Source organism: Zea mays, chromosome 7 (genome assembly GCF_902167145.1).
Source record: "Zea mays cultivar B73 chromosome 7, Zm-B73-REFERENCE-NAM-5.0, whole genome shotgun sequence".
Lineage (NCBI taxonomy): Eukaryota > Viridiplantae > Streptophyta > Magnoliopsida > Poales > Poaceae > Zea > Zea mays.
The window spans coordinates 1,971,179-2,113,392 of NC_050102.1; the positions used below are offsets into that span (position 1 = coordinate 1,971,179).

A 142,214-nucleotide genomic window follows, 5' to 3' on the forward strand; every position below is an offset into this window, starting at 1 on the left:
TACTATACTTATTTGTATTTGAGCGATTCAACTTAAGAATTTAAATTCCTAGAATTTATATGCTAGTATAGGGCTGGAAATTAGGATGTAATACTCTTTGTCATATCATTAGGCACTTGGAGTGAAGTCTGGAATTGTGTTTAAGATTTTAATTTGTTTAAGAAATTTTAGAGAATCCCAATTTACCTTCTTTTGGATATCTTGATCTTTTGAAAGCATTTTGATAACATTTATAATTATGGCTTTCCCCGGCACTCATAAATAAACAGTCGTTACAATGTTGTCTTGAGTTAGACTGTTTTCTAACGAATTTCTGATATTAGATAAAACAGAAATCATATCAGATGTTAATTTTCTTGCAAAATACTAGAATAACTACCCATGTTATGGGCAGATAAATGACATACTGTTTGGCACCAAAATGAGCGTGTGGACGGTCCGACCCTGAGGCCGAACAGTCCACGGTCCGGACAGTCCGCGCCTATGGGCCGGACGGTCCGCGCGTGCGCAGAGCAGATTAGGGTTCCGAGTTTTGTGCTACGGTTGTTAGCTAGATTCGCGGAATTAGCTCGGAAATTAGTTGTGTAAAGGGTCCAGCCCCCCTCCTCTATAAATAGAGAGGTATACGGTCGATTTGGATATTATCAATCGAATCAAAAACACTTCTATTTCGCATTTATTTCCTAGGAGTAGTTCTAGTCTAGTTCTAGTTTAGCCTTCCGATCCCCAAATTCTTCGCTTCTCTTCGACTCTACATCGATTAGAGGAGTCTAGGCCGGCCTGTCCGAGCCTAGACAACTCCTAGGATCTCTCCTCCCCGACGGGGTCCCTCCCAGGAGCGAGATCCAGGCGCCGCCAGCGATCTTCCGCCGCCCTTGCGCACGCGCGGACCGTCTGGCTGTCAGGCAGGAACCCTAGCCCCTGCACCAGGTCGCGGACCGTCCAGCACCTGCGCGTGGACCGTCCGCCCCTGTGCAGAGAGCACCGCCGCTGGTTCGTGTTGAGTGTTTGGCACCCTAAAAGTGTCAACATACTTTCTGGCGACTCCGCTAGGGAGAACATATCTAGACTCATCAAATCAGCCCTCAATGGCCGGTTCAAGGGATAGCTCTGATATTTCCCCAAGTAGCATCATAGAGCCGACTTGGGAGACCTTGCCGGCTGACGAACAACTCCAGTTCGAGGAGCACAAGGAGCAGATGATCCAGGAGGCAAAAGAAAAGTTCTTGGCCAACTTCAAAGTGGACAGGAACAACAAGGTCGTCCGACATCGGGCGACGGATCCAGCTTCGCTCCGAACCACACCAGATATCCCCAATGTAAGTAATACTAATGAGCTACAATCTCTTAGGAATTATGTAGATGAACAGCGTGAACAAATGCAAAATATCATAGGGGGTATGCAAAACGATTATAGGAGACTAGTACGTGCATTTGATAAATCTAATATCGCAAATTTTCCTTCGCACGAGGTTGAGTTAGGGGGAAACACGCGTAATACATCGGCTACAGGTTATCACGACCAGTCACAACCCCTTTATGGGATGCCGATGGACACATACCCTGAGCAACCACAAATCGGCAGCAAAACAGTCGATCTACACATGCCCGGACCGTCCGCACGTGAGCGCGGACCGTCTGGGCGAGCAACGTTTGGGCCCATTTTTAATGAATTACCAACACATGTGCCCGAGCCACATTGTTTTGCGCAAAATTCAAACTACCCAGTCGGACCATCCGCATACCATGACGGACGGTCCGCATATAATTACGGACGGTCCGGGCCTATGTCCGGATAGTCCGTGCATGACCTGTTTGAAGAAGACTGTTACCTAAATCCTCATCCGTCCCAGCAACACTTCCCATCACACTATGTAATGCATCAGCCCATTAATTCAAAATCCAGAGCCCAGGAAAGCTTTCCGGCCCTGCCTAGAAGGTCGGAAAGGAACGATCAAACCTACGAGCCATATAGGGCAAGTGGCAATGCACCACGTAGCTCAAACCAATGGGGGGAAAGACAACATGCTAATATTCAGCCAACCCCACCTATGTTTGATCAGAGAGCCGGTGGTCTCGCACCGGCTGCCATTGATATAGTGAGGGAGGAAATAGCTGGGGCGTTCCGAGACAAGCTCGGAGTAAGCATGGTCCCTGGGGGGCAATCATATCGGAAACCTTATGATAGCCAATTTGATCACCATCCATACCCACAGGGAACTAGGATACCCGAATTTGCAAAATTTTTGGGTGACCAAGGAAAAAACACGCGCGAACACATAGGCCAGTTTTTAGCACAATTAGGAGAATTGGCCGATACAGAAGCATTTCGCGTACGTTTATTTTCATTATCTTTGACAGGAACCGCGTTTGCATGGTACGCCACTTTACCTCCTAATTCTATTTTGTCATGGAGGGATTTAGAACAAAAATTCCATAATCATTTTTTTCCGGTGACTATGAATTAGATCTGGTAGACCTAGTGGCCCTTCAACAGGGGAAGGATGAATCAGTTAATGAATACATCCGAAGATTTCGGGATACAAGAAACCGATGCTTCTAAATTCATTTAGCAGAAAAACAGCTAGCAGGATTAGCCTTTAATGGTCTGCGATATTATTTAAAAGAAAGATTAGAAGGCATCCAATTTTTTACACTAGCACAATTACACCAAAGAGCTTTAGCCTATGAAAGCCGAAGCAAAGAGACTGTCAAAACTATCCGTCACAATGTCGATATAGTAGAGTGCGACCAAAGTAGCTCGGACGACGAATCAGCAGAAGTGTATGCTGCTGAAATGGTTTGGCCAAAGCAGGCCAAATCTTCGGCTTATTCCTCCTTACAGTCGGTTCAAAAGAAACAGCAAGAGGAGGTTAAATTTACATTTAATGTTGGTAAATGTGATAAAATATTTGATGAATTACTCAAAAATGGCAACATTAAAATAAATCACACTGTTCCATCCGCCGACCAGCTAAAATGTCGGGCATACTGCAAGTGGCATAACTCATTTTCTCATGCCACTAATGATTGTAATGTATTCCGTCGACAGATTCAATCGGCCATTAACGAAGGACGATTGAAATTTCAGGAAATGCAGGTGGACACGGAGCCCTTTCCGATGAACATGATCGACTTTGAGGGCAAGAAAGTCCTGATTCGGCCAAACACAGCCGATAAAGGCAAAGGCAAAGAGATAGTCATCGGCAATGCAAGAGAGGCCGGTGAGAATCATAAAATTTCTTGCAGGAAAGTGGTGGCCGAGAAGACTCCCGATGGAGGGGAAACTCTTAAGGTGACCATCACGACCTTCGGCACTGGGGGCAAGTACGGGCCAAGGAGCAGAAACCCGTGCTGCGCATCCCGGACGGTCCGACACACAAGCGCGGACAGTCCGGGACCACACCGGACGGTCCAGATAATTCCAGCGAACGGTCCGGCCCTACTCAAGACTCACAACGACCACGTACCTTCAAACCACGACGACCAGAGATAGGTACGTGGAAAACAAATACATTTAAAGCAGCTGGTCGGCTGATCAAGTCTGGCCCAACTTTCGATCAATTATTGTCCAAATATGTGAAAAAGAAGGTCGGCCCCAGTGACCGGCCAGCAAAGCAACCCCGCTCACCTATTCATGAGCAACGTCAGGTAAGGCCGATTGGACCACCTCACCAATCGGAAGAAATGAAAGGTCATATTGTGCAATTGAGACCTAACATACCTGCATGGACACATCCACCCCCATATCCACCTATGCCATATCCATACACATACATGCCTCCACTATATGTTCCAAATCAAATGTGGAGCATACCACCATATTCGTTTGGGATGCCACAGTACCCCGCTTGGGGGGCACCCCAAACATCCGTATTCAATAGGTTGGCACCACCAGTACAAGACAGATTGAGTGCCGCTTAATCCAGTCACTAGGCACATGCCCAACAAGATTGCCAGACTACTCGGCCTCCAAGGCCGACCAATCCGGCAGGGGGACATATGCCTGCAGCAACTGAAAGAACAACAAAAAAGGACATCATCAAAATAGGTACTGCAGATATTGTCATACAGGAAGATAATAAAGGGCCGATGATTTTTGATAAATCGGCCAACACAACCAAAAAAAGAAGATACGGCTACCGTCAAAACAGTCGATCCAAAATACTCCATGCCTCGATGGTGCCCAGCGGGATTGACACGGTCCCAAAAGCGGAAATTACAGCGCCTAAGAGCAAAGGAGAGTCAAGAGAAGGAGGCGGAAAAAATATTCAATGACACACATCCACAGTACCCGCCACCGCAAAAGAAATGGAGACCAAAGGCCGTTGAAGAAAAACAAACGGCCACGAAAATAGAAAATAAAACAACACTTGTGCAGCACCCTGCAGGTATGGCAGATAGCTTGGCCAACAAGGCCGGACAATCTGCACCAGACGCGGACCGTGCGCCCTCGGAGTCCGGACCGTCCGCACCACACCAGGAAGCCTCCAACGACATACCAACATCAATGGAAGAAGACGACCTACTGGGAGAAGACCTGGTCGACTACGAGGCTTCTCCAGAGCGCCCAGGTATGGACGTAAATGTTATTACATTTTCCGCCGATTGTACTATTGTCGGCGACGATGAACCTGTTGTTGCCCAGTTTGATTTTGGTCCTAAAGAAGCCGCCATTACTAAACCAAAGAAATCGGTAAATCATTTAAAGCCGCTCTTCGTGCGCGGTCACATTGATGGGATACCGATTGCTAAAATGTTGGTAGATGGAGGGGCGGCTGTAAACCTAATGCCTTACTCATTATACAGAAAATTAGGTAAACAAGATGAAGAACTTGTTAAGACCAACATGACCCTCAACGGTGTTGGAACTGATAGTTCGATCAAAGCCAGGGGAGTCATGTCCGTTGAATTAACCATCGGGACTAAGACCCTTGCTGTTGCATTCTTCATCGCTGATGTAGAAGGAAATTACAGTTCAATCCTAGGTAGAGATTGGATTCATGCCAATCAATGTATACCTTCTACATTACATCAAATGTTAATACAATGGGTAGGTGTAGATTTTTCTGATTTAGAACAAGTACATGCTGATGTATCGGCCTGTATCGCTGTGGCCGATGCCCCTATACTCTGGACTTATGAGACTGCTACATGTCTCATAGGAGTAGATTTTTCTGATTATCAGTTCATAAGTATAGATAAGAAGGGTTTTATTCCTGTAATGCTAGAGTCGATGGAGAATCGGCTAAATCCTAAATAAAGTTTAAATGATGAGTACACACAAAGTTCATGAGTCTTTGGTCATGGACAGTTCGGCTTCTAAGGCCGGATGGTCTGGTCTTTCACAAAACAGTTCAGACTTTAAGACCGAACATCTACCGCAGCGTAAAGACAGTGTTACGGATGACCCGGTCCCCGAGACCGGAAAGCCCGCCATCACACAAAGATCGTCTGATTCCTCTGTGGGGGACATGATAGAGGAATTCAGAGATCTTGATAAACTAGGACAGGGGTTTACATCGGTTGATCCTTTGGAGGAGATTGACATAGGAGATGGTAAAACTTCAAGGCCGACTTTTGTAAACAAGACCCTGGAGACCGATCCTAGAAATGAGATGATCGGTCTATTGAAGGAATATTCAGATTGCTTTGCTTGGAATTACACTGAGATGCCTGGATTAAGCCGAGATATCATAGAGCATCGGCTGCCTATTAAGTCCGGTTTCAGACCTTTCAAGCAGAAAGCTAGAACATTTCGTCCAGACCTTCTCCCACGGATCAAGGATGAAATCCACCGGCTGCTAGAAGCTGATTTTATTAGACCTTGCAGATACGCAGAATGGGTCTCCAATATTGTGTCGGTGGAGAAGAAGGAGTTAGGTAAGCTTAGAGTATGCATTGATTTTCGCAATTTAAATAGAGCAACTCCTAAAGATGAGTATCCCATGCCCATAGCCGACACATTAATCAATAATGCATCAGGAAATAGAATTATTAGCTTTCTTGATGGTAATGCCGGATATAATCAGATTTTTATGGCCGAAGAGGATGCATCTAAAACGACCTTCATATGTCTAGGCTTCATTGGTTTATTTGAATGGGTTGTCATGACATTTGGTCTTAAAAATGTTGGTGCTACTTATCAGATGGCTATGAATTTGATTTTTCATGAGTTGTTAGGAAACACTGTGGAAGTCTACATTGATGATATTGTAGTCAAATCGGCTGAGTTTAGTTCTCATATCGCTGATTTGCGTAAAGCCTTTGATAAAATACCTCGGTATGGTTTACAAATGAACCCATGTAAATGTGCTTTTGGGGTGTCGGATGGTAAGTTTTTAGGATTTATCATCCATGAACATGGCATAGAGATAGACCCTGACCGAATTAAGTATATTCAGAATGTGGGACCTCCGACCTGTAAGGTCGAAGTGCAGAAGTTTCTCGACAAGGTGAATTATTTACGAAAGTTTATTTCTAACCTAGTCGGGAAGATTGATGCCTTCACCCCTATCCTTCGGCTTAAGAATGATACTGAATTCGCTTGGGGGCAGAGCAGCAGGAAGCATTTGATCTCGTTAAAAAATACTTGACTTCCGCTCCCGTATTAAAAGCACCACGAGCAGGAGTACCATTCCGATTATACATTGCAGCTGAAAATAAGGTCATTGGGGCTGTTCTGACACAAGAAACTGAAGGAAAGGAGCATGTGGTGACATATCTAAGTCGGAGGTTGGTGGATGCTGAAACGAGGTACACTTTTATTGAGAAGTTATGCTTATGCTTGTTTTATGCATGCACCAAATGTAGATGTTATTTATTGTCTAGTCATTGCACTGTTTCTGGTCAAGCCGATGTAATTAAATACATGTTGCATAACCCAATTATGAGTGGTAGAATTAGTAAGTGGGCTGTCGGTACCTTGAATTAGGGGTACCCCCTTCCTATAGTATAAAGGCGCCATTACCGTGCAACGCCCCCCCCCCCCCCCCGGTCGCACGAGAAGCAGCACCTGACCCCACCACAAGGGCAGGGTTGGGAGCACCACGTGGCAAGAGAAGATAAAACTCCCCAGGGTGCATCGATAGGTCCTGACCTCCACAGAAGGACGCCGGACCTCTGTACTAACGGGACCGGGGCTCCCAAAAGGGCATACTGGGTCCCTCGGGTAGGTCCCAGGTCCCTCAGGGTAGGGACCGGGCCCTGGCAGGGCTCCGAGACCTGGGAGACCCCGGCATGAATGGGGGTCCGGTGCCGACACGTGTCCACCTCTCGAGGGCGACTTCCTGCTCAGACGGAGCCCCGCTGCTACCCCTTGGCCTGAGGCCCGTGACGTGAGTCAATGGGCCAAGCTTGATGTAAGGCCCATGCAGCCGCTCGACCTCAGCATTTATTGCGCAGGGGACACACCGCCTGCCACTACACTGACAGGCGACAAGCCCTCTCGGCATTAAATGTGCCTTGTCCAATCCGTTGGCAGGCGGCGTCAGGGTCGTCCAGTAGATGGCATGCCTGACCAGTCTGTTGGAGGATTGTGAGCCGGTTCGAAGCGGAGCACTGCACCCATCTTCTCTTCCGCCAGAAGCTTCCCCTATACACCAAGGATACGCAGATCCCGGGCGTCAGGGCACAAGAAGATTGTCTCGACAACAGATATTAGAGGATCCAAGCGCTATATTCTTTATGTCCCTTGGCCCACATGTCGGGGCCCAGTCCCTTTGTGCATGCCCCCCTTCAGCTATAAAAGGGGAGGCATGTGACGTTACACACACGCAATCTCAGACTCGCTAGCTCATACAGGCTCTCAAGCAATACATCTCACAGTGGAGTAGGGTATTACGCTCCGGCGGCCCGAACCACTCTAAACCCTTGTGTGTTCTTGTGCTCTGCCCCTTCTCTCCAACAATCAAGCGAAACGCCTAAGCCCCTCCTCATCTCAGGACTTAGGGCGGGTGCACTCCACCACTCGGCCGGAGATCTACTCTCTGACATTTGGCGCGCCAGGTAGGGGACTAGGTGTTAGGTTTTCGCTTGTATTTCCAGCTCAGCACCATGGTCCGTATCGCCAAGCATTGCGGCGAAACCTCTGAAAGTTTCTCCATGGAGGAGGAGGATGCATCTTCTACGCCGTAGAGCTCTGGCCATCCGACGCTTGGTGCTGCAGTCATGCGCCCTGCACGACGGCACACGCCGGGGTGGGCGTCCCGGACTCCGATGGGGGATACCCCCGCCGGAGCGCTCTCTGTGGCTAGAGAACTGTTGCGCCACTTGCCCAGCCTCACGGCTTCCCTAGGGGCTATGAGGCAATGGCGCGGCGACGTAGACCGCCTCCTTGGCGTGGCGCACTCTGGCTTGGTCAGGCCCAGGCCTCGATCGTCCTGGCGTCGACATGAAGCATCTACCCCGGAGCGCACGTCCTTAGTAAGGACTGCCCTGACTGGAGATCTACGAACAAAGCTCAACCGCAGACACGCAGAAGAAAATGTGTGGGTCCCTCCAGAGGGACCAGGAGACCTGCGGGATGAACTCAACTGCAGACGCACGGGCAGAGATGCCTGTGCCTCTTTGGAGAAGACGCATGGGCGCTGCGGCAATCTCGGGCAAGATTCCGCAGCGGTTGCGCCGCAGGTCCCAGGGGATGCTCGATTCCAGGCCGGCATCCCGTTGGCTAGAGTAGGTTGTACTGCCCTAGCAGACCATCTCCACGCGGCGACGTGGCCACCCAAGTTTCGGCCACATCTGCCGGAGGAGTACGATGGCACGACGAACCTATCAGAATTCCTCCAGGTTTATGTCACCGCCATTACGGCAGCGGGTGGAGACACCGCCGTATTGGCAACCTACTTCCATGTGGCCCTGTCTGGACCAGCCCGGACTTGGCTCATGAATCAAGCCCCAGGATCCATCTGCTCCTGGGAAGAGCTCTGTGCGCGGTTCGTGGCGAACTTCGACAGCGCTTACCAGCGGCACGGAGTGGAGGCACACCTCCACGCAGTAAGGCAGGAGCCCGGGGAGACCCTCCGAGCGTTCATTTCCCGCTTCACCAAGGTACGTGGGACAATCCCCCGTATCTCGGATGCTTCCATCATCTCTACTTTCCGCCAGGGGGTACGTGATGAGAAGATGTTAGAAAAATTGGCCACACACGATGTGGACGACATCGCCACACTCCTCGCTTTGGCTGACAAGTGTGCCAGAGCGCCGAGGGCCGTGCTTGGCACTCGATACCGCAAGTAGAGGTTACCAAGACGGGCGACTCAGATGTCGTCACCTAGGGCGGAGGCAGGATGAAAAAGAAAAGCAAGAACCACGGCCACGAAAAGCCACGGTTCGCTGTTTCGGTTGCTGCCGCCACTGCCGAGGACCAAAGCGAGCGCGGCAAGCGCCCATGGCCCCAGGGTTACAGCGGCGACACATGCCCGGTGCACCCCAAGAGCCGCCACTGAGCCACCGACTGCCGTGAGATTATCAAACTCGCACGGCGCGTCAGCAAGCGGCGTGAGCTGTCCCTCAAGGACGGCACGACACCCCACCACCAACCAAGCCAGAAGGGAGGTGACGGGAAAACCATGGCTACAGTAGGACCAGACCTCGGCTACCAGTCGCCCAAGGGGTGCCTAAAGGACGTTTCCACTAGAGATTCCGACTCCAGCGACGGTGGCGACCGTCGCAAGAAGCTGTACGTGATGTACGGCGGAAGCTGGGAGCTCACCTCCCGTAGGAGTGTCAAGTCCCTACGCCGGGAAGTACTTTCGGCAGTCCTAGGGGTCCCCAAAACCGCTCCACACCAACGGTGGAGGAGCACTACCATCTCCTTCGGGGCATCCGACTGCCCCGACAACATGGCGGGAGCCGGCGTGCTGCCGCTCATCACCACCCCCGTTGTCACCAACATGCGGCTACATCACGTGCTGATCGACGGAGGGGCCGGCCTCAATGTTATCAGCCACGCAGCATTCAGACAGCTGTAGGTTCTGGGGTCGTGGCTAGGGCCTTCTCGCCCATTTTCTAGGGTGGGCCCGTAGCCCGTATACCCCCTCGGGAGCATAACGCTCCCGGTTACGTTTGGGACGGAAGAAAACTTCCGTATAGAAAATGTCCAGTTCGACGTCGTGGAGGTCAACCTCCCTTTTAACGCCATCATCGGGAGGCCAGCCCTGTACCGGTTCATGGCCATTGCCCATTATGGGTACTTGGTCCTCAAGATGTCGTCCCTCGCTGGGATCCTCACCGTGCAAGGTGACCGCACCGCCGCTCTAGCAGCCGTCGAGAAGCTACACACTCTGGCGGCCGAGATCGCTTGGCCCGACGACGGGGGAAGAGGCCCCAGTGCCAAGGCGCCCTCCAAGGCGCTGAAAGTACAGCCGACCGGGGTAGACGGTGGGCCCGCGAAGACCATCCAGGTCGGCGTGGACTCCTCCCAGACCACCTGCATCGCAGGGGATCTGGGAGAAAAATAGGAACTCGCGCTCATCACCTTCCTCCAAGCAAATGCCGACGTCTTCGCTTGGGAGCCGTCGCAAATGCTGGGGATCCCCAGGGAGGTGATCGAGCACCAGCTAAAGGTTTACCCGGACGCCAAGCCAGTAAGCCAGAAGCCACGAAGACAGTCCGTGGAACGGCAGGACTTCATCTGAGAGGAAGTCCGGAAGCTGTTGCACGCTGGCTTTATTGAAGAGGTTCATCACCCGGTGTGGCTGGCCAACCCAGTCATCGTGCCGAAGGCCAACAGGAAGCTTCGGATGTGCATCGACTACACTAGCCTGAATAAGGCATGCCCTAAGGACCCGTATCCACTGCCGCGTATAGATCAGATTGTGGACTCTACTTCGGGGTGCGACCTCTTATCCTTCTTGGACGCTTACTCTGGTTTCCACCAAATCCGGATGGCTAAGGAGGATAGGAAGCATACCGCTTTTGTAATAGTAGATGGACTATACTGTTATGTTGTAATGCCCTACGGTCTGAGGAATGCCTTGCCAACCTTTTTACGGGCAATGAGCAAGACCTTCGGGGACCTGATCTGGGATAAGGTGGAAATTTATGTCGATGACATTGTGGTCAAGACTAGGGAAGGGTCGGCTATAGTGGAAGACCTGGCCCTGGTTTTCGGCAAGCTGCGGGCAACCCGCACCAAGCTGAACCCGGAGAAATGCATCTTCGGTGTCTCAGCAGGGAAGTTGCTAGGGTTCCTAGTTTCATACCGAGGCATTGAAGCTAACCCAGAGAAAATCAAGGCTATTGAGGTAATGAGGCCTCCCACTCGTGTTAAGGACATCCAAAAGCTTACCGGGTCACTGGCAGCCTTTAGCCGCTTCATTTCAAGGTTGGCTGAGAGGGCGCTGCCTTTTTTCAAGCTCCTGCGGAAATCAGGCCCATTTGCCTGGTCCGAAGAGGCGGAACAAGCCTTCAAGGAACTGAAGCAGCACTTAGCTTCCCTGCCGATCCTGGTTGCTCCAGAGCCAGGAGAGCCGCTATACCTGTACATTGCGGCAGCAGCGGAAGCAGTAAGCATGGTGTTAGTCACCGAGAGGGAAGCACAAGGAGGACAAGAACCTGGAAGTCTAGGGGTGACTACAGATACCCAGACTGTCCAGAAGCCGGTCTACTACATCAGCGAGGTCCTCCACGAGGCAAAAGCCAGGTACCTCGAGACACACAAACTCCTCTACGCCGTGTTGGTCGTGTCCAGGAAGCTGCGTCATTATTTCCAAGCGCACAAGGTTGTGGTGGTGACCTCCTTCCCGTTAAGGGCCATCCTCTACAACCCAAACGCCACTGGCAACATCGCCAAGTGGGCAGCAGAACTCGCTGAGTTCCAACTGGACTTCCAACCCCGCCACGCCGTCAAAAGTCAGATCCTGGCCGACTTCATCGTGGAATGGACTCCACCCCCGTGTACCCCCGGGGGGCCAGACCCTGCACCGGGTCCCGTACCGGCGGAGCGCAGGGGCCCGATCTTCACCGAGCCCCACTGGACGCTTTTCTTTGATGGGTCCACCCGCCAGCAAAGTGCTGGCGCGGGAGTAGTCCTTGCCGACCCAGGCGGAAACCAGCTGCAGTATGTGGTGCGACTTGAATTCAAGGCCACCAACAATATGGCGGAGTATGAGGCGCTGATCTTCGGCCTAACCGCGGCCCTATACCTGGGGGTCCGTCAACTCCTCGTAAGGGGGGACTCCCAGCTCATCATCAAGCAGGTCCGCGGAGAATGTAGCTGCAACGAGCCTAGACTCGCAGCTTACCTCCTCCATGTGAGGAAGCTGGAGAAGGATTTCACGACCCTGGAACTTCAACATGTTCCCCGGGCCGATAACTCAGTAGCAGATGACCTCTCCCAGAGGGCATCAACTCGGGCACCCGTGCCCGAGGGCGCCTTCGAAAGACGGCTGCTGAGACCCACCGCCCAGCCAGCCGGACTAGACGAAGGGGGCGAGACCGGCACCTCGAAGCCGGCGGTCCCGATGGCGCCCCAAGACCCACCAAAGGCTGTGTGTGCTTTGGGGGGGCCCTGACCCCTTAGCGCCGCAGTCGGCAACTCAGAGCGGTCCCGATGCATGGATCTCCGAGATCCGAGACTACCTGAAGGAAAATATCCTTCCTGAAGACCATGTCTCCGCTGAGCGCATAGTGCGGTTGGCTAAGCGATACACGATGGTAGAAGGAGGTCTCTACCGTCGTGGCGCCAACGGCATTCTCATGCGGTGCATTACCCAGGAAGAGGGCCATGAGTTACTCACGGAGATCCATGGAGGGGAGTGTGGAAGTCATTCTTCATCTCGCACGCTGGTCGGTAAGGCCTTCTGGCATGGTTTTTATTGGCCAACTGCCCTCCAGGATGCGGCCGAGCTAGTAAAGTCCTGTGAAGCGTGCCAGTTCCATGCAAAGCAGATACACACACCAGCTCAGGCTCTGCAAATGATCCCGCCCTCCTGGCCTTTTGTTGTATGGGGGATGGATATCCTGGGACCATTCCCCAGGACTGTCGACAGGTACCGGTACCTATTTGTCGCCATCGACAAATTCACCAAGTGGCCAGAAGCCACCCCTGTGGTCAGCATCACCCAGGGCGCTGCTGTCTGCAGGTTCGGGGTCCCAAGTCATATCATTACAGACAATGGGACCCAGTTTACAAGCCGGGTCTTCTAGGAATACTGTGAAGGCATCGGCACCCGGCTCTGCTTCACGTCCGTGGCCCACCCCAGGAACAATGGACAAGTGGAGAGAGCAAATGCGGAGATCCTCAGGGGACTCAAGACACGTACTTATGACTGCTTGAGAAAGCATGGCACAAATTGGGTCATCGAGCTGCCCTCCGTGCTATGGGGGAACCGAACCACACCCAGCCGAGCCACCGGGAAGACCCCATTCTTCCTGGTCTATGAGGCCGAAGCCTGCCTCCCCCCAGAAATCATTATGGGCTCTCCACGGGCCCAGTCGTTCGATGAGTCTGCACAAGAACAGCTACGGCGCGAAGACGTGGACTTCATCGACGGGCACAGGTGGCGAGCAGCAGTCCGAAACGCACGGTACAACCAGGCGCTCAGGCGCTACCACTAGAGGTTCGTGCATAGTAGGAAGTTTGAAGTCGGGGACCTGGTTCTAAGGCGAATTCTGAACCGAGAAGGGCTCCACAAGCTCTCCCCCAGCTAGGAAGGACCCTTCAAGGTGACAGAAATATGCCGCCCCGGATGCGTCCGCCTTGCCACAGATAACAAGGTACCTCTCCCCAACCCCTGGAATATAGAGCATCTCCGTAAGTTTTTCCCTTAAAAACAGATTCGCGGGTCCGCCCTCGATACGCCCGGTCTGCTGGCCTGCTCTCATGTATATCCAGTTACAAGGAAGGGGCCCGACCCACAGGGCTGTTTTTTCGGTTGATTTTACTTCTAAAATTACAACCATTATTACAACCACAGGGATGTCTCCCTCCCTGGCTGGTATGGCGACATCCGAATTAAGTAGCCAGACTCGGCAATTAGGCGATGGGGTGGTTAGGGGTCGTATGGCCGCATGGTCAAGGACCACAAAGACTAACACACGCCCCACCGCCCTGTTGCCGGTCTTGTTGCGTGAATCAAAGGATAAAAAATACCAGCTAGCGGACCTTATGGGTGCGCTGTTAAGGATACCTAGCCTAGGCCGTGCCCGAGGGCCCCAGTAGGGTTTGCCTCTTCGGAGTGATGGCACCAGTGCCACCTCAAGAATCCTGGCATCCGACCCCAACAAGTCAAGGCCATATCCCAGGGGGGCCAAGTACCGGGAAATAAGCCGGCAACAATGCATACAGCAGAGAAAAAAAGAGGCATGCAGACAAGTTGTAATGTCACCGACAAGTAGTACCTAAAGAGTATCTTACAGAATCAAAGACATATTGCAGCCCGCTCCCCACGAGAACCCTCGTTTTTCTCCATGCAGGCCTGGCTACTCATCGTCAACAGGATCCCGCTGGAAGCGCCCAACCACCACGTCCACATCATCCTGTACGCCCTCCCGGGCAGCATCTTCAGTGTCGGCCACCGGACCCGCAATAACCGGCCCCAAGGAGACAGCCGGATCGTGGCTCCGGAAGCACGTTAAGACGTACTCGATGGCCGACCGGTAGAGTCTGCCGCCCTCGGCCTCCAAGCGGGCGCCAAGAACCTGATCCAGATGTCGGAGGCGGTCAGCAGCAGAATCCAGTATTGGGAGCGCGTCGGAGATGGACGCTGGTCGCACCAATGCCGGGATGGGACTCATCCCCAATGGTACTAGCGTTGTGCTTGCCTCGCCAGCCCAAGCAGCGATGCTCTGAGCTCCGGTGCGTTGCTCTGCCCGGAGGTCGTCATGTGTATTCCTCAACACCTCCACTACCTGGGGGCCCGGGGCCGACTGTGTCGCCTGTGCCGCCTGGAACTGGTGGACCTGCCCCTCCAACGCCCGCACCTTCCCTTCCAGACGCTTCACTTTCTCCTCGGCCTCGAGCTCAAGCTCATCCAGCAGCTTGTTCCGCCTTGCCTACATCTCCTCCCTAAAGGCGAGGTCCTCCTCCTGCCAAGCAAGGTCAGTTGTTCGTTTCGCCAGGGAGGCTTCCCTCGCCTTGAGGTTTCCCTCAACACGAGCAATGTCACTGGCCTTGTCGGAGAGCTCCTGCTGCAGCTTCTGCAGTTTCGCCTCAGCCGCAGCTTGCTTGTCCCGCTGTTTCTCCAGCACTGTATTATAAGCTTTTAACCTATCATGGAGTGCTGTGACGGCCTCCTCCTTTTGGTCTAGGTGTTTTTTATTCCTGGCCAAGCTTCTTTCCTTCTGGGTCACCTCCTCCTCTCGGTCAGACACCTTCCGAATGTCCTCCTTGAAGTCCTCACGCTCCTGCTCAAGCTCGGCTCGCTCCGAGGCGAATTGGCAGGATGTCGCCTTAGTGCGCCTCTCTAGTTGGGAGCACCAGTCACCAAGGCGTTAGTGCTCGGTCTCGAGCGCCTTCCACTCTCGTCGGATAGCCACCTTGGTTTCCTGGAGGGCCTGGTGAGCGCGAATCAGCACCTGAGGGAGAGGAGTCAGCGTCGCTCCGGGATCGGCACTAGACCGGAGTGGACGCCCAAGAATAACCTCCGGACCCTCTGGAGTTGGCTGGGGGACAGAGCTGGATGCGCCCCCCATGCCTACCTTCGGTGGTGCATCCGACAGTATCACCGTTGGAGGGTCTGCAACAGCTGCTGGCGGCACCGCCGCTTCTGGACCCCCGGCTGGAACTTGGGAACCCGAAAGTGTTGCCTCGACGGTGGCAGGCGAATCCTGGGGGACCAATGACGCCACCTCGGCACCAGCGTCATCCTGCGCGATGGGGGCAGAAGCAGCTGGAACCCCCTCGGTCGTGCCGATGATGGGCTTGGCGCCGACACTGATGGGGCCGCAGTAGCCGTTGGCAGATCGCCGGTAACACTCCCAGCAGATGTATGCTGATGGGGACCAGACCCGCTGGCGGGCATGGCAGCCGACGAGGAAGGAGCATCCATGGTAGCTGCTGATGGATCGCCGGCGACGTTCCCGGCAGGCGTATGCCGGTGGGAACCGGACCCCCCGGCAGGCATGGCGGCCGGTGGGGAGGGAACGCCTACGGACACCGAGGAAGAAGAGGCCCTAACAAGCAAAGGACGGTTCAAGACCTGTCGACATAAAGGCTATGATCGAGCGAACATTTGGAGGGCCTAAGCTTACTTGGGACCGTGAACCTTCCAGTGGCCTTGGAAGCGGGGCACTCGTCGCTGTTGCTGTTGTTGCTGCCGCTGCCCCTGCGGTGATGGCGGTTGGCCTGACACAGGCGACGGTGGTGGAATCTGATCTGAAGATGGTGGCGGTGGAGGGCTCGTGCCCCTCTGTCCGTTTTGGACTCGAGGTTCGGGCTCCTTAGCCCCACCAGCTGTTTTCTGACACTTCTGGGGAGAGCCTGAATCTTGAGGAAGATCCCCAACAAAGGATCCATCGGCGCGGCGTAGTCGATGCCGCCTTACTTCCTCCGACCTCCCGGTGACATCCGGAGTGAAGGAGCTGCTTGCGGGCCCCTTGCCCTTGTCCGAGGGGCTGGGGGCTGTAGAAGAAACTCTGGGGGCCACATCATCTGGTTGGGGGCCGCAGCCTGGCGCACTGGGAATGTGGATTCCTCGGTGGGGATCCCGACCACCGGTTTAGCGAACCGCCACACCACTCTCATCGAGGGTCGGCAGGCGGGCCAGGACCGCAGACCGCAACCTAGGATTGTCGCAGAGTGGCAAAATCCCCTGGGGAAGCATCAAGGATTCAGGGATAAAAGCCTCGCCGGTGACCCCCCTCACCAAAATTTCCAACTCCTCCCAAGTCAGATCGGTCCCAGGTCCGTGGTGGATCCTACCAATGTTGCTAGGGCCGGTAAACCAGCAACTCAAACGCGGCCTCCCCTGCAGCGGCATGACTCGACGCTTCAAGAAATCCTTGAGTACGTGCATTGAGGTCAAGCCTCCGACCGCCAGTTCCCTAATCCTGTCCAAGATGGGCCCAAACTCCGGCACGAGGCATGGTTTCACCCTCCATTGTTTCCGCTCGAGGCTGGGCCCGTCACTCGGAAGAGCAAGGCGGTCGCTGCCCTCAGCGCTGGCGATCACCCAGTCACGTCGCCAGTTCTCCCACCTCGCACCACCAAGGGAGGCAATGTAGGTGTTGGGACTATGCTTCGTCGCCGAAGGTCTTGTAGGAAGAAGCGGCTTTCGGATGAAGCTGTTTGTATGGGATGGCCGAAGGTTCCTCTTCATGAAGCTTCGGTATTACAAACCGACTTAAAGATAGAATGACCTTTTAGCCCATAAGGGTCTGAGTCAATGTTGTAAACTTTTATGAGGGGCGTAATTGTAATTCTTCACAGGCTGCGACCTGTGCCTATAAATAGTGAACAGTATTCCTTTACTGTTCACGCATTCTGGTAATTGCTGTCGCATCTTTCGGGAACCAATCTTTGCCAAGGCAGAGGTATAACTGTTTTCAATGATTCAATATATTGAGTAAATATAATATAATTCGTTTATGATTCATTTACCTTTTTATACCCTTTATTTTATGTTATCTTATACAATCTATTAAAATTTAATTACGAAGACTTAACCTTCGTAATTATATTCTCATCAACCTTCGTCCAAGGTTCATTATCCTCAAGGGAATAATGTTTCATGGACGAAGGACGTTAACATTTAACATTTTATGTTGCCTTGTTCTTAATTCATAGCATTTGAGAACAAGTCCCCAACATTGGCGCCCACCTCCGGTGAACTCACTTCCACTTTTTTGAGCTGATGGCTTCGTTCAACGATCAAGCTGGAGCTGCTTCGGACCCGAAGCTGGTGCTCCCGATTACAGGTGGTTCGTGCTCAGAACCAGCCAATAAAAAGCAGAAGAAAGAGGCGCAGAGAAGGGTACAACATGTTGGAGTGCAAGGACCCTTTATCAAGTCAAGGTGGTCCCACATCCCAATCACCTTCTCCCAGGAGGACCTTCAGCTCAAGGATTTTCCTCATAACGATGCTATGGTTATTTCTTGCGTTATCAAAGGGTTTCTGGTCCACAATGTCTTGGTTGATACAGGCAGTGCAGCTGATATCATATTTGCTAAGGCCTTCAGACAAATGCAAGAGCCAGAAGATAAGATTCATGATGCTACACATCCTCTCTGTGGCTTCGGAGGAAGACAGATTGTAGCACTGGGCAAGATCACCATGTCAGTCACCTTCGGGTTCATCAACAACACTAGAACTGAGCAAGTTGTGTTTGACATTGTTGACATGGAATACCCTTACAATGCAATTATTGGTCGTGGCACCCTCAATGCTTTCGAAGCAATTCTTCATCCTGCTTATCTTTGCATGAAGATACCTTCGCATCAAGGACCCATCGCTATTCATGGAAGTCAGGAAGCTGCCAGAAGAGCCGAAGGAAATTGGACTGACTCAAAACCAATCCATAACATAGATGGAGCTGAAGCTTGTGAACAGTACAAATTCAGAAGGGAGAAAGCAGCTTCAGCAGATCAGCCGAAGCCCATGCTCTTATGTGAGGACATAGCAGAGCAGAAGGTGCTGTTGGGCTCTCAATTATCCGAAGAACAGGAGAAAACCTTGATAAGGTTTTTGTTCAACAACAAAGATGTTTTTGCATGGTCAGCCAATGATCTCTGCGGAGTTAATAGGGATGTTATTGAACACTCGCTCAATGTTGACCCATCCTTCAGACCCAGAAAGCAGAGGCTTCGGAAAATGTCTGATGATAAGGCCGAAGGTGCTCGTAATGAAGTCAAAAGACTCCTCAGTGCAGGAGTTATCAGAGAAGTAAAGTACCCAGAATGGCTAGCTAACACTGTTATGGTAAAAAAGGCCAATGGCAAGTGGCGAATGTGTATCGATTTTACAGATCTCAACAAGGCTTGTTCGAAGGACGAATTCCCATTACCAAGGATAGACTCTTTAGTTGATGCAGCAGCTTCTTCAGAGCTCATGAGTCTGCTAGACTGTTACTCAGGCTACCACCAAATCTGGATGAAGAAGGAAGATGAGCCGAAGACTAGCTTCATAACCCCAAGTGGCACATATTGCTATCTTCGGATGCCTGAGGGGCTCAAAAACGCTGGAGGAAGTTTCAGCAGAATGACTGCGAAGGTTCTCCAGTCTCAGATAGGCAGAAATGTGCTAACTTATGTTGATGACATCATTGTAAAAAGCACGAAACAGGAAAATCATATTGCTGATTTGCAGGAGACCTTCGCCAGTTTCAGACAAGCTGGCTTAAAGTTGAATCCAGAAAAATGTGTTTTCGGAGTAAAGAAGGGGAAATTTCTTGGATGCTTGGTTTCAACAAAGGGAATTGAAGCTAATCCAAGTAAAATTGAAGCTATACTTCGAATGGAGCCACCAACTACAAAAAAGGGGGCCAAAGATTAACAGGGAGGTTGGCATCTCTTAATAGATTTATATCTAGATCAGCAGAAAGAAATTTACCATTCTTCGAAGTGCTGAAATCAGCCGAAGTCTTTCAATGGGGACCAAGCCAACAAAAAGCCTTCGAGGAACTGAAGCAATATCTGATAGATTTAACAACATTAACTCCACCAACGCCAGGGGCTCCTTTGTTATTATATGTGGCAGCTTCGCACTCAGCGGTAAGTGCAGCACTTGTCCAGGAGAAGCTTGATGGCCAAGTCAAGAAGCAGGTCCCAGTGTATTTTGTATCTGAAGTTCTTAGTATATCAAAGAAAAACTATACAGAATTAGAGAAGGTGTTTTATGCTGTTTTGATGGCATCCAGGAAGCTTCGGCATTACTTTCAAGCATACAATATTGTTGTTCCTTCTTCGCAGCCGTTGAAGGATATTATGAGAAATAGAGAAGCTACTGGGCGGATTGGAAAATGGGCTGCAGAGCTCAATGAATTTTGCATTGATTATGTGCATAGATCTTCGATCCAGTCCCAGACGTTAGCAGACTTCATTGCTGACTGGACGCCAGGGGCTCAGGATGAAGAAACAAATAAAGATGCCGAAGTATGGACAGTGTTTTGCGATGGGTCTTGGGGAACCTTCGGGGCAGGAGCAGCTGCTGTGTTGGTCTCGCCATCCAAAGTTAAAACTTGTTATGCGGCAAGACTTGATTTCAGTTGTACAAACAATATTACTGAGTACGAAGCCCTGCTTTTGGGTCTTCGGAAGCTAAAAGCAATGGGAATCAGAAGGGCCATTCTTAAAACTGATTCCCAGGTTGTTTCGGGTCATATCGACAAGAGTTGCAAGGCTAAAGATCCGAAGCTTGAAAAATATCTGGACATGGTTCGAAGAGTCGAAGCTTCCTTCGAAGGATTTTCTGTCAAAAATATCCCTCGAGGACAAAATAAGCATGCTGATTTGCTAGCTAAGTCAGCAGCGCAGGGGCTGCCCTTACCTTCGGATGTGTTCTTCGAAACAATAAAAGCACCTTCGGTGGAACTTCTTGAAAGAGCACTCCTCAATATATCTCCTGTTTATAGCGAAGATTGGAGAACTGAGATCATCTCTTACCTTTAGGGTAAATTCCTTTCAGATGACGAAACTTATAACAGGAGGATAGAGGCAAGAGCTCGTCCATATGTCATGATAGAAGGGGAGTTGTACAAGCATGGAGTTTGTGCTCCGTTACTCAAGTGTTTATCTAGAACCGAAGGCATAGAGTTGATGAAAGAAATACATGCAGGCCTGTGTGGATCTCACATTGGATCTAGGCCATTACTTGGAAAAGTTTTCCGTCAAGGGTTTTATTGGCCGAAGGCAGCTTCGGATGCAGCGGAATTAGTTCAAAAGTGCGAAGGTTGTCAGAAATGTGCAAGAGATCAAAAACAACCTTCGTCCTTAACACAGCTCATACAACCCATCTGGCCATTGCAAAGGTGGGGCCTTGACTTGTTGGGTCCATTACCACCGGCCCAAGGGAACTTAAGATATGTTGTAGTGGCTGTGGAATATTTTTCCAAATGGATTGAGGCAAAGCCTTTAGCCACAATAACTTCGGACACCATTCAAAAGTTTTTCTGGCAGAATATTGTTTGTCGTTTCGGGGTACCAAAGGCCATCACTGTGGATAATGGAACACAGTTCGACTCCGAAGCTTTCAGAGATTTCTGTGATCAAATTGGTACAAAGATTCATTTTGCATCAGTCAGGCATCCGGAGTCAAATGGGCTCGTTGAAAGAGCCAATGGCATTATAATGACAGGAATAATGAAGTTAATCTTCAATCAACCCAGGGGAAAGTGGCCAGATCAGCTAACCAAAGTGGTGTGGAGCCACAACACAACAACATCAAGGTCTACAGGCTTTACTCCATTCAAGTTATTATTCGGTGACGAAGCAATAACTCCGGAGGAAGCTAAAACTGGATCAATAAGAGTAGTAGCTTCGGCAGAATCAGGTTCTGAAGATGCTTATTCTGTGGAAAAAGATGCTTTAGAAGGGATCAGGCTTCAAGCTGTGGAGAATATCAATAAATATCAATCCGAAACAATCAAATGGCGAGATAGAAAAGTTCGGCTAAAGAATATTGAGCCAGGACATTTGGTGCTTCGGAGAGTGGCCAACCCAGACACAGTGGGCAAGTTGCAGTTGAAATGGGAGGGACCTTTCTTAGTAGCATCTTCGTCAAGACCCGGTTCATACAGATTGAAGGATATGGACGGCAACGACATTCCTAGATCTTGGAATGCGGATGAGCTTCGGCGATATTATGTGTAACTTGATGTAACTTTTTATGTTTTTTCTTTTTCATGGCACCCTTTTCCTTTCTAAAGGGGGAGAAAGGTTTTTAATGGGGCCATCATATGTAATTTCCTTTTTTAGTTCTATAAGAGCAAAATCCCCCAAGGAATGTAAATGTAAAAGCTGAGAACGCACCATCGAGTGCCGAAAAGTAAAAAGCAAAGAAGCTCCAAAGTCGTTCCTAAGGGAATGCAGAGCTTACAGCGAAAAGTCAATGCTGATTCCGCCAAAAGTAAAAGGCGACGAAGCTCCAAAGTCGTTCCTAAGGGAATGCAGAGCTTACAGCGAAAAGTCAACGCTGATTACGCCGAAAGTAAAAGGCGAAGAAGCTCCAAAGTCATTCCTAAGGGAATGCAGAGCTGACGTGTGATTGTTTCTAAGAAAATAATGATTGAGAGTATGGCTTCGGATATGTGTTTGGACATTCATTCGCACATCACATTACATCATAGCATTTGCATTCATAAACATTCATCCAGGCATATGTAGGATAATCATCATCATGGCATAAGTGGTTGCTTCGGCATAAGAGAAGAGCTTCTTCGCGTACAAAAAGGAGAACTTCGGAAGAAAGGGAAATGTTGTTTTCTATGCTTCGCTGTGTACGAAAAGAAGGGAAGGTGTTTTTTCGCCTTCGGCTCAAAAAAGATAATTTCGTCCACAACAAAGTACTTCACATACATTAATGGAAGGGTAAGAGCATAATACAAGGTATGAACAGAACTCATTAAAGACAAGTTTAGTTACATTTACAAAAGTTATCTCAAAAGTTTCCTGAGTCTGTCTACAGTCTACTCCTACTTAATCTTCGAGGGATTTTAGCTTCGGTGTCATTCTTTTTAATCATCGACTTCGGCTTCGTCATCCTACATGAATTACGTTGTTGTAAGTCAAAATCGAGCTTGAAGGAAGAGGTAAGCACAGGGTATGATTTCTTACTGGTTCAAGATGACTCCGAGCTTCGTCTCCAGCCTTTTCTCGCCCGCCTTTTGTCCATATCATTTTTACAAATCTATTGGAAATACTTCGGGCGAGATCAGGAATGTCATCTAGGATTGATGGTGATAAAGTGAAATTGGGCCTATTGACAATCTTTCCATGATCGCAGCCAGCTTTTAGGAAAGCTGCAGCAGTGCCCCGAGAAGCTACCCAGGCACAGAAGTCATCGTGCCCAGCTATAACTTCGTCGAGCTCGTCAATTTCACCCTCAATATGTTCGAAGGTCTTCGGTAAATCTTCAGCTGAGGGGGTGAATTTCTCACTGTTGGCTCCAACTGAGTGGAAAATTTTTCTTAGTCGTTGAATGCATTTGTTGCTAAATTCCAAACATTTTTCTTGAAGGCCCGCCAATAGTTTTTTCAAATCTGAATTTTGTTGAGCTTCGGCTTCAAGTTTTGCATTAAGTTCTTGCTTTTCTTGTTCAAACTGCTCAGATTGGCAGAGAAGCTTCGTGTTCAGTTCTGTTATTTTTGCTTCGGCTTCCGCCAATAAACCTTCAGTTGCCTGGAGCTCAAAGTTCTTTTTCTCAATAGCAGCTGATTGCTCCTTTATTTTGCTTTCTAAATTTTCAATTATAACTTCGTGCTTCTTGTCTTCAAAATCTTGCTGCATTTTCAAGGCTTTGCTCAACAGCATACTCTGCACGAAAACAACCTTCGTTAGACATGTTTTCATTATTAAAAACAATAAAAGTTAAGGGAAAAGTAGTTCACCTTGAAATTGGAATAAAATAAACTACCAACGATATGTTGTCGTCGGTAGCGGCTAATGTCCGTTTCTAGCTTCGGAAAACCGATACTCTTTGACAGAGTACCGATAACTTTGGCTCCAGTTTGGTTTCGGATACAATCTAATTTTTCATCATCAATACCTCCGAAGAGGAGTGCTCCTGGTTTGTACCCGCAAGATTTGGCATACTCTTTAAGCTCTTCTATTTCGGGTTTTGACAATTTTTCTCCAACTAAATTTTGAAACATGAAGGCCTCGTCCTCTGAAGCTTCGTCAACAATTTCCTTTTCTTTCCCCGGCACTGCGGCCATAGTCTCTTCGGCGGCAGTGGCAGCTTCTTCTGTGGCCATGTCTAGCAGTATTTTGTCAATGTGTTCGATTGTGCTTTCCAGGTTCAAATCTTCAATTGAGGCAGCTTCGACAGCCGCGACCTCCGAAGGTGTGTTTTCAATATTTGTTCTTTCCTCAGCCGCTGATGTCTTCTGAGCTGAAGCTCTTGGTGGTGTCTTGTCAATGACCTCGGTCACAGTGATGATTCTTTGTCTCTTTGCTTTAGTCGTTTTCTTCGTTTTTTCAGGCTCCTTTTCCTTCTGAAAAAACTTTGTCAGTTGAGGCCCCAATGGACTTAGCTTCGCAGGCAGGGATTCAGTCATTACCTTCAAAATTTCCTCCACGTCAGGGGCAGAGGGTGATGCGGGGGTTTCTTCTTCATCGGATATTTTTTGCTTCGGAGAAGACGCTTTCCTCTTCTTCGGAATTTTCTTCTTTGATTCTTTCTCATCTTCATTTAAGGCTTCAGTTATCCTTTTCCTTTTCTGGCCCCCGACACCTTTATTCAGATTTTCATAGTCAGGGTATTCAAAACCCAAGGCGTCCAGCACTCGGTTCAGTCTTCGCTTCGGACGGGTGCCGAAGGCCGCAGTCATCAATTGATCTTCTTTTTTGGAGTAGTTGCCAAGTATTTCATTACACATTACTTCAATTGTATCCAGCCACTCTTGGCAAGGTGTTTTAAAGTATTTCTTAAACTTGAAATAGTAAGGTGAACGCACAAGTTCACCTTCTTTCTTCTCCCCCTTTAGCTTCGGCATTTCCCATTCTTTTAAACTAGGAAAAACCTTGAAAGCCAAAAACTCCTGAACCAGGTCTCTTGTACTGATATGCTCTGCAATAATTCTGAATTCATTCAACGCTTGTTGTGTTGGACCTTCTGGTGTCATGTTGCAACGAGGTCGGGTTTCTCCGAAGATTAGTTCGAGTGGACTCTGCACAAGCTTCTCCTTGTCGTCATCAACCTTGACATAGAACCACTCCGACTTCCAGCCTGCTGCCCATTTGCTCCGGTAGCTGATTACAGGAAACTTTGTGGTTTTCCGATAAGCAAAATTATAGCAACCAAAATTGTCATGCAATCCATCTTTTCTAGCCTTCGTCTGATAGTGCAGTTCGTGAACTCGACAAAAGCTGTCCGCAAACGGCTCCATCGCTTGGCTTCGGAGGGCCCAGATATAAACACTAAGCCTAACAATAGCGTTAGGAGTCAACTGATGAAAATAGATACCAAACCTCTTCAGTACCTCTGCAATAATCCCATGTAGGGGGAATCTTAATCCAGCCTTTAGAAAGCTCTTGAAAATGACAATTTCATCCTTCTCCGGCTTTGGGGTAGTCTCTTCTCCCCCGAAGCGTAATAGCTTCTTCTGATTTTCATTGAAAAAGCCCGACTTTACCATCTTGGAGAGATCAGCCTTCGAAACAGTAGATTTTCTGAAGTCCAAGTGGCTGGGCTTGCTTGGCATGGCAATACGATAATCGTCTTCGGGATCAGTTTCCTCAATATCTTCTTCTTCCGCTTCGGCAATTGCTTGTTCTGCTTGTTCTGCATCATCACTGGGGATCTTTTCCGAAGTTACCAGTCCGGATCTTTGCATCGCTTCGGAGATGGGAATAGTCTCCGAACCTTCAGCTTCGCCCCCCTCACGCTCAACCCTAGCGGTAGAACGCACTCTGGCCATTTAATTCTGAATTTGTGGAAATTTAATACTTTTTTCTTCCCAAGTTTTTTCTTCTGACGAAGCAGGCTTCAAGTTGGAGCTTCGTTCGATTCCGAGAGTCAAGCTTCGGCGTCGGTTAAAAATTTTGGCAGCAAAACAGTGCAAATAGCAATGAATGCTGTGGTAACTTCACACCTACTCGTCTGTTTATATAGTACTGTAGGTAAGAAGGCGAAGCGCCAGGATTTTTACACCAGGCGGATACCCGCTTGCACTCGCTGCGTGGTGGACCGCAGAGTCAAACAGTAACTCTGCAAGGTGGGACCGCCACGCGCTGGGAAATTGAATCGTTTCTCGACAACGAGCTCAGGGAAGGTGTTTTTTGGACCTTCGGCTCCCCGAAGCTTAAGAGACTTTTTTCACGGATCAAGCTCGTTACGAAAAACGATCTAGCACCGCGAAAGGGGCTACTGTTGGGACTATGCTTCGTCGCCGAAGGTCTTGTAGGAAGAAGCGGCTTTCGGATGAAGCTGTTTGTATGGGATGGCCGAAGGTTCCTCTTCATGAAGCTTCGGTATTACAAACCGACTTAAAGATAGAATGACCTTTTAGCCCATAAGGGTCTGAGTCAATGTTGTAAACTTTTATGAGGGGCGTAATTGTAATTCTTCACAGGCTGCGACTTGTGCCTATAAATAGTGAACAGTATTCCTTTACTGTTCACGCATTCTGGTAATTGCTGTCGCATCTTTCGGGAACCAATCTTTGCCAAGGCAGAGGTATAACTGTTTTCAATGATTCAATATATTGAGTAAATATAATATAATTCGTTTATGATTCATTTACCTTTTTATACCCTTTATTTTATGTTATCTTATACAATCTATTAAAATTTAATTACGAAGACTTAACCTTCGTAATTATATTCTCATCAACCTTCGTCCAAGGTTCATTATCCTCAAGGGAATAATGTTTCATGGACGAAGGACGTTAACATTTAACAATTTATGTTGCCTTGTTCTTAATTCATAGCATTTGAGAACAAGTCCCCAACAGTAGGCCACTATCGGGTCTGACCTTGACTGGAAATAGTAGGCCCCAAGGTGATCCTTGCCCTTCCCAGATCTCACCAGCACGAAAAACTGGCGGAAAAGGGAGGTGCAAGCCGCCACTCCCATAAACATCTCACAAAAGTGGACAAATATGGCCACCTAGAGAATGGAGTGGGGTGTGAGGTGCTGGAGTTGAAGCCCGAACTCCTCCAGCAACAGCAGGAAGAACGGCGAAATCGGCAGCGCCAACCCGCAGAAGAGATAGGGAACGAAGAGCACAAACTCCCTAGCGACGAGATCGCCGAGGGGAGTGGTGCCAGCCCGGATCCTCCCGGCAAACGCAGGCGTACCCCATCCAAGCAGGCGGCACACTGTGTCGAGCGCTGCCTCAGTCTGGTAGCGATCAGGACGAACCAGCGTGGCCATGGCAACCGCGGCGGCGAAAAGCTGAGGAGCACAAGCGCGGAAGGCTTGGAGGCGAAAGGGCAGGGCAGTTGGGGGAAAATGCGAAAGCAAACCACTGCGTGCGGAAGACCCCCTTTTCAAGAAAGGGCCCCCACGCGCCCTGGGGAGATCCCCTGGCGCACGCCTAGCGCCCGGACAGCCCGGTCACTGACAAAGGGGCTCGGGCCCATGAGTCACGCGGCTGGGGCGCCGGCCTCCATGCGCAGGAGAGGCGAACCGCCACGCTCGCTCCCACGTCGCCTCGGGGCCACCGCCGAGGGACATGACTGAACTGCCATACGTGGGGGCCACGCGCCGGTTGACCACGAAAACCGACACGGCGGTTGGTATGGCCAGTGGCGAACTAACAGCATGTGCGCGCTGAGATAGTACGACGCGCGCTAAGAAGATTCCCTAGTCGCACTATGGCTACACAGGATACAAATTTTGGCCCTACCTACAGGCTCACACCCTCCCATGAGGTAGGCCCGGGGGCCACTGTCAGTACCTTGAATTAGGGGTACCCCCTTCCTACAGTATAAAGGCGTCATTGTCGTGCAACGCCCCCCCCCCCCTCGGTCGCACAAGAAGCAGCACCTGACCCCACCACAAGGATGGGGTTGGGAGCACCACGTGGCAAGAGAAGATAAAACTCCCTAGGGTGCATCGATAGGTCCTGACCTCCACAGAAGGACGCCGGATCTCTGTACTAACAGGACCGGGGCTCCCAAAAGGGCATACCGGGTCCCTCGGGTAGGTCCCAGGTCCCTCAGGGTAGGGACCGGGCCCTGGCAGGGCTCCGAGACCTGGGAGACCCCGACATGAATGGGGGTCCGGTGTCGACACGTGTCCACCTCTCGAGGGCGACTTCCTGCTCAGACGGAGCCCCGCTGCTACCACTTGGCCTGAGGCCCGTGACGTGAGCCAATGGGCCAAGCCTGACATAAGGCCCATGCAGTCGCTCGACCTCAGCATTTATTGCGGAGGGGACACGCCGCCTGCCACTACACTAACAGGCGACAAGCCCTCTCGGCATTAAATGTGCCTTGTCCAATCCGTTGGCAGGCGGCATCAGGGTCGTCCAATAGACGGCACGCCTGACCAGTCTGTTGGAGGATTGTGAGCCGGTTCGGAGCGGAGCACTGCACCCATCTTCTCTTCCGCCAGAAGCTTCCCCTGTACACCAAGGATACGTAGATCCTGGGCGTCAGGGCACAAGAAGATTGTCTCGACAACAGATATTAGAGGATCCAAGCGCTATATTCTTTATGTCCCTGGGCCCACATGTCGAGGCCCAGTCCCTTTGTGCATGCCCCCCTTCAGCTATAAAAGGGGAGGCATGTGACGTTACACACACACGCAATCTCAGACTCACTAGCTCATACAGGCTCTCAAGCAATACATCTCACAGTGGAGTAGGGTATTACGCTTCGGCGGCCCGAACCACTCTAAACCCTTGTGTGTTCTTGTGTTCTGCCCCTTCTCTCCAACAATCAAGCAAAACGCCTAAGTCCCTCCTCATCTCAGGACTTAGGACAGGTGCACTCCGCCACCCGGCCGAAGATCTACTCTCCGACATGGGCTTATGCACTCATAGAATATGGCTTGGCCTATGAACCATTGAAATCTATGAGAGGCCAGGTCGTAGCAGATTTTATTGTAGAACATCGGATTAATGATACTCATAAACTAGACATGTCATACCTCACTATTACTCTTTGGACTTTATATTTTGATGGATCGGTTTGCAATGAAGGGCAAGGGATTGGCATTGTGCTTGTTTCACCAAGTGATGTCTCCTTTGACTTCTCTAGCCGATTGAAAACTTATTGCACTAACAATCAAGCCGAATATGAAGCCCTTTTGTTCGACTTGGAACTTTTAAATTGTATGGGAGTAAAACATGTGAAGGCATTTGGTGATTCTCAGCTGGTCGTCCAACAGGTGTTAGAAGAATATCAATGTTTTGATGGTACTCTAAATAGTTACCTTGAAAAATGTTGGAGCATAATCCATTCTTTTGACGAATTCAGTATTCGGCATATCTCTAGGGTTGAGAATCATAGAGCTAACAATTTGGCACAAGATGCATCAGGTTATCGGGTAAAGCGAGGGAAATTTCACAATACTGAAAATCTGATAACCAGTGCAAGGCCAAATCCCCAGGTCGCGGACCGTCCGCGTGAAGATGCCGGACCGTCCGGGGTTACCAGGAAAGTTTTCCTAATCGATTCGGCTGATAATGAAGCCGATGCAAGAGATTGGACGATGCCCATAACTAATTATTTATGAAATCCCAATATCAGGACAGATAAGAACATTCGGTGTACAGCTTTCAAGTATGTTTTGATGAGTGATGAGCTCTATCGCCGAATAGTCAACGACGTCCTGCTTAAGTGCTTGGGCCCGGATGATGCTATATTAGCCATGGCCGAAGTACATGAAGGAATTTGTGGTACCCATCAATCGGCTCCAAAGATGAAGTGGCTGTTGCGAAGGTCTGGTTTTTATTGGCCTAATATGATAGCTGATTGTTTCAAGTACTACAAGGGTTGCCAAGTGTGTCAAAAATCCGGTGACCTACAGTTGGTCCCTATAGCCGAATTACATCCTATCATCAAGCCTTGGCCTTTCAGAGGATGGGGATTAGACTTTATTGGGAAAATTCATCCTTCATCATCAAAGGGGCATCGGTTCGTGTTAGTTGCCACTGACTACTTTAACAAATAGACTGAAGTCGTTGCTCTGAAGAACATGACACACAAGGAGGTAATTGAGTTCATAACTGAGCATATTATTCATAGATTCGGCATTCCCCAGACCTTGACTACGGATCAAGGGACTTCTTTTATGTCAAAGGAGGTACGTGAATTTGCTGAATTATATAGAATTAAGTTGCTTAATTCATCTCTATATTATGCTCAGGCCAATGGACAGGCCGAGTCTAGTAATAGGACATTGATTAACTTGATAAAAAAGAAGATATCTGATAATCCTAAGCATTGGCATAAGATTTTGTCCGAAGCTTTATGGGCTCACAGAATATCTAAACATAGTGCTACTAAAGTGTCTCCTTTTGAGCTTGTCTATGGGCAGGAAGCAGTGTTGCCTGTGAAAATAAGTTTGAATGCTGTCAGGTTCGCCAGACAAAATGATCTAACTCTCACTGATTGTTACAATGCAATGATGGATAATATTGATGAGGTGACCGACAAGAGGGTGATAGCTTTGGGAGCAATAGAAAAGGACAAGATCATAGTAGCCAGGGCCTACAACAAGAAGGTCAAAGCAAAGTCATTTCAAGTAGGGGACCTGGTGTGGAAGACCATCCTACCTCTAAGGAATAAAGACCGGAAGTTTGGAAAATGGTCGCCAAGCTGGGAGGGTCCTTATAAAGTAAAACAGGTAATATCTGGTAACACCTATTTACTACAAACATTACAAGGCAAGGATTTACCCAAAGCTTTGAATGGGCGTTTCCTCAAGCAGTACCATCCTAGTATGTGGCAAGATGCTTAAGAAAACCGATGTGATCACATCGAGTTAAGATGCTTTTGGTTTGCCCAGCTCCACCAAAAGGCAGGGGGCATATGTTTGGCACCAAAATGAGCATGCGGACGGTCCAGCCCTGAGGCCGGACAGTCCGCGGTCCGGACAGTCCGCGCCTGAGGACCGGACAGTCCGCGCGTGCGCAGAGCAGATTAGGGTTCCGAGTTTTGTGCTATGGTTGTTAGCTAGATTCGCGGAATTAGCTTAGAAATCAGTTGTGTAAAGGGTCCAGCCCCCCTCCTCTATAAATAGAGAGGTATACGACCGATTTGGATATTATCAATCGAACCAAAAACACTTCTATTTCGCATTTATTTCCTAGGAGTAGTTCTAGTCTAGTTCTAGTTTAGCCTTCCGATCCCCAAATTCCTCTCTTCTTTTCGACTCTACGTCGATTAGAGCAGTCTAGGTCGGCCTGTCCAAACCTAGACAACTCCTAGGATCTCTCCTCCCCGACGGGGTTGAGAGCACCTAGAGGGGGGGTGAATAGGTGATCCTGTAAAGCTTAAACTTATAGCCACAAAAACTTGTTAAGTGTTAGCACAATAAATGCCAAGTGGCTAGAAAGGAGTCTCAACAAAACACAATACCACAAGAGATCAATCACAGAGTTGACACAGTGGTTTATCCCGTGGTTCGGCCAAGACCAACGCTTGCCTACTCCACGTTGTGGCGTCCCAACGGACGAGGGTTGCAATCAACCCCTCTCAAGTGGTCCAAGGACCCACTTGAATACCATGGTGTTTTGCTTGCTTTTTCTCAATCCCGTTTGCGAGGAATCTCCACAACTTGGAGCCTCTCGCCCTTACAATTGAAGTTCACAAAGAACACAGAGCAAAGGGGGAATGAGCAACGCACACAAGACTTCAAAAGATCAGAGCAACAACGCGCACACAAGTCGCAACAAGAGCTCGCAACACAACTCAAAGAGTTCGCAACTCAACAAGAGCTCTAGATGCTATCACAATGAAACGAATGCGCGAGAGCGATGTCTTGGTGCTTAAGAATGTTGTAGGAATGCTTGGTGTGTTCCTCCATGCGCCTAGGGGTCCCTTTTATAGCCCCAAGGCAGCTAGGAGCCGTTGAGAACAAATCAGGAAGGCCATCCTTGCCTTCTGTCATCGGGCGCACCGGACAGTCCGGTGCACACCGGACAGTGTCCGGTGCCCGATTCCTTTCCTTAAATGGCGAAGCCGACCGTTGCAGATCTGGGAGCCGTTGGCGCACCGGACATGTCCGGTGCACACCGGACAGTCCGGTGCCCCCTTCCGACCGTTGGCTTGGCCACGTGTCGCGCGCAGAATCCGCGGCCGACCGTTGGCCCTGGCAACCGTTGACTCACCGGACAGTCCGGTGCACACCGGACAGTCCGGTGCACACCGGACAGTCCGGTGAATTTTAGCCGTACGCCGTCAGCAAAATTCCCGAGAGCGGCCTCTTCGGCCGAGGCAGCCTGGCGCACCGGACACTGTCCGGTGCACCACCGGACAGTCCGGTGCCCCAGACCGAAACAGCCCCTTGGCTGTACACATCCAACTCTTTTCTTTTCTTTTTCTTCCTGTTTCCAATACTTAGACAAGTATATTAGTACACAAAACCAATGTACTAAGACATAGAAACATACCTTTGCTCTTGATTTGCACTTTGTCCATCCACAAGCATGATTTCACATTTAAGCACTTGTGTTGGCACTCAATCACCAAAATACTTAGAAATGGCCCAAGGGCACATTTCCCTTTCAATCTCCCCCTTTTTGGTGATTTATGCCAACACAACATAAAGCAACTAGAACAAGTGCAAAATCACTTCAAATAAAAATAAATTTGAGTTTTATTCAATTTTGGCATATATGGATCATCCTTTGCCACCACTTGGTCTGTTTTTGCAAATCAAACTCAAATCTCTATCTCTAGGTCAAACACACATGTTGAAGCATATAGAGAGTTATTCCAAAAGAGATTGATCACAGATTTCAAAAACTCCCCCTTTTTCCCATAATCAACATTTCTCCCCACAAGAAGCCAACTTTTGATAAGAGAGACAATAAAAGAGTTTTGCCAAAACGAAAAGCTCTATTCTACTATTTTTAAAATCTCAAGTGGTAGCTGATCCATTTATCGCTTTGGCCTTTATTTTCTCCCCCTTTGGCATCAAGCACCAAAACGGGATCAATCTTGGCCCTTTAACCCCATTGCCTCACCAAAATCTTCAATTAAGAGTCCAAAGGCAATAAGATCATAGAGATGAACTTGGAATAAGTTACCCTCTCATCGGAGTGCAGTGGAAGTCTTGCATGGTCCAAGTCCACCTTTTCCCTTTCAATTCTCCTTCGAGACTAAATCAAGCAAACTCAAACAAATGGTTAGTCTCAAAGGGTCAAGTTGTAGCACATCTCCCCCTAAATGTGTGCATCACTTGCAAAAGAACTTGTGAGGTCCGGGGAGTGCTTGTACAACTTGAGCACCATCAATAAGCAACAAAATGCATAAGGAACATGATCAATGGCATAAACACATGTATGCTATAAGTCAATCCAAGTTCCGCGAATCTAAGACATTTAGCTCACTACGCAGCCTGCAAAAGGTCTTCTCATCTAGAGGCTTGGTAAAGATATCGGCTAGCTGGTTCTCGGTGCTAACATGAAACACTTCGATATCTCCCTTTTGCTGGTGGTCTCTCAAAAAGTGATGCCGGATGTCTATGTGCTTTGTGCGGCTGTGTTCAACAGGATTTTCCGCCATGCGGATAGCACTCTCATTATCACATAGGAGTGGGACTTTGCTCAGATTGTAGCCAAAGTCCTGGAGGGTTTGCCTCATCCAAAGTAGTTGCGCGCAACACTGTCCTGCGGCAACATACTCGGCCTCAGCGGTGGATAGGGCAACGGAAGTTTGTTTCTTAGAATTCCATGACACCAGGGACCTTCCTAAGAATTGGCACGTCCCCGATGTACTCTTCCTATCGACCTTACATCCAGCATAGTCGGAGTCTGAGTATCCAACTAAGTCAAAGGTAGACCCCTTTGGATACCAGAGCCCGAAGCAAGGCGTAGCAACTAAATATCTAAGAATTCGCTTTACCGCCACTAAGTGACACTCCTTAGGATTGGATTGAAATCTAGCACACATGCATACGCTAAGCATAATATCCGGTCTACTAGCACATAAATAAAGCAAAGAACCTATCATGGACCGGTATGCTTTTTGATCAACGGACTTACCTCCTTTGTTGAGGTCTGTGTGTCCGTCGGTTCCCATCGGCGTCTTTGCGGGCTTGGCGTCCTTCATCCCAAACCTCTTTAGCAAGTCTTGCGTGTACTTTGTTTGGGAGATGAAAGTGCCGTCCTTGAGTTGCTTCACTTGGAACCCAAGGAAGTAGTTCAACTCGCCCATCATCGACATCTCGAATTTCTGCGTCATCACCCTGCTAAACTCTTCACAAGACTTTTGGTTAGTAGAACCAAATATTATGTCATCGACATAAATTTGGCACACAAACAAATCACCATTGCAAGTCTTAGTAAAAAGAGTTGGATCGGCTTTCCCAACCTTGAAAGCATTAACAATTAGAAAGTCTCTAAGGCATTCATACCATGCTCTTGGGGCTTGCTTAAGTCCATAGAGCGCCTTAGAGAGCTTACACACATGGTCGGGGTACCGTTCATCCTCGAAGCCAGGGGGTTGCTCCACGTACACCTCCTCCTTGATTGGCCCGTTGAGGAAAGCACTCTTCACATCCATTTGGTACAACCTGAAAGAATGGTGAGCGGCATATGCTAGCAAGATACGAATTGATTCTAGTCTAGCCACAGGAGCAAAAGTCTCCTCGAAATCCAAACCTGCGACTTGGGCATAACCTTTTGCCACAAGTCGAGCCTTGTTTCTCGTCACCACCCCGTGCTCGTCCTGTTTGTTGCGGAACACCCACTTGGTTCCCACAACATTTTGCTTGGGACGAGGCACCAGTGTCCAAACTGCATTGCGCTTGAAGTTGTTGAGCTCCTCCTGCATGGCCAACACCCAGTCCGGATCTAGCAAGGCCTCCTCTACCCTGAAAGGCTCAATAGAAGAGACAAAGGAGTAATGCTCACAAAAATTAACTAATCTAGATCGAGTAGTTACTCCCTTGCTAATGTCACCCAGAATTTGGTCGACGGGATGATCCCTTTGAATCATCGCTCGAACTTGGGTTGGAGGTGCCGGTTGCGCATCTTCCTCCATCACATGATCATCTTGTGCTCCCCCTTGATCACACGCCTCCTGTTGATGAACCTGTTCATCGTCTTGAGTTGGGGGTAGCACCATAGTTGAGGAAGATGGTTGATCTCGTTCATCTTGTTCCTGTGGCCGCACTTCTCCAATCGCCATAGTTCGTATAGCGGCCGTCGGAACATCTTCTTCATCTACATCATCACAATCAACAACTTGCTCTCTTGGAGAGCCATTAGTCTCATCAAATACAACGTCGCTAGAGACTTCAACCAAACCCGATGATTTGTTGAAGACTCTATACGCCTTTGTATTTGAGTCATAACCTAACAAAAACCCTTCTACTGCTTTGGGAGCAAATTTAGAATTTATACCCTTCTTTACTAGAATGTAGCACTTGCTCCCAAATACACGAAAGTACGATACATTGGGTTTGTTACCGGTTAGTAGCTCATACGACGTCTTCTTGAGGAGGCGGTGAAGGTAGACCCTGTTGATGGCGTGGCAAGCCGTGTTCACGGCTTCCGACCAAAATCGCTCGGGGGTCTTGAACTCTCCAAGCATAGTCCTCGCCATATCAATTAGCGTCCTGTTCTTCCTCTCTACCACACCATTTTGCTGTGGTGTGTAGGGAGCGGAGAACTCATGCTTGATCCCTTCCTCCTCAAGGAACTCCTCCACTTGAAGGTTCTTGAACTCGGACCCGTTGTCGCTTCTTATCTTCTTCACCTTGAGCTCAAACTCATTTTGAGCTCTCCTGAGGAAGCGCTTGAGGGTCCCTTGGGTTTCAGACTTATCCTGCAAAAAGAACACCCAAGTGAAGCGGGAAAAGTCATCAACAATAACTAGACCATACTTACTCCCTCCTATGCTCAGATAGGCGACAGGTCCGAAGAGGTCCATATGCAGCAGCTCCAGGGGTCTTGAAGTGGTCATCACATTCTTGCTGTGATGTGCTCCTCCCACTTGTTTACCTGCTTGACAAGCTGCACAAGGTCTATCTTTTTCGAATTGCACGTTAGTCAAACCTATCACGTGTTCTCCCTTTAGAAGCTTGTGAAGGTTCTTCATCCCCACATGTGCTAAGCGGCGATGCCACAGCCAGCCCATGCTAGTCTTAGCTATTAAGCATGCATCTAGACCGGCCTCCTCTTTTGCAAAATCAACTAAATAAAGTTTGTCGTCTAATACACCCTTAAAAGCTAGTGAACCATCACTTCTTCTAAAGACAGACACATCTACATTTGTAAATAGACAGTTATACCCCATGTTGCATAATTGACTAACAGATAGCAAATTATATCCCAAGGACTCAACTAAAAACACATTAGAAATTGAGTGCTCATTTGAGATTGCAATTTTACCTAATCCTTTTACCTTGCCTTGATTCCCATCATCGAATATAATTGAATCTTGGGAATCATTATTCTTGACGTAGGAGGTGAACATCTTCTTCTCCCCCGTCATATGGTTTGTGCATCCGCTATCAATAATCCAGCTTGAACCCCCGGATGCATAAACCTGCAAGGCAAATTTAGGCTTGGGACTTAGGTACCCAACTCTTGTTGGGTCCTACAAGGTTAGTGCAAATATCCTTAGGGACCCAAATGCAAGTTTTATCACCCTTGCATTTTGCCCCTAACTTTCTAGCAATTACCTTTCTATCCTTTCTATAAATTGCAAAGGAAGCATTCAAAGCATGATATATTGTAGAAGGCTCATTAACTTTCCTAGGAATATTAACAACATTCCTTCTACCAACATTTCTATCATGCACAACATGAGAACTAGAAGCAGTCATAGCATAAGAATCATAAGCATGTGAATCATAAGCATCATAACTTCTAAAAGCATTTCTAGAATTTTTCCTATCATGATACAAAAAGGCATGGTTCTTTTTAACACTAGTAGCCATAGGGGCCTTCCCTTTCTCCTTAGCGGGAATGGGAGTCTTATGGCTTGTTAAGTTCTTGGCTTCCCTCTTGAAGCCAAGTCCATCCTTAATTGAGGGGTGTCTACCGATCGTGTAGGCATCCCTTGCAAATTTTAGTTTATCAAATTCATTCTTGCTAGTCTTAAGTTGGGCATTAAGACTAGCCAATTCCTCAGTTAGTTTGGAAATTGAAACTAAATGATCACTACAGGCATCAACATCGAAATCTTTACACCTAGTGCAAATCTCAACATGTTCTACACAAGATGTTGATTTACTAGATTTTTCTAGTTTAGCATTTAAATCATCATTTTTGCTCTTTAAACTAGCAATTGAATCATGACATGTAGACAACTCACAAGAAAGCATTTCATTTCTCTTAATCTCTAATGCAAGTGATTTTTGTGCTTCTACAAATTTGTCATGTTCCTCATACAACAAATCCTCTTGCTTTTCTAAAAGCACATTCTTATCATTCAAGGCATCAATCAATTCATTAATTTTGTCTATCTTAGATCTATCTAAACCCTTGAATAAGCATGAATAGTCTATGTCATCATCATCACTAGACTCATTATCACTAGAAGAAGCATAAGTGGAGTCTCGAGTACTCACCTTCTTCTCCCTTGCCATAAGGCATGTGTGACGCTCGTTGGGGAAGAGGGATGACTTGTTGAAGGCGGTGGCGGCGAGTCCTTCATTGTCGGAGTCGGAGGAGCAATCCGAATCCCACTCCTTTCCGATGTGTGCCTCGCCCTTGGCCTTCTTGTAATTCTTCTTCTTTTCCCTCTTGTTCCCCTGTTCCTGGTCACTATCGTTATCGGGGCAGTTAGCGATAAAATGACCAATCTTACCGCACTTGAAGCATGAGCGCTTCCCCTTTGTCTTGGTCTTGCTTGGCTGCCCCTTGTGACCTTTTAGCACCGTCTTGAAGCGTTTGATGATGAGAGCCATCTCTTCATCATTAAGTCCGGCCGCCTCAATTTGTGCCACCTTGCTAGGTAGCGCCTCCTTGCTTCTTGTTGCCTTGAGAGCAAGGGGTTGATGCTCGTTGATCGGTCCATTCAAGGCGTCGTCCACGTATCTTGCCTCCTTGATCATCATCCTCCCGCTTACGAATTTTCCGAGTACCTCCTCGGGCGTCATCTTCGTATACCTGGGATTCTCACGAATATTGTTCACGAGATGAGGATCAAGAACGGTAAATGACCTTAGCATTAGGCGGACGGCGTCGTGATCCGTCCATCGCGTGCTTCCATAACTCCTTATTTTGTTGATAAGGGTCTTGAGCCGGTTGTATGTTTGGGTTGGCTCCTCGCCCCTTATCATTGCAAACCTTCCAAGCTCGCCCTCCACCAACTCCATTTTAGTGAGCATGGTGATGTCGTTCCCCTCGTGAGAAATCTTGAGGGTGTCCCATATCTGCTTGGCATTGTCCAAGCCGCTCACCTTCTTGTACTCGTCCCTGCACAAAGAGGCTAGCAACATAGTAGTAGCTTGTGCATTTTTATGAATTTGTTCATTAATAAACATAGGGCTATCCGAGCTATCAAATTTCATTCCATTCTCTACAATCTCCCATATGCTTGGATGGAGAGAGAATAAATGACTACGCATTTTGTGACTCCAAAATCCGTAGTCCTCCCCATCAAAGTGTGGAGGTTTGCCAAGAGGAATGGAAAGCAAATGCGAATTCGAACTATGTGGAATACGAGAATAATCAAATGAAAAGTTCGAATTGACCGTCTTCCTGTAGTCGTTGTCGTCGTCCTTTTGGGAAGAAGAGGATTCGTCGCTGTCGTAGTAGACGATCTCCTTGATGCGCCTTGTCTTCTTCTTCTTCCCATCTTTACGTCTGTGGCCCGAGCCAGAGTCGTTGGATTTGTCATCTTTTGGCTCGTTGACGAAGGACTCCTTTTCCTTGTCGTTGATCACGATTCCCTTCCCCTTAGGATCCATCTCTTCGGGCGGTTAGTCCCTTTCTTGAAGAGAACGGCTCTGATACCAATTGAGAGCACCTAGAGGGGGGTGAATAGGTGATCCTGTAAAGCTTAAACTTATAGCCACAAAAACTTGTTAAGTGTTAGCACAATAAATGCCAAGTGGCTAGAAAGGAGTCTCAACAAAACACAATACCACAAGAGATCAATCACAGAGTTGACACAGTGGTTTATCCCGTGGTTCGGCCAAGACCAACGCTTGCCTACTCCACGTTGTGGCGTCCCAACGGACGAGGGTTGCAATCAACCCCTCTCAAGTGGTCCAAAGACCCACTTGAATACCACGGTGTTTTGCTTGCTTTTTCTCAATCCCGTTTGCGAGGAATCTCCACAACTTGGAGCCTCTCGCCCTTACAATTGAAGTTCACAAAGAACACAGAGCAAAGGGGGAATGAGCAACGCACACAAGACTTCAAAAGATCAGAGCAACAACGCGCACACAAGTCGCAACAAGAGCTCGCAACACAACTCAAAGAGTTCGCAACTCAACAAGAGCTCTAGATGCTATCACAATGAAACGAATGCGCGAGAGCGATGTCTTGGTGCTTAAGAATGTTGTAGGAATGCTTGGTGTGTTCCTCCATGCGCCTAGGGGTCCCTTTTATAGCCCCAAGGCAGCTAGGAGCCGTTGAGAACAAATCAGGAAGGCCATCCTTGCCTTCTGTCATCGGGCGCACCGGACAGTCCGGTGCACACCGGACAGTGTCCGGTGCCCGATTCCTTTCCTTAAATGGCGAAGCCGACCGTTGCAGATCTGGGAGCCGTTGGCGCACCGGACATGTCCGGTGCCCCCTTCCGACCGTTGGCTTGGCCACGTGTCGCGCGCAGAATCCGCGGCCGACCGTTGGCCCTGGCGACCGTTGACTCACCGGACAGTCCGGTGCACACCGGACAGTCCGGTGAATTTTAGCCGTACGCCGTCAGCAAAATTCCCGAGAGCGGCCTCTTCGGCCGAGGCAGCCTGGCGCACCGGACACTGTCCGGTGCACCACCGGACAGTCCGGTGCCCTAGACCGAAACAGCCCCTTGGCTGTACACAGCCAACTCTTTTCTTTTCTTTTTCTTCCTGTTTCCAATACTTAGACAAGTATATTAGTACACAAAACCAATGTACTAAGACATAGAAACATACCTTTGCTCTTGATTTGCACTTTGTCCATCCACAAGCATGATTTCACATTTAAGCACTTGTGTTGGCACTCAATCACCAAAATACTTAGAAATGGCCCAAGGGCACATTTCCCTTTCAGGGGTCCCTCCCGGGAGCGAGATCCAGGCGCCGCCGGCGATCTTCCGCCGCCCCTGCGCACGCGCGGACCGTCCGGCCCCAGGACGCGGACCGTCCGACCGTCAGGCAGGAACCCTAGCCCCTGCACCAGGTCGCGGACCGTCCGGCCCCTGCGCGCGGACCGTCTGCCCCTGTGCAGAGAGCACCGCCGCTGGTTCGTGTTGAGTGTTTGACGCTCTAAAAATGTGTCAACACATACTTAGCTTATTGATTTATGCCATCCAGTTTAAGACAACGGTTGTTGGACAAGCATTGCAAATTTGGTCCCATGAAAAAAATACATTAATGTGAACGGCTTTTGCACACATATAATTATTTGATGTTAAAATTCATATCCACTGAAATGTCTGAAATGTTTAAACTTGATAGTAATTGGGTAGGGACAGGACAAGACAGCACAGAGAGTGCGAGGTTTCGTGATGGGCAAGTTAGGTCGCCAAAAAAGATTCGTGGTGGGCCCAGCTGTGTCTTCTCGCCTCAGGACAACTATCCTGTCAATCACGGGCCCATCTTCTTTTAATTGCTTGTACTAGTTTTATCTTCATCTCACCCATCAAGTCACTCCTCGCTCCACCTATAAATCAAAATTAAGTAATTAAATAACTATCCCAAATGATTAAAATGCATAATAAATCAAAAACTAATCATGACTGTTGGGTCGCCATGTGCCTCACTCTAGCTAGCTAGCTAGCTAGTAGGGGTGCATTAGTATTAATCGCCCACATGTGGAGTAGAGAAGGGACTGATAATAAATAAATGGAGTGATACAAAGTTTATTAATTATTTAATCAAGGGTTTTTTAAAATGTTTAGGCGTAATTGAACTGTGCAATATTCTAGCTATTGGGTGTACGTAGATCATGCATCTCTAGTAATCATCATGTATACAAAGCACCACTTCAAACTTCGCAACAACCACCCAAACAAATACACATATAACAATCTCACCTTTAAAGGAACAAGATAAGTCTAAATCTCTTCTTTTTCTTATTCACTCAAATCCAACGGTGTTGCTTATTTAGATCATTCTTCTCTCATCAATCACGCTTTCACCCATGATCCCTTCATAGGGTCGAGTGTGTCGAGCCCTTAGCTGGCAGCGTCATACGGATTGGAGGTGTGGCACAGGCGCGCCTATCATCAAATAGAGCGCGTTGGAGTCAAGCGTGGCCTCGAGGCTTGTTCTCCTGAGGCACACGTTGTTGCCGAAGATGAGGATGTTGGGGAAGTCCCTGTCGATGGTGGTGGCGGCGATGGTGGTAACCCATGGCACGGTGTTGACGACGGTGTCGTCGTAGACTCGTAGGCACTGGAGTTGACGCAGAGCATACGACGGAGACGCCATGGATGGCGGCGATGGTGGTGACCCATGGCAAGGTGTTAACGACGGTGTCGTCGTAGGCACCGGAGTTGACGACGGTGGCCTTGTGCCCTTGGCGGTATGAAGCTGTCGGCGGCGGTGGAGAGTGTGTGGGTGTCATGGCCCTCCGTGTCACACGTCCAGTTGGCATCCACGACAGTCAGATTGCTGAGCAGCATGTCACTGTTGAATAACCTAGCATCGATGAGCTTACGCGGTTGCAAGCGATGCAATGCTTGAAAGAGTTTTGGTAGGTATACTTCCAGCAGGCTAGCATCTGACCGTCATCTTCTTGGTTTTAGACGGACATTTTTACTAGTATATATAATATATATGTACTTCCACCACACAAGGACAACAATCTCCAATTTATATATATACCATTATCATAATAAAATATAGCCAATTTATATACCATCACCAGTCAAAAATTTATATAAGAATATAATTATAAAAATGTGAGATCATGTCAGTGCTTAACCAATGTACTGTAGTGTTATAGAATTGCAATTAACTTTTTTTAATGCAGTAGCTTAATGAGAGTAGTACTCCGATCCACGCGCATCCAGTAGTCCTATACAAATATTGATTATATATATTCTGGTACAACGAGGCTAGTAGGTAGAAATGTGTCAATAATTTCTCTTCAATAATACTTAAATGTAGCACACTTCGCTTAGATATAGCTCGAATATGTAACTACTGTGTGTATATATATATATATATTTCACAGCAACTACAATAGTAATAAAGCTTCTTTAAGGTACACTAGATTAAATAGTAGTAATAATAAACTAAAAGAAGTAAGCCATATATTCGGATATGCTAGCATCACACACTACGTATCATGGAATAGTACTGTATGCGCTGACCTAAATCGTGCGGAAAGTTAGCTATAGCTAGGTGTGGTATATGCATGCATCATAATCAGCGTGGATCAAAGTGCATTTTATATTTAATTAGGAAGGTATGGTTAATTTATTGTGTAAAAATATTCCAGCCGAGATAATGCACCTTCTTAAATTATATAGCTAGGGTGGCGGGCGGCCGCGGCGCTCAAAGGCATGCAAATCGACATCTAATAAAAATCTGAGATTCCGGCAGGTATCAGTTAATTAATAAATGGTGAGTATATAATCGATCTATTATTGGGGGCTCAGTTTCATTGAAGTATACCATTAGTCTGTAAATATATTATAACAGAACGTACTAGTAGTCTAACTTAACAAATAAAAATATAGTAGTCTAGAATCTAGCTACATGCCGAGTCAGAATTTGCATCAGAGTTAAGACAATTCAAAATCCCCTACATTTGACGACGGATGAAGATGACGCATTATCATTAGGTTCTGGAGATAGAGATGAATTAGTAGTAGAAGAAGAAAAATATATTAGAAGAAGAGAAATATATGCAATAATATAATACTAATTATGTTGGGATAAAATATAAATGTTATAACACTAACTGTTTTAGAATCGATTGAGAGTAGAGTAGATATTATTATTATTATTATTATTATTATTATTATTATTATTTTTATTATTATTATTTTTATTATTGTTGTTGTTGTTGTTGTTGTTGTTGTTGTTGTTGTTATTGTTTGTCACAATGATTTGAGCTGACCATCCGGCCGGGTGTACGTGAATGGGGTTGGCTGCCTCAACTTTTCCCAGACCGATCGAAGCCTCATATATTAAATATATGTAGAGGTGTAGTAGTAACTAGTAGGGATAGCACCCCGGGCACGCCATCCATCATCATCGACCGATCGTCCATCGGGCCGGCCGGCAAATTCGCAGAAGATTCCCTTTCTAATTTGCAGTCACAGTGTAAATAATATAAAGCACATACAGAAAACTAGCAGCAAAAAATTCCTAGAGCTGTTTGATTTTTAGTTTAGTCCCTGCATTTTATTCAATTTAGTATCTAAATTGTTAAATATAGATGTTTTAGTTTCCGTATTCAGCAATTTAAAGGTTAAAATGGAAAAAAATAGAGATTAAAGATTAGTCTTTAAAAATCAAACATCCCCTAAAACATCATCGGAAGAAACCAAAATTAAGCACCCTCCTCCTCCTGATTCGATTTATATTTGTTTTTGCACCTTATACATGTAGTAGTGGTTCTTAGCTAGCACGCATGCAATGGCAACGCGATCTATCTATATATATTTGATGTTTCGTGGTGGTGGCCAAATGCATGCAAGCATATGTCAGCTCGTTCGTGTCATCGATGGATGATGGAGACTGACGAAATAGAAGAGATGTGATTATTATTTTTATTTTTCTTCTTGTTTCCCCCATGCATGCCTAGTAAAAACACTTGATCCATGACCTAGCTAGGATGAGGTAGATAGGAGTTGTTGTTGCGTTAAACGATCGAGAAATCGATCGGTAGAATGAATTAATGGGCCAGCCAGCAGAGTGTGATCTCACTATCTGAGTGATAGCTAGGATGTACGTACTCCCTCTGTCCGGAGATCCAGTATTAAATTAAATCCACCCAGTGAAACAATAAATACTACATCAACGAGCTAGAGAGTCACCACACAAGCGAATCTGCTGCTGAGATCGTCGGCGACGTGTACCTTAGCTAGCAGTGTGTTGGCCTTGCCCTGAACTAATAGCTAGGACCCATGGCCGGTGCCGGCGGCGACTGGCCCTTCACGGCCGACGACGACGCGTACGGCGCCGACTCCTCGGCGATGTTCGCGGAGCTCGCCGCAGGGTGCTGGGCCGCCGCCGGCGGGACGGCGGCGGAGGAGCTGATGATGTCGATGCTGCTGCCGCCGCCTGAGGATCATCATCACCAGGCGGCGGTACTGGCGACGGCGCCGGCCGCCGTGTCGTCCAGGTCCAGCTCCACCGACGACGACGACGGGGCGCCGGCGGCCGCAGCCACCACCGAAGCAGCGTAAGTGCCTGTGCTCAGTAGCCTTCGTCTCCATCTCAGTCGTCCTTCCTTCCCTTGCCAGATTAATTAAGCCCGGCCCATATCCTATATACTAGTAATTAATTAGATACTAATACATGGAGTGGAGTAGCATTGCACGGTGCATCTAGCTAGCCAGGTACTGTAATTAAGAGCAGCTATATATATATGTATATGGTATCATCGGTACACGTACATTGTGGGCTTGTTTGCTTGTTTGCATGCAGGAGCAAGCCACCGGCGGCGGGGAAGACGACGATGACGAAGTCGTCGTCGGCGGGGCAGAAGCGGGCGCGGCAGCCGCGGTTCGCCTTCATGACCAAGAGCGACGTGGACCACCTGGAGGACGGGTACCGCTGGAGGAAGTACGGGCAGAAGGCCGTCAAGAACAGCCCCTTCCCCAGGTACCTACTGGCTACTGCACGCATGGCATCTGGAACTAGCTCTGAAAATTAAACCCCTCAAGCTAGCTAGCTAGCTCTAGAATCATCGAGTCACGGATGAGTGTACGTAGCAGGAGCTACTACCGCTGCACCAACAGCAAGTGCACGGTGAAGAAGCGCGTGGAGCGCTCCTCCGACGACCCCTCCGTCGTCATCACCACCTACGAGGGCCAGCACTGCCACCACACCGCCGTCGCCTGCTTCCCGCGCGCCAACCACGCCGCCGACGGCCGCCACCACCTGCCGTTCGTCGAATTCTCTGCTGCCTCCTCCGCGCACCACCACTACCACAGCAACCCCTACAGCGGCACCGCCAGCTGCGTCAACGACCACCACCTGCCGCCCCTCCTCCCGACGACGACGACACTCGCGCCTCGGCACAACGCTCTCGACAACGGCCAGCAGGAGCTGCAGGCGGCGATGTCGATGCCAGTGGCTTCCGTGCCAACGACGTCGTTGTTGCCGCCGCCTACTACTGCTCTGGCGGCGCCGCCAGTGGCTTCCGTGTCAATGACGTCGTCGTCATCGTTGCCACCTGCTAGCAGTAGCGCTGCTCCGGCCGCCGTCGACAAGGGACTTCTTGACGACATGGTGCCGCCGGCGATGAGGCACGGGTAGTTGATTAATTACTCGGCTAGCTAATTAGTACAATGATGAAGCATACGATGGAGCTGCCCATCAGTTTATTTGATTTCTGATTAATTGGACAGAGACAGGAAGAATTGATTGTAACATATGCATATACATACATATTAATTATATATATAGCTACGGTACCAACTGTCAAGCAAATAATAGCAATCGGCAAGCACTTACCAGCATGCAAAGGTGCTCCCGGACGTCGCGGCCGTCGAAGATGAACGCCGGCGGTAGTCGAGCGTCCTGAACTCGTCAGCACGCAGAGGAGGCCTGTGCATGCGCACCGTCGGCGGCTTCGTACGCGTCCCTCGCCACCGCCACCATAGACAGAATGAACAAGTTCAAGTGTTACTACCAGCTGTGAAGAAGCAACAGAGCACCACATGTAGTAAACACACCACCTCTTGCCTTCCCCAGATTCATTCTACTGCCTCCCGTTACACCTCTTGACATCAAATCCTTCCTAGCTATACAAACAAGCCAAGAAATGAATCGCACAAGTTCAAGTACAGAATACTCCTGTACACGCGCACTTCAACTCTTAGCAGTGATTGCTCTATTTGATTTCCTTTCTGTTAAGAAGTAGGAGAGTTATCAACAAGGTTCAGCCCTGGTTGAGTTACAGCAAGTTTCATCTGGGTACAATATCAGACTGATGACGCTTTTGGTTCTCTGTCTAACTTGACACACTTTGCCTAACTTTTTCTATCTAATGTTAGTTCTTCAATTTTAGCCAATATGTGGCATATTTAGCAATCAAACAGGCATAACTTCTTTCGACTTCTCTTTCTCAGCTGCTGTGTTTTTTTTTGGGTGGGTGGGAGAGGCCGAGAGGGGGACTAGAGGGAACCAAACTGTACAACGGAACACACATAGAAGCACTATTCACTTTCATAATCATCGTCTTCATCTCCGAACATAAACACCGAGGCATCTGCTGCGATCGCCTTGAATTCGCTCATGCTGGAAGAGTCAGCAGCTGCGGTGGAGCTGCCCTTGCTGCTGACTTCAGTTTTGAGAGATGTGACATCAGGTGCCTTCGTGGTTCCTTGTTCGCTGGTTCCTGGTTACAGCTATACTTTATCAAGTCTGCTAGCAGCGGCCGATGCCTCCTTCTCCACGTTGCTTGTTTGAGATGGTTTAGCAGCATTTACACTGCCTTGACCACCGCGCCAGCAGTCCTCTCCTTTCTTTCCTTAGATGATCCATCCTCCCCGTCGTCACTGTCCGAGAATACTTCATCTTTATCATTGCTTCCAGTCCCCTTGTTGGATTCTGCAGGCGCAACACTATTTTCTTTCACAGCCGTGCTAGCCGAGGAATCGGCATCAGATTTATTATCAACTGCTCCAGCGGCTGGTTTTGGTGGTTGCGAGCCATCGTAATCTACCAGGACAACCTCAACCTGGAACCTAGGTGATGGCAATTTTCTCTGGACAAAATTATAATGTAATTTAGTCTCAAGTCCCCAAAAGAACATGTAAACAAATCAGTTGTTCGAACTGCTGCAGCTGCAATCCATAAAGACAAAACACTGTAGAAGTAGTAGAAGCCGATACGGGTTAAATCCAAATGAAAGAAGCCTTCACCTTGTCAAAATCATCAAGATCAGTTGGATTCAAAGTCATCCTGTTCTCCATCATTGTTGTATTTAGCCAGCTGAAAAGGACAGGGGAAGAAATGAAAGTAAATATCAGGATAATTTTCTTTTCCCTCAAATGATTAAATTTAGCTGCAATCCTTTCGGAGCAAAGATTGTACACCTTATACTTTCCCTGTAACACAATGATTAAATTAGAAGACTAAAATGCATGACTAGTTCAAAGTTCCTTACATTTCTTATTGTGTTACACAAAAGCCCTCAAATGCATGGTCTCTTTATAATTAAGAATATAGACTTCTCACTTACCTAGCCGCCTAAAATACTGGAAACTAACTAGACAAACAATGCACTTAAGCACATTAACTTCCTTTTTGTAAAAAGGAAAAGGCAATACACGTACCAGGAGGGGAAAGGAATTTTGGAAATACATGGGGACAAAATAAGGCATGCTTTAGACAAGATGAAATGCATAACCATATAATCTAGGGCAATGTGGCGAGGGGGAGGGAGTGTTAAGTAAGCATTAACCCAAATAGTCTTATACTGCTCCTCATTTCATGAAAAAACATGCATATTCTATGAATTTTAAAATTGTTAATATGTATATTATTCATGAGAAAGATGATCATGAACCAAAAAAAGATCTGGGCGCATTCATATTTATATTTCAAAGTAAAAATGAAGAAACTAATGACAAAAAGACGGGCCCAGTGCTGACGGTTTCCACATGAGTGGGGTCTGAGGAGGAATAATCGATGCAAGCCTTACCCTGCATTTTGCCGAGAGGCTGCATCGAACCTAGGACCTTTGCTCAGTGGGAAGGCTTCTCGCCACTTCGCGGCCTGCCCTTCAATGAAGAAGAAAATAGTGATTAAGAGGGGAACTTCAAACCGTATTCTCCGGTAGAATTCGGTAGTCAACTAAAACAGATTATTCATTTATACGTTACATCCCTACTACTAACACCAAAAATATCTTTCTAAAGTTATCCATGTCTCATTCTCAGAGGATGAGTTACGAAGAGGCTTGCTCTATTGAACCTAGTCCTTGATTGCCAAAGCTGGCCCGTGCTACATTAATAACATGAAGACAATGCAGTAAGTTCAAGGTATGGTGGTGTAGAAAATGGACAAGAATAACAATACCAACAATATGAATTGTGTCACCCAGGAAGCATTTATGTTAATTTTGAAGCAGTTTAATAACCGAAGAGTCCAAACCCCAAACAGTGAGAGAGGACGGAAGACAACATTCACAACGACCCCTTGACCATGGGCCTTCGTGGGCGTTGTTTGCCTAAGAAGGCGACGACTTCCTACCTGGGGGCGGAGGCGAGAGCGGCGGCGAAGTGATCGAATTCCGGAGGCGAACTGCGTCTCGGAGGAGCGCCGGCGCAGGAGGTGGTGGGCTGGTGACAGAGGGCGGCGTGGGAGAGACGGCGCCGACGAGAACTAGCAAGGAACAAACACGACAGAGGGCGGCTACGAGGTCCGGTGGGCCGAGGCGAGGCGAGGCGCAGTTGGCAACGCACCACGCGATCTACTACCAACTGCTTGCCATACAACCAAACATGGGCCCCCGGACGAGGATTAGCAGCCCAACCGAAATGAAAGCAAAGTCTCTATGCTCCGATTGTACTTTCGGTTGTAAAAGGAGGAAGCCTGTGCCGGTGACATGATGTCATCAAAAATGAAAGCAATATATAGTACATTAGCAAATATATATATATATATGACGTTATTAACTTAGAACTAGTAAAGTAAAAAAACAATGCACTTAAGAAATACTGAATTAGGTTTAACTTTCAAAGCTTAAATGTGAAGCTGCAATTGTAAAATCAAGAGTAAGATGACATTATCATGTCACCGGCACGGCACAGGCTTCCTGCTCCGATTGTACTTTTCTGCTCCGTGTAACCAGACATTATCAAGCCAATAATACATCTCTATGCTTAGATGATCCATACATAACTTAATCACCAGGACCAAGGTGTTCATTGCTACAAACCAGATGTTCACCTCGAAGGGCCGCAACAACGTCAATGGAGGGTGCTGTCTAGTAGCATGGGATAAGGTCGAGAGGACCACTTGATCTTTGGTAGATTTGGAATTCTCAACCTAGAATTTATGGGTTTGGGCGTTGCAGATTTGATGGTTGTGGTTCCAAAAGGTACAAAGACACGCTGCGTATTCGAGGAAAAAAAGAGTGTGTGGTAATTCATATCCTCTTTGCTTGCTGGATAAAAAGAACTATATAGGCTTTGCTGATATAAAAATGGGTGATATCTTCCATTAGTCTAAAAACAAGCAGGCCCTGTTATATCCAACATCTACTGACCAACGGAGATAAAGGCAGCAAGTAATTTCACAAACTATGCCTTGTCAAACTATAGGCTGAGATTCACAAAACATCTATCTATAATACAGCACAACTACACTAAAATTTCAGTAATCAAATAATACATGTAGACAAAATCAACGCGGTACCTGTTTGGGATGTGCCGTCAGAGAGCATCGCGGACAGGGGGCGTGCGCGCCGAGGCGGGGGACATGTGGTGTGGACATCCTACTTACGTTCTTAATAGTAGTATATATAATATAGATAACAAGTCATGCCAGCAGCAAAATCTTGCCTGATCACAGCTTACTCTTTTATTTTACCAGGGGATAGCAAACTCCTTCCTTCCCAGAACTACAGAATTCACATCATTCTCATGCTTGGGATGATGAGCGAACGAACGGTTGGAGCACACGGAATATGGTTTGTTTTGGATTATAATCTATTTAGATTATATAATCCAACAAATTATGAAGTAACTTAGTTCATAATTTGTTGGATTATATAATCTGGACATATTATAATCCCAAACAAACACGCAGTTAGTAGCTGTATCATCGAACAAGTATGGCAATTTCTATGAACTTCAACAAAAAAGGCTCAGCACACGTACAGATATATAACATTAGCAAGGCAGACAATTACACGAAACATAGGCTTAACTGTTATTATACAGGCAAAGCAAAAGGAATAATTTCATTCCCATTGAATCAGATCAGAAGCCGGAGCACAACCCTGTTTGTCAGTTTTGCCAAAGCCCGACCGGAATTACAAACAGGACAGGGGCAGAGCAAGAAAAGGAGTGCTCCAAATCAATGGCATCTAAGTAAAAAGGCTATCTTCCTTTCCTTTTCTGCTTCTATGTACCCTAAACGACTTTAAACCTAAAACTCAACCCTAACTCTCCTCGTGTCAGCTGCTACCCGCTATAGGTTTCCCTAGAATGTACAAAAGCACCAAGACCAGTCATCATACTTGGACCCTCTGCCTTGTCACACGGCCACCCCCACTGAAGTCAAGCACTCTTGGGCCCCCGGTCCAGTCGTCATCATCGGAGTCGTCGGAGTCATCGCCACGTGCGCCACCACGGGCTTTTGTAACACTCGAGGCAGCCGTTCTCCTGACCCTCGTCGTACTTCTTGGGGTTGGGTTTGTCGTATTTCTCGGGGTTGGGCGCTTCCTAATCTGGACTGAAGGGATGAACACAGCAAAGTCCATGGAATCTTCGTGGAGCACTGTCTTGAAATCCTGAGCATCATGTCCACCAAGCCACATCAGGATCAGCCGGGTAGTATATAACTTTTAAAGAGAGAGTAGGACATGCCAGATAGCAAACCATAAACTATACGGCTTTGTTTTGCCAAGGAATCTTAAGTTCACTATTTAGTACCTGGTAAACAGAAGCTACGTCCTGCAGGCAGCTCGGCAGACTGATGTTAGTGCTGCTAACATTAAAAGGAATATTCTGCCTGGAGAATGTTTCTCCAGATTTCGGAGGCTCCTTTAGAGAAAATGACTGTATTTTCAAAACACAATTGCACCATGTCTCATGTAAATGCACCCATAATAGCAGTACCAATCTACAAATAAAGAGCAAGCCATACCTGACAGCGGGCATCATCTAAACTATAGACAACTTTCAAATGTCTCTTCAATTTCAGCAGTAGCTGAAGGGCTATTGCATCAAGGCAATCTCCCTGGCCAAAAAAAAAATTAGTGAAAATAATAAGATGAAAAAGGGTTCACGGCAGCAGCCTCCCCGATGGATCAATTAAAATAATGGACCCTACCACCCAGAACTTCTCTAACGCACCTGCACTTTGGCCATATCCACGTCAACCTGCACTTTGGCCATGTCCACGTCTGAAGTACTGCAAGGATTGGCATTCACCCTTTCATGGGCATAGCCCACGTTATCATAATATCCGCCAGGCTCTTGCATGACAACATGCCTCTCTCCTGGCAACGTTGGCATATCCACTGTATTTTGAGACTGAGACATAGAAGTCCACCTTTTCAAATTGCTCTCAACTCCTCCAGCTTTAAGGTGAATAATTCGATTTATATCATAGATCAAGTAAAGTGGTTCATCGGAGCATGTGAAAGGCAGGGAGGCAAGAACTTCGGCACAGTATCTGCAATGTGTACACAAAATGACAGTCAATACCTCATCAAAGAATAGAGCGTCAACAAGTGTATTTTTACTTCAATTACTTACACAAGAAAGCTAACTGTGCTGCGACTCCGGCTATCAGACTCGAATTTCCGAACTATCGAGTGGACAAATTTGTTTCTGGAATTTCGATTTGAACGGATAAGACGGTATATTCTAGATATGCCAGGTTTGACAAATGCAATTGGATTTGATTTTATGTTTGCTGCCATCTTATGGTTGCTGACTATGGATTCAAAGAATTTAAATGACATTTGTAGTCCATCACCCAAACGGCTTTCAAAAAATAAAGGGTACCTGCAAACAAATTCAGACCGATTAGATAGTGTTTTATTCCAAATATAATAAAACAAATAAGCATCGAAAGTTGAGCAAACTTACTTTTCATTCATATTCATCAGCAGATGATGAGCCAACTTTGAGTTCCCCTCCAGTGGGTCCATTTCAAGTGCTATAAGGTGAGGAACACAGGTAATAGGGTGAACTAAACCCTGGCGGAGTACAACTTCAACAATCTACAAGAAGAATTTATTTCTATTGTAAAATGGTAAGATAAAGTGTGACAAGAAATGTAATGCCTGCCTATAATTCACCTTAAGTGCACTCTGGCGAACTTGATCATTTGTATCCAAGCACCTTTCAAGAATAGAACTCCAATACAATTGAATAATACCACCACATATGTTGGTGTCTCCAGCACCAGCAGCAACAGGCACTTTACTTCTGCCATTTATTTCACACCGGACAGGAGGTTTCACAGTGCTCTCGGCAGTAAGTTGGCTTTCAGCATCTCTGAGATACTCATAGAGGTTTTGAAGTCCTTGAATCTGAACAGGTGGATTAATTTACTTAACTTTTCAAACAAAAAAACCAAAAGGAGTTGTGAAGTACCTTTAATCTATAATCAACCTCAGAAGATAGTGCTGTCTCTATGAGTTTCAACATATCCTTTTGTAGCATAAATTCAGGCTTCGCAATAAGTATGTATCCCAAAGTCTGAATGCACAAGGGGGAAATGGCATCTTATAAAGGAACAGTAAATATAAAAATAAAATAAAATGTGCAAGCCTGTAACAACCAAAGCAACAGTTATGTAGACAGGTGATTTGCTATGCATTGTTATCTATGCTAGTTCCACTTGCTATGGGTCTCAAATAAATAATGCCACAAGTTATGAACCCACTCGACTAGTAACCATGCACAGATATCTGGAGATTGTAAACAAGATTCAAAAGTGGGCAGCCAATCACATAGAATCACACCATAAACTACAATGGATACAGCTAGGCATGAATGATCCCATCACCAAGCGGATATTTTATGTCTTAATGAATTACATGTGGTCACACACACCTGCAAAGCTCGAACCTTCAAGCTAAAATCATCCCTGAGAAGATATTTTCTCTGGAGCAAGTTGATAATCTTGGGAAAATCAAGCTGATTTTCAGATGTTTGCATCAATTGATAACCATACCGAAGGAGGAGTCCAAGACAAAACAGTGATCGACCCAATAACTGAGTTCCAGAATGAATACAATCAGCTAAACATAGAAAAGTTGCATGTTTGAAACAGAGAGACATCGCAAGCATACAGAGCTTGGTAGAGAAACAGTGGTTTTCATGCCCAATACATATACAAGATAAATCATAAATGTACTTCTACAGTTGTCCTCAACTGCACATAATACATAGATGGAACAAGTATAGGCCTCATAATAAAAATACTACTATGTGAAAATAAGTTTCATTTTTACCATATATTGCATAAGTTTGCACTTGCAGCTCACTCAATGAATAAAAAAATGAAACAATACCTGACTATCTGAATTAGCTCCAGACAGATGCTTGTAGAAAATATTGACAAGGTTTTCCACTAATCCTGGACCTCTACCTGCTGACTCGCTCAGAGCACAAAGGCACCTGTAAAAAGGGAAGAGAGAAAAAACAAGAATGTTTCAAGGCAAGTCTAGCAAGATGATCAGAGGGAAAAAAACATGAGCTCAACCGCTGCTGCCAAAACTGCATCTAGAACTAATTAGCACTAGATCACACCCCCCCCTGTAGGAATCATGATTAATATACGAATAAGCTATTCACTAACTACCTAGGACATAGTAACTATGCTTAAATGTTTACAAATGATCAACATCCTCCAGGTTGATGATCTGCTGGGTTAAAGCAGTTCTGTAGGGGTGTGGTGTTTTTAGTCAGCAGGTGATTTCTAGTCTGTTCTGGTGTGTGGTGTATAGGGGATCCCCCCCCCCTTCCCCACCCTTCTTTCACTCTTCTTATTAGGCTGTCTCCGACAGCTTATCCATCATATTATTCATCTCTTATTTCAAACTTCATGCAAAACAGTGTTTTGCACGGCCATATGCACGATATCCTAGAGACAGCCTTACAATGAAACACAACTCTCCTGCTTATTCGAGAGAGAAAAAATGATGACATATAGACACGATAGTTTTTGGAAAATATATTAAGGGAAAACCCCTTATTTCTGTCAGACAAAAACAAGATGATTCCCATTTTCGGAAAAAGATCTTGGGTCTGAGAGATATGTTCTATAGCCACTGCAAGATAATTGTTGGTAATGGCAGGAAAACTAGTTTTTGGAAAAACTCCTGGACAGGTGACTATCCTTTGGCTAACAAATTCCCTTGTCTATTTGATTTGGCTTATGATAAGGACATTTCAGTCAATAAGGTCTTGTCTTCTAATTTTGAAGCCCTCTCTTTTAGAAGGAGGATTATTGGTAATTTGAACTTGATGTATGAGGAGCTAATGGGGTGTTGCAATAATCAGGCTTTGTCTGACCAGGAAGATAGAATGGTTTGGTCTCTTGGTAAAAAGGGTTCTTCTGTGAACTCCTTGTATAAAAAGAAGATGAGTGATCAAGTGGCTGTGCCGTGTAGGTTCTTGTGGAAATCCAAATTACCACATAAAATCAAAGTTTTTATCTGGCTGGTTGTGAGAAACAAAATTCTCACAAAAGACAACTTAAAAAAAAAGAAACTGGCACGGTTCTGGGGATTGTTGTTTCTGTGGTTGTTCTGAATCGGTTGACCATTTATTCTTTAATTGTTCTATTGCAAGATATGTGTGGAGAGTGATTCAAGTTGACTTAAATTTGGATTTCATTCCAAAAAATACCAAAGAGCTCTGTGATAGCTGGATGAAAGGTCCTAAGAATAAATCCACTAATTTGTTACTGTTTGGTTGTGGTGCTGTTTTTTGGGCAATATGGAGAACCAGAAATGATTGGTGCTTTGGCAAAAAAAAATTTGCTTGATCCTTCTAACGTCGTTTTTCTCTGCTGCTTTTGGTTGGATTCCTGGGCTATTCGTCAGAAAGAGAAGGAAAAAAGGATGGTGGTCCAAGGAAGCAAAATAATTAGAAAGATAGCAAGTGAAGTTCTTTGCCGGGCGTATGGGTGGAGACCTAGTGATCGACCATAAATTTTAGTTCAAAAATAAATAAAAATAGAGCCCGATCTTAATCCGATCCTTAAATCTTATAGTGTAAAATTTAGAGCCCATTGTCACCCATAGTTATGGATGGTGCTAAGGGCCTTGGATCCTTGGATCTCGCTAGGTCTTTGAATGTGGCCGGGTCCTTAGATATCTAGACCCTTGGTATTATTCTGTTTTTTTGTGTTGTTTTCTTTTTCTTTTTGTTCTTTTGGCAGGATCTCTTACTTGTAAAACCCTTTGGGTTTGTCTCCTTCCCTTTTAATATAAAGATGTACAGTTCTCTCTGCGCGTTCGATAAAAAAAAAAGAAAATGTTGTTTTGTAGGAACAACTCAGATAAGAAATATGTAAGATGTTAAGACTTAAGAGAGAGTAGTGAAATGAAATAAAAAGTTATGTAATGGTGCAGAACTGGACATAAAAGTATACAAAGAATAAAAAATCTTCAAAATAAAAAAATATCGTCTAAATTACATCAATAGCATATGAACTGTCACACATCCAATCTGGACCACAACGTTAGGCCAAACTGGCCAGGAGAGGCCCAGGACCAAGCCCTGGCCAGCCTCAAGGCCACCCGGAACGCAGCCAAGGAGTAGGCCACCGCCGTCCCCTCAATCTCCCAATATACAGGAGGATTCGGAATAAAAGGAAGTTTAGGATAAAATTAGTGGAAACGAATAAATAATTGTTTAGAAAATAAGATCGAGTTTATTTAGGAAATAGGACTGTTTGGTTAGGAAATAAGTCCAAATCTATAAGGACTCTTCCTATATTTTGCTTGGAGTACAAGTCTTCTAGGTACTATAAATATAAGGACAATGTAACCGTTTCAACCTAAGCAAGGAATAGAGCAATTGCTCTCCCTACCTCCCTCTCTCTCTCATGCCGCTGACGCCCCTCTCTCTGCGCTGTTGCTGCCCTAGCAACAGCCACCCCCTATAGCCCGCCGTCCCCAACCATAGCCGCCGGCAACAGACGCCAAACCGGCCCCAGATCAGGGCTGTGACATGAACTCATAAAATGAATTCTCAACTCCATATAGAATGTAGGGAGAAACAATGCTCATCGAACAATAATTAGGGAGTTGAAGAGGTGATGTATTTACTTGATACAGGCATGTACAACTGTCAAATACGAATGGCGAACTATCATATGTTTCAGATCTTTCTCAAGTTCTTCAACAACATTTTGTGTTGGCTTCCTTATGAGTGGAAGAACAGCATCAATCACAAAAATAATACTTTCAAGCAACTGGGCAGCTGATTTACTGTCAACCTGTAGATATAGATGATCAGGAGCAAATGAAATTGTATTGGTAGGGGAGAAATAAATGACAAACTATGATTGATGACCATAGACAATAATGAACTTGCATTCAGTTCCAAAAAAAGATATCTCAGATATGTAAATGTGCACAGAACTAACTGACATTATTAAAATTACTTTGCTGTAATTTTGACTGTAGCGGGAAAGTACCATACAAACTCACAGGGCACAAAAGTTTTAGTTAATCACATCAACAAGAATATAGCTACTTAGCTACTTCACAAAAATAATCAGAACTCTAGCTCTATTGTTTACAGTATATGTGTAGTAAAAAAAACCAACCACAAAACACCAGAAATTTCGAACATATAGGTTCCTGTCTACAGCACAATTAGCAGAGGAGCATGATAAATAGTATGATGTGGTATGAATGTGCAGCACTGCAGCCACAGCATCAATGAAACCCTAGGCTATCATAAATAAAGGGACAATAGTGTTCTTGCCCCTGTTGAAAGACCAATTGCGATTTTGTCCTTGCTCTTTAAGTTTGTAATTTTGCCCCCTGCTCTGGGTGATTATAATTTTGTTCATGCACTTTGAGACTTTTAAAATTATTTTTTTGTCAAAGTTTGCTCAAACTTGAAATGTGTACATATTTTGCCAAGTTTTGTCCTCAAAATTGTTTTGGTATCTGTCAAATGCTCTAAATGTTGATAGGGGCAAAATGACATATAGTAATCAAGAAGTAGGGGCAATTCATATGAGCCAACTAGTCTTCTAATAGCTGAGTTCACACCGTTAAGTGGATTTAATGGAATAGGGGTAAACGCTGCCTTCAGTTCAAAAAAACAGTGGCGAAATCACAAAGTTAGCAAAATGAGGGTAAAATCACAAAGTTATTCTGACAGGAGATGACAACCTAAACTTGGACTGATGCAAACCATGCTCACCTGAATATTAAGGTATGGTTGTAGTGTCACAACAAACTTAGAAGGATCAGTTACTGGAATGCAGAGCGTGGGATCAACAATACAAAATGCTTGCAAAGCAACAATATAAGGAAGCATGTGGATTTCCATCTCCTTAGCAGCTCCCTCCTCAACCTTCAAGAAAGAGATGTGCAAGAATTGATCTCAAGTTATCGATTACACAATCTATTTACTATCAGATTAGGTCAGAAAGTACCTGCAATATTCTTTCTAATAAGCGTTTGCATATTAATTCGCAACGCTTCTGAATTGATGCCACCATGTATGAGTTAATCCCTGCAGCCTTGGTTGACTGAGGGAGGAAATCAAGAGTCAAGTTACGTTTTATGATGGTAATCAGAGGTTGGTGATTGGTCATCTTCCTCAACATGTCAACAATTTGCTCAGTCTTTTTAGCTATCTCCATTGGAACTGAACTTCCATCAGCAACCAAGTGCTTATGGCTCCCAGTTGGTTCTTCAAACCATAGTTCATAAAATGTTTTACATACAAGATCCTACAAAGGTAATGAAGATAGTTTAAGTTAACCCAATCGGTAATCGAAAGCAACATAAAAATTGCAGGCCCAACAATGTTGCATGTTCTTATGTAATATCATAAAATTATATTTGGTGTTATGTTATCCATTATGGAATCAAGGAGCACAAAAACGATTGACCAGACTAGTAGTGTGACTTTAAGATTGGTGTCGTAAATTATTTCATGTGTAGGGAGATTATGTATGGCTAAATAGAAAAAAAAAGAAAAAAAGATGCACATTAACTAAGTTTGTTGGATTATATAATCTGGGCAGATTATAATCCCAAACAAACACTCCCTAAATTCCACAGATGAGGATGTTTTCTTATTTGGAAAAACAAAAGATGCAAGGAAGTTTCCAAATTAACATGTAAACATTTTAAGTAACTAAACTCTCTTCACTAACGCATGAGAGCACATATTTAAGCCCAAATTAACATGTAAACATTTTAAGTAACTACACTCACTTCACTAACGCATGAGAGCACATATTTAAGCCCGTACACACCTAAGAATCAACCAATTACAAAAATAAAATTGAAACAATAGGCAATGAAAGCAAAGAAAATATTTGCAATAACATATCAGGCTAATATATTTTCATGACATCGGTCAATAGTTTTTCATATCAGGCTATCAACTCACCTGTACACTGGATTCCTCATCATTAACACGAGAAATTATCTCCACAAAGGCATGTGTTGTGTCTGTGTTTGGATTAGAAGCACATAGATCCCTTATAATTTTGATTGCACGCTTGCGAACGCTGACTCCAGTGTCCTTTATTCGCTCAGCAACTTTTTCTATATACTGTGATGGGAAGATGCATAGTAAACCATATCAATGCCCACAAATAATGTCACAAAGTAACTTGATATCATGATATGTCGTATGTCTGCTGACCTTCAGGCCCACATCAGGATGTGAAGCAATATGCCTCCCAACAAGTTCAAGGGCAGCTTCACGAACAGAAATAGCCGAATCACAAAACCTCCCTTCGACAGCAGATTGGACACGTTTGTCACCCAAGACCTCAGGGTCAGCTTCAACTATACTGCTGACCTACAAATAAGTTCTAGATACTGATGAATGATGTCCAAATGAAAAGGCTGCAAAACATATAGTTTCATAGGTTACACAAATACTCACCGCACGCAAGGCTTTTGCTCTTATTACAGGAGAATTTTCTCTCAAGCTAGCCTGAAAAGCATTGGGAATTAACTCTAGAACATATAGATTAAACTTTAGTATCTGGAAGCAACCACATACCAAAAGAAGAGCAAGAATTTTATCAAAACCCCTGCAAAATGAGTTCTTCTGACCAAGTGCCAAGCAAATTTTCTTTGCTGAATCTCTGGAAATTGCCAGACCATTGCCAGAATCTCGCAGAATCTCTTTTGATTTTAATCTAGCGAGATAGTAGATGATCTCCTCCTGAGAATGTTGGTTTTCTTTGTTCCAGATGCACAGATAGAACCTGTATACAAAATGGTTATAGATCTCCAAATGCACTGGCACAACAATAGATTACATGCAACATACCATCGAGTAAACAGGTTCCCATCATCTTGTGGACCAGATTCTTGGAGATAACTCAGTAGTATTTGTTGAATAATATCCACTGCTGGCACCTCAGCTGGTTTAGCAGATTTCTTACTAGTAGACGCAGCAGTTTTTTTGCCATTTTCTTTAATTTGTGACTGACAGTACGTCTGTAGCACATTGAGCTGTTGTTTGCAAAAACACAAGGGGCAAACACTATCACGCTCTAAGTTATCCTGGCTAGCAGCCCCCATACAATCTGAATGGAAACATCTTCCACATTCATTACAGGCTATATTTATACCTCTTCCACCAAGACAAACACAGCACTTGTTTTTCAAGATTTTTGAGCCATCGCTACCTGCATCAGTGAGATCTTGCAATATCCAAAGCTTCTCTTCACTACAGATGACCGAATCATGCTTCAATCTTGATGCAATACCACCAAGAAGATCAATAGCAAAGCACCGAACATTAGTGTCCTTAGATTTCAATCCAGCATTCTGAAGGAGCAACACACAGAGAACCTGTACATAAATCAAATAGTATTTGAGGGCCATGCAAAACACTTAACAAAGTCATGGAATGTGATTAACACAGTCATATTAAGGGTGTGATTGCTTAGATGGCCCAGCGTGACATGAAGGTGGATCGTAACCACGCCGAGCATGACCAACCTGTGGGAATGCAAGCAGGCTTGTTTGGTTTGCCTGTTTCACTCGGACCAGGGTAGATTGGGTAGCTGATTGGTTGCTTGTGGGCCGGGTTTAGCTACCAATAGTCGACCTACACTTGCAGGTTGCACCGCTCCAACCAGGCCCACAGGAAACGGATCTCTATCTCATTTCTGTGGAGCCAACCAAACCCGTAGGCACCTCATGCCCCCTTCGTAACCACGCCAAGCATGACCAGCCTGTGGGCATGCAAGCAGGCTTGTTCCCTTTGCTTGCTTCACTCGGACCAGGGTAGATCGGGTAGCTGATTGGTTGGTTGCATGTGGGCCGGGTTTAGCTACCAATCGTCTACCTACACTGGATGCACTGTGCCGACCAGGCCCACAGGAAACGGATCTCAGCCTCGTTTCTGTGGAGCCAACCAAGCCCATAGGCGCCCCGTCCCCCCTCCCCCCATCCACCAAGGCCTCCCCCAGCCAACCAAACATCCCAATCCTACATCACGGTAACCAGGCTGGGCTGGATTCACCCAACCAATCACGCTCTAAGTTTCAAGAATCAGTCATGCTAATGCCAGCTCATGCCTATATTTAAGATCGCAGATATAGCAACAGCACTGCTGAGCAAAGTTACCTCAAGGATAGAAGCAGCAGCTGGATACTCCGGCAAGTTTAGTATCATTAGGAAATCCTGAACAAGATTATCTATTATTCCTTTGGTTTCCGACATATCTTGAGATTTAGCAGCAGTAAAACGTTGAAGGACATCAGTCCAAAAACGGCAACAAGCCTCTGTTGCCGCTTCATGGCATTTAATTGGATAATAATCAGCATCTCCGGAGGCATCAACAATAGTGGTCCAATCAACTGTTCCTTTTAAGCTATTGGGAACAATTGCACTAAACTGAACCAGGTGAACTAACAGTGCTGTTATCATCTGGATTTGCTTTTGGTCTTCATCTGCTAGATGGTAGGTTCTGACGGCATTTTTGGAAAACTGCAACTTGCGAAGAAGGTGAAGTATTTCATCAACCAAGTAACTCCTGTGCTGTGTGTATGACGAAAACACCTATGCAAGGGTTTGAATGTGAGCAAATTCTTTGAAAACTGAATGTCCAGAAAAAGATTGACCGAACAGGCAGAAAATTACCGTGCAAATAACCCCGATTGCTTTTAATTGTAATAGCTGCATATTATCCACCAAGAATGTAGTAAAGCATGTTTTCGCTAACTGCAGAATACAACCATCTGACAAGCGCACTGTTGTGAGCAGTTCCTTAAGAAAGCCCAATATCAAGCATAGTTTCTGCACAGCAGAATAAACAGAAGCAGAAAGTCTGACACAGAAGAAGAAAATAGGACTCTATTAGTGCCCGGTTTTGCCCCAATACAAACCAGAAACAAGAAAATATTTGAATTGCATTGATCATGTACTTGTTTGAAGATTTTCTCATGCTCAAATTAGTAGCAGTACGTCTCCTCTTGCTAACTTGTCCATTTTCCAAATCATCTTCATCATCATCTCCTAGTTGACAAAAGAGAAAGATACATATATATATGAAAAATATGTGATGTAAAAGTTAATTCTAAAAGGCAATTTTAGTCATCACTAGTGATCATCACAGCTACTCCACCCTTCCTGAAATATAAGGGTAAGTTTGTCCAAAGTCAAACTATCCTCAGTTTGACCAAGTTTCTAGAGAAAAGTTCTGACATCTACCACATCAAAGAGGTAAACTATGGAACTGCAATTAATAATATTTCTGATCATGCTAATTTTATGTCATAAATATTATGTTTCTTTTTTATAAACATTTTCATAATTGGGGCAACTCAAAATCTCTTATATCTCAAGACGGAGGGAGTAGCACTAAATTATTTGCAGAAAGGTTGGTTGGGCTCAAGCATAATAAAAGCTTGTCACTCATGAAATGCAACAGTACAAAAAGGCATATAAATATAGTTGTTAAAGCGGTAAGGCGAGGTAAGGCGACTGACCCCCTTTTTACCTTTTAAGCAATACGGCGTAAGGCGAGGTGACGCCTTAAATATAGTTAAAATTAGGGAAAAGATATTAATATTTGAGAAAGCATTTAGGATAAAAACATTAATAAAGAAGAGAAAAAAGATAAAGAAAAGAAAAAAAACTAGCTTCTAGTCTATAAATCAGCCCAAAAGCCCACTATTCCATTAAATCTAGGTTAAGCCCACCTCCTCTCCCTCTCTCCTAACCCTCTCCCTCTGTCTCCTCACAGCCGTGTGACTCCCTCCTCCCAGCCGCCGCTCCCAGCAGCCTCTCCCTCTCTCCCCGTTGGCGTTTCTCTCGCTCCCCGCTGGCTCTCTCTCTCCTGTGCCGGCGCCGCCGCTTTGCTGGAGCCGCTGGAGTCGCCATGTGCCGCTCCTGGAGGAGCTGCCGCCACGCCATGGAGGAGGAGGAGCCACCGCCACGCCATGAGGAGCCACTGCTCTGCTGCTAGACCAGCCGTCGCGCCGCTGCTAGAGCTGCCGCGGACCTCTCCCACTCGCCTTAGGTGCCGGAGTAAGGCGAGCAGGACACCTTACGCCGCCGGGGCACCTTACCGCCTAGGTGACACCTTAACAACTATGCATATAAAAACTCGACCTACCGGGGGGGAGACAGCCCCCGAGTATTGTATTAAGAAGAAAACCTTCTCATACAGGTCGAGAAAACCTCTGCCCCACCCATACACAGCGGCATCGAAGTCCATGTGAGAATGACTGCAACCGAGGCCAAGCCTTAGACCTGTGCTTTGGCGTGGGACAGACGAGGGGATTTTTTTTAAACACAGCCTGAAATTTGCTTCCACGGGGAGTCGAACCCAGGACCTGAGGAGTGCTACTCAGACCACCTAACTAATTCAGATAGAGCCCTTTCGCACAAAAAGGCATATAAAACATAGAGAACAGAGAATTGCATGTAACCAACTTAGAAAGGAATGTGGCTCGACAATCATGAAAAGCCAAAGACAGAAATATCAGTTTAACAATGGATGTATGGTGTGCAATTCACAAAGAGCCTGAAATGTTGTGCAAGGGTAAAGCCTTAACAGAACTTAGGGCTTTGATCCTATTTTCCGATTTTTCTACCTGCTCTGTGGTGTCCATGTTTCAACTGTTTGTTTGTGTACAAGTGTCCCCTGTCCAGTGGTTATGATCTACCAATGTACTTACTTTTTTGGTTTACTCAAACAATGCAATGATATGCAGCTCTTCTACATATTCAAGGGAAAAAATATCGGCATGTACTTTGATTATTACCATCATTTGCAACATTTTCAGCTGGTTTGTAGAGAGCTCGGAAGGTTGGGTTACTTGCTGCCATACAATCTGTGATCTGATGCCTTGAGAAATCAATAATCCGCTCAATAAGCTGGTTTTCAGGAGGCAAAAAAGGAAACAGTCAGCAACCGTAACAATACCATTTCACAGCAAGCTGAGAAAGGAATTCAGCGTGAGCATACTTCTTCTCGGTACAGTTGCTTTGGCATATCATGGTGGGTCATAATTGCCAACGCAGCATGACTGGCCTCCAAAGCAGAGAAAACCAGAGGTTCAGCATCAACGACATCAGACTGAAGGTATCCAATCATTTGTTAGTTGCTAAGTTATAACATGCAAGAAATTCGCTAAATGGCTCTGAAACAGAATAAGATAAAATTAAATGCAAATTTAAAAAATGTAAACTACTATGATATGGTAAGTAACTCACATTTTCTTTCACATCTATCGACAAACCTTGAGAATATCGAATCTGACGGTCAATCACATCCAATAACCTTGTAACTGTATCCATAGGAACCTCATGCAATATCCTTTTGGATCGAACAGATGTAATTTCATTCACGAGAACCTTAACATCACCAAGTGGGATTGACAACCAGTCACCGCCATCTCCATCATCAGGAATTTCGGTTTTTCCACAGAAATCCTCCACCACCTCACAGAAGGTAGTGATAACATCTAAAAAGCATAATTATAACCAGAGTCAGTAGAACTCGAAAAAAAAGGGAAGCTATATGGGTAGGATATACAAACCAATAGAAACAAACCTTGAGTATTAGGAATGCTGGGAGCAGAACTTGAAACAGAATTGTTATTTTCTCTCTTCCTTATTTTTGGCTTCTTTGAAGCAATTGAATCTGAGGTCAGTTCATTCTACAACATAAAGCCCCTTAGGCCTTAGCACAAAGAACTGCCATCTATAAGAAACTGGTGGTATCTAACTTACATAAAAATGCTCTCTATGTGAGTCAATTTCATCCTGAGGAAATGCAGATTCATTTCGTGCTTTGCTCGTATTAGGTGTAAAATGCTCAAAGTGCTTCTCATGTTCTTGATTTTGATATCCTGGGCCTCCAAATGGACCTGAAAAACTTGACCAATGTAATAAAGAAATTACATATGGCAAGATAAAAAAAAAGTCCTACAAAATCAAAAACATTTACAGTTTCATAGAAATGCTTTGCTATCATCAAACAGAAGCTGTTTTGACTCAAATTGTTTAAACATGAAAAAATATTACACCATTGATAATGTTATTAGACCATAGAACTAAAAGAGAGATACTCAAAGCAAGCACACGACCACAATCATTTTGGGTTTGATAGCTTGGCATGGTAAAAAAACAAGCATAGAAAGCAGCAATAACCTGCACAATATTGCCAAGATACAAGATGTCAAATGAGCAAACTTCCATACCTTCTAGTCTGATAGAAGGAATTGAATTAAGTATTTAAGTTAAAAACCTATTATACATTCTACAAAATTGGAAACCTGAATATTAAGCAGGTCATGAACTTGTTATTTCCACAAAACAATAATGGTTGCACCCGCAAACCACAAGGCTACAACGGAGCTGTTCCAAACTTCCTATTGTACCAATTAGAGCTTGATGTATTCCTATAAACAACACGTATATGATCCAGTACAGCCGGTTGTATATAAAAGCAAATTAATAGTACCAGATGATCGTTGGTACAGTGCAATTTGCATTGGTGGATGTAATAATAGAACGAACAAGTCATTTTAAAATAGGATGTACTAGATTATGGAAAAGTAGCAATTTAGTCCTTTTAACTTCACTAATGGATAGATTGGCCCCACTTGTATATTGTAGCTTGGTCTCTTACGTGCAATTTGTTGTTTACAGATGATCCGATAGATGATACATTAGCAAGGCATGCCAAAAAAAATTCAACTGCTGAACCAATGTTTCAGGAATCAGAACACGGACTTGTAATATAAAAAGGAAACTTTAGACAGTCCAGTCCACATTAAATAGTCATACATATCATGGAGCTCATACAGAAAAAATTAGCATTCAATTAGGCAGCAAAAGAACTACAAACATTCAAGCATCCCACATTTGAGAAACAAGCATGCTGAGATAGATCAAAAGAACTCAAAGGAAGAGAAGCTCGGTAGTTGGATGATGAGGCGTAAGGTTTGTTTAAAAAATGAAGCAAAAAAAACAAGGTTTGTTGTTGGAAAGCCATTGCGACATAATACTTAGGGTAAATTTAATGTCCCAATTTTTAACTTAGCCTTAATGACACTGCAGACAAGCCATCGAGCAAGGTGCTGGAATCAACCAGCTTTCAAAACTTTTAAATGCTTCAGAAGTCAGAACGTTCAAATATAGTGAGAAAAAAATGTAACACAATGAAGCTATGGCACAAGTCTACCATGCCCCCCCCCCCCACACACACACACACTCAGGTAGTCCAGCACACCTAAGAGCCCATGTAACGTCTGAGTGGCGCAGGCAACCCAGCTCCACCCTGATTGTGAGTAAAGGAACTAGCTGACAAAAAAAACGTTTGATCAAAGTAGAGAGGGCAAAATTTGTTGATGTCATCAAATAAATATCCTTTAGTTCACGAGAAAAATCCCATGTTTTATATAGCAGTAAGAAATAATTGATAATCAGGTGCATTTGCGAAAGGGCCTCTAGCCTAGTTGGTTAGGTGGTTTGAGTAGTACTCCTCAGGTCCTGAGTTCGACTCCCCGTGGGAGCGAATTTCAGGTTGTGGTTAAAAAAAATCTCTCGTCTTTCCCACGCCAAAGCACAGGTCTAAGGTCCGGTCCTGTCGCAGTTGTTTCTCACATGGGCTACAGTGTCGTTGTGTATGAGTGGGGCAAGGGTTTGGTGGTTTTCTCGACCTGCGTGCGAAGGTCTTCTTAATATAATGTCTGAGGGTTGTCTTACCCCCCCCCCCCCCGCAGGTCGAGATCATTGGGTGCAATTTTTCTCTGTGTATTATAGTGGTAGATCAATAATGCTATATATAAGGTACATGCAGATAGAACGAACAAAAACAAATTTTAAGCACTGAAAGATACCTATTGATAGACTTAATAACAGAAAATGAACGACTGGGCATTCGGTTACTACTGTTTGATAAAATGTAAACGGCTACCGGCCTTCTAGTGGTACATCACTAAGGTTAACTCCAACAAGGATATGCAAAAATGGGAATTCAAATATATGTTTGGGTTATGCGGTCAGCCCAAAAAACGAGACTCAAATATTAATGTGTCTAACCGGGTACCCAAATACACGTTTGATAAGATGGTCATCCAGATAATATGTACTCTTCCACATAGCAATATAAAATGGGTATCGAGTATAGGTTACCTATTGGAGATACTAAAGTGTCGTTTAGATATCTATAATGGGTTTAGATGCCCTGATAGGTGCTCCGTTGGAGTCAACCTAATGTTAAATATAGGGTACATGCACATGGAACAAACAAAAATAAGTTTTAAGCACTGAAAGTTACCTATTGATGCACCTAATAAAAGAATATGAACGAGTGGGCATTCGATTTGGTAAAATGTAAATGGCGACGACCTTCTAGTTGTATATCAATATCATTAATGCTATATATAGGACACATGGACATGCAACGAATAAAAAAGTTCTAAGCATTGGAAGTTGCCTATTGATGCCCTAAATATAAGAAAAATGAAATACTGGGCATTCGCTTAGTACCATGTGTAAACAGTGACGTCATTCTGTACATGAACAGTTACAGGACATGAGAGTACATAGGTGGTTGAGTGCCATCTGCGGATGTGAGTTGTGACTGTAGTACTGTGCACTAAAACTAAGCTGGGATTTGCAACTTGATTTACAATATTAGAACTATTTATATTAGAATAATCGACCGAACTCTGTTTCTCTGAACCAACCAAACCATGTAAGGCACCAGAGTCCAAGTTGGAATCGATACGTGTCAAAACCAGGTAACCCAAATCACTTCCTGAACTAATGATAGGCAGACATTTATGGTATGGGAAACGCCCACGAGGTATGTTTTACGATGAACTGTGCAAGTGCTTGGGACAAAAAGGCTTTCTTGTTGTTATTGTTGTTGCTGTTGCACAAGTGATCCCTTGTTCTGCAGTACACCATGTTTAGCAAAAGGCACAGCAGCGGCCAGAAAATCGATGAGTTACATGGCACACAGGTCATCTCCGTGCGCTAGGACATCGAAAGCTGAGGAACATGCGCAAAACTGCTTTCCCCGCCACCGCCGTAAACACAATGACGCACAGCGCAACATAGTTCGAGAGGTGAGCGTTGGAATAGCAATTTCGTTGCCGAAACACCTTAAGGAAATGAAGCCTTTTCAAACAGCAGCAATACACACACACACATCAAACGGACCATCAGGGAGGCAGTGCTAAGCAGCGGGAGGAGGAGGAGGATACAGCAACTTAAGCAATGTTCAATCCTTGGCAGGCCACTGTAAAAGTACCGTTAACGAGGCTAGTACATACCGAAGCGACACAGGCTAGGAACTAGACAGACTACACAATGTTGGGTCCAATGAGCAGAAAGCAGCTAGCTAGGGTAGGCTAGGCTAGTAGGGGGGCGGCTGGGAGTAGCCTAAGGGAGGCTCAATTTGCAGAGCGTTTACCTTGCGAAGACGGACTTGGCGCCTTGACCTTGAAAGCGTCGGGGTTGTGCTTGAGCACCTCCCTCCAGAGCCAGGAGCAGCGGATGGGGTCCACGTCGACGTTGTCCGCAGCGGTGAAGCCCCTGCGGAAGGAGGGTGGAGTTAGCAACTCCCCTGTCCCATCCCAGCCGGCGCGGGGAATGAGGAGGAGAAGGCGCTCACAGGTGGGAGACGTCGGTGTCGGCGAGGACGCGGGCGATGTTGGCGGCCTGCATGATCGTGTCGGGGCGGTCGGGCGCGGCGAGGGGCTCGTCGTCGCGGAGCGCGTCGAAGCCGAGCTCGCGCGGGAGGGTGGGGAGCGGCAGCGACGGCAGGACCTCGGAGTGGACGGTGTTGGGCAGCCGGCACGCCCGCTCGAAGCCCGCCCGGTCCCGGCCCCGGCCCCCGCCGGCGGCGGGGTCCATGGGCGAAACCCTAGATGCGGGGGGAGGAGGGCTCCAATTCGCACCGGAATTCGCTCGTTGCCGAGGTGGAGGTGGTTCGATTTGATTTGAGTTTCAATTTCGACAAGTGGAGGTGGTGGGGATGAATGGAGAGTAGAGGACTAGCCGACTAGGAGGGGTACAGCAGCCAGCCGCAGCAGTATTTATCTACTGCTGCTACAGTAGTAACGTTGGCCGGAGGGAGGGTGGGAGTGGGAACTGGAAGAAAAGGAAAGCGACCCGATCTTTTTACGGCGGAAGGAGGAGACGGCGACGGCTGCTTAGCTGGATCGACTCAACCAACTGCTCCCTGCGTGGAGTCTCCAAAATGTTGGGTACAGTGCGCTGGTTTGATCTGGGTCTGGTTGGTTTTAAGCTGGGCCTTATTGGGTTAGGCTGGGCCTGGGAATGGTCCAAAACTAAAGGTCGAAAATTTTGATTTCAAATCCATACAAATCTTGTCCTTCCATATCTCCTAGCAAAATGCTCGAATGCTACTACGGTTTCCATTTACAAGTTGTTTAGTATGGTTCCAAATCAAAACTTTAAAAAGTAGATGGCAGAACCAGCTAAACACCATAACTTTAGAGTTGCAAAGTCCACGGAGATGGTTGTTGCTATCCAAAACAGATCCTGGGAAACATTGGTCCTTCTTGCCCATGAAGTTCTCTGAAAAGGTTAAGTGTTTCTTCTCCACAACCTTGTTGACTAAAATTGGCAGTGGCACTTCAACTCTATTCTGGCAGGATCCCTGGTTGCATGGGAAAAGTATTGAGGATCTTGCTCTCAGAGTTCTAGCTATTGTCCTTAAACGCACAGCTAGCAGTAGAACCGTGCGTGATGCCCTCATGGACATGAGATGGATAGCCAGACATCATCGGCGCCTTCACAGTACGTGTATCGGTCGGTTATCTCACCCTTTGGGATACTATAAGCATTGTTCAGTTGCACCCAAAAAAAGGGAGGACAAACACATTTTTAGATTTGCTCTAGATGGCAAATACTCGGTCAAGGCTGCTTATGAGAGCCTCTTCATTGGTGCAATTCAGTTTGAACATAGTGGAAAGATATATAAATCATGTGCTCCCCCGAAATGCAAGTTCTTCCTTTGGCTAGCTACCCTTCAAAGGTGCTAGACAGCATATCGACTAAAAAAGAAGGTAGCAACATCCTGAAAGATGCCAATTTTATGACCAGGATGAGAAATCAATAGACCATTTATTGGTTGGTTGTGTCTTTGCAAGGGAATTTTAGTGCAAATTGCTTGGGCAGGTCAACCTTCAAGCTGCTCCTCAGTTAGGGAAAGGGAAGGCTATGGAATGGTGGAAGGAAAGGCTATGGAATGGTGGAGAAGGGAAGGCGAGCATGTCTGCATGTGCAAGGCATAGCTAAAAAGGGCTTAACACATTAATAATTCTAAGTTTATAGACCATTTAGAACCATAGGAACAGCTACGTCTTCAACATAATCATCCCAAATGGTGCAAGGCATACCTAAAAAGGGCTTAGCACATCAATAATTCTAAGTTTATAGACCATTTAGAACCATAGGAACAGCTACGTCTTCAACAAAATCATCCCAAATGTAGATATAGCCATAAGGTCTTCAACAAAATCATACCAACTATAGATACAGCCATAAGAAGGGCTGAGGAAGAGAGGGTGTTGTATGGGAGATCGCAGAGGCCAAGAACTTCTATCCTAAACGCCCCAATTCCTAGATGGTAGTCTTTTTAGTGTTGTACTAGACACATTTCTCTATTTTGGTTATTCCACAATAAGGTGGCTCCTCTTTCTTGTACCGGTCTATTTTAAACCCTTTTTATTTTCTTAATATAATGATGAGCACCTCTCATGCGGGTTTGAGAGAAAAAAATATTCATGTTGCATGTCCACCAAGGCGTCAAGGACGTTAAGATAGTCATATAAAGATTTCCACAAAACAAGGAACAAGTACAATCAAGTTGTCTTCAATTATCTATTCCCCCAAGTTAACCACATGCTACATAGTGTTCATGCAACGCAGGCGAATGAAAATTATCATGCACCAAGTTCACGGTTTAAGTAGTCGACAAACATCCTCTTTGCGCTGTCAGCATCTGTCGGTGGTGGTGGCCCACTCAGACTGTACTGCCCTGCCAGCTTGATGAAAGTTCTCCGCAGGCTTCTGAGCTCAGGTAGGCCAACAGATCTCTCAAGCTTGATGTGGCAATCAGTTAAGCATCCCAACTGCATCAGATCAACCAAGCATACTATGTGCACGTAGAGAAGGCAGAAGAGGCAAATCCTTAGGACATGTTCGGTTTGATCTGGATTCAAGGGATTGGAGTGGATTAAATCCCCTCAATCCACCCAAGCATCTCCAACAACGTGACCTATAAAAAAGCCTTATAATTTAAAAATAAGTATATTTTATAGAATTTAAGGATCCAATAAAACATCCCGCTCCAAAAACATCCCGCTCCAACAGTAAAGTCTCAAACCTATGTTATAGGGCAGCTCACTACAATGAAGTCTATTTGAGGCACTTGAGAAGATGTCCTATAATTTTTTGACCAAATTTTATGAAATCAGGCATTATCAGAGTAGTTTTTACTGTGTAGAGTCCCATATTTCAATTTGAGACACCAATTTGAAGCATTGTTGGAGATGCTAAGGATGTGGCAATCAGTTAAGCATCCCAACTGCATCAGATCAACCAAGCATACTATGTGCACGTAGAGAAGGCAGAAGAGGCAAATCCTTAGGACATGTTCGGTTTGATCTGGATTCAAGGGATTGGAGTGGATTAAATCCCCTCAATCCACCCAAGCATCTCCAACAACGTGACCTATAAAAAAGCCTTATAATTTAAAAATAAGTATATTTTATAGAATTTAAGGCTCCAATAAAACATCCCGCTCCAAAAACATCCCGCTCCAACAGTAAAGTCTCAAACCTATGTTATAGGGCAGCTCACTACAATGAAGTCTATTTGAGGCACTTGAGAAGATGTCCTATAATTTTTTGACCAAATTTTATGAAATCAGGCATTATCAGAGTAGTTTTTACTGTGTAGAGTCCCATATTTCAATTTGAGACACCAATTTGAAGCATTGTTGGAGATGCTAAGGATGTGGCAATCAGTTAAGCATCCCAACTGCATCAGATCAACCAAGCATACTATGTGCACGTAGAGAAGGCAGAAGAGGCAAATCCTTAGGACATGTTCGGTTTGATCTGGATTCAAGGGATTGGAGTGGATTAAATCCCCTCAATCCACCCAAGCATCTCCAACAACGTGACCTATAAAAAAGCCTTATAATTTAAAAATAAGTATATTTTATAGAATTTAAGGCTCCAATAAAACATCCCGCTCCAAAAACATCCCGCTCCAACAGTAAAGTCTCAAACCTATGTTATAGGGCAGCTCACTACAATGAAGTCTATTTGAGGCACTTGAGAAGATGTCCTATAATTTTTTGACCAAATTTTATGAAATCAGGCATTATCAGAGTAGTTTTTACTGTGTAGAGTCCCATATTTCAATTTGAGACACCAATTTGAAGCATTGTTGGAGATGCTCTAACCGAGCAAGCCCTTAGGGATGGTTTGGGTACTCTAGTATTCACTCTGATCCACGTGTATTGATGTGGATTGGGTGTAAATTAGCAATCCACCTCAATACATGTGGATTCGAGTGAATACTAGAGTATCCAAACAAAGACTTAAGAGTTTTATAATTTAGTACATCTGAAATTATGGATCTAATTATAGATTAATCATGTGGAGAACAAATAGCAAATTTATATATCACATTATAAAAAAATAGCCTATGCTGACTCACTGAGATTGCATTTGTGTAAAACTGAAACAAACTAGGGGCTAGTTTGGAAACTCAAATCATCTACGATATTGGAGAGATTAAAGGACAAATTAGTTCATTTTCACCTTAATTCCAATCCCGAAGGAGATTTTAGTTTCCAAGCTAGCCCTAAGGGCTTATTTGGTTTTGAGAGCAAGGGGATTGAAGGGGCTAAAATTCCATTTCAATTCAATTTTAATAAATAACAAGGAGATTTTAGTCCCTTCAATCCCCTCTAATCCCCTTACTCCCAAACAAGCCCTAAAAGAGTACTTTTTCCATGAATAAAGGATATAGTTGGCAAGTTGGGCCCAATGGAGATCTTATTCACAGCAAGCCCAAGACCGCATGACTGTGCTTCAACAATTGCATTGACCACCTCCTGCAGAGTGTAGCACGTTACCAAGGCTTGTAGATTTATAGAACCGCGCATTTCCGAAGACAGCTATGAGCTAAAACAACTGGCATTACCTGTGTTGCCTTGTCCATCTCATAGAGGGAATTAGCCTCTGTTGTTCGCACCTGAAATATCAAGACATCATTGAAACCTAGAATAGCCACCAAAGATTCAGGAAGGCAATCATAACCGCATTCTAGAACACAAACAAGTCAATTAGGAAAGCATTCTATATTATTGAGCTGCTGCCAGTTTTTTCCTTTCTTGTATTATTCCATTTTTCATATGGCAGCTGCAATAATCTTGGTAATTCATTTTAACTTCAAATTTCCAACAACAGCCTCATATTTGAATCTTGGAAACAACCTCTTGCAAATGCAGGGAAAGGCTGTGCACTACAGACCTAAATAGATCTGACCCTTGCCCTTTTTTAAAAATTTTCAACAACAATTTATACTTACCGTCTGAGTGGCTATTGTAGGCTGGAGAACTTTTACATCTCTTGTTTTGGAATCCACTTTTTTTGTCAAATATGACACAGCTTCAGCAATAACAGGAGCTGTTTCCACTAATTCATCTATTTTAAACATTGGAGAAAACAGATTAGTTAGATCAAATTATTTGCCTAACCCAATGCAGGAAATAAGTGGTCATGCATTGTCCTGCGCTAAACATATTCTAATGCTGCTGCACGGAAGCAGTTTATCAAGAGTCCAACGCTTTGTTAGGCAGATCAACTTAGTGTTTAAAAGAACATCTAGCACAATTGTTGATCCTTGCATATTTTTTCCCACGCATGCCTTCAGATACTGACTATCATATATTTCTCTTAATTGGGATGCAACAACCAGTCAACCATCTTTTGCAACATAGTTTAGAAACAAAAGGCTAACCAAACACTACAGTTTTAAAAAAATTAAAACAGTATACAACTAATCATAATCCTCCTCAATAACAAATGGATCCATGAAATTTCTCTGTTTTCTTTGGCCTGTAATGGAATCATATAGTTTTGAAAGCCAGAACACATACAGTTCAAATATGGAGGGGTGGTAGCTTTTCCTAAGTTAGGATTTGGACAATGCATTTGATAAGATTAGAAGAGATGAAAGATCAGGTAGGTTAAAATACTGGAATATAAAATTTGGGTACCCTAGCTACATTTGGAAAAGTTGACCTTGGGACAACAGTTAGTTTTCGTGACAAAAAATTGCAGGTAAGCACCCATTCAATTATTTTAGATAAAGACCCTACAGAACGAATAAATAGCAAGGCCAATAGTTATGAAGGAACCGTCAAGAAAATAGGAATTAGCAAACACATGAAAATAGGAACCATCAAGAAACATATTATGAAGGAAGCAAACAATCGCATAGTTACGACTCAAAACAGGGCAGTGAAGCGACTATAAAATTTGAGACATATTCAAATCTAGAAAAGCATTTCTGAGGAATTAACCAGTGTTATTAAAACTACGTTTAAACAATGTTTAAACTACGTTTAAACGTCAAAATTCTAATTAGAGGTTGAAACCACGTTTTAGCGTTTTGGCGTTCTAAACTGCAAAACGCAGTGTTTTATGCATTTTAGACCATTATCTACTTTTGGGCCCAGTCTATTAGTTACTTTTGGGGTTCAATCCAGCTCATGGGTGAAGTATTGGTAAGCCACTAACCTCTCTGTTTTGGTACTTAACTTCATATTATTGTCTGAAATTATGATGTATTGGTATTTTTCCTATGTTGTTTAAAACTACGTTTAAACTTTAAAAGTCAAAATTTCACTCATGAACGTTCCAACGTTTTACCGTTTTAATAACCTTGGAATTAACAGCAGACAATGAGGATAACTCATACAAGATCATGCGAAGAAATTACAAATAACAACAATAACAAGATAAACAAGTTTATTTACCTCTAGATGGGAACAATTCAAAAAGAGGGGAATCCCAACGATTGCGTCTATCTGGCTTCTCAAATCTACTTACAAGATCTTCAAATCTGTCACCATTGAAGAAAAAGAAAATGAGAGGGCAATTGCAACTGATACTAGACAGAGCACTGCTTGAATAGAAAAAACACAGCTGTTTAATTATTCCGACAACCCCAAAATTCAATACAGTAACCGAACTACTAAAGACTTATTACCTATGAAATACAAGTTTGTTTAAAAATAAGAATGCCAACAGCATCTGACCCCATTAGTGTTTCAGCCTTTCAGGTCAATGAGCTCCATACAGATTAGATCTGACTTACATATTAGTATCATATGCTGGTTCTCCTTTCTCCTGGCGGTTGCTGTTCCATTCCTTACAATGGTCCACTTCTGTATCACAAAAAAGCTGAAACATAAAAGAGGAAATATAGAAGAAATTACTTTCGAATGGATGATTTACTGTCCTGAACTGTTGAAAGCACAATAAAGTTTTCATTCTTTCCTATAGGTGCTCTTGGACAAAAGGATCATGCAGCACATAGTCATGAGTTCCAATTTGTCCTATTTGTTGAATTAACATAATTTTTATAACTTTGTTAGGTGAGGCTCTATCTTGTAAGTTTACTTAGGTAATCCTTGTTAAATACCAAGACTAGTCTGAAAAGGTAGCTCATCATGCAAACAATATTACCATCTGATTCAAGATGTTAATTAAATCCGTACATCTACAACTCCAGTTTGTTTGTATTATGCTAGCCAAGCCATCGTTCTAAGTACATAAATGAGAGAGCAAGCGCCTACCACACAATATCTTACACCAGATGCACGCGCAAGACACCACAACTCATAGCGGTACCCCTGCATATTATCAAGGGAAAGTTGATTAATTGTATCCAAGACAAAGACACAGGTACGCAATAATATTGCAACTTTGCAAGACCATAATGCATTTGAGGCATCGTAACTGTACAATGATGTAAGGGAAATTGCAGAATCTATTTTATATCACAACTAATAGAATGAAGAAATAAATAGGACAAATAAAAAATAGGATGAAGAACTTGATACTACCCTCACCTTAATATTATTCAACGAGTCGACAATAATTATGCTGTCGCGTGACACAGACCTGTCAACTTCTGATCTAAGAAGCCCTCTCAAGTTTTTCTCCACAACCATATCTAACAAGGGACAACCAAAGACAACAAGAAAGAAACAAGCTCATCACAGGGTCAAAGCACAAGTCCAAAACTAGCTAACTAAAAAATGTAACAACAACAAATAGTCAAATACCTTTGTAGCTATCGTTGCGCCTGAGATGGAGGGATGACTCATCGATGATTCGGACTGTAAGGTCAGGCGAGGAGGAGTGCAGCGCCACAGCAAGGCAAGCGGCGGCTGCTGTTTTACCGCTGCACGGCTGCCCACACATCACGACGAGCGCCATGGACGACGTGGAAATCTTCAGAGATAAAGAGGTGGGGAAACCATTCAGTCATACAAAAATGTTGCCACACAGTAGATGCCCAATTACATGAGGACCCAAGGAGCAGCAGAAAAGTGATGCATCCATGATCTCGACGTAACACTAAATCATACAAAAAGCATTTTTTATGTACATCGATGCTCAAGGGAGAAATTTCAGTATACACGTCTCAATTCGGCTGCCTCTCAACATAAAGGATCCAATTCATCATCCTTTTAGAAATTGACACCATGGCTCACGGATTTTTCATTCTAGGTGTTTTTGGTCCTTATCTTCATTTTAAATGTTTTGTGTTTCCTTTCCTCAGGCCAGTAAGCCTCACGGACCGTTCTACCCATGTCTTTTTTTATCACCTTGACTGGAGACGAGAACTGGAGACCGAGACTGGCTATTTCTTTGAGCTGAGCACAGCTTGGCACAGCGCCGCCGGCTGTTCTTACTTCGCCGACGCCATCCTCCCCTTCCGGATACTGATGACCGTCACAGTTTGAAAAGTCGCCACTCAGCAGACTGATCATGCAAAATTGCCGCTATTGGAATAACAATGATGTTGAGATGAAATGGGCCATCCCAACTGCATACTGATTACTGCAAAGCAACTTTAAGTCTGAACCAAGTGACTTCAAAATTATACCTGTCTTGCAAGTAGTTATTGTACTCACGGATGGTTGGTAAAGCGATTAACCACCCAGGTCGAGTTTGGAATCACCCACGCTAAATTGTGATTCCAAGCTGAGTTGGAATCACCCAGGCTGAGTTTGGACCTTGCTGCAGTATTAAATTTCAGAGCCGGAGGGAGATCGGCATAGGGAGATCGCAATGTTTTCAGATCGGCTGATCGCTCCTGATCGCCAGAGGGGCGATCAGCCGACTAATCACGATTAGTCGATGACCAGCCCGATTAACCGGGCTCTGATTGGTCAATCAGACATCCTGATCGTCCAGGGCTATAGGAACCGATCAACCTTCATATATATAACTACACGCCCATGGACATGGCTTCAGGTTCAGGCTTTCGACAAGGCAAACAGCCATACGTGATATGCCCATGGACACGGGCAGCAACAGGCCAACAGCCATACTACAACATGAAGCAAATAATCACTGGAAGGTTTCAGGCTTTCAGCATCTAAGTAAAACTGAAAACCAACAAACATGGACATGGGCAGCAACAGGCCAACAGCCAAACGCCCGTACCTACAGGCTACAGCACAACAGAGCACACCAGAAAACAGGGACAAGCTCTGAATCTGGATTCTGGAGACTGGAGACCGTACCTGCAGGCCGGCTGCTGGCGCCGCCGCGCCGGGGATGGAGGAGGGGCCGAGGGGGACGATGCCGCCGTATCCCCCGTCACCGGTAGCGCGCCGCCGTCACCTGCACAGTGTTCCGCTAGGGTTCCTCCCTCGGCAGCTGGTTGCCTGGTTCGTGTCGTGTCTCGTGTGTGCCTGGGCGTTCGTTGCTCGGTTGGCTCTTACCTCTTGGTTGTGCAGCTTCTGCGCTCTGTTGGCTCTTGCCTCTTGGTTGTGCAGCTTCTGCTCACGTGGTGGGAATCGGGAAAAGGGAAGCTGGGCTGGGCCGCTGGGCAAGTGAAGTGGGCCACTGGGCCGAAATTTCAATCCAGCCAGCCAGGCTGATCGTTCCTAAACTAATCGGACGATTAGTCGCTATTAATCGCAGGCCTCTAGTAGGGTCCATAACCATTTGGGAATATCCAATGAGGCGTAAAACCACCGCAATCTATCCCAGTGACAAGTACAGCAGGGTATCGAACCTACGGCAGCGCCGCGCGGCCTGGGTACAAAAGGCTACAATTAACCGGATGGAGCGAAGGGCGTAGATCCGGCAAGCGGATCAGCGAACCACGTCCTTGCGCCATGGGAATCCGCAGGTGGAGGGGAGTGGGAATCGACCTGAGGAGGGGAGGGGTCGCGCACCGACTCACCTGGAGCGGAGCTGAGCAAGCTCGCCGGAGGGGAATCCCGGAAGGGAGCACCGGAGCGGCGGTGGAGACCGGAGAGCGAGAGCTGGGGCCTGAGGGGAGTCTCGGCCTGAGGGGCGGCGCGGCGCGCGAGAGGACACAGGAGACGTTGTACTAAATCGGGAAGGCCGGGCCGAACCAGGCCTGGGTTGTCCCAAACCGTTTCCCACTTGGACTTTGATTTGGATCGACAAAGGCCCAAGTTGGGGGGGGGGGGGGGGGGGGGGGGGGGGTGGAAAGAATCTCATCTCTCTTTCTCTCTTCCAATTCCAACGCGCATGCTACAACACTGGTGATAAGTTAAGGTGTTGAAATTGCCGGTCAGCACTGAACTTATATTGCATCTGAAGGCATGACTGTAACTGCTGGTGGTAATGTGGCATAGCTTATATAACAAATAGATTCTATTTAAAAACTACTACATTCATTCTCGAATATTTATCCATTCTCGAATATTTATCGCCTTCTCATGAACATTGGGGAACGAACAACCCCATCTGTCTATCAGCTGCAGAAGATTTTGGTGTCGTTCAGCAGTTCAGGTAGATATGACGAATGTTATCCAGTCTTTTCTGGTATAGTGCAGATGGTTTGCCAAGCCAGTACTGTGTACTTATCTTTTTTCTTGTTGAGAGGCTACACGATTACTCTCCATGTCTTGATTAAATAAACCGGTATGGTAATAACTACAAGTCTGACAGTGTCTGCTAGTACATTGCAACAAGAGAAGGAAAGAAATGGACGTCACACATACAATGCACCTATTGACCTATAGCTTGGAGCTAATGCGCCGCGACGCTAGCTTGGCCAGGTCCCTGCGTAAAATCTTGCCCGACGCGTTCTTCGGTATCGAATCCACAAGGAAAACATGGTGGATCCGCTTGTAGTGCGCGACCTGCATGACGACGAGTGGTTATTATCATAGCTGATGAAGCGACTCACCAGAAGAAGAAGAAGAAGCAGCAGCAGCAGCAAAATTGTGTTGTGTTGTGTTGGCTGTTGAGCCAGCGGCCAAATTAAACAAACCTGTTTGGCGACGAAGTCTTTGATGTGTGATTCCTGCAAGTGGTGGCTTCCTGGGCGTCTGACGATGAACGCTACCGGCAACTCCCCACCATCCTCGTCACTACGGTATCTGTATCGTCATACATGTAAGATGAGTTAGCTAGCATGAACATGGCATTAGCTAGCTGATTTCTCATGCTTTTTCTGTGTGTGTGTGTGTGCGCGCGCGCGCGCTCTTACGGGACAACTGCGGCTTCATCAATGTCAGGGTGTGTCTGCAGCAGGTTTTCGAGCTCTGCAGGAGGCACCTGAATGAAACAGACAAGGATTCAGAGAAGACAAGGCAAAGCTGTCGTAACTTTCTAGCAACAGCAGCAGAAGATAGTTACTATACCATTACTAACCTGGTAGCCTTTGTACTTGATCAACTCCTTGAGACGGTCTACGATGAAGACGAATCCATCCTGGTCGATGTAGCAGAGATCTCCTGTCCTCAGCCATCCTTGGCTGTCCAAGATCTCAGACGTGGAATCGTCGTCGCCAAGGTAACCTACGCTACGCTACAGAGCACTGTTTGTTACTTACTGATCGAGCTCAGCTCACGGACAGCATTGCATGGTGGCCTGACCTCACCTACCTTTCATCACGAAAGGGCCTCGGACCCAAAGCTCCCCTGCCACGCCAGGAGGCAGGGCTGCCCCCGTCTCCGGATCAACGACCTTCACCTGGGCGCCCCATGAGAGACGCCCCACGGATCCCACTCGCGCGCTTTCCTCCTCCCCGACGGCGCGGCAGAATCCGGCTGTAGTCTCCGTGAGGCCGTACCCCTGTTGCCAACCACGCTTGCTACGATGAACACACACACACACACAACGGAACAAGAACCGAGAGAGACAGAGGCATTGGGACTTGACCAACCTGCGCGAGGCTTACGCCGGGGAACACGCGCGAGAAGCGCGCGATGAGGTCAGCCGCGACGGGGGCGCCGCCGCACCTCACAGCCTGCAGCGAGGCTGCGCGGGCAGGCGCCGCCGCGTCCTCCTCGGCGGCGCGCACGATGGCGAGCAGCGCGGGTGGCGCCAGCGCCAGGCGCGTCACTTCGAACCTCTCCACCGCGCCCAGGACCGCCGCGGCGTCGAACCTCCTCCTGGCCGCGGGCAGCACCAGCGTGTGCGCCGCCGACGCCGCCCTCAGGCAGAAGGTGAAGCCGTACACGTGGAAGAGGGGCACGGCGAGCATGAGGGTCTCCCCGGCCGCGGGCGCCCGCGTCACGTTGCTGGCCATGAGGTTGCCGTGGGTCAGCACGACCGCCTTGGCGCGCCCCGTGGTCCCGGACGAGTACAGCACCGCCGCCGGGTCCGACTGCCGGACCACCACCGGGTCCGACTGCCGGACCACCGCCGCGTCCTCGGGCTCGTGCAGGAACGAGAGGAACGTCGGCGAGTCGAGCAGCACGGTGGGGAGCCCGGGAGGGAGCTTGCCCCTGGTGCCCGCGACGGCGAAGGCGACGCGCGGGTCGGAGAGCGCGAGCAGGCGGGAGACCTCGGCGGCGGGTAGGGACGGGTCGGCCGGGGACGCGACGGCGCCCACGGACATGAGCGCGTAGTAGAGCACGGGGACGTGGACGCCCGCGGGCGCGAGCACGAACGCGACGTCGCCCGGGCCGAGGCGGAGCCGGGCGCGGAGCGCGGCGGCGAGCGCGCGCAGCCTGGAGAGGAAGGCCGGGAGCGGGACGGACTCGCCCGTGCCAGCGTCTACGAGCGCCGGGCGGCTCGCGGCCAAGGGCGAGGGCAGCGGGGTGGGGAGGAAGGACAGGGCGAAAGCCGGGAAGGAGAGCGGGGCGTCCGGCGGCGGCGGCGGCGAAGGCGGCGCCGCGCGCAGGCTGTAGAACGTCCTCGTCGACGCGCAGTAGCCGCTGCGCGGGTCCATGTCGGGGCTGGAGTCGGACGGAGACGGCGGCATGGGCCCTTCACTGGGGCGGCGGTTGGTGCGACGGCGAGTGGGCGATGGCGGCTGCTGCCAGGCTGCTGGATTAGAATTGAGCCGCTGGAGTGCCGCGTCACTCGACACTTGCGACGTGTTTGGTTCGACGTATTGTAACGGTATGGGATTCCTTCGGGTATCTGATAACGTTACATGTGTTTGTTATAGACTCTATTGGAATCACATACATTGGAATGGGATACCACCGTATAGAAAACTCAAACCCTCCAACCCTAGCCGGAATCAATCGCCCGAGTCGTGCGGTTCCGCTGAAAGATCTCCTGAATCGGCGCCGCTCGAGCCTTCCTCCTCCTCGGACGCCAGTGCCGCGCCGCCACCCAGTCCTTCCTCCTCCTCGGACGCCGGCAGCCAGTGGTCTTCGCCGCCGTCCAGGTAACAAATCTCCCAGAGTTCGTTCTCTCTCAATCTCGAATTTGCGATGGTCGTTCCCTCTAAATCTCCCAGATTCCGTTCTCTCTGAAGTCTCCGAATCGAGCAGCAGCCAGCGCCGTTCTTCCTCTGAATCTCGAATTTGCGATGGTCATTCCCTCTGAATCTCCCAGATTCCGTTCTCTCTGAAGTCTCTGAATCCAGCAGCAGCCGGCGCCGTTCCGGTGACCACTGGAACTTGTGATGGCCGGACCTCATGCCTCTGCTCTCTTGTTGATCGATGAGCTAGAGAAGTGTAAATTCTGTTTTTCCATTTATGTTTATATTGGGCATCTTTTCTTGCCATAGAACTAGAGAAGTGTAAATGATGTTTCTATACAAGCACTGATATGGAGGGAATGTTTATTTCCTTTTTGATACTCATCTATCCCAAAATAATGTGTCTTTGTTTTTTACAGAATAATCCAGATGCAAAAGGGTTGTATGGAGTGTCCTTTCCTTACTATGATGAACTTTCAATGGTATATTCCAAGGACATGGCCACAGGTGAAGGTGCGGAAGACATGACAGATGCTGTTCAAAACTTGGAAGAAGAGTTAGTTCGTGTAAATGCTAATGATGAAGAGGATGGAGAGGATATGACATCTGTAGAGACACCAAGGCGTTCTGTTGACTCAACATCATCTAGCTCCAAGAAGCGGAAGAAAGAGTGGAAAGGAAAAAAGACTTCATCAAGTGACCCGCTTCTTGATGTGTTCAATGAAGTGAGTGGTGATCTCAAGGTTGCCACCATGTCAATTGGAAAAATGGCGCAAGCTATGGATCGTGAGGCATCCAACCAAGAGAAGGCAAGAGATGAGGATCCACAACAAAAGCTAAGAGAGAAGGCGATCAATGAGGTCCGGAGACTTGAATTTACTGGCTCAGAAGTTATCAAAGCAGCTGGTGTGTTTGTTAGGATGCCAGATCAAATGGGGATGTTGTTTGCACTTCCAGAACCACTGAGGAGGGAATACATTGTCGACATGCTACGTGGTAACTAGAATTTTGTTTGTAGAAATGTACATGGCTAGTTTTGATCTTGGTTTAATTCGCTAATTATTTCATTTATTCCAGATGAAGAAGCAAGGAGAGAGAGAGAGAGAGGTCAAAGTGAAGGTGATGGTCTAGATGTTGAATGATGGAGCTTTGGAAGTTGCTGTTGGTTTAGTTGGTCTCAATCTGTTTACCTTTAGTGTTCTTCATATGTTGTTGTTGAATGACGGTGAATGATGATAAAAACTGAATTTTTATGATGTTGAACGTTGTTGAATGTTCACGAATGGTGTTGTTGTTGGTTTGTTGAATGTTGAAGGGAATGATGTTGAATGATGGTAAATACTAAATTTTTATGTTCACGAATGATGTTGAATGGTTTCTTATATTAAAACGTGTATTGAAATTTAAAAGTGTTACAAAACTCACATTTTTAATTTCATTACGTTACATTGGTTTCCAAAACAAACAGTGTATTGGAATCAAAAAGTGTTACAAAATTTAACCAAGCAAATCATGTAATGGCATTCATTGATTTGGAATCCACCGTTTTTTAATTTCCATTGCGATACCATTACCCATGGTGAACCAAACACTACCTTGGATAGCGATACGGGACGGCACTCGTTTTCTAGCGGCGCAAAACGGGGAACGAAACAAACTTGCGTTCTATCACTCTGCAAGCAACCTGCAGCTGCAGCAACAAATTCATGCTCCTGCCACAACAAAAGGACCGGTTTTTATATATAGATATAGGGGACCGTTGGGGACAGTTTCACCAAAAATTGAATGCAGATCTAAAATTCATTACGAATAAATTGTTTGGCTTATTTACTAGACTAGTAGGGTGCCCGTGCGTTGCTACGGCAGCTTAAAAATTGATACAAAACAGTGATACAATATAATTACAATCTTTGATTGATGATTTTGTAGCTAACAAACACCACCATCATTACAAAGGACATGTCGATGAACAGACCAAAATCCACCTTTAGCTAAGAAATTTACTTGTGAGAAACCCCTAGTTGCAAATTCCAATTCAGCATAACTAAAACAGTGAGGAGGCTTTCAGAAATTCAGCTTGGAAAACTTTTCCAATAAAACATATGCTTGCATTACGAGTTTTTCGTGAAAGTTTTCCAAGTGATCTTGAGGATGTTGATCCCTATAGAACAACAATTTTGCACTGAAGCTTCTCCCCCACAACGCTTCTCATGCTTCAAATCCTTGAGCAGCAGCAACATACAATTTAATAAGAAAAAATAACAATTAGATAATGCATGATGTATTAAAGAAACTACTGATTTAGTAGTTGACCATTACTTGTCTAACACAATCCAGCTTGCATGTGATGTCTTGCACTCAACACCTACAACATCAGAAGAGCCAAAAACAAGATTATACCTCACATTAATCTATAGAAACAACAAATTAAGCACACAAGCATACGACAAGAATAATAAGATGTAAACGAGCATTAGTCCCAGCTTCAAAGTCTATATCATACACATCAATTTTCTTAACTCTAATAAATCACATTTCTGATCCAACATACACTTATGTCCACATGTAAAGTCTCCAACGAACATCATAAAGCCCCAGAACTTTCTGCCTAAAATAGAGAAGTGTGCATATAGTTTTAGTTTCCAGGCAACTACTGCAGAACCAGAGAAGCATTAACAACTATAGGCAATAAAAACCATGGATTTAGGTGATCATTGTAACTAAAGTGAAAACGATTAGTAATACCAGCAAACGTGCACATGAGCCAAAAACCAGAAATAATACCAAAGCTATGTGACAGGATGATGAGAAGTATGATGCTATCGCCTCACCCAGATGATGGGTGTCTTGTGGCTGCCCTAACCGCGACCACCACCTTCTCTGCCACCACAGTAGCGGCGGTGGGCCTTGTCAGCCACAGACTTCCCCTTCCTCTGTAGCTGCTAGTGGTGGGAAGAGCCCACCATCATCTTATTCAAGACAACCATCAATGCCTACAAATCCAAAAGCTTTAAGTCAGAAGCCCAAATGCTGAAGCAAATAACTCAACAACCGAAGACCCAAGATCCATGAAGTAGCAAGAAAAAGCTACTACAACAAATTGGAAGTGATGCTCGCCTAGTACAAACAACAGTACAACACAACAACCACGCCAGGGGTTTTAATGCCAACAGGGAGGGAAGTGCTTTAATGTTACTTGTAGGACCAGCATAAGATCCTGAATTCAGAAACAAAAAAGAGGCTGGTAACCAGCACTTGGACAAGGCACAAGGGTGGTGACAAAGCAGCACCCCTATAGGTGAGGCACAGCACGTTGGTGACCTCCCATCCACATGGTGTTTACAAACTCATGTGTGGACTCCTTACCTACACTCCTAGTAGTATGAGAATGATGCCAACGGTATAAAACAACAAGAAGATAGATATTTCCCCTTCAGAAAAAATGAGCGAGGAGTGGCAGTGGTCATCATTGTTCTAAGAGTTCAGAGTTGGGGGACAGGGAGAATGGTCGCACTGAGCGGAGGAAGAACTGACGTCTCCTCTTTGGTCCTGCTCAAACTCCTTAGCAGCGGTGAATGAGGATTCCATCAGCTTCTCAGGCCCAATCGAGTATCACAACAGCAGAATCAGAAATGGCAAGAGAACAAAGCGGTTAGGTAATGAGAAGTATTCTCTAGAGGCGAAGTAAAAAAACCAGTCGAATAACGAGGCTTACCAATTGTGGGTCGTTCGTCGGTGACTCCCCCTCGACTGATAAATGGAGACAAAAAGGAGCAAGCTTTATGATCTCTGATGCTCGAGTACCAAGTATTGCCTGAAAAACACATGCATAGTCATAGAAGATGAAAGACATTTCAATTAATCCAGAAAAGCATAAGCGTTCATACTTGCGACACAAAATTTTCGCTCATAGCTTCTTAACATTAGAAATCACTTGCAACAGTGAATGGTAGTCGGTCGTTCCAGACTTGCAACTACAACGAGGTAGCATTAAATTAACCAAATGAACTATATCTGATAAAGTGATAATTAAATAATATATGGGATAATATATGGAGTACATGCACATTGTAATCAGAATCGACATAAAACAATAGTAGTCAGAAATAAAGATTTAACAATCCAAAATAAAATTTAAAATCCATTTAAGTTACCTTGCATCTTGGTTTTTATTGCATCCACCTGCTAATATAAAGATCAGTTGTCCCTCGATTTTCCTTGTTGGTTGGAACTGGGTAGTAACAGCCAAAAGGAAAAATGGAGAAGTATATCCCATCAGTTGATTTGAAAACAGAGAGAGGGATAGTTAATAATAGTGAGGAAGGAATCGATACTGACAATTTCTACTGTGTCTAGGATACTGACACCTTGATCCAAAGAATAAGCGAGAATGTCATGTGCTTGCTTCTCTGTGCTTTGCTCGCCAAAGGTCAACTGGAAAGATTGAGATAACAGCTAACCCAAACCATTTCAGCATTCAAGCATAACATATAACAACCCATTTAAAAAATAGAATACAGAATCTACTCGAGTCGTAGCTATTTCAAACCATGACATTAAGTACATATTGATACAACATCTTCTTGAATAAAGCAGTTGGCTAGTGATTTAAGACAATGTAAAGTTTATTCCAAGGTTCCAGGCCAGACTGTGTATTATCAAGTGTCGAAAATAACCCAACATGTTTAAAATTGACTCACAAACCAATGCCTGTTTAAAATCCATAAGTGATGTTTCTGTTGTCATTGGTGTACAATCAGGCACTGGCTGATCCATATTTTAAAGGTCTTGCAGAAGTAGAGAGAGAACCATCATGCCAGCCAATAACAAAAGTGGAGTTCGAGTTTGAGCGAACAAAGGTGACCAAAGAGGGTGTCAAGGAACTTATACTGAGGGAGATACTGGAGAATCACATGAATGGAACTGAGAAAACAAACTTTATATATCCTAGGTATTTGTTTGCCAGTGATAAAAATGGAGCTTAAAAAGGCCATGTGTAGAACTGCTATCATTTCGCCTCTACGCCTATTTTTTTATCTAGACTATGGCCACAACTATAGGAACATTCATGGAATGAAATGATCTGCTACACCGGCACCTATCTTTTAAACTGAAAATAGGAGAGGCCTACACTTTGACAGATTATAATAGTCAAAACATCAATGACAGAGAAACAATCATCTGGTCATTATTATGGCATATTTTAAACATTGTGTAAAACATGGGCAATTATATGATCCTTCACTTCAAACTGTAATGAAATGATCTGCCACACCAGCAACTTATTCACACTAAATGCTAAGTTGAAATAGTGTAGTTTAACTAACACTGATACAACATTACACAAACTTACAGTGATGACACCTTATTCACATAGTTGTACGTAAACATCTAGCAATAAAATCAAGAAACAGGAAGCAATAAGCAAATTGCATGTATTCACACTCATATGTGCCACCTTTTTGCTTCTACGCAGCCATACTCAATACATTTCAGCCACAATCTACAAAGCGACCTCTCCTATTTACATGGTAGAATAATTCCTACAGCTGTGACAAAAAGGAACTAAACTCTTTATATTTTATCTTCCCTGCTGTGTTGTGACTGGCAGTTTGAAGTTAAAACTGTCTTTGTTTTTGAAGTTAAAACTCTCTCCAGTATAGATAAAAAAGGCCACGTATAGAAATGCTACCATTTCGGCTCTACACCTAATTTTTTTATCTAGACTGTGGCCACAACTATAGGAACAGTCATGGAATGAAATGACCTACCACACCAACACCTATCCTTTTTTTCGAAAACGCAGGAGAGCTGTAATGAAAATAGAATAGGAACTAAAAATAGGAAACCAATTTCAAACTGTAATGAAATGATCCATAATGAAATGATCTTCCACACCAGCAATTTATTCAAACCAAAAAGAACTAAACCACTGTAATGTATGTGCGAAAACCAGATTTCTAGGGATTAGGGAGAGGAGAGTGTCTTAGACTGTAGTTATATGGAAGATGATCATAGGTGCGGCTGTAAGGCAAGTGAAGAACAAACTTTAGAACAAAAATAATAGAAGAACAACCACAAGCCAATAATTAACGAACCCACACCACAGTTCCAAACAGAACAACCAATTTTACAGAAAAACCAAGATTGAGAGCTCTCTCTTTATCTCTCAAGCACAACTATGAAGGAAATGAAACATTGTAGTACCAGAACAAAGTTTACCTTGAGTGTAATTCCAGGGCCAAACCAGACGTCACCAGAAACCTTCAAGCTATCAAGCTCGGCTGTGCTGCGAATGGACTTGAATCACACAAGGAAATTGGCAACCTGTATTAGGGAAAATTTCATCGGTGCTTGTTGTGATCTGACACCAGTTGATAGGAGTGACAGTTTTTACTAATCAATGGTTTCATTAGGAATATTGAGGCTATTTCTCTTTTCTTCCTAAGAAATAAACAAAAACAACTATACAATTATACTTGCAGAGGGAAACACATCAGGCATTTATTTTATTCATAATGGGAAGTAACATGTACAAGGTTTAGGACGAACCGCAACAACTGATGCAGCTAGACAAGGGCGTTCTCGTGGATCCTTGTTGTATATATGGGGGCAAAGTACCAAATCAAAGGACACAAGAAACACAATCGTTGTAAGATGGTTGAACTGGGTCTCAGGCAGTATGAGAACTTGATTATGTTAGTGTCATTTGAAACTGTTTTCAGAAACCATATATCTACAACACTTGTTATGTAGAACAGTTAGACCATGGCCACTCCTCCACCCAATCCTCCGCATGTACTTCATCTTCTTGTGCAGTGCAGGGATGTTCAGTTTTAGATCTGTACGTGTTCAACCACGGTAAGGCTACAATGGTAAAAACAAATGTATATCTAAAGGATTCAACCACATTTCTGAATTAACAAAAGATTTTAAAAAGAAAAATAATCTACCTGATAGGTTTTGTAAAGATTATTGTAGCTCCCAGTAACTCATCACTGCTTCCAATGCATGAACACGTACATGCTAGAGTTATTCCTTGAATAAGTAAAGGAGCAATACATAATGCATCTATAGTAAAAAAAAGGTAATGTATTTTTATGTATGGAATCCTAGATAAGGATAATTCTACTCCTAGTTTACTTGCTTCCAGGATATGTTTGAGTTCATCTATGGAAATGGTAATTCTACTCCTAGTCTCATCAAAGCAAAAACAATGGATAAAACAAAGAAGAGGAACATGGGGGCTGGCACACCATGAGACAGGGGAGTCAGTTTAGCTAAACATAAAAATGGAAAAGTGTGACCACAACTGATTGACCTTCCCTGAAGAAGAGGAACAACAGATTCAGACCATAAACTGAATGAGATTCAGCAGGCAAACCATGCATCAATCAAATTAGGTGTCTATGTTAGAGATAAACACTTGGAGAAACATGGACTGAATGAGCCCATAAAAATCAGATAATGTCTTGGAGAACCATGTAGCAAAATTTAGCCCCGAAAATAACCAAAAAACGAATTTCCTGGTTGATTTTGGGATAAAAAGATAGGTCTCTATTTTATCAATTACTCCATTCTAAAATTTGTTGGTTTAGTTTTGTTCTAAATAAAAGTTCTTTAATTGCACCTATATGATGGTGATGATAGTTGGGTGGGTTTTGCAAAGAGAACACATCAAGCAGAGGGACACGCGAGGCCAATACCTATAATTGCGCCTAACATGGGCCTTCTCTTCTTGCACGTTGTTGTCCTCTCGCCGTTGGCCTTCTCTTTTTGACACCGGTCAATACCTATACTGATTTGACAAGTGAAAGAGGAAGCTCACCTAGCCCAAACTTCATGCATATTAGCAGCTCCACTATGCATATAGCTAGAGAGAGCCAACAGAAACGGATGTATGAGCCTCCAAACTTCATAAGACATCACTGACAGGGTATGTGAATCTAGGACAGAAACAATGGCAATGCGATTCAATGCAACTTTAACACTTGCATTCTCCACCATGATGTGGTCAAGCATGCCTGTAGAACAGATTATTTTTACCATTAGCCAGAGAAACTACACTCATTAACAAAAGAAAAATAATAAAATTATAGCAAGGCAGGAATATAGGCTACCACGTGTAGCTCTTGCAGGCTGTAGTTTGCTTAGCTCACGTGACAGTGTGGTCACCATAACGTCCATTTGTGCAGTGGCATCTGATTTGACGGATGTCCGAATGTTAGGAACAACTTAAACCCATATTTTTTTTAAAAGCAAAGCTGAAATTTTACTCATTAGCAACTTGGGATATTCCTAAGAATCTCATTTATTATGTGATATGCTCATTGCACAACTTTTTTAAAAAATAAATTAGCGGTTTGAAGCATCACAAACAAATTTGTGTAAAAACAATAGAACTGAAATTTCTATATTCAGTAAAATGGGCTATTTCTAGTAATCTCATTATTACACACATATGCTAGTATCAAAGTTTCTTACCAGTTGGATCATGTACTAAATAACACTCACACGAATAACACTCCAGTAGCATCTTGAATCCATGTCAACGGTTGCTGGTATCACAACTCCAAATGAGGTTTGGATATTTGAATATTTGAAACACACATCAAAACCAAACGCAAAAATGGATGTAGGGGGAAATGGAGAGCAGACTGCAGTACTATATAACTTTGGATTAACCTTCAAATGATATCTTCAAGGATATGGGTGTGTCAAGAAGGTATTGAAGCTGCTCTGTCCTGGTGGTAAGAAAAGAGGAAATCACTAACCACAAATCCACCAATTAAAGGTAGTGCGTTTCAAAATGAGTGAGCCTTTGTGGTATTCTCTGAGACATAAAATGATCGAACATGGAATTGTTGCTGGGACTTATGCAGCACTAACTATTTTGCAACATAGTGGATAGGAAGACCCATCCTGTTTGATGTGTTTGTTTCCAGAGGAACAAACAATCTGAAGAGTTAAAATGGTAAATGGCTACACAATTTATTGTACAAGAGAGAGAAATAAAATATTTAACAAAATGGTGAACCACCAACATGAGAGATGTCATAACTAATAATATCTGAAAGCATCAACAAGAAGTAACATATGCGTGTACATAAAAAGGAAGCAAAAAAAGAATGCAATACCTTCGATCTGGATTGATCTTTTTAGGACAACGGTTTTAGTTATTATAACTTTTATGACCGCATTTCCTGTCCACACCCTGTCTCTAGGAGGGCTCCAAGAACAATGCAATGTCTAGGTATTAAAGACACAGAGGCATTTGTTCCTACAATTCCATAAGGTCTAAGTGGGTAAGCAATACAACGGTCAGACCAACCTCAAATTGCATAATACCAAATTTTACAATATTGACATGTTTTGTTCATTTCTTTTTTATTGCTAAAATGATATACTATCATCCCCTTCTTTTTGAAACGCACTACCTTTAATTGTATATGCGTAAAATGGACTATTGCCCAAAAAATGTTATCAAAATTAATGCCAGTATCGGATCCATTGTCATCTTTCAAATCTCCAAACACATTGGAAATTTCTTCTCCAAATTCAAATGATGCCAAATACTGCATGGTTAACAACGCACGGACACCCTGCACGGGCACATACCTAGATCTTTTTTTGCATTGTCTTCAACTTAGCTGGAGTAAGCTAGAAAGATCCCTTTGTGCTCACTACAACCAAGCACCGTTCAGCTTAGCACAAAATAAGAACAGAAGCATAGAAAGGAAATAATTATAAAATCATTTGACTCACGAAGCTAGAAGGTGCTGAAGTACATGTTAGCCGGCGGCGGCACCCTACCTGCAGATCTACATGTTCGAAAACCAGGGCCTTGTTTTGGATGTCCAGAATGAACCCTTGACCTTGCAAATCTGCTTGATCCGTTTTTTAAATCAAATGGAGAAGATTAACCGTCGGCAACCCAGTTCAACAAACCAATCGCAAGTACATAATCGTGCAATCTAGTCGCCTAACCCACCCTGGTCACACCTTTGTTCGGGTCGTGCCCCGCAAAATGGAATCTGATGATAAACATGTAAAAGCGCAGCTCGATGGCATTCGCTGCATCACGCTGAGCCTGCTTCGAAATAGACCTGTCTCCTGATACACCCTGGTGCAGCTATCTAAGCAGCCCTAGTTCGTCTTCGCCTTGGGGACTTCTTGCCGCCCTGCCGCTTCGGGATGGAGTTCTTCATGCCCAGAAAGAAGAGCAGAGCTCCGATCAGCGCCAAATCTTGGGTGAACTTCGCAAAGAGGCCTGCAAATTCTGCCTTCTCCATATCGTAGTTGTAGAAGTCATGGATGATAGGAGTGATCAAAGCAAGGTACAGCAGTAGGAGATAAGCACCGAGAGAGCTGCTCAAAATAAAAAGGAGGCTTCCAAGACCCTTAAGACCAATTGTAGCAGCAATCACATGCTTCAACTCAATGTGTGGCACAGCTACTCCCAGATGAGCAGAGACATTTTTGATAAACACGTTGAATTTGGGTTGAATGGCCTTAGATGTTGGTCCACCATTAGCACCGAATTCATTCAACTCCTGGTAGGCGGAGAGGAGGAAAGCGGCGACGAAGAGCACCCTCCCGACGAAGGACACGGACCCCATTTCGGCAACGGTGGTGGCGGCGAGGCTACTACCAGGCGGGGGAGAGGTGCGGCAAGCGTCGCGGCGATGGGGACCTGGCCTGTGCCTATGGAGCTCTCTCGGATGGTGGGATCGAGACGGCCGGGGCTTGATCCATTTGGATCTGCTTTTTGTTGGATCTAAAAATAATGTTGAAGTCGATGGTTTACTACATGAACACCTCAATCGGAGGTGTGAGGTGTGGCCCAAGGGCCTGAGTATTACCGCCTCTTTGAGATCCGGCTCGTCGCGGATGGCAGTCGACCAATGACATGCTTACCTCGCTGCTTGCGCGATGACTCGAGGTCGAGGCTGAGCACGAAGACGAACATCTCGCTGACCAGAACTCCAGGACCAGAACTTCAGGAGCATGAGGAGCGTGAAGACGACAACCTGGGAGCTGGGCATCGCACCACCTCCTTCAGCATGAACCTCGCGGCTCCGATCTTCTCGGCCACTACTTACGAGCATCCTGGGCTTCCCCAGGACGGCGCCCACGGCGGAAAAGTCGGGGGAGGTCGTCGACGCCGCCACGGCCGCGGTTGCGACGGGGGCGGTGAGGCGCAAGCGCTCGGCGTGGGCATGGGGATGTGCGCAGAGCGAGAGGCGGAGGGAGGAGAACGTGGGACGGTGGTGGAGACGACGGAAGCAGTTGCCAGGGAGAAGATGTGAACGCAAAAATCGACAACAATGGGCCACACCAACTGTTGGGCCGCACAAACTGGGCTGCATAAACCGCGACGATGCTATGGGTTTTTTTATTAGTGCCATATCGGCCACGGAGAGCGTAGAAACATGGCTTATAAGCGTTAGTGTGTGTTGTCTGTTGCTCATACTAAAAGTGTTAGTGTGTTGTCTATTACTTAGATTTTTGGGCGGCGCGGGACTGTCTGTCGATGGCAGAACGGGTCGGTGGCAGAACAGTCAGAGGCAGACTACTATTGCTTACTTAATAAGTAGTAGAGATTTAGATTTAAGCGAGAGGCCGTTTGGATCCCTTCGTTTTGAACAAAATTGAAATTTACTTAATATATTTTGCACAATGTTAAGTATTTGTACAACAACTAGATAAATGCAAATGCAACAACTGGTAAGTAGTGTAAATCACGAATGATAAGAAATGACCCAAGATATATCCTCGAGGTTCGGTTACTTGCTGGTAAGCTATATTCTTATTATGACGATTCCAAGCTAGGTGCTTACACGCAAATTAGTATTATACATCAAAACCTATAACAAGAATGTCATAAGAACCACACTAAAGTTTTCGCTGAAAAATAAAAGAAGACTTCTAAGTGGAAAGATGATAGGGGAACATTTCATGTCTAACCATGAGTAGATCTTGATTAGATCACTCACTGGCTTCTACGACGGAGATGGAGGGCACTTTAGGCCTTGTTCGTTTGTGTCGGATTGCACCCGGAATCGTTCCACCTAATCAAAGTTTATATAAATTAGAGAATCAATCCGGTTAGGAATCGTTCCGACCCACCAATCCGGCAGAAACGAACAAGGCCTTAAGGTAGCTCCAACTTTGGTCGAAGGAATCCCTGCACGTCTTTGGGTTGACTTACATTTGTTTATAATGTACATATTACTTGTGCTATCGTTTTACGTTACTCGGATGTGATGGTTTGTGATCGCGGAAAATGTGTGAAAGTTTTCACCTACTTATAATAAACTACAAACCAAATTGTATCAACGTTTTAATGCGACGAGGCTTGCAATTTTTATTGACAGAGTCAACCACGCTCTCTACTAAAAGTGGTAATGGGCCACGATCTAAATATTTATTCATATTTTATTTGAGTCATTAATTAATTTTAGTTTCAAAGTTAATAGAAATATAGTTTGATCCTAATTCGATGTGATCCTTAGTTTTTATAGTGTAACGCTTAGAGTATATTACCACCTCTAATCCTTATGACCTTCTGACCTACATACCCCGCTAGGCCAGATTTAGCATTGTACCTTACTCAGATAAGAAAAACCAGTTAGTGATCCAACTTTCAGAGTGAGATTTTAAATTAACTTGGTCCATACTAATATTTCTTGAGAAATTTTTAGATACTACCCACCCCTATGGGCATGGAATCGGTCTTTTCAAATGACAAAATGGGCAGAGAATTTAGAAATCTTTAAGGCCTTGTTTGAATAAAGAGGGATTGAAGTGGATTAAAGTGTATTTTAGGGATTGAAAGGTAAATTAGTTCATATTACACTTCAATACGTTTTATACCACCTCAATCCACTCCAATCCAAGATTACTAAACAAGCCATAAACGTCATAGATAATGTCCGACTACACTTAAAAAAACTTTCCACAAAAAAAACACGTGTTGCATTTCATCATGGGTCCACTAAACATTGATGTATGTTGCATTTAATAATTTTGTCGTGAGATTTTTAGAACATAATTAGACATTAATTATTTTTTTTAAAAGATATATTTTTATTTTTTTCCTATAAATTTTCCTTCTGGATACTTAGAGATATATTTTGGTGACCTCTAAATGTTATCATTTCTATGAAAATTTTAGAACTTTAGATATAATTTTTATGGTTTAAAAACCATTTCAGGTGTTGCCACATATTTTTTATTTAACTCGAAAGGTTTAAGAGTCAATATTTTGGAGTCAGAAGAGAAAACCTTGACCTCCGCGACTGTTCATCAGGAGACAAAAATCAAAAGGAAAATGATATTCCAAAAAGGAAAATGTTCGAGCCCAAACAATTCCTAACGCATGAACATATACCGAGCATAGAGCCTAAAGCCTCTCTAGAAAAAAGTAAGGCCCAACTAATAGGTAAATACGCCTAAAGCCTCTCTAGAAAAAGTAAGGCCCAACATAAGTAAATACCGGATATTAATATTTCATACCCATACCCATTGACAAAAAATATCGAGTCATCCATATCCACGGATGGGTATGGATGTACTTCCGTACCTATATCTATATGGATTGGTCACTGATCAAGTCGTCCGTACAGATAAAGATTAAACATCTATCAAAATAATACATTATTAAACGTAGAGTATATATCTATTTAAATACTATTACAAATATATAGCATCATTCAATAACACTATGAATAATTGGATAAAGTAGCAACACTAGGATAATACCAAATAACACATTACATGGTCGAATAATTGTTAAGCCTTCTATAATATTATCGTTTAAAAGGTTGTTAAATAATCAAAATAGATAGATAACTATATTGGGTATTTTATACTTATGGGTTTATGGGTTAATGGAAATAGGTGATGATGGAACATTACTATCCGTTTATCAATTGAGTGAAAGTTTTTATCTAATAAAAGACGAATAGATAGAATATTTAGTTTATATATATATATATATTCTAATAATTATCGAGTTTTTTTTTCTAATATGAATATATATATTTAGTTTATATATATATATTTTAATACTTCTTAATCATCGGGTCGCGGGTATCATTGACATCTGTAACCAACAACACCTCTTAACCTCGCACAACAACGCTTGGACGCGCCGGTGAGGTGGACGAGAGGCGGAGTCGGCGGCGGCGGCGGCGGCGGCGGCGGCGGCGATGGCGGGCGGCGGCGGGGAGCGGGACGCGGACGAGGAGACGCGGAACCAGATGATGCAGAACCTATTCGGAGACCAGTCGGAGGACGAGGACGATGCGGACGACGACGGCCAGCAGCAACAGCTGCAGTCACCCCCGCACCACCACCACGAGATAGAGGACGACGGCGATGAAGACGGCGACGACGCCCGCAGCGACGCGCCTGCCCGCCACGGCGGATACCACTCGGTAAGCCTGCCCGTCTCCTTCCCCGCCGCGATTCCGATTCACCTCGGCAGCTTTGCTGTTCCCCGTCGAACCTGCCTGGGGCTGGGCAGGGCTTAGGTTTTCGGATTCGTTCGTGGGACTCGGGGATGCAGTGTTTTTTTTTTGGTACGGGGAGTTGTACAGTCGGTGCAGAATTGTTAGAATTATGCTGAGATTTGGAGACGCGCTTGATTTTGTTTTATTGTGTACATGCAGAGAGAGGTTGATGAATCCATGAATTTGTTTGCCTTATATTGACTCCAAGTCCAGTCCTCTGTTCTACTAAACCCAAACACTAGAAAAAAATGGAGTTTCAGGTTCACAAGGTCTAGACACGTGCTTCATTGCATTTACAGGAGTATAGCGCATGTTTTCTCTGTCATGTTTTGCTTTACAAGTTTCATTGCTACTCAGTTGGGTTTAGGAAAACTGTAGTTTAGTTGATTTCTGCAAGCGCACCAACCTGTGCTGTGAGTTACTAAACTGTAAATCTATTTACATTTTTGGGAAATTTTGAGCGATATCAATTGATCTTAACAACACCGGACCTATTCTGCTGAGAATTTGGGCCACCGTGCTCTTCTAGTGTCACTAAGGATTTCAAGCTTAATGCTCATGTAATTTCCCTTCTGCCAAAGCTGTTCATCCTTACATACTGTTCCAATCTTCCAATGCTTTGTACTTAATAAAGCCTCCTGAGGTAACACTGACCTATTTAATACATATTTATCTAGGAAGAAGTGGATGGAGAGGCAGAGAATGGAGGAGAAGGTGAAGGCGAAAGTGAGGGGCAAGTTGAAATGGAAGAGGAAAGTGAAGGCGAAGCTCATCGTGCTGACCTTGATCAAGGAGAAAGTGATGGGGACAAAGTCCATAGCTCCCCAGAAAGAGAACTCGATGACCAGAGGATGGAATCTGATGCAAAAGGACTGGATAGTGAAGATGAAGGCTACCAGCAGAGGACAGTATCAAGCAGAAGAAGGGGAGTTGTTGCCTCTGAATCAGAGGGATCTGAAGATAATTACTATGCTGATGGAGCTCAAGAAGATGAGGAACCTCGCCAAACAAGGAAACAAAGGTTAGCCGGTAAAACATAATGCTACATATCGAACTATGCATCAGTTCTCAACTCAATGGTTCACAAATGTTTAGTTATTTTTTGCAATTACTTTATCATCATACACAGTCTTTGCTTATTTTGATAATCCTTTAGTTGTCTGTAACAGTTATGCTTATTATTATGCAGCTCTCCGATGGAGGAAGAAAGAGATCATGAAGTAGTTCGTGATGTGTTTGGTGACAGTGATGAAGATGAACCAGCTCCATATCGTTCTCGCCATGAAATCGATGAAGAATCTCATGTAAGATTCACTCATGGTTTCCACCCTTTTCTTTTTGCTGATTTTAGGTAATAAATAGGAATATTTTGTTGCATAATCCATCTCGGTTTATTTGTTTCCTTCTTAGTTGATTGATGGCTGATCGGATAGTTTCCTTTCTTAGCTAATTGATAGCTGATTGATTAGTTTCCTTTCTTAGCTGATTGGTAGTTGGATAATTTCCTTTATGGCTATGAATCTTTGTAATTGTGTACATAAACAGATCAATAGGATACACCTATTGCAGTGGTGCCAAAAACTCAGTGTGAAGTTTCAGTGTTCGTGTTGAGTTTTGTGAACGTTTGATTGATCCAGGGACCATCTTCTTTTTCTTCGGCAAGGCACGTTGACGAGTTGAAGGCTACATAGTTGTCTTAAATATTATAAATGTGTAGTAGAATCCTTCATCAGGCTTACCCCTAGAGTTTTTTGTTTTTTTATTTTACTTCCTGCTTGAAATTGTTTCTAGATAACTGATCTGCTGCATGGTATGTTAGTTTTAACAGAACATAAGTGCAGGTTAGCATGCAGAGAATAAACTCAGCAAATTCACTGTGTTGTCTTCCTGTAACCTTCAGTATTTCACCTCATATATGGATCTGAGATATTTTAAGTGTTCATGAGAGCATTTCTTGTGACTTGTTATGTCTGAAATCAGAATGGAAGGTGTGATTTCTCTTCGTGTCTTGCATGAATTCTACATGAGTATTGATCCACACTCCAATCAGTTTTGAGAAATATTCATTTCCCGTACCTGTTATCTTTTTCTATAGCCTTTCCTTTTTCAAACTTCTCTTGTGCTTAATAAAAATTTCTTTTTCTTTTCTTTTGTAGAGATCTCCCATGGAGGATGAAGACCAGTATGAGAAGGACATGCAACCAGATGACACTGTGGCTGATGAAGATATGCGATATGAATCTGATGAGAATCGTGAACTGAAACCAAAAGAGAAACCAGTCGGTCCACCACTAGACCTGGTGGTTCCATTTAAGCAACCACCAGCTCGACCTGACAAAGTGAGCTATTGTCACATGATGATACATTTGATCCATCTTTGGCCACATACCATTGCTGTCCTTTCCTGACGAGACAATTTAATGTTGTACGCTATTGATGTTCATCATTTGATTGTTGCTCTGAATTCGACATTTTCATGTTTCGGGGTCTGGTAGTTTAATAGAATTTTTTAATGAATTTGGAGGCTACTGTGTATTGCCTTCTTTGTGTCCAAGAATTTAAAGTTTTTTAATAATTAATACTGTATTGTGTGTTATCTTGTTATATCTGCATTACTTTGTTCAATATCCCTTGGGATCTACGATTGTACCATCTGTTGCTTGTTACGTAGATGATGTTCTCTAGTTACATACACCTTGCTACCTGGCTAGTGTAATTGAATTGAAGAAGCATGGAACTTGATCATTTGGCCCAGCACTTCATTTATACTTGTCCAAAAGAGCATGTGTATGGTTGCTGTTCTCTTTATGTTAAATCTGATAATATAGCTATCATGCTGTATTTAGAACTTTTCATGCTTCACTATGAATTTTATCATCCACAATTGAAGGTTTGTGCTTCTGTAGCTACTCTCATATTGATTGATCATTAACTGTTTTCTATTTTGTAGATGAATGTGATCAAGGTATCAAATATTATGGGGATTGACCCTAAACCCTTTGATCCAAAAACATATGTAGAAGAAGATGTTTTTGTTACAGATGAATCTGGGACTAAGAAAAGGATACGGCTAGAGGACAACATTGTGCGGTGGAGAACCATTAGGAATGCAGATGGCACTACATCTGTAAGTGGAATGCTGTCCATGTATTGGTTAGTCTTGGAACTCAATAACATGCTGCTGATACTTGGACTGACTCTTCTCTGTGTTTTGATTTTTGCAATTATTTTGTTTTAAACTGTATTTTCCTTTTATTTATTTCTTTGTGCTACATGTGTCCAAAGAAAGCATAGGTCACTTTGGCTGCCTGTTAATACTGTTAGCATAAGACAACCATCAAATTTGAAAGTTGCATTTAACCTTGTGCAGGTTGTGTAGGTGGTTACATGCTTTTGATAAATAAATTTCTTTGTTGATGCTTTCTGAGATTTCATTTCTTTTACTCTGGTTACTAAGCTTTGGGCACTTATTTATTGCAGTGTGAAAGCAATGCACGCTTTGTAAAATGGAAGGATGGAAGTATGCAGCTTCTGATTGGCAATGAGGTTCTTGATATATCTGTACATGAGGCGCATCATGACCAATCCCATCTGTTTTTGAGGCATGGGAAGGTTAGTCTTCTTTACAGTATTTCTAGTACCACCTCCTGTTTCAATCACCAACGATTAGTTTTGCTGGCACTATTAATTTCAAATTTTGACGCAGGGAATTCTACAATCACAAGGAAGGCTATTGCACAAAATGCAATTTATGCCATCCTCCTTGTTTTCGAAGTCACATCGCTTATTAACTGCCCTGGTTGATTCTCAGAATAAGAAAACTGTTAAGATGCAAAAATGGTTTGAGACTAAGGATCCTGAGAAAGCGAAAATGGAAAAAGAAAGGGTTAGTAAATCACTAGTACTTCATTCACTGGATGTTATGTAACCACGATGTGCATGTCTTGCGTTTGTCCATTATAGCTGCTTGAACTAAGATCCCTAGTTCAGGTGTGCATTACTTCTGTTGTGATTCACTTTTCTTGTCCATTTGTTTCTCCTGTTGGTAGTCCTATTCATAGTTCCTTGCATGTGGTATTTTCTTGAAAAGATTGGAACTATCTCGATGTATACACCTATTGATTTTTTCAATTACAAAATCATTTTCTGAAGTTCGTCTTGTATAATTTTCTAAATCAGTTTAGGTCTCATTAGCTTAAGCAATACGAGGGATCTAAAAGTAATATTAGTTGTCACTATGTTGCTAGTGTTATTACGATTTAGGGTGCACATTCATATTAGCAACCCCGAAGAAAAAAAGTTACAGCATGCAAAATCGTTGATTGTGTTATGGCGTGGCTGGGTGTCTAGGGCTGGTAGCGGTGGCGGCACGCTCAAGCTGTGCAGGGCGTAGCCACTTGTAGAGGCGGGGCGAGGGTTTTCCCCTCGGCTCCCTATGTTGCTGGTAGAGAAGAGGAATAGGAGATATATGAATTACTACTCGATTCCATTACATGCGCCATGCGGCTTATATAGTCCTTGATCTAAAAAACTTTCCTAAAAACTCTCCTAAAAAACTCTCCTTATCTTATTTGCTAACAATTCTATCCTTATCTATTTGCTAAAAACTCTCAAAGAACTCTATTTGGCTGATCACATCTTGATCTGGCCGATTACATCTTGACCGCGCCCCCTATTTTGGCGCTGGTCTGGCCGGCGTCGTGCAAACGTCTGGCCCCACATGGCAGATTGAGACATAAAAAGTTATATGTTGACCATTGAAATAATAGCACTCAAGTCACGTTTCTTGCTGATCAATTTCATTTTTGTTAAAAACTGATTTCATATGCATCTGGACAGATTTTGTTCTTTCTACTGATATGAAAAGTATGCAGATTCAGGGCCAAAATATTCGAGCCCATTCAATCCTTCAACGCAAAAGGGAAAAAGTGAACCGCAAGTACACACAACCTGCTCGGCCAAGGCGACAGCTTTCTCCAGGATTTTTGGAAGACGCTCTAGATGAGGTTGGTTCTTCTTGTTGAGCTGTTTTTTTTACAATTAAATTCTCATGTTATTATTAGCTATTGGTGTAAATGTGCCATTCTTGTTAGGTTCATCTACCCGTCAAGTCTAATACCCACTAAAAAGGGAAGGGCAGGAAAATGAAAATAATAATTAAAAGTTGTTGTCAGTGAACATTTGTGGTTCAGTCTTGCCTTGTTGGTGTGTTTAAATTCTGCCAACCCCCCTTGCAGCCCTAAAAAGGGAAGGGCAGGAATGCCTGTGTGTTTGATGGTGTCTCCCTTGCAGCAGCTTGGTCCTGCTCCATATTCAGCAAGATGCTCAGTTGTGGGGCATGGCTGGGGCAGTAGGCATTAGAAGTCTGTGGCCTTAACCCTCTGGTGGTTCTAGTTTTTTTTCCATGGATTCTTATTTGTATTCTTGTGTCTGGCTGGCGTAAGGTGGCGATCCTTTGTTTCATGTCTGGCCTTCTTAGGCCTTCCTTTTTTTCCTTCTTAATATAATGATGTGCAGTTCTCATGCGCTTTCGAGAAAAAAAATTCTGGCAACCCACTGAATAGGAAAGGGAGGCCTGGTGAGAGCTGTCTTACATAATCACCAGGTCTTGGATTCGAAGCGGCCTCTCCACATATACGGGAGAAGGCTTGCTCGGTTTATCTATTCCTTAGACCCCACTCATGTGGTAGCCTCCGGCACCAGGTCTGTCCCCTTTTTTTTAAAAAAAAACTGGCGATATAGCAATAGAAAATGTGCGTCTAATAACTTCTTTTCCCTTTTCCTTTTTTTTCAGAAACTAAACCTTTTTTTTGATCTACCACATGCACATGCCACACTCATAGGTTTCATTTACCACAAAATCAGTTTAAAATGGTTTAACTTACTGCAGTGCAGCTATGTCTTAAATGATGATTTCTATCTATATTTTGGCAGTTTATTCCTGTACGAGGTTACTTCATGGTTTGCTAGTTTACTTAACTCTTGAGTTTATTCCTTGATTTAGAAAATTAATTTTAGCAGACAATTTTAGGTCATTAAGCATTGTGCTGGTTTTTAACTTGTCCCAATAAATTTGTTATTGGATTTGACATGACCAAACAGGATTGGTCTTTCCAGCTCAAACAGACTGCCTAGTTTTGGGACATTAATGGTCCTATATATTAGAGAATTGACTTAAGTTGCTCCTATATATTTTGGCAGGATGAGGAGCCAGACTATGGTTCTCGGCGAATGCCAGGTCGTAGACGTTTCGAGGATGAATTGGAGGCTGAAGCACTAGCTGAGAGGCGTATCATCAACGCGAAGAAGGCAAGAGAGTTGTGCTCATGATTTTCAGTCTTACTTTAACCAAACTTCTAGTATTTACGTTTATCTATTTGCGCTGCACATTCAGTCAAATATGAGCAGAAATGTTCCCCGCAAACCACCGTACCCTCCTGCTCGTCTGCCGAGACGTCAAGCTGATGAATACTCGGAGAGTGAGAGGGAGGAGTCAGAATATGAAACTGACGGCGAGGATATTGAACATTCACCGCCTCGTGGAAGGGAAGATGAGCTGGATGAGGAGGAAGAATACGAGGAAGAAGTTGAGGAAGAAGCGCCTCTCTCAGATGAAGAAATGGAGGTGAAATATCTTTTGGCCTCAAACACATGTTTCTTTCCCTGCGTGCTTAGATTCACCTTCTTCTTAAGCTAACATGTCTAAGGGGTGTTTGGTTTCTAGGAACTAATGTTTAGTCCCTACATTTTATTCCATTTTAGGGGGTGTTTGGTTTCTAGGGACTAATGTTTAGTCCCTACATTTTATTCTATTTTAGTACTTAAAATGCTAAATATGGAAACTAAGACTCTATTTTAGTTTCCGTATTTGACAATATAAGAACTAAAATGGAATAAAATGAATGGACTAAAGATTAGTCCCTAGAAACCAAACACCACCTTAGTTCCAAAATTGCCAAATATAGAAACTAAAACTTTATTTTAGTTTCTATATTTAGCAATTTATATACTAAAAAGGAATAAAATGAAGGGACTAAACATTAGTCCCTAGAAACCAAACACCCCCTAAGAATGGAATGCTTTGCACCAGATAAGAAGGCTCTCGATTGTAGGACTATATATATTTTTAATTAGGAGATCAGTTTAGAGGGCATTTCTGTATTTTTTGCATAATCAAAGTGGAACTTAAGATGCAGGCTCCCAAAAGGAAGAGAGAATCAGGGGGTGGTGGTGGGCACATGCGCGAGGAGCTGGCGTCCGAGGACGACGAATCCCCACCAAGGAAGCAACCGACTGTTCAGCATCGTAGAAAGGCTGTCGTGTTTGATGACAGCGACGAGGACTAGTGTGTGTATGACCTGACCTTTACAGTTTATTTTTTCCATTTCTTGTCGAGAATGATTTATCTGAAAAGAAGATGTTGGTAACTGTTATTTTCCGGCGGGCCGGTTTATTATGAGATGGTGAAGCAAAAAAAAAATATGTTGGGCAATATGCTATCATGTCACCGGGGTGATTCCTAAATTATGTGAAAATTTTGAACTATGCGAAATTTCTTTGAATTCGTGTGCTCACAACGGAGGTTGGTGATGGGCAATATGCTACCATGACAATAAATCTCCACAGCCTCCACCTAATTTGTAAATCTCAAGCTCTTATTTATCAGCCGGCTGGATGAAATGCTCGTGACTCGCCGGTTCGTTTAATTTAGGGTCAACTCAGATCAGTTCGTTTGAAATTTTGGTTTCTTAACGAACCAACTCGTGAGTTAAACGAGCTACCATATTTCAGCAAAACGAAACTATATGTATATCATTTACATAATAATTTATGAACATGTTATAAACATATTATATGTGTGGTGTATATGGCCTATGAGCTAAACTAATAATTGATGAACTATATCTATGTTAAATTGGTCTATACGAATATAACTCTGTTAAATTGATGAACATGTGTGAATTGTGACTTCATGAGTGATGAGTTGTGTTAATTTTGTGTTATGTCGATGTGGTTTATAAAACTATGAGTATAATTACTATTTTCTATTGTTAAATTGGTTTGAAATTAACTAGAAATTGATTATTATATACATATTACTTTTTTCTGTTCTGGTTCACGAGCTAAACGAGCCGGCTCGAGTTCCTAAACGAGCCGAGCCGAGTTGACTCTATGGTTCGTTAGCTTAACAAGCCGAGTCGAGCCATCTCATTAACTTAACGAGTCAGCTCGAACTCGGACGGGTCGAGCCGAGCAGTATCCAACCCTAATGTTTACCATGTATGTCTTTGTTGTCAATGAAAGATGCAAGGAACAAAAACATATCTATAAGTACTAGTCAGATATCATAGGTAGATTTTGTTTTAATAAAACATAAAAAACATTTATGTTGAATTGGTTAAGTGAGTGTGGACGTGAAGTCAACAACTAAGGTTTAAATTAAGTGGGGGAGTGTGGACGTGAAGTCAACAACTAAGGTTTAAATTAAGTGGATGTGAATGTAGAACCAACAACCAAGATTTAAATTAAGTGGCTGTAAATGTGGAGTCAATAATTAAGATTCAAACACTCGTTTGTGCATGAATTGGAAAGGATAACACAGATGCTTTATATAATGGGTAGTTTTTTTAATAGAACATAAAAATTTGTGCATTTAGTTGGTTAAGTAGATTATGAATATGGAGCCAACAACCCATATCCATACCCTCGTTTGTGCATAAATTGGGAAGGTCTATAGTAGAGAAGCGTGCGTATACTCTTGCTAAGAGTGTCGTGCGTGTTAGGAAACGTATAGTCCATTTTTCTTTTATTTCACGTCGACAAGTTTATCTCTAGCAATTAAGATGTGGCAAGGAACCAGACGAAATCGAATAAGAAGAAGGCGAGGTCGTGAGTTGGTTTATTTCACGCTTGTTCTTCAAGGAGAAATAAACGAAACGAAAAGGAGAAATAAACGAAACTAAAAGGGGCAGATTTGATTATTATTAGAGAAAACCATGGGCTGGCCTGTTATCAAATCGAATATTCGCAAAGAGGTGGTGCATCACTTACGTTGCATAGACCCCACTCGATGCATGCTACGTGTAACCTATGCAAAGCTAATTAATTAATTCTATCGACCTTGAGAGGCTGCATGATGTGTGCATAAATAAAGTAATAAATGTATGTGCATCCTAGTTAGTTTTTTTAAGAGCGCGGAGGGAAAACATAATAGTTTTTTCTAAAAAGGTATTCGACCTATATCCATTCTCGAATATATGTCGTCGGCTAATTTATTTTTAACTAAAACACGACAAATAAAAAATATCGGAGAGAGTATATTCTTATGACATAGTGAAAGACAGCGGGGAGGTTACCTACACCGGCAATTACTTAGATCATCTCCAGCAGCTTAACTATATCTATATTCAAACTACATTCAACAAACAATGCAATTTACAGTTGAAATCAATGTTTTGGGTGATCACATGAGTGCAATGTACAACAGTTCACTCATATGGTCACTAAAAATATTGTTTTGCAATGTACATTGCACATTTTGTAGAGTGTAGTTTGATTATGGGTATGCGTATTGCTCGAGATAGTCTTAAGATATACCCCTGGATCGTTTTTATATAAGAGGCATCTAAAACACTACGTGATACAACCTTAAACTCTTGAATCATAAATACAGTAAACTAATATGTATGAAAAGTCGTGTGAAGATAGACTCTTTACGGAGATATGTCTCTTGTTGTTTAATTAACCCTAAAGATCACTTATTAAGTAACTCTATTAAATATGGTTGTAAATGCAGGATGAAGTAAATTAGGAAATGACAATACAGGTGACTTAAGTGATGGTTTTTGCAACGTATCACCACTTGGCGTGGTAGTGTGTCCAAAAAACCTATAATAATAATATATTTAATAGAATATTTATAAAAGATTGTCTAAAAATATAAGATAGTGTGATATACTTGCCCAAGGTTTAATATGATTAATAGAGCACTCATATCGACAAGGTGTATCTTTATTTTAGTAAACATGTCTCAAAAGAACCTCCAGGTAAACATGCTTAGCCTAGAGTAATCTTGGGATGAGTGACCGAGACCGACTGTGAAGTCTTCTCGGGTGCGTATGAGTGAGGACAAAATATATACAAAAGACTCATGTTGGTCTGTGGGCATAATCTATGATCTTAGAAGGCTGCTAGGAGTAAGTAGCGTCGATCCAGAAGCGGACGATGAGTTACAAATGGTATCAGAGCGACCCTCATGGTTTTTCACGGGCTTGTGTGGGCTATGGTTCGGATATATGGCGCATGACACATATGGATCTAGAGTGGTCACACGTCATGACATACGACGACACCAGACACAACCGTGGACAAGAGGAGAGGTTTCTGGCTTGGGGGTTCACCGACAAGGACGTCGATCTTTTAAGGTGGGTGGATTGGATTGTGATATCCTAACCTAAGGCTTAATAGGATAATAGAATAATCATACCAACAAGGTTCATCTTTTTTTCGTAAGGCTATCTCGAAACAACATTTAGGTTAAACATATTTGGCCTAAAGCAATCTTGCGATTGGTGATCGACTGAGAAGTATTTTTGAGTGCGTATGAGTAAAGACAAAATGTGCATAAAATACTCGTGTTATCTATGGACATGGTCTATGATCCTAGAATGTTATCAGGAATAAGTATCGTCGATCCAAAGTGGACATGATGTTACAGATATCCACAAATCTACCTTCGATTGTACGTCACATCTACTTAAAAGAGAGAAACATGGAGCCATGCATGCAAGCTATGTGTGCAACTCATGCAAGGGTTACTTTCTATGACATATTTAATTAAGTATTTTTGTCGTATGGCCTAACTACCCAATACATAAGACAACACAAAAGAGATATCATCTCTAGCTCGCTTGCCAAGAGATAGTCCTCCAATCAAAGAAAAGGCACCGACGCTTAGTGGGGTAGTGTGTCACACGACATTATATATGCACTACTAACGTGAAGTCATGCATGTAAGTTATATCTGTAATCCATGTAGATGCTTCCCCATCCATAAAAATATAATTAAGTAATATCTTTTTGCTGCATGACCTGCATATCCAACACAAAAAGTTGCCCTCATAATGAGGCTAGGAGAAAATTTGTGTTTGAGGCCCTTTTTTGGATATACAAGAATGAAGGGTTTGACAAGAAAATTAGAAAAAAATAGGGTTCAAGGACTAAAGGTTCACTTCATGTCCCTAATAAGATTTATTCCAAATTATGTCACTCTTGCCTTGGCACCACCCAACATATATCCTTCGTTGCCTAGCAGTTAGTGGTGTCATCGCTGTCTCACCACATCCACTAGATCACCCAACACTTGTCCTTCGTTGCCTAGCAGGCTAGTGGTGTGTCATCGCAGTCTTGAGCATATCCACTAGGTCACCCTATCATCGTCAACATCCCCTCGAATCCTGATCATGGAAAAAAGTTCATTGGAGCCTAAGCCACCAAACTTGATCTCCAAACATTGACTTGTCGATTCATAAAAAAATAGAAAGACAATGATCTTAGCCATAGGGTAGATCCATGTGTGAAGAAATTTGGTGTTCACTCTCCATGCAACACTCAAATGATGGTTATATAAAAAAGGCGAAACCATAGCTCTCATGATATTCCTCCTCATTACGCACTTCTTGTAAACATACCAAAAAGAAAAAGGAGCGCAAACGGCTCTTCCATAATCTAAGCATTTAGCATAACAAAAGGGATAACCGTCTTATGGGCTCACACGTCCATCTTGTATCTCACTCGTCAAGTGGGCCGTTAGTGAGTTATTACCTCCCGAGTTCGGGTGGTTAGGTCCATAGCATCACTTTTGTTGTATATGATGGACAATACATAATCTTCGAGAGCCGCCTGCGGTACGATTTGTGCTTCGATTTGTGGGCCGATGGTAATGGACCGTGGCCTCAGGAAAATATAATGGGCTATTTTTTTTAAAACATTTGAAGATATAAGTTTCGCGCCAAGATATTTATTCCGTCTTTTCCCGTTCCACAAAACTTGACACTTTTGACACCCAACGTGTAAAACTAGTCTATATATCAAATACCTAATGATATGATGATCGTGTTCTCCAAAAAATGTGATCGGGAGAGAACCAAAACGCTCAGCATTCCTTTCCACCTTTGAGCAAGATTTCACCAAAAATCGTTCTAGCTAATTAAACCACATATAAATTAGATAAGCAATTCGGTAAAAAATCGTTCCGGGTGCTCGATCCTCCGGAATTGAATATTCTCAAACCAAAGATAGAGTTCCCAAAATGGGCGACCAAAGCAACGAAAAGTAAACACACCAAGTCACAGCAAGGTGAATGCGTTGGACGCCGACGCCGAAGGCAGCCGCCAGGAAGCCGGCGACGCAGCAATGCACACCACAAAAGGCAATCGAGGAGCATCCCCGTCGCACTCCACCCCCTCGCATTCCCTGTACGAAAGTTCAGCCCCGGGCGTGGGCCCCACCGCGTGTACCACCAGTAGTACTCTAGTCTCCCAGTCCATCGACAGGCAGTCGGCAGCAGACTCGTCGGTCGCCAGCCACTGACTGACCCAGACAAAGCTCCCCCCACCACCGCTCCCGTCCCGTCCCGCTTCGCGCCTCGACAGGTCCAGGCCCTGGTCCTCGTCGGCGACTGGCCGGAGATGGGCTTCCTCCGCCGCTCCGCCACCACCGCCGTCCTCTTCGCTCTCCACCTCCTCCTCCTCGCCACCGCCTCCGTCGCGTCCTCGCCGTCATCCTCCCTGCCGGAGCAGCAGGACGACGACGTGCAGGCGCTGCTCCACCTCAAGCGCGGCCTCGCCTCCGGCGCCGACGCTCCTCTCCGGCAGTGGTCGCTGGAGTCCGGCGCCCACCACTGCTCCTGGCCGGGGGTCACCTGCGACGCGCGGTCCGGCCGCGTCGTGGCCCTCGCCCTCGCGCTCGGCGGTCGCCTCGGCGGGGAGCTGTCCCCGGCGGTCGCTCGCCTCACCGAGCTCAGAGCGCTGTCCTTCCCCTCGGCCGGGCTCGGCGGCGAGATTCCCCCGCAGCTCTGGCGGCTGGGGCGCCTGCAGGCGCTCAACCTCGCCGGCAACTCTCTCCGCGGCCGCCTGCCGGCCACCTTCCCGGAGGGGCTCAAAAGCTTGGACCTTTCCGGGAACCGGCTGAGCGGGGGAATCCCGCCGGGTCTGGGGAGCTGCGCGACGCTCCGGCGCCTGCGCCTGTCCTCCAACTGGTTGGCTGGAACCATCCCGCCGCGGATCGGGGAGCTCGCGCGGCTCCGCGTTCTGGACCTGTCCGGGAACCGGCTCACCGGCGGCGTGCCGCCGGAGCTCCTCCATTGCAGGGGCCTCGTCAGGATGGATCTCAGCAGGAACTTGCTCCACGGCCGGCTGCCCTCGGGCCTCGCGCAGCTCAAGAACCTGAGGTTTCTCTCCCTCTCCGGCAACAATTTCAGCGGCGAGATACCTTCCGGTTTGGGCCAGCTGGGGTCGCTGGAATTTCTTAATCTGTCCAACAATTCTCTATCAAGGGAGGTTCCTGCTGATCTTGTGGCACTGCGAAATCGCACTGTCTTACTGCTTGGCAACAACAAACTATCTGGGGAGGAGGAGATAACTGCTGCTGCTCCCGGCTCACCAGTTCATGTAGTTACTGCTCATTCAGTTACAGGTGAACTGTTTCCTGTTTCTCCTATAGCAACAGCTATCCGTAAGCTGATCGATACAGGTCCAGGCACTTCTAATGGCAGCACCACGACCACCAGCAGCAGCAATGGTGGCGATGGTGGCTTGGGAACCAAAGAGATTGCTGCCATAGCTTCAGCATCAGCCATTGTGGTGCTTCTGTTAGTTGCACTCACCCTGTGCATCTGCACAAGGAAATGGCGTCTGAAACCATCAGAGCGCTCCTTTGCGAGCAAAGAAGTCAAGGTTTTCGCTGATGTTGATATTGGAGCCCCCCTGACATATGAGACCGTCGTTCGCGCCACTGGGAATTTCAACGCTAGCAACTGCATTGGTAACGGCGGCTTTGGCGCGACATACAGAGCCGAGGTGGCACCTGGAGTTCTTGTGGCAATAAAGAGGCTTGCTATTGGGAAGCAGCACGGCGACAAGGAGTTCCAAGCAGAAGTGAGGATCCTCGGGCAATGCCGTCATCCTCATCTTGTCACTCTGTTGGGGTACCACATCAACGAGTCCGAGATGTTCCTGATATACAACTACCTGCCAGGTGGCAATCTGGAAAGGTTCATACAAGAGAGGGGCAGGAGGCCGATCAGCTGGAGAAGGCTTCACAAGATCGCCCTGGATGTCGCCCGCGCTCTCGCTTACATGCACGACGAATGCGTGCCCCGCGTCCTGCACCGGGATGTCAAGCCAAACAACATACTGCTCGACAACGAGTGCAACGCCTACCTTTCCGATTTCGGATTGGCGAGGCTCCTCCGGAACTCGGAAACGCATGCGACGACGGACGTTGCCGGTACTTTCGGTTATGTGGCTCCTGAGTACGCAATGACGTGCCGCGTGTCGGACAAGGCAGACGTGTACAGCTATGGAGTGGTGCTGCTGGAGCTGATTTCGGACAAGAAGGCGCTGGACCCGTCGTTTTCTCCATACGGAAACGGCTTCAACATCGTCAGCTGGGCTGTGAGGCTTATCCAGAGAGGCAGGGTCCGCGAGTTCTTCGTCGAGGGCTTGTGGGAGAAGGCCCCGCATGATGATCTGGTCGAGTTCCTGAACCTGGCGGTGCGGTGCACGCAGGAGTCGCTCGCTTCTAGGCCCACAATGAAGCATGTCCTTCGATGCTTGAGGGAACTCCGTCCACCTTCGTACTAGGAAGACAAGGAGCGCCCCCGGGCGCCTAAATACTTAACTAAGAAGAGCTGATGGGCTGACAGCTAGGTCGTCTCCCTGCGACGCCAAGGGGGGGTTGGGTAGTAGCTGTGGTGAGGAGGTGCCATCAATTTTGATCTCCTCTAGCAGCCTCCTCTCCACCAGGTTTTACTGATGCATCACATTCTAGGTAGATGGATGCTTCCTTCCTCCCCCTCTCTCTCTCTGTCCGTCTCTCAAAAAGAAAAAAACAATGAAAAACATAGAAAAAAAAAGCGAAAAGAAAGAAGAAAACTGAATGCTTCAACAGTTGTGCAATTAGATAACATTTGAGCAACATTACTTTCTTTCCTCTGCATGATTTGAGGAACAACAAAAAAAGAAAGAAAGGGGGGTAATGACGCTCAAATGGTATGTAGCTGCAGAACCCTGGAAAGCATTTGGTGTTCTGGAACCTTGGTAAATATTACCAGTAAAGATCAAAAGCTTTGACATGTATATGGATCGATGGCTGTGCTGGTATGCTAGCTGCTGTTGTCGTAAAGTCCATGGCTTGGATTGCTGTTGCTTTCAACTTTGATGGATTGGATTGTGCCTAGCAGAGTGAGAGCGTGAGTTCGCAGATGCTGTTGCCCGTAGTTGCAGAACGCAGGGTGTGCTTTCCGCCGCCTCTCCGGCCGGGGGCGGGGAGGTGCCCAAGTGGTGAAGGAGAGGAGGAGGATAAATCCACAGTCAGTGCCAGTCTTTTTGGGTCCTCTACAGAAGAAACCATTGACGACAGGGTACAACTATATATTGCTGCTGACTTGCATCACAATACTAGTATATCTAGAAGCACCCACCTAATCCCGTCGCCCCTAAAAGCATCGTGCGTTCACAAAAGAAACCAGAAGGCAGTGACATGAGGAACTCGGTGATGATGATGTGATGCGATCGATCGGAGGCAGGCAGGCAGGCAGGCAGCTGGCCAATTAGTAGCCGAGGTCATCGGGCAAACAAAACGCGTCGGCGGGGTAGAAGAAGAAGAGAGGGCCGGGATTGTTTTGTTTCCATAACAAGTGGATCCATCCGATTGCTTTCGTTATTTACTACGACGATGGGACGGCCGGACGGCCAGTGTTTTCAACGTGCCTTCGCGCGCCAACAAGCCGATGGATTTTGTAGTGGCCCACTCACTAGCTAGTGGCCAGGCCCAGTACGTGAGAGTGGCCCAGAGGAGAATCGTGCACGGAACCGGAGGCCCGTTGGTTAACAATAAATAATTATATAAAAAAATTGGAAAAAAAATGACGCCGTTGCCGGGGATCGAACCCGGGTCACCCGCGTGACAGGCGGGAATACTCACCACTATACTACAACGACATGCTTGCTGAACACATCTGTGAAAGATATCACATCTACAATCTATCATAGGCGGTCTTGACTGGACCACCAGTCCAGACCGGCCGGGGTGTGGGTGGGTAGTAGACTAGCTAGTAGGGGAACGACGACGAGAACAGGCATCCGCATATATGGCCAGACACGATACGACACGTACTTACCGCCGGCGCCGGTGCCGGTGTGTGTCCTCGGTCCTCCATGCATGGCCATGGTACGTAGTGTCGTCACCGTCACAGCTAGCGCCCCGTCCTAGCTAGCTGCTCTCGATCGATCGCCGCATATGTATGCAGCCGCCGGCGCGCGGCCAGTTGAGTACGTCCACACCAGTGACCAGTCGTCCAACGCAAAGCATCAATTATTGTATGCGATGCATGCATGCTACTGTATCACCATAATTTATGCAGAGGGGAGCTATGAGAGACTGAGAAAGAGACGAAGACAAAGGCTGCTGCTGCCTGCTTTTTGTCGTTGTTGCCACTCGCTTGGTCCATCCTGCTCATCTCTCTCCTTTCCAAGCCTTTTCTCTCTCTCTCGATCGATCGATGCATGAGAGTCCACAGCGCATGCAGCAACAACAAGTGGAGGAGAAGTCTCTTCTCATGGATGGATGGATGGATGGATGGACGGACGCATCACCATCTCTATCGCTGGAACCCCCCACTGCCACTGACAGCAATATAGCTTTTGTTGCAATAATGCTAGTCTTTACACAACACCCCGGCCTCTCTACCGGTCCCACTTGCATTCATTCATGTACGTGCAGTGTGCTTCTTCCTCGCTCCATCTCAGGGTATGTATATAAATTCCTCTCGAAATATATATATATCCGATAAGCTTCTCTCAGCCGATGCTACAGTCACAGTAAATAATATCCGATAAGCGATTGAAATATTTAGATACGGGTCTATTTACCGAACATACTAAAAAATCTCCATAGAAGACATTATTGGTCTTTCAGTCAAACTTAACTTCAAAACCTTCAACTCAGATAGTAGATCATTTACCTCAACGTCAGAACCGTCCTGCGAAGAGGGACAAATGGAGCAACCACACCAGACCTAACACCTAAGACTATATATACATATACACTACTTAGAGACCCTTCCAAAATCGGAGGCCCGGTCCAGCCACCCCACTTGCCCTCCTAAAGATCCGGCCTTGCATGGATCCCCTCTAATTCCCTATCGACCAAATCAGATTTTAGCTAGCTACCAAGATCATCATCGCGTCTACGCCATATATGACTAATTGGACGGTAGTAGAATACATTCGTGTACTTTTTGTCTATTATATATTAAGTCCCACATAGGATCCAGATCCATGGATGTGTGGTCGCCTGTGGATCTACTATATACTACCGTACCGGGCTCTAGCAACAAGCATGATTCCGAAAGCTGTCACAGTCATGCCATCCGGCCGGCCGGAGCATATTGGTGGTCATTGTTGCACTCATACAGAACAGCTGCTAACTGTACATCCTTTACCAAGCAGGCATCCAGATGATGATAGATAGATAGATATGCTCTTCCTTCTTTATTTCTTCCTTGCTTGTTGGTCTTCACTAGCTAGCTACAAAAGCTAGCTAGTGCAACAGATATAAAAAAGAACTAACATAAAGCACATGTATGTACATGTGAGGAGGGGAGATGACAAGTTTACCCTATATATATGGAGATGATAAGCGTCAGCTATCCAACTTGCACGACGTACAGTACTGTCCTGTTCGGCGAGCTGGGTGCAGGTGCGCGCGGGCGCGGCAGCCAACGACCGGCGTTGGCAGGAGCGAGAAGCCATGTTAGGCTAGCTGTTCTCTAAATTTCTCCTTCTGTATTATTTTTGTATTTTTCGTACGGATCGAAAAATTACCAAACACGCACTATAAAAAGAAACATCCTTAGAAAAAAACATATAATCGTAATTAGACGTCCTCTTATCTAGCATATGGCCACTATCTCTAAAGTTTGACATATCCCACAAAAATCTCTTGCTGGACATCTTCCTTTGTGTAACAATTTCTAGAATCTGAACTAGAATGTTCCTCTAAAAAGAACATGCAAGATTGATGGAGTTGGTTTAAAAGTAAAGGCCATATCATTGCGACAAAGCTAAATAGACCGAAACATTGCCGTCACCCCACCAATTAGGAGTTCCCCCCCCCCCCTATATATCGTACCCTTGTTAGCAACCCAATTCACATTTATATGATTAACGCTGTCGGGTCTCTCTATTTGAAGAGCAAAGTAATATAATTCTCCAAATATTTCTAGCAATATAACAATCAAAAAGTAGACGTTGAATAGCCTCATTTTGATTACAGAAATTGCATTTCATACTACCTTTCCAACCGCGTTTAGCTAAGTTTTCTTTAGTGAAAGTAACACTGTAACACCTGAATTTGGGGTATAAAATTTATTTCCAAATATCTACCACATTCAGGTGTTACCTCTTGTCTCTCTCTCTAGTCTCTCCCTTTCTCTTTCTTTTTGATTAGAATTAAGTTAATTAGGCGAGGATGTAATTATTTATTTTGTCAAAACTATGTGAGTCATTAAATTCTGCACCATGCTGAGCCTAAATTATCCTTTTGTTTGATGCACATGTTTGAAATGATTTGAATTTGCTTTTGGGTTGAATTTGATTTGAAAACCCTAGAGAAAATAAAATAGAAAAGCCATTAGAAATTCCCGGAAAAATAGAAAACTACATTTCAGCCCAACAAACAGCCCAACTCGGCCCATCTAAGCCCCCCGCGTGCGCCCGCCTCCCTCTGACAGGTGGTCCCCGCCTGTCGGCGCCAGCCCGCGCCCGCGCACTCTCATCTCTCCCTCTCGGCGCCAACTCCCCTCGCGCGCGTCCCTCTCTCTCTGCCCCGCGAGCCCCGTTCGTCAGCCTGGCTGCCCGTTCGCTCGTTCGCTCTCGCTGACCCATGGGTCCTGCCTGTCGGAACCGTCCCCACCCGAATCGCCAACGCCCTCCACCGTGGACATGCCCACGACCGCGCGTTTTCCGGCCATGCCCCACGCGCCCGAGCCTTTTCTGGACCCGCCCACACTCACTCGCCCTTCCCCGCTCAGTTGTGCACTCAACCGAGCACCCTCGCCCTCTCTCTCGCCCTGCGCGCGAGCCCAGGGAGCTCCGCCGCCGCTCACAATAGTCCGCCGCTCGTTCTACGGCCGCCGTTGAGTCTCTGTCGCGCCCGCTGCCTCGGTGAGTTCCGCCTCTTCGCCAGCAGCGTGGGACATCCTTCGGTTTGCCCCCAACCCCTCTGGTTCGCCCGGTCTGCGCTCATCGGCGTCCTCCCCGTGCAGCCGAAGCCCCGCCACCGTCGACCCGAGGCCTCCCAGCGTCCTCGCCGTCGCTCAAGCACTCGACATGAGAAACCCCCCATGCCCTTATTTCCCCAGTTTCTGCTCTGTCGTCCGCGTAATTGCTCGCCGGAGCAAGTTCGCGCCGCCGTTGGGCTGCTCCGCCACGGTCTGCGCCCTCTGGTGCCTCTGCGCCGGTGTCGTGCCCACGGATGAGTCTGTCGTGTCGCCCCGATCTCGCTTGAGCCCTTTCCTAGTGCCCCAGACTCTCGTCGTGGCCATGCGCTCACCTCCGGCGAAACTTCGTCGCGGAGTCGGGCGGCGCTGCCACGAACCGGTCAGCAACCCAGCCCGAGCTCACCATCAGATCTCAGGTGTCCATCTAGGATCTAACAACCTAGCTTTTATTTAACCCGACCCGACCTCAATCGTCCGATTCAGACCCGGCTGCTCGGATCTGCCCCCTCCCCCGCACCCTGTAGCTGGGCCCGACCAGTTAGTCCTGCCTCCGGTCACTGACGCCCCCTGGCCCGCCTGTTAGTGCTCATCGTGCATCCATGGATTAGGTCGTTTCTGAGACCACATTGGCGCAATATACTCCATGGTGTTTGAGGTTGTTGAATTGGATGGAGCAGCAATGATTTGTCACACTAACAGTAAAAGTAAATGTTATTTATTGGTTTTAAACGTTAGTAATTGCTACGAAGTACCATAATTTGTATGGTGCACATCCTATTTTTATTGATGTCTGGCTTTAGCAACCACCCCATATTTTGATCTATATTTTTTGTAAGTATGAGTTCATGTAACTTATTTTAGAAACTTGAGCTCACAAACTTCCTTTTATTTGGTCTCTGTATGGTGGAATTATGTCATTCTATAATCTCTATTCGTTCAGTCAGTCGTTGCGAACTCTCTTCTAATTGCTTCCTTCATTGGTCGTGTTGTACCAAGACATATTGGATGGAGTAAACAACAAAATCAGTTAGTCAAATCAAAAAAATATTATGCGGAGAGCGGAGACAATCAATAAAAAATCTTGAGATCTTTTTGGTGGATAGTTTACGTGGGTATTATTGTGTGCCGTCGCAACGCACGAGCAACCAACTAGTTATCCATTAAAAGGCAGTATATTGAGCAAGCTAAGTAAATTCCATTTTGTTGCCCCCCATAGAAATTTGTCTCTCGAATGACCCAAAGAAACAAGTGTCAATAAATTTGACAAATTATGTCACTCGACCAGTTTTACCCCAACAATGGCTCTACGAAAAGATAGGTTGGGTATATTTCCATTCACAACATCTTTGACTAAAGAATTATTTTTGCGCACAATGTTAAAAAGGTTTGGAAAAAAGACCTTAAGAGGTATATCTAGGAAACCTAGGATCCATTTGTCCACCGAGAACCTGGTCGTTCGACCGTAGCCTACATGAAACATCCCACGATTCAAGAAATCTGTAAGGAAAATGGACCCCGGGCCTTTTGGCTAATTGAGTTTTGGTGTTTGATGAACAACACAATCCGTGAACTAATAAGGTTTCTAGTGTTTGTGTTTGTAGTTCACAGGATGCGAAGAGGATTGGACCAAGGCAATGAGGATGCAACACCTCAAATGAAGACATAAAAAGATGCATAGAAGTCCAAGACTCAAGAACAAAAGAAGCCCATAGAAATCAGCAAAGAAACCTGAGAAGAGGGCTGTCAGCCAGCGCCTGGTGGCGCACCGGACAGTGCACAGTACCTGTCCGGTGTGCACCGGACTGTCCGGTGGGACAACCGGACGGTCTGCGCAGAGAGGCCGCAGGCAGGCGCTCTCGGGCTGTAGCACCGGACTGTCCGGTGTGCACCGGACTGTCCGGTGTGCCAACGGGCAGACGGCAACGGTCGAATCCAACGGTCGGATCCAACGGTCGACTGCTACAGACGCCAACGGTCGGCTGACATAGGCGCACCGGACATCTACTGTTCAGTGTCCGGTGGTGCACCGGACTGTCCGGTGCACCCGACGACAGAAAGCTGCTGCTTTCTGTCCAACGGCTAGTTGAGGGTGTGGAGGCTATAAATAACACCCCAACCGGCCATTCTCAAGTGTGAGAGCCCAAGCAACATTCCAATACACATAGTGCATATTTCCAAGTGCTCAAACACCCAAGTGCTTAATAGAATCACTCGGTGATTAGCGTAGGTGCTTTGCGAAGTGCTTAGGTTAGTTAGACCGCTTTAGCGCTTGCTCTAGGTGAATCCTAGTTAGTTGAGTGAGTTTAGATAAACCTCACAACCCCTCGGCTCTTGCGCGAGCCGTTGTAATTGTACCGAGTGGGGCGAGAGTCTTGCGAGACCGTGACAACCGTGTTTGTGTCACGGCCGCCACCGTGTACCGGAGGGAACGAGGCCCGCGGCGTTTCGGCCGGAAGCTCGATAGTGGAGACGGCGGGGAGCGTCCGAGAGGAGCCGGAAGCGGAGCACCACTTGCGCGTGGAGAAGGCCCGCGGCTCTCTACGGAGTTACTCGACCAAGGTGCTTGGCCCTCGCGTGGGCTTCCCTTTGCGTAGGGGCACCAACGAGGATTAGTCGGGACCTTGCGCGGTTCCGGATACCTCGGTAAAAATACCGGCGTCATCCACGAGAGTTTGCTTCTCTACTTAGCTCTTTACACTCCGCATTTATATTAAGCATTTAAGTTTCAATCTTGTTGTCATACTTATTTAGTGTAGATTGAAACTTAGCCTTTGCGGTAGAGATAGCAACACTTAGACTAAACCTAGTTCGCACATTCTAGTTTTGATTCTTGCATAGGTTTTGCTCTAGGGATTTAATTGTGGCCAAGTTTAGTAAAAGTTTTAGAAGTCCTAATTCACCCCCCCCTCTTAGGCGTCACCCGTTTCCTTCAATTGGTATCAGAGCCCGGTTTGGCTCATTTGAAACGCTTTAGCTTCACCGCTAAAAAGAGCCGACGCTTTTTAGAGGAAGGGATGGATACCCATAGGCCACCACACTTCGACGGCACTAACTTCCCATATTATAGTGCTAGAATGGCTTGTTACCTAGAGGCCGTTGATCTAGGTGTTTGGAGAGTCACTCGTGACGGGATGAAACCCCTCAAGAATCCCGAGAAACCCACCACGAGTGAAGAAAAAGAAATTCATTTAAATGCTAGAGCCAAAAATTGCTTGTATGAATCTCTTAGCATGGATATTTTCAATCAAGTATTTACCCTGAAAACTGCTAATGAGATTTGGCTAAAATTGCATGAGCTCCATGACGGCACATCCAATGTCCGTGAGCAAAAACATTGCCTAGTCTTAAATGAGTATAATTCTTTTGCTATGAAAGATGATGAGCTTGTTAGAGACATGTATTCTCGCTTGAATCTAATTATCAATGAGCTCAATTCTATTGGCATTAATAAGCTAGGTGATGCGGACATTGTGAGGAAGATTATCTCCCTGCTACCACAACAAAGATATGGGAGCATCATCACCATCCTTCACAACATGGAGGACTTGAGCAACATGACCCCGACCATTGTGATTGGGAAAATCGCGGCCTTTGAGATGTCACGAAAAATGAGTCGGGGAGAGGAGCCAACTTCCTCAAAGCCATATGCTTTTGCATGTGATGAAAGGAAGGGCAAAAAGAAGGCTCCCACTCCAAGTTCCTCAAGCGAAGAAGAGGAAGAAGAAGAAGAAAGTGATGATGATAATCAACCATGCACATCATCCTCCGAGGACGAAGAAACAATCCGACGCGTCGGAAAGGTAATGAGGATGATCCGCAAGATTAATCTAATGGGTGTGCCCCTGCAGGTCGAGGATCTTCTCTTTAACATTGACAGGAAAAAGCAAAGGAAGAGAGGATGCTTCGCATGTGGGGAGAAGGGCCACTTCAGGGACAACTGTCCAAATATGGCCAAACCCAAAAAGGAGAGGAGCAAAGGCAAGGCGCTCACAAGTGTTAGAACTTGGGATGACTCTTCAAGTGAAGATGAATCTCCAAGGACGCGCAGCCACCGGTCCTCGTCACGATCATCACGGACATCACACAAATGCCTTATGGCAAGAGGTAACAAAAGCATTCCATCCTCTAGTGATGAAAGTAGTAGTGATGATGAAGGTGAGGGAAAGGCCTCTCTAGATGAGCTTGCAGAAGCCGTAGAATTTTTTCAGGATGTTTGCACTAAGCAAAAAGCTCAACTTAAAAATTTGAAAAATAAGTTAGTTAGCTCTCAAAATGATTACAAAGGTTTGCTAGAAAAATTTGAAACTTTTGCAAACTTAAATAGTGAGCTATCAACTAAAATTGAGCTGTTAGAATCTAGTGCTCCATCCACTGCTACCGATGATAGCCTTATTAAAAAGAATGAAAAACTTAAGGCTAAGTTAGCTAGCTCCCAAGAAGCTATTGAAAATTTGCTAGAGAAAATGGAAATTCTTAGCATACACAATAATGAGCTAACTACTAAGCTAGAAAGCATTGGTAGCACCCCAGCAGCATCTTTAGTTGAAATATCTGAAATAATTAAGAAAGATGCTTCTACTTCCTGCTTTGATTTAATTGATGATTCTAACACCTGCAACCAAGTCGCTGTTGAGAATATTGTTATAGAGACATGTACGGATGAGGTTGCAAAGGAAAATGAACAATTAAAGCAAGAAGTGGCTCGCCTTGGCAAGGCTTTGTATGACAAGAAAGGCAAAGCCAAACAAATCCAACCTCCACAGGATAACACCACTGCGGGAGTGAACAAGCCTATGGAGGGAGAAACTGTGATTTGTAGGCTATGCCACAAGGAAGGCCACAAGTCTTTCCAATGCAAGGCGATGACCGGGGATAAACAAAGGCAAAAGCTCAAGCAAAAGCCATCAAGCAAAATCTCCAGCACCTACATCAAAAAAGTGAACAAAAAGGACGCTACACCATATTTGATCAAGAAGAAAAAGAATGGAAAGGTGATAGCAATCAAGGCCAACAAGCAAGCCAACAAAGGAAAGGGGGCCAAACGCATCTGGGTGCCAAAAGAGATAATTTCAACCATGAAAAGCACCAAGAAGGTTTGGATCCCGAAAGGGAAGTGAGTGAACCAAAGGTCATCGGGAAATTTGGAGACTTGGCAAAGTTGGGATGTATATCATGGGATACATCATATTGGATCAAGTTAATTGCCAAGTGGGTTAGTGAAAATTTTGGACTCAAATTTCCCACCCATGACTAAGGTAACTAGTTTTATTGTATTCTTCGTTTTTAGATATGCGTATCTATTTACCTTTTATCTAGTTTACCTTTCTTGCCTAGTATTACATTTGTTATGTACTTTTGTCTAAAATCATGCATACTAGGTAAATCACATGGTAGGATTGCTTGTTCTTAATTCATACTCTTAAGCAAACCTACATGGCTCAAAATGTTTAGTTAAGAATGGCACATTGCTTTTATATCACTCCATAATAAATGATGCATAATTTGAAAATTTTTGATTCCTACAAGTGTATCATTTAACTTATATGTGCCAAAGTTAGGATTATGGATAATTTGCCCCTCTTGATATCAAATCAGAGTGCATGTCTCCTACAAGTATTCAAAACTTGTATGCACACCTTTAGGGGGAGGTTACTCTATAATCTAACACTTTGAGACTAACACCTTTTCAAGTCTATTTCATGTGATAGTCTCATTGTAAGGAAAATGGAGTCCCCTGAGAAAGACAACAATCTTCCACTGCAAAATCTCCAAGAACTCTCATGTCTCTCAAGCTCGCCATTGATCTTCAATTGGTATCTTTTGAGACTACTTTCAGTATCATTTACATGTCTTCTCCAATATTTGATTAGACTATATTTCATATCATATGCTTCCATGTTGCAAAAAATGCATAAGTAGTTAACTCATATTCTGTTACCTATGCATAAGGGAAGTTAGTCTTTTCAAATCATGTCTTGCACCTCTAATTTTCACATGCTTTTTCCTAAGTAGAGGATCTCTGTCAGGGGGAGTATTTCTTCATCTCTAAAGGGGGAGAAAAACTCTTTCCAAAGGAGAATACTCATTTAGGAGAAATAATCTTTTGAGAAACTCCTACTCATGGTATCTTTCATGATCTACAAGTGGTGTCATTCATGGTATCTTTCATGATCTTCTAGTGATATCATTTGTTGAGGGCAAGCTTTTATTTACTTCCTACATGCTTTTAATGTCTTCCTTTTCGGTGGTTGATGCCAAAGGGGGAGAAGTTTAGGGGCCAAAGCAATGAAAACTATATCAAACACCAAACACCACCAATTTAAAATTTTATATCTACAAATGACTTTTCAAGTGGTTTTGGTTATTTGGTCCAAAAATAGGAAGTAAGTGAATTATGGAGTTAGGGGGAGGCTTAAGTCCATAATGTCACATTGTGGGGACAATCATGCATTCTAGCAAGTAGATTGCACTTTTTAATTCAAATACTTGTATTATTTGCTTGCTTTGGTTGTGTTGTCATCAATCACCAAAAAGGGGGAGATTGTAAGGAAAATGGACCCCGGGCCTTTTGGCTAATTGAGTTTTGGTGTTTGATGAACAACACAATCCGTGAACTAATAAGGTTTCTAGTGTTTGTGTTTGTAGTTCACAGGATGCGAAGAGGATTGGACCAAGGCAATGAGGATGCAACACCTCAAATGAAGACATAAAAAGATGCATAGAAGTCCAAGACTCAAGAACAAAAGAAGCCCATAGAAATCAGCAAAGAAACCTGAGAAGAGGGCTGTCAGCCAGCGCCTGGTGGCGCACCGGACAGTGCACAGTACCTGTCCGGTGTGCACCGGACTGTCCGGTGGGACAACCGGACGGTCTGCGCAGAGAGGCCGCAGGCAGGCGCTCTCGGGCTGTAGCACCGGACTGTCCGGTGTGCACCGGACTGTCCGGTGTGCCAACGGGCAGACGGCAACGGTCGAATCCAACGGTCGGATCCAACGGTCGACTGCTACAGACGCCAACGGTCGGCTGACATAGGCGCACCGGACATCTACTGTTCAGTGTCCGGTGGTGCACCGGACTGTCCGGTGCACCCGACGACAGAAAGCTGCTGCTTTCTGTCCAACGGCTAGTTGAGGGTGTGGAGGCTATAAATAACACCCCAACCGGCCATTCTCAAGTGTGAGAGCCCAAGCAACATTCCAATACACATAGTGCATATTTCCAAGTGCTCAAACACCCAAGTGCTTAATAGAATCACTCGGTGATTAGCGTAGGTGCTTTGCGAAGTGCTTAGGTTAGTTAGACCGCTTTAGCGCTTGCTCTAGGTGAATCCTAGTTAGTTGAGTGAGTTTAGATAAACCTCACAACCCCTCGGCTCTTGCGCGAGCCGTTGTAATTGTACCGAGTGGGGCGAGAGTCTTGCGAGACCGTGACAACCGTGTTTGTGTCACGGCCGCCACCGTGTACCGGAGGGAACGAGGCCCGCGGCGTTTCGGCCGGAAGCTCGATAGTGGAGACGGCGGGGAGCGTCCGAGAGGAGCCGGAAGCGGAGCACCACTTGCGCGTGGAGAAGGCCCGCGGCTCTCTACGGAGTTACTCGACCAAGGTGCTTGGCCCTCGCGTGGGCTTCCCTTTGCGTAGGGGCACCAACGAGGATTAGTCGGGACCTTGCGCGGTTCCGGATACCTCGGTAAAAATACCGGCGTCATCCACGAGAGTTTGCTTCTCTACTTAGCTCTTTACACTCCGCATTTATATTAAGCATTTAAGTTTCAATCTTGTTGTCATACTTATTTAGTGTAGATTGAAACTTAGCCTTTGCGGTAGAGATAGCAACACTTAGACTAAACCTAGTTCGCACATTCTAGTTTTGATTCTTGCATAGGTTTTGCTCTAGGGATTTAATTGTGGCCAAGTTTAGTAAAAGTTTTAGAAGTCCTAATTCACCCCCCCCCCTCTTAGGCGTCACCCGTTTCCTTCAAAATCCTCTTTCACATTCATGAGACTAGTCCAAAAATGTGAGTCTCCTGGTTTTCTCACAACTTGAGAAAGTGATTTCGACCCTAAATATTTATTTTTTAGAATTTAGTGCCAAATGCTATCTTCATTCAATAACTTAAAGAGCCATTTGCGTAGTAAACAAATGTTCTTAACAGCTATATTTGCTACTCCCGCCTACCTCCTTAGGCTGACAAATAATATTTCATTTTGTGAGTGTATTTTTTTTAAATGTCCATGTTGCTAAAAAACGGGAGCGAATGACGTCTAGTTTTTTTAAAACCCCCAGCATGTACCTCAAAAAAGGACATCATAAAAATATGGAGGCTACTTAAAATATAATTAATGAGCACTAGACGTCCACCAGAAGAAAGTAATTTACACTTTCAGGTACTTAATCTTTCAAGTCTATCAAATGACACCTTGCCAATCGCTATTTCGTAACCAGCGATGAGTCATAGGAATCTCGAGGTATTTGAAAGGTAATGAACTAATCCCACAACAAAAAAGATGAGAGTAATTCTCTTCAAAATCCTTAGCTAAGCCATAGCAAAAAATCTCACTTTTATGCAAATTAACTTGCAGACATGACATTTGCTCAAAAGTGGTGAGGGGGAGTTTGACGTTACGAGCATGTTCCAAGCCCTGATCCATAAAAACAACGGCATAATCCGCATATTGTAGGATGGAAACCAAACCAGCAAATTGGTTATTTTCCATTGCTCTTGAAAAGAAAATCGCCTACAGATCCACAACTATATTGAAGAGAATTGGAGAAAGAGTATCACCTTGTAGGAGGCCCTTGTGAGTACTAAAAAAGGCCAACCTCGTCATTGATTTTAACCCCACATGTCCCTTAGAGACTATCGATTGAACCCAAGTACATCATTTCTGTGAGAAACCTTTCATTCACATAGCTTGCTGGAGAAAGGGCCATTTTACCTTATCGCAAGCCTTTTTCAACATCCAACTTTAGAATCAGACCGTTCATTTTTTCTTGTGTTGCTCATGAAAGCAGTTTGCGAGGGGTTAATAATCTTGTCTATAACCACCCCAATTTTGTTCGTGAGTACTTTAGTAATTATCTTAAAGCTAACTTTAAGCAAGTAAATAGGCTGATATTCTTGGATCTTTAAGGCATTACATTTTAGGTAGAAGTGTAATAACCCCAAAATTTAGGCTATAAACCGGGAGGGTATTATTTAAAAAATCCAAGAACAAGGCTAGTAAATCATTATTAATCACTTAATAGAAAATATGTTAAAATTCAACTAGAAAACCATCTGGTCCAGGAGCTTTATTATGTTCCATGTGAAAACAGCCTCCCGGACCTCATCAACACTAAATGACGCAATCATATTTTTTTTGGAATAGCAAAGGTCTTGCGGACTTGGTTAAACATAATTATGTGATGTATTCGTTCCTCTATATCAACACCTCCCACAACGACCCCCTAAACATACTATATTACTATGCACATATAAACATTGCTTTTCAACTCATCCATGTGTTGTTGACGCCGACGGTCTCGCTCACGACCGCAATGGATTTGTTGTCGCCATTTCTCCGATTCCGATGACCTCAGGTCAAGGACCAGTGGGGAGGGTGTGCGCCTCACCGCCAGCCTCGTCCTCTGCCATGGTGAAAACGAGCGGGGAATGGGGTGGGCCGTCGGCGCAAGGACTGCAACGAGGCGGAGGGAAAAGATGGAGCGCAGAGGAGTAGCACAAAGCTACCACCGACGATGAAGACGAAGCTTGCGGTGAGGAGGAACGACCTGTGAGACGCAGCACAATGGAGGCGACGACCGACTACGCGGGAGGACGAGCGTATAGCGTGCCATAAAAACCAGGGGAGAGATGACACCTCTTGTATAGGGGCATGAGTAGAGGGAACCGTTGTAGCATTTAGAGGTCTACTATAGCCACTAATTAACTGAGGGGAGGGGGAGGGCGCTGTAGATAGCTTACGAGCTCTTTTGGTAGGACTCTTAGACTCTTTATCAAGACCTCTTATATGCTCTTGTACTATGTATTTAGGGAAGAATCCTCTTCTCTATGTCTCCAACGACATCGTCTAAATGAGACTCTAAATATAGAGGACCAATGACGGACCCGGAAAAAAGTTTAGGCAAAGATAATATTTATTTTATAAACATATCACCTTGTCTAGCTTTTGGACACACTCGATGTATTTTATTGATCGGTGCTCGTATACATGTCCATTTCCACTAGCAGAGATGCCTGGGCAGCAGCCACGCCCGCCGAGCCTTGAGTCCGCCACCCCTATAGAGGATATTCATATGCTTCCAATAACTAGAGGAAGCCTAGGTCGGACGGTGCAATCCGGTCGAGCCGGACCAGGTCCGGGCGTCTATAAAACAAGACCCGGAGTGCTAGGGTTCAATTTTTCACGCTCCACCCCGATTCATTAGTGACGGCGCGTGCGACGACAGCGGTTGCCCGAGAGCGTGCGCGGTGGTGGACTCCCAGCCGGTAGCCGCGGCTCCCTGACCTCGACGCATAGTGGCGGCGGTTCCTCGATTCGGAGTAGTGGCGGCGGTTCCTAGCTCTGCGGCGGCGGCTCCCCGATCTAGAGGGCGAGCGACAGCGGGACCCTTGTGCGGGCAGGCGGCGGCACTTCCAAGGCCGACGAGCAAGCGGCGCCCCTAAACGTGCGAGTAGCGACGGCGACGCATGAGACGCGAGGTTCGAGCGAGCGGCGTCACGGAAGGCGCGAGGTGCGCGCAGCGATGATCGCGCGTGACATCCTCCGATCCGGCGCAGTTTGGGCGGCCCGAGTGACGACCTACATTTGTGCTTGTGTCATTGACGACGTCCTCCAGCCACTACCTCATCTGATTCGTGTTTTCTTTTCGATTATTGTGTTTTATGCCTACCACATGTATTATTTACGCTAAAAACTGCACGATTTTATACTTGAACACGGAGTTCGTATATCAGTTTGCAGCATACATAATTTTTGCATACACATTGGAAAGACAATTCCTTGATTTATGTTGTTCGTAATTATCATAAAAATATATTCGTAAATGCCAGATTTTTATGTCTGCCATAAAACCATCTCTAACTTTTCCTGACGTTCTTAGTTGAACCGATATATTATGCTACACGGTGTAAGTATTTATGAGACGTTGTATAAGAATTTATGCTCTATGCGACTCATGTCATCCAATTTTTTGCGCGCATGAACTGGAAAGGAAAATATAATCCAAAATTTGCGCGCATGCAATGGCAACTTCCGCGATTTGCCATAATTTTTGGATCTATATAAAAATAGAAACCACGTGCATGCGGCTGCCATGTGTTTGGATCTGCCATAAAAATAGTATCGTAATAACAACCTACTAGAGCTATCAACCTCTCACATTTGCTCGATATTTACGCTTATAATTGAGGAATTTTATGCTCAAAACTTAAGATTTTTACGCTCCAACCTGGAGATGCATCTACTAGTGAACAACATGCCAGATTTTTACGTAGTGTACAAAATTGCATAAATACCTACACCGTGTAGTATAATTAGTATCAGTATATATCATAAACTAGTTCTAATGTGTTTAGCTGCATGGCTGTTGGAGGGATCCTATATTTATGAAGAAAAATAAAACATTAAATACGATTTTTTGTTTCTATGCATGCAATTCATTCCCTTTCATTGCACATTCTTTCCTCATAAATTCGTGCGCATGCAGCTGGTAACAGATTTTTACTCAGTATACCGAATTGCATATTATCTACACAGTGTAACATATTTAGTATCAGTATATATATCATAAAATGATCTTTACGAGTCTAGTCATGTGGCTATTGCAGCGATACTAAATTTATGGAGGAAATAAAGCATTAAAAAATACAAACCGCCACACATATCTTTCCTAAATTTACGCGCATGCAAGGGAACGTGTTTGACTAATGCATGCATTTTGCCATAATTTTTGGATCTGTATAAAAATAGAAACCACATGCATGCGACTGCCATGTTTTTCGAATCTGCCATAAAAATAGGATCGTAATAACAACCTACTATAGCTATCAACCTCTCACATTGGCTCGGTATTTACGCTTATAATTGAGAGATTTTATGCTCAAAACTTAAAGTTTTTACGCTCCAACCTGGAGATGCGTCCACCAGTGAACAACATGCTAGATTTTTTAGGCAGTGTACCGAATTGCATAAATACCTATACTGTGTAGTATAATTAGTATCAGTATATATCATAAACTAGTTCCAATGTGTTTAGGTGTATGGTTGTTGGAGGGATCCTATATTTATGAAGGAAATAAAACATTAAATACAATTATTTTGTTTCTTTGCATGCAATTCATTTCCTTTTATTGCACATTATTTTCATTATAAATTTGTGCGCATGGAGCTGGTAACATATTTTTACGCAGTATACCGAATTGCACAATTATTTACATAGTGTAGCATATTTAGTATCAGTATATATCATAAAATGGTCCTTACGCGTCTAGCTGCATGGCTGCTGCAGCGATTCTAAATTTATGAAGGAAATAAAACATTTAAAAATAGAAACTGTAACACATATCTTTACTAAATTTACGCGCATGCAAGGGAACGTGTTTGACTCATGCATGCATTCATTTTTTGCGCGCACAGACGTGGGGCGGGTGACGCACCCGACAGTCTGGTTGAGTCGGCGCACTTGGTTGAACCAGGTTGCAGGGGTGGTCGGTCTGGGCTTCCTTTAACTATTGGAAGCCCAGGGCTCCGGTTATACCTGACCTATATATATATATATATATATATATATATATATATATATATATATATATATATATATATATATATATATATATATATATATATATATATATATATATATATATATACTCTCTCTCTTCTCTCCTTTACCCATGTTTATAATTTAAACAACAAATTTAGTAAAACTTGTACAAATATTTGAGAGTACGTCAAATACATACATAAAAATAAAAATAAATATGTTTTAATATAGGTATTTATATATAGAGAATGTTGTCGCTGAGAAAAGATATATATAAGAGAAAAATTTTAGAAGAGACCGTATAGTGGACACTACTGAAGACAGTGTTATTATCTGCTCCAGCTTCTGCACTATAGCCACTTCGACAGGTTATGGTCGTATGGAAAACATGGAGCTATATACGTGGAACCCCCACCACCCCACGCATATGTGAATTATGCATGCTGCACCAGCATGCGTTGTGCATGCATCATACGTTGTACGTATTAAACTGTGTGCAAACAGCAAAGTGGAGCCAGGACATCGATCCATGCTCCCCTCGAGACAAGATTTGGCGTGCAATGATAGAAGAGAGAGAAATAAAAAAAAGGCATGATATCGATCGTTGGCACAGTATGTGTACGCTGGGCATCCATCCATCTATAGTTCTTGCATTAGTTCTCTGCTTCCAGCTAGAGATGCTTGCATTATCGATGTGCCGAACCACTAGCAGACTTCCTCTCGCTGTTCCATAGTCCATCATGATGTTTCTTTATAAGAAAATCAGCGCCCGTGCACATCTTCTCCAATCTTCATTCTCCTCCACTCTTCTCTTCCTCAAGTGAAGTCTCCGACGACCGCCAGATTTTCTCCGGTTCCTATATTATTTATTGTAAGTCATGATTTATATTCGAAATTTGGAGGAGACACCTATATTATTTATTGTTAGTCATGATTTATATTAAATTTAATTTAGAAATTGTTTAATTTCTCAACAATGCACTGGCTCCAGGTGTTGCCAGCCATATGTTTCTAATATAGTACATATAAAGCTGAAGTCCTGTTTTGAAAAAGCTCCTGTAAACGATAACTTCGTCTTTCTTCGGCTTCGGTGTTGTCTGCACCCCAAGAAGGCGCACATTCACATTGTTGTCGAAATACCCAAGTCTCTTCATTGTTTGTAGATCTTTCTCCTTCATAGTGGATCGGCTGATCAAAAATATATAACTCGACTTCAAAGACCGGTCCTTCGGCATTTCCGTAGCTGCCTTCGACGATGAGGCCTTCGTTGCCTCAGCAACGGGCAAGGTGCCCTATTGTACCTCTAAGGAGGTGGGGCTACTCAGCTCCTTGGTGCCACCAATGTAGGCCATCTGGGTGGAGGCAATGATCTTTCACTAAGGATAATGCGACCGAAGCTAACTCTCGAAGGGCTCCTAGACAAAGAGCTTCGGAGGCGCAACAAATTTTAGCAGCAGGTAGGTGAGGGTAGTAAATGTGACCTGCCCTCGCTCCCTCAGCTGCTTTTATACTGAAAATACGCGAAGCAACACGGGTCATGAAATTTGTTCCCGCGCAGCGTCCCAAGTCCCCCCGTCGATTTAACTTCTGGGTCACCTATTTTTACTTCAAATTTGTCACCTTCTTCTTAAACGAGCTTCAGGAAGGTGTTTTCGGATCTTTGGCATAAGGCCTCCAGGTTATAATTTTTTGCGATCTAAACCCATTTGCGAAAAAACGAACTCATACCACAAGGGGCTACTGTTAGGGGCCTTCTATGCCGAAGATCACTTGCCTAACCTTTTTACTTCGACACAAGCTAGTGTGTTTCAAGAATATCTCTACTGATGGACGAAGCCAACCTTTGGCTGGGAAGGAGTGCAGAGTAGCTTCGCACACGACGTTCACCTTGAAACTCGAAGATTAACGAGTGCTTTTTAGGGATGTTCCTACAGGAGTACGAAGTTAAGCTTTGATAAAGAGCGGCATACAAAAACATTTCATCTATGTGCAAGCGATAAAGACAGTAGCCGAAGATAGCATCTTCCACCACAAGCTGAAAGCATGAAGCAGCTGAGCAACGAAGGCTGGAACTCATGAAGGCAAGAACGAAGAAAAGTACACTATTGCGCTGATACCGCATGTTAATGACTTGTGTAAAAATGGATGGGCATTGTTGTAAATCTGTATTAGGTCGGTTCGTCTCCCCTATAAGTAGATGAATAATACCCTGCATAAAGTACTTTTAGCCAGGTGCTACAACTTCGTATAGCTTAGCCTCTGAAACCCCTTCGTGCTATCTTACATCAAGAAGCCAAAGGTATGATTGTAAAACTTGTTTTGTATGAGAGAAATGAGATGCTAAGGCACACGGGATGAGTTCTCATATCTCTGTCATACTTCGTGTATTCTATTTGATTACACTCTACCTTCGTCGTTAAGGTGTTACCCCGAAGGGATAACACTTTAAAGACAAAGGTCTTTACTTTTTAATATTGTGTTGCCTTGTTTTTTATTCCATACATGTTGGGGACCATAATTAGGGGTACCCTCAAGACGCCTAATTCTCAGCTGGTAACCCCCATCAGCATGAAGCTGCAAAGGCCTGATGGGTGCGATTAAGTCAGGAATCAGTCCATACGAGTGACTCGATCACGCTTCGCCCGAGCCTAGCCTCGGACAAGGGCAGCCGACCTCGAGGGACTTCCGTCTCGCCCGAGGCCCCCCTTTTTAACGGCGGACACATCTCCGGCTCGCCCGAGGCCTTGGCTTCGCTAAGAAGCAACCCTGACTAAATCGCCGCACCGACTGACCGAGTTGCAGGAGCATTTAACGCAAAGGTGGCCTGACACCTTTATCCTGACGCGCGCCCCCCGGCAGAGCCGAGGTGACCGCCGTCACTTCACTGCTCCACTGACCGGTCTGACAGAAGGACAGCGCCGCCTGCGCCACTCCGACTGCAGTGCCACTCGATAGAGTGAGTCTGACAGGCAGTCAGGTCTTGCCAAAGGCGCCATAGGAAGCTCCGCTCCGCCCGACCCAGGGCTCGGACTCGGGCTAAGTCCCGGAAGACGGCGAACTCCGCTCCGCCCGACCCAGGGCTCGGACTCGGGCTAAGACCCGGAAGACGGCGAACTCCGCTCCGCCCGACCCCAGGGCTCGGACTCGGGCTAAGACCCGGAAGACGGCGAACTCCGCTCCGCCCGACCCCAGGGCTCGGACTCGGGCTAAGACCCGGAAGACGACGAACTCCGCCTCACCCGACCCTAGGGCTCGGACTCGGGCTAAGACCCAGAAGACGACGAACTCCGCCTCGCCCGACCCCAGGGCTCGGACTCCGCTCTGGCCTCTGCCGAAACGACCTCCGCCTCGCCCGACCCAGGGGCTCGGACTCGGCCTCAGAAGACAGACTCGACCTCAGCTTCGGAGGAGCCCCCACGTCGCCCGGCCTCGGGCGCGGGCCCGCCACGTCAACAGGGAGCGCCATCATCACCCTACCCCGAGCCGACTCGGGCCACAGAGAACAAGACCGACGTCCCATCTGGCTAGCTCCGCCAGATAGGCAATGATGGTGCCCCGCGTGCCCTGTGACGACGGCGGCTCTCAGCTCCCTTACGGAAGCAGGGGGACGTCAGCAAGGACTCGACCGCTCCAACAGCTGTCCCTCCGCCAAGCTCCGTTGCTCCTCCGACAGCCACGACATCACAACAGCAGGGTGCCAAGATCTCTCCGGCTGCCACATTGGCATGTACTTAGGGTGCTAGCTCTCCCTCCGCTAGACACGTAGCACTCTGCTACACCCCCCATTGTACACCTGGATCCTCTCCTTACGACTATAAAAGGAAGGACCAGGGCCTTCTTAGAGAAGGTTGGCCGCGCGGGACCGAGGACGGGACAGGCGCTCTCTTGGGGCCGCTCGCTTCCCTCACCCGCGTGGACGTTTGTAACCCCCCTACTGCAAGCGCACCCGACCTGGGCGCGGGACGAACACGAAGGCCGCGGGATCTCCACCTCTCTCATGCCCGTCTTCGGCCACCTCGCCTTTCCCCCCTTCGCGCTCGCCCACGCGCTCGACCCATCTGGGCTGGGGCACGCGGCACACTCACTCGTCGGCTTAGGGACCCCCCGGTCTCGAAATGCCGACAGTTGGCGCGCCAGGTAGGGGCCTGCTGCGTGCTGACGAACAGCTTCCCGTCAAGCTCCAGATGGGCAGTCTCCAGCAATCCCGCGTCCGGCCCGGGACGGTGCTCCGTTTCGGGAGTCTTGAGTTCATGTCCTTCAACGGCAGCTACGACATGATACTCCTTCCACCGCCGCGCGACAACGACAATGGCGGCCGACACCCCGCCCGCCGGCGGCGAAACCGACGACATCTTCACCGCGCGGTGGAAGAACAACATTCGAGCTCGCCTCGTCCTCTCCCCCGCCAACGGAGGAGGAGGCGGGGCAACCAAGGCCAAGCGGGAGGCCGCGCTTCGTCGGCCGTCGAGCGAATCGACGCCCCCGACGCCCCAACGGAAGGCACGCCGGGCGTCGACCTCGCGTTCGAGACGAAGGCAAGCGCCGTCCCCCCGCGACACGCTGATCCCGAGCAAGAAGACGACGCCAGCGCGCTCGCGGAAAGCTTGCAGGACGTCGCCCTCGTACCTGAGACGACGGTGCAACCAGTCCCCGATGTGACTACGTCGCTCCTCATCGACCAAAAGGTACTGACTAACTCCCATCTTACGTCATTTCGACTCGGCCTCAACCCGCCTAGCAACCTTGCTTTGGCGGGCGCTCTCATTGAGGCGAGTGCAACCCCACTGGGGTTTCGTATGCGGTCGCCTTGGGACCGATTGATGGACGTCTCGACCTACGGGCCCTCTGGGTCCGAGGAAGATGACGATCCCAGCATCTGTTGGGATTTCTCCGGATTTGGCAACCCCAGTGCCATGCGGGACTTCATGACCGCATGTGACTACTGCCTCTCCGACTGTTCCGATGGTAGCCGCAGCCTTGACGACGAGCACTGCGGCCCAAGCCGCGAATGCTTCCACGTCGAGCTAGGGGATCCCTCCGAAGGCAACCATCTTGGCATGCCGGAGGACGGTGATCTTCCTAGGCCGGTGCCTCGCGCCGACATCCCGCGGGAGCTAGCTGTGGTCCCCGTTCCGGCGGGGGGTCACGACCCACAGCTCGAGCAAGTCCACGGGGCGCAGGCCAGGCTCGACGAGGGAGCAGGAGCGCTTGAGCCGATCCGTCGGGACGTCGGGCAGGTATGGGCGGGCCAACCCCCGGCCGGAGAAATGCGTCATCTGCCCCAAGGTTTCCAGCACCGCATCGCCAACGACGTCAGGGTCAGGCCGCCGCCCGCATCCAGCGGGGTCGGTCAGAACCTGGCAGCCGCAGCGATGCTCCTCCGCGCGATGCCGGAGCCATCAACCACCGAGGGTCGGCGAATCCAGGGAGAGCTCAAGAATCTCCTGGAAGGCGCTGCGGCCCGACGGGCCGAGAGCACTGCCTCCCGAAGGCAGGGATACCCCTCGGAACCTTATGCCGCGACTTCCCGATTCATCCGGGAAGCCTCGGTCTACACCGGGCGCACGCGCAACACCGCGCCTGCGACCCCGGGCCACCTCGGCAACGAGCACCACCGTCGCGACCGTCGGGCCCACCTCGACGAAAGGGTGCGCCGAGGCTACCACCCCAGGCGTGGGGGACGCTACGACAGCGGGGAGGATCGGAGTCCCTCGCCCGAACCACCCGGTCCGCAGGCCTTCAGTCGGGCCATCCGACGGGCGCCGTTCCCGACCCGGTTCCGACCCCCGACTACTATCACAAAGTACTCGGGGGAAATGAGACCGGAACTGTGGCTCGCGGACTACCGCCTGGCCTGCCAACTGGGTGGAACGGACGACGACAACCTCATCATCCGTAACCTCCCCCTGTTCCTCTCCGACACCGCTCGCGCCTGGTTGGAACACCTGCCTCCGGGGCAGATCTCCAACTGGGACGACTTGGTCCAAGCCTTCGCCGACAATTTCCAGGGCACGTACGTGCGCCCCGGGAATTCCTGGGACCTCCGAAGCTGCCGGCAACAGCCGGGAGAGTCTCTCCGGGACTACATCTGGCGATTCTCGAAGCAGCGCACCGAGCTGCCCAACGTCACCGACTCGGATGTCATCGGCGCGTTCCTTGCCGGCACCACCTGCCGCGACCTAGTGAGCAAGTTGGGTCGCAAGACCCCCACCAGGGCAAGCGAGCTGATGGACATCGCCACCAAGTTCGCCTCTGGCCAGGAGGCGGTCGAGGCTATTTTCCGAAAGGACAAGCAGCCCTAGGGCCGCCCATCGAAAGAGGCTCCCGAGGCGTCTACTCCGCGCGGCGCCAAGAAGAAAGGCAAGAAGAAGTCGCAATCGAAACGCGACGCCGCCGACGCGGACCTTGTCGCCGCCGCCGAGTACAAGAACCCTCGGAAGCCCCCCGGAGGTGCTAACCTCTTCGACAAGATGCTCAAGGAGCCGTGCCCCTACCATCAGGGGCCCGTCAAGCACACCCTCGAGGAGTGCGTCATGCTTCGGCGCCACTTCCACAGGGCCGGGCCACCCGCAGAGGGTGGCAGGGCCCGCGACGACGATAAGAACGAAGATCACCAAGCAGGAGAGTTCCCCGAGGTCCGCGACTGCTTCATGATCTACGGTGGGCATACGGCGAATGCCTCGGCTCGGCATCGCAAGCAAGAGCGTCGGGAGGTCTGCTCGGTGAAGGTGGCGGCGCCAGTCTACCTAGACTGGTCCGACAAGTCCATCACCTTCGACCAGGCCGACCACCCCGACCACGTGCCGAGCCCGGGGAAATACCCGCTCGTCGTCGACCCCATCATCAGCGACGTCAGGCTCACCAAGGTCCTGATGGATGGGGGCAGCTGCCTCAACATCATCTACGCCGAGACCCTCAGGCTCCTGCGCGTCGATCTGTCCTCCGTCCAGGCAGGCGCTGCGCCCTTCCACGGGATCATCCCTGGGAAGCGCGTCCAGCCCCTCGGACGGCTCGACCTTCCCGTCTGCTTCGGAACGCCCATCAACTTCCGAAGGGAGACCTTGACGTTCGAGGTGGTCGGGTTCCGAGGAACCTACCATGCGGTACTGGGGAGGCCATGCTACGCGAAGTTCATGGCCGTCCCCAACTACACCTACCTGAAGCTCAAGATGTCGGGCCCCAACGGGGTCATCACCGTCGGCCCCACGTACAAACACGCATTCGAATGCGACGTGGAGTGCGTGGAGTACGCCGAGGCCCTCGCCGAGTCCGAGGCCCTCATCGCCGACCTGGAGAACCTCTCCAAAGAGGTGCCAGATGTGAAGCGTCATGCCGACAACTTCGAGCCAGCGGAGACGGTTAAGGTCGTCCCTCTCGACCCCAGTGGCGACACCTCCAAGCAGATCCGGATCGGTTCTGGGCTCGACCCCAAATAGGAAGCAGTGCTCATCGACTTTCTCCGCGCAAACGCCGACGTCTTTGCGTGGAGTCCCTCGGACATGCCCGGCATACCGAGGGAAGTCGCCGAGCACTCGCTGGATATTCGGGCCAGAGCCCGACCCGTCAGGCAGCCTCTGCACCGATTCGACGAGGAGAAGCGCAGAGCGATAGGCGAGGAGATCCACAAGCTAATGGCAGCAGGGTTCATCAAAGAGGTATTCCATCCCGAATGGCTTGCCAACCCTGTGCTTGTGAGGAAGAAAGGGGGGAAATGGCGGATGTGTGTAGACTACACTGGTCTCAACAAAGCATGTCCGAAGGTTCCCTACCCTATACCTCGCATCGATCAAATCGTGGATTCCACTGCTGGGTGCGAAACCCTGTCCTTCCTCGATGCCTACTCAGGGTATCACCAAATCCGGATGAAAGAGTCCGACCAGCTCACGACTTCTTTCATCACGCCCTTCGGCATGTACTGCTATGTCACCATGTCGTTCGGTTTGAGGAATGCGGGCGCGACGTACCAGCGGTGCATGAACCATGTGTTCGGCGAACACATCGGTCGCACAGTCGAGGCCTACGTCGATGACATCGTAGTCAAGACAAGGAAGGCCTCCGACCTCCTCTCCGACCTTGAAGTGACATTCCGATGTCTCAAGGCGAAAGGAGTCAAGCTCAATCCTGAGAAGTGTGTCTTCGGGGTGCCCCGGGGCATGCTCCTGGGGTTCATCGTCTCCGAGCGAGGCATCGAAGCCAACCCGGAGAAGATCGCAGCCATCACCAGCATGGGGCCTATCAAGGACTTAAAAGGCGTACAGAGGGTCATGGGATGTCTTGCGGCCCTGAGCCGCTTCATCTCATGCCTCGGCGAAAGAGGTCTGCCTCTGTACCGCCTCTTAAGGAAGGCCGAGAGTTTCGCTTGGACCCCCGAGGCCGAGGAAGCTCTCGGGAACCTGAAGGCGCTCCTTACAAAGGCGCCTATCTTGGTGCCCCCAGCTGATGGAGAAGCCCTCTTGGTCTACGTCGCCGCTACTACTCAGGTGGTTAGCGCCGCGATTGTGGTCGAGAGGCAAGAGGAAGGGCATGCATTGACCGTTCAGAGGCCAGTCTACTTCGTCAGCGAGGTATTGTCCGAGACCAAGATCCGCTACCCACAAGTTCAGAAGCTGCTGTATGCTGTGATCCTGACGAGGCGGAAGTTACGACATTACTTCGAGTCTCATCCGGTAACTGTGGTGTCATCCTTCCCCCTGGGGGAGATCATCCAGTGCCGAGAGGCCTCGGGCAGGATCGCAAAGTGGGCGGTGGAAATCATGGGCGAAACAATCTCGTTCGCCCCTCGAAAGGCCATCAAGTCCCAGGTGTTGGCGGACTTCGTAGCAGAATGGGTCGACACCCAGCTGCCGACGGCTCCGATCCAACCGGAGCTCTGGACCATGTTTTTCAACGGGTCGCTGATGAAGACGGGAGCTGGCGCGGGCCTGCTCTTCATCTCGCCCCTCGGGAAGCACCTACGCTACGTGCTACGCCTCCACTTCCCGGCGTCCAACAATGTGGCTGAGTACGAGGCTCTGGTCAACGGGTTGCGGATCGCCATCGAGCTAGGGGTCAGACGCCTCGACGCCCGCGGTGACTCGCAGCTCGTCATCGACCAAGTCATGAAGAACTCCCACTGCCGCGACCCGAAGATGGAGGCCTACTGCAATGAGGTTCGACGCCTGGAAGACAAGTTCTACGGGCTCGAGCTCAACCACATCGCTCGGCGCTACAACGAGACTGCGGACGAGCTGGCTAAAATAGCCTCGGGGCGAACAACGGTTCCCCCGGACGTCTTCTCCCAGGATCTGCATCAACCCTCCGTCAAGATCGACGACGCTCCCGAGCCCGAGGCACCCTCGGCACAGCCCGAGGCACCCTCGGCACAGCCCGAGGCACCCTCGGCTCAGCCCGAGGCGTCCGTGGTCCAGCCCGAGGTACCCTCGGCCCCCGAGGGCGAGGCACTGGACGTCGAGGAGGAGCAGAGCGGGGCCACGCCTGATCGAAACTGGCAGGCCCCGTACCTGCGATATCTCCGCCAGGGAGAGCTACCCCTCGACCAAGCCGAGGCTCGGCGGGTAGCACGACGCGCCAAGTCGTTCGTCTTGCTGGGCGATGAGGAGGAGCTCTATCACCGGAGCTCCTCGGGCATCCTCCAGCGATGCATCTCCATCGCCGAAGGTCAGGAACTCCTGCAAGAAATACACTCGGGGGCTTGCGGTCATCATGCAGCGCCTCGAGCCCTTGTCGGGAATGCTTTCCGGCAAGGCTTCTACTGGCCAACGGCGGTGGCTGACGCCACTAGAATTGTCTGCACCTGCGAAGGGTGCCAATTCTATGCGAAGCGGACCCACCTGCCCGCTCAGGCTCTACAGACGATACCCATCACCTGGCCCTTTGCTGTATGGGGTCTGGACCTCGTCGGTCCCTTGCAGAAGGCGCCCGGGGGCTACACGCACCTGCTGGTCGCCATCGACAAATTCTCCAAGTGGATCGAGGTCCGACCACTGAACAGCATCATGTCCGAGCAGGCGGTGGCATTCTTCACCAACATCATCCATCGCTTCGGGGTCCCAAACTCCATCGTCACCGACAACGGTACCCAGTTCACCGGCAAAAAATTCTTGGATTTTTGCGAGGATCACCACATCCGGGTGGACTGGGCCGCCGTGGCCCATCCCATGTCGAATGGGCAAGTGGAGCGTGCCAACGGCATGATTCTGCAAGGGCTCAAGCCCCGGATCTACAACGGCCTCAACAAGTTCGGCAAGCGATGGATGAAGGAACTCCCCTCGGTGGTCTGGAGCCTGAGGACGACGCCAAGCCGAGCCACGGGTTTCACGCCGTTCTTCCTGGTCTACGGGGCCGAGGCCATCTTGCCCACTGACCTGGAATACGGCTCCCCGAGGACGAGGGCCTACAACGGTCAAAGCAACCAAGCTAGCCGAGAAGACTCACTGGACCAGCTGGAAGAGGCTCGGGACAAGGCCTTACTACACTCGGCGCGGTACCAGCAGTCCCTGCGACGCTACCACGCCCGAGGGGTCCGGTCCCGAGACCTCCAGGTGGGCGACCTGGTGCTTCGGCTGCGGCAAGACGCCCGAGGGAGGCACAAGCTCACGCCCCCCTGGGAGGGGCCATTCGTCATCGCCAAAGTTCTGAAGCCCGGAACATACAAGCTGGCCAACAATCAAGGCGAGGTCTACGGCAACGCTTGGAACATCAAACAGCTACGTCGCTTCTACCCTTAAGATGTTTTCAAGTTGTTCATATACCTCGCACCCATGCAAAGTTTAGTCATCAAGGAAGGGTCGGCCTCGCCTCGGCAAAGCCCGACCCTCCCTCGGGGGCTAAAAGGGGGGAGACCCCCTCTGCGTCGAATTTTTTCCTCGAAAAAAGATCTCTTTTTAGCAGAATTTCTTTCGTGCTTTTTGACTACTTCGAAAAGCGGATCCTGGAAACGACGGAGTACACATAAGCAGCCAAGGCTGACCGAGCCGAGGGACTCCTACGCCTCCGGGATACGGATACCTCACTCATCACCTTCTGCGATAAGTAACTCGCGTTCGGATAAAGTGACTCCGTGGACCGGACAAGTCTTTATGTTCGGAAGCTCTTCTGCCGAAGCGGTCCTTCAAGCTTTCTCGACTGAGTCGGAGACAGGGCCTCATGGACGGGCGAAAGTACGCGTAAGCGGCAAGGCCGACCGAGCCGAGGGACTCCCACGCCTCTGAGATACGGATACCTCACTCGTCACCTTCCGCGAGAAGCAACTCTCGCCCACGCAAACATCCCTGTTACCGACGAGAAAGTCCAGATGCTCGAAATAAGAGGAAAGGAGACGCGGCTTTACAACACAGCGAGGGTGTGTTTTCTGGCCTCGGCGGCCGCAGAAGGCACACGCTACAAGACAATCTGATCCTGCAGGCTCGGGTCTTCACGCTGAAGGGGGCTGTAGCACCCTCGGCATCGACGACACCTTCAGCGAGGTCCGACCCAGCCTCGGACGGCGATGCGATCCAGGGACTTCTCCGGGAATCCGGCCCGAGCAGGCGGCTCGGTCGGTTACCCCTGGGGCCTCGGTCGACCATCTTCCAAGGGCGCCAGCCCGGCCCGAGGCCTCGGCTGATCGACTCCGGCGTCGGCCCCGCTGATGGACAACCCGGCTAGGCTCCGGCCGACCAGGTTCCCATTTTCGAGCCAACTCCGCCTCTGTTCGAGCTGATATCGCTACCCCTGGCCTCGGCTCATCGAAGAGCGGCCCAGGGGTCTCTTTAACTAAGCTAGGGGAGCCTCGGACAACAAGGCCGATCGAGCCGAGGGACTCCTATGCCTCCGGGATACGGATACCTCACTCGTCACCTTGACACGGGGCGACTCATGCTTGGTGAAGCGGTTCGGATAATCAACAGGCGAGACTTAGCGCTCGAAAATGAGGAAAAAACACGGCTCCGTGCCGAAATTACATACATGTTCAGGCCTCGACGGCCACAATGAACAAAAACACTGGCATTCGAAGTGCCATTACAAACGGAACTCCGGTTCCCCCTCTGCAGGTACGAACAACCCCACTCCGAGGGGGAAGGCCTGCGGAGCAACGGAAGGCCGACGAACGGCGCGCCGTCACCTGCTCCAGCAGCGGCGACGACGACGACTTCTGCTCCGGGGGGTCGAACAGCGGCAGCACTGACCTCAGGGCGGGTGCTGCTGCCAGGAGGCCCCCGCCCACGCCAAAACTTGTGAGGCAAGGGCGGGCAGAAGTCTGCAGAGTTGAAGGTCGGTCCGTGGCCAGCCTTGGCTGTCTCACCGGCAGAAGAACCTCTTCAAGATGCCGTGGCGGACGCCGGCGCCGCGAGCGGCTCCGAAGCCACTCGCGTCCGAGAGCCAGGCACGGTGCAGCTGCCAGCGCCATGGACGACGACCGCCCTTCCCTCTGATCACTGAGTGAAGGAGCGGGCCGCCGCCCACGTGGGGGCCGACCTCAACTCGGCGCACTCCCCTCCCCAGCCCCGGTGATGAAAATCCTTGAGGCTGAGGGAGGGGCAGGGGCCGCAGCCCGGCTCGCTTTCCCCCACCATCAAGCTGGAGGTCACCATCTTGGGTGACCGCCGGTGGAGGGGTGCGGCCGGGCTGCGCGATGAAAATCCTTGAAGCCGAACGATGGCTGAAAGGTACCAACTCCCACGGAGTTGCGTTCCTCCAGCAAGGAGGCGGAAAGACGGCGGATACCCCCCATCCGGGGGCTTGGAAGATGGAAAGACACGACGCATAAGGGAGGAAGAAGACATGGTTGCCTTCCGAAAGGGGTCGCCCTCCTTTTAAAGGCAACTCTCCCTACGTGCGCCCCCAAAACGCCACGGGCTGAGTCTTCTCCAACACGCTCCAAGGCCCTCCCCTGCGGCTCGGGGGCTGGGTCCCGCATGTCATGCAAACCGGCTCAGAGCAGAAGAAGCCAAACCGCCGCGCGTGGTGCACACAACCGCCCAGCGGTTACAAGCGACCCCCCACTTTTGCCCAGACCAACGGGCGGAAGGGGCGGGTAGCCATGCAGGCGGCATGCAACCGCGCGAGGTGGACGCGCTTCTCCGACTTCTGACACGCCAGCCTGGAGGCCCAGGCCCACGCGTCACGCAACCAGCGCGCTAGTTGCTGCATGCAAGCAACCGCACCGCCACTTGCGCCACCGTCGCACCTCTTCGGTTGCGGAACCTATGCCGCGACTCGAGGCGACCCAGCGCACGACCCAGCAGCGCCAGCCTGGCGCGACGGTCAATGCGGCCGAAAGTGGGCCGACAGTAATGATGGTGGCAGGCGGGCGGGAGCAGCAGTCACGTCGTCAGCCAGGCTCACGTCCCATCCAGGGACAGCAAGAGAGCCTCCTCCCACGGCGTGAAGACGGTGCGCCCGTGATCCGTTCCTCGAACGGCTCGCGCACGCGCAACGGCCGCCCCGCCAACCACTCGCCCTGTCGCATTAACTCCACGGCGGGACAGGCGGCGCCTCTGGCAGGAGAAGCGGGCGACGCTTCGCCTTCGTCGTAATAACCGCGCCAAAAAAGGTACGCCACGTCGTTCGATTTCGTATCCTTTTCCTTTTTTCCTCTTTCTCTATCTCTTGCAACAGGGACCGGGAAAGGGGGATACCCCGGAAAGGATCCTTCCCTGTGAAGGAACCGGGCTCCGAGCCCCCTACTGATCAGAGGTTCGAAGGCTGGCCCTCCGAAGGGTTCAACAGCCGCCTCAGATCGCATGGGCCCGACACCCACTACTGGTCAGGGGTTCGAAGGCCGGCCCCCCGAAGGGCTCCATGGCCGCCTCAGGCTACTCGGGCTCCGCGCCCATTACTGATCAGGGGTTCGAAGGCTGGCCCCCGAAGGGTTCACAGTCGCCTCAGACGCCGAGCGAGGGATGACCAGGGGTACGTTCGATACATAACCGAGGCTTGGGCTGCGCTCCCGAGGTACCCTAGGACATTTCCGAGACCAGCGGGAGCGATCTTGTAACGGAATCCCATCGGAGGGAGGCATCGAGCCCTCGGACCCCGTCGCCAGGGGACCGGGTCCGGC

The 142,214-nt window shown here is 46.4% G+C and overlaps 8 protein-coding genes, 1 long non-coding RNA gene and 1 other non-coding gene across 17 annotated transcripts; 3 read left to right on the forward strand and 7 right to left on the reverse strand.

The window, feature by feature from the left end:
- Positions 1-45,880: 45,880 nt before the first annotated feature.
- On the reverse strand, positions 45,881-48,426 carry LOC100383696 (uncharacterized). Its single transcript, NM_001176333.1, has 4 exons — positions 48,267-48,426; positions 47,716-47,789; positions 46,934-47,003; positions 45,881-46,855 (listed from the first exon to the last, which is right to left on the reverse strand). The coding sequence occupies exon 4, from the start codon at positions 46,822-46,824 to the stop codon at positions 46,495-46,497; it is 330 nt and encodes a 109-aa protein (NP_001169804.1). The 5' UTR covers positions 46,825-46,855; positions 46,934-47,003; positions 47,716-47,789; positions 48,267-48,426; the 3' UTR covers positions 45,881-46,494.
- A 1,458-nt stretch (positions 48,427-49,884) lies between these two features.
- LOC103631880 (sister chromatid cohesion protein SCC2) lies at positions 49,885-68,649 on the reverse strand. 4 transcript variants are annotated; one of them, XM_008653715.4, is made up of 28 exons: positions 68,069-68,649; positions 67,868-67,989; positions 64,171-64,307; positions 63,992-64,097; positions 63,652-63,902; positions 63,404-63,514; positions 63,201-63,312; positions 61,356-61,446; positions 61,072-61,258; positions 60,556-60,990; positions 59,249-59,775; positions 58,976-59,183; positions 58,856-58,906; positions 58,610-58,768; positions 58,352-58,516; positions 57,384-57,683; positions 57,149-57,301; positions 56,038-56,207; positions 53,272-53,377; positions 52,811-52,972; positions 52,349-52,453; positions 52,051-52,284; positions 51,839-51,972; positions 51,503-51,754; positions 51,125-51,419; positions 50,889-50,981; positions 50,675-50,800; positions 49,885-50,532 (listed from the first exon to the last, which is right to left on the reverse strand). In XM_008653715.4, the coding sequence occupies exons 1-28, from the start codon at positions 68,308-68,310 to the stop codon at positions 50,254-50,256; spliced, it is 5,313 nt and encodes a 1,770-aa protein (XP_008651937.1). In that variant the 5' UTR covers positions 68,311-68,649; the 3' UTR covers positions 49,885-50,253. The 4 variants fall into 4 exon arrangements, with proteins under 4 accessions (XP_008651937.1, XP_008651936.1, XP_008651938.1 ...); XM_008653714.4 differs by having other exon boundaries at positions 51,098-51,419; XM_008653716.2 differs by having other exon boundaries at positions 51,098-51,419; positions 63,404-63,578; positions 68,069-68,362.
- A 1,548-nt stretch (positions 68,650-70,197) lies between these two features.
- Positions 70,198-78,159, reverse strand: LOC100278925 (uncharacterized). Of its 4 annotated transcripts, none has more exons than NM_001407566.1 (10): positions 77,935-78,124; positions 75,797-75,965; positions 75,581-75,684; positions 75,305-75,361; positions 74,824-74,909; positions 74,483-74,568; positions 73,030-73,145; positions 72,643-72,693; positions 72,467-72,553; positions 70,198-70,532 (listed from the first exon to the last, which is right to left on the reverse strand). In NM_001407566.1, exons 2-10 carry the CDS (start codon positions 75,948-75,950, stop codon positions 70,368-70,370), a joined length of 906 nt encoding a protein of 301 aa, NP_001394495.1. In that variant the 5' UTR covers positions 75,951-75,965; positions 77,935-78,124; the 3' UTR covers positions 70,198-70,367. The 4 variants fall into 4 exon arrangements, with proteins under 4 accessions (NP_001394495.1, XP_035816398.1, XP_035816399.1 ...); XM_035960505.1 differs by having other exon boundaries at positions 70,221-70,532; positions 77,927-78,159; XM_035960506.1 differs by lacking the exon at positions 77,935-78,124 and adding an exon at positions 76,343-76,361 and having other exon boundaries at positions 70,221-70,532.
- Positions 78,160-78,542: 383 nt separating this feature from the next.
- Positions 78,543-80,760, reverse strand: LOC100273193 (4-coumarate--CoA ligase-like 5). The gene is made up of 6 exons (NM_001147637.1): positions 79,894-80,760; positions 79,613-79,802; positions 79,380-79,525; positions 79,216-79,283; positions 78,997-79,105; positions 78,543-78,865 (listed from the first exon to the last, which is right to left on the reverse strand). The coding sequence occupies exons 1-6, from the start codon at positions 80,569-80,571 to the stop codon at positions 78,740-78,742; spliced, it is 1,317 nt and encodes a 438-aa protein (NP_001141109.1). The 5' UTR covers positions 80,572-80,760; the 3' UTR covers positions 78,543-78,739.
- A 359-nt stretch (positions 80,761-81,119) lies between these two features.
- Positions 81,120-82,678, forward strand: LOC103631881 (uncharacterized). The gene is made up of 3 exons (XM_008653718.4): positions 81,120-81,351; positions 81,807-82,383; positions 82,465-82,678. Exons 2-3 carry the CDS (start codon positions 81,867-81,869, stop codon positions 82,527-82,529), a joined length of 582 nt encoding a protein of 193 aa, XP_008651940.1. The 5' UTR covers positions 81,120-81,351; positions 81,807-81,866; the 3' UTR covers positions 82,530-82,678.
- Positions 82,679-83,340: 662 nt separating this feature from the next.
- Positions 83,341-84,344, reverse strand: LOC103631882 (uncharacterized). The gene is made up of 3 exons (XR_002263865.1): positions 84,219-84,344; positions 83,707-83,752; positions 83,341-83,609 (listed from the first exon to the last, which is right to left on the reverse strand). It is a non-coding gene; the product is annotated as an uncharacterized lncRNA (long non-coding RNA).
- A 6,948-nt stretch (positions 84,345-91,292) lies between these two features.
- LOC103631884 (uncharacterized) lies at positions 91,293-92,014 on the reverse strand. Its single transcript, XM_008653720.2, has one exon. It carries the CDS (start codon positions 92,004-92,006, stop codon positions 91,524-91,526), a length of 483 nt encoding a protein of 160 aa, XP_008651942.2. The 5' UTR covers positions 92,007-92,014; the 3' UTR covers positions 91,293-91,523.
- A 3,434-nt stretch (positions 92,015-95,448) lies between these two features.
- Positions 95,449-103,450, forward strand: LOC103631885 (protein LEO1 homolog). 2 transcript variants are annotated; one of them, XM_008653721.3, is made up of 11 exons: positions 95,449-95,828; positions 96,581-96,924; positions 97,093-97,207; positions 98,060-98,242; positions 98,854-99,030; positions 99,384-99,515; positions 99,610-99,789; positions 100,778-100,909; positions 102,105-102,212; positions 102,298-102,528; positions 103,094-103,450. In XM_008653721.3, the coding sequence occupies exons 1-11, from the start codon at positions 95,601-95,603 to the stop codon at positions 103,247-103,249; spliced, it is 1,986 nt and encodes a 661-aa protein (XP_008651943.1). In that variant the 5' UTR covers positions 95,449-95,600; the 3' UTR covers positions 103,250-103,450. The 2 variants fall into 2 exon arrangements, with proteins under 2 accessions (XP_008651943.1, XP_008651944.1); XM_008653722.3 differs by having other exon boundaries at positions 95,473-95,828; positions 103,100-103,448.
- Positions 103,451-108,362: 4,912 nt separating this feature from the next.
- On the forward strand, positions 108,363-111,308 carry LOC103631887 (probable LRR receptor-like serine/threonine-protein kinase RPK1). Its single transcript, XM_008653723.4, has one exon. It carries the CDS (start codon positions 108,593-108,595, stop codon positions 110,765-110,767), a length of 2,175 nt encoding a protein of 724 aa, XP_008651945.1. The 5' UTR covers positions 108,363-108,592; the 3' UTR covers positions 110,768-111,308.
- Positions 111,309-112,054: 746 nt separating this feature from the next.
- Positions 112,055-112,126, reverse strand: TRNAD-GUC (transfer RNA aspartic acid (anticodon GUC)). The gene has a single exon. It is a non-coding gene; the product is annotated as a tRNA-Asp (tRNA).
- Between the last annotated feature and the right edge of the window lie 30,088 nt (positions 112,127-142,214).

Bases quoted from the DNA above. Each gene is read 5' to 3' on its own strand.
- LOC103631880 (XM_008653714.4), bottom strand. From the start codon at position 68,310: ATGGACCCCGCCGCCGGCGGGGGCCGGGGCCGGGACCGGGCGGGCTTC. The intron at 60,991-61,071 runs GTAATTTTCTGC...ACCCTTGCATAG, and splicing joins CAATCGGGGTTATTTGCACG to GTGTTTTCGTCATACACACA. The intron at 56,208-57,148 runs GTGAGCATGGTT...CTATATCTACAG, and splicing joins AACCATACCTTAATATTCAG to GTTGACAGTAAATCAGCTGC.
- LOC100273193 (NM_001147637.1), bottom strand. From the start codon at position 80,571: ATGTCCGTGGGCGCCGTCGCGTCCCCGGCCGACCCGTCCCTACCCGCC. The intron at 79,106-79,215 runs GTAAGAGCGCGC...ATGACGATACAG, and splicing joins GATGAAGCCGCAGTTGTCCC to ATACCGTAGTGACGAGGATG. The intron at 78,866-78,996 runs GTTTGTTTAATT...GTCGTCATGCAG, and splicing joins AAGACTTCGTCGCCAAACAG to GTCGCGCACTACAAGCGGAT.
- LOC103631884 (XM_008653720.2), bottom strand. From the start codon at position 92,006: ATGGGGTCCGTGTCCTTCGTCGGGAGGGTGCTCTTCGTCGCCGCTTTC.
- LOC100383696 (NM_001176333.1), bottom strand. From the start codon at position 46,824: ATGTTCTTTTGGGGACTTGAGACTAAATTACATTATAATTTTGTCCAG.
- LOC100278925 (NM_001407566.1), bottom strand. From the start codon at position 75,950: ATGGCGCTCGTCGTGATGTGTGGGCAGCCGTGCAGCGGTAAAACAGCA. The intron at 75,685-75,796 runs GTATTTGACTAT...GTCCCTTGTTAG, and splicing joins GCGCAACGATAGCTACAAAG to ATATGGTTGTGGAGAAAAAC. The intron at 70,533-72,466 runs ATATCCTTTATT...ACTGATTGCCAC, and splicing joins TTGGGCCCAACTTGCCAACT to ATCAAGCTTGAGAGATCTGT.
- LOC103631887 (XM_008653723.4), top strand. From the start codon at position 108,593: ATGGGCTTCCTCCGCCGCTCCGCCACCACCGCCGTCCTCTTCGCTCTC.
- LOC103631881 (XM_008653718.4), top strand. From the start codon at position 81,867: ATGGTATATTCCAAGGACATGGCCACAGGTGAAGGTGCGGAAGACATG. The intron at 82,384-82,464 runs GTAACTAGAATT...CATTTATTCCAG, and splicing joins CATTGTCGACATGCTACGTG to ATGAAGAAGCAAGGAGAGAG.
- LOC103631885 (XM_008653721.3), top strand. From the start codon at position 95,601: ATGGCGGGCGGCGGCGGGGAGCGGGACGCGGACGAGGAGACGCGGAAC. The intron at 98,243-98,853 runs GTGAGCTATTGT...TCTATTTTGTAG, and splicing joins CACCAGCTCGACCTGACAAA to ATGAATGTGATCAAGGTATC. The intron at 102,213-102,297 runs GCAAGAGAGTTG...CTGCACATTCAG, and splicing joins GTATCATCAACGCGAAGAAG to TCAAATATGAGCAGAAATGT.